This window comes from Globicephala melas, chromosome 7, assembly GCF_963455315.2.
Source record: "Globicephala melas chromosome 7, mGloMel1.2, whole genome shotgun sequence".
In the NCBI taxonomy this organism is placed as follows: Eukaryota; Metazoa; Chordata; class Mammalia; order Artiodactyla; family Delphinidae; genus Globicephala; species Globicephala melas.
The window spans coordinates 14125787-14241594 of NC_083320.1; the positions used below are offsets into that span (position 1 = coordinate 14125787).

Genomic DNA, 115808 nt, shown 5'->3' on the forward strand with positions numbered 1-115808 from the left:
TCCAATAAGGGCTTGTTCAGTTTTGGATGTAGATATGCCTTGGGTCAAAACAAGCTGCTCTATGAAAAATAAGGTATATAAATCAGTTAGAAAGAGAAACTCCTGAGGTGAAGCTACAGTGTAAACTAACACACTCATAAAACTCCAAAATGTACCCAATCAGTTTCAGTTCTAGTCACATCACTGTGGAGTCAGAATGAACCTCTTCTAGCCTTTCATTTTACAGACAAGGCCCAGAGAGATTGAAAGTTGTATCCAAAGTCAGGGAGCTGATTAATGGCAGAGCCAAGACCGACTCTATACCTTGGCACTAAAATGAAGCACTGCCTTTGCCTTAGGATCCTTTTCAAGCCAAACGTGTTCATTGTGATTTATTCAATCGATGTAAGTTTATTGGCTGATCACAAGGTACCAGGCACTGGGATTTGACTGTGAAATAATGCAGAGTTGGTCACTGCCCTCATAGAGCTTACATTCAAGTGGTCGAAATAGATGAACAGATAAATAAGATGATTACAAAATTAGGACATAAACTCTAAACAAAAACACTTAAGGGGATGAAAGAGAATAACAGGGAGGTATCAACTTACCTACCAAATAATAGCTCCCATCTTTGGACAGAAGAGGCATTTGAGCTCAGACATCTAAAGGAAGAAAAGGAGATAACAAAGAGAAGAGTTTGGAGGGGCATGAGAAGAAGATTCCAGGCATACAGAGGTGCTTTCAATGTTGCTGAGCATGAGGCTAGTCTAGACTGTTCTCTGATAAAGGACATATTTATGATGTCCAAGGATGAACCATGCCTGATCCCCATACATACCTGGTTCAACTCTTCATTCAACTCAACACAATGCTTCTCGTATTCATAAGAAGGGGTCTCCTCTTATTATCTAGAATGAGACTCACACACTTATCCATCCTCTCCCCCACCCCAACCATCTGCCACAAACAACAGAAGGAAAGAGGCCGAGGTTGCTCAGATTCCTACTCCTAGCCCTGCTCAAACAAGCTAGATTTCCTCCTGACTAGACTGAGAGCAGATCTTCCTGGCAGGGGCAAAAATAATCAAATATAGGACTTAGGAAGTTATTCACATAGTTCATGAGCAGATGAGAATCCCACCCGCTCTCATCAGTTGCTGTATGCTCAGGCCGCTCAAGATGGCTGTTTTCTTGCTCTTTGTACATCCCTGCTCGACCAGTCCCTGCTTCACCTGCACCTACTCACATGGACATGTTTGCCCCTTGTCCCTTAGACCAGAATAGCTCTACCTGCTAGTTTGTTAAAGGGAAACATCTGGCCTCGTGGTGGTCATTAACCTGAGGGGCTGTGAGGGACGTGCCCCTGCTGCTGATTTCCCTGGTAGTTGATGAGCCAATCCGATGTCAATTCCCCCTATAAATGGTAGCCTCCTTCTCCCCCAGGTAGTGAAGACTTCTGCTGTGTCCTGCCCGCTGTCTGCTGCACACAGTGTGGGGTGTTGCTCCCAGACTTGCCTCAGCTGTATAAGATCCCCATCTGTTAAATCATTTGTGTCTCTGTCGCTGTCTCAAGGCTCTTTCTTCAGTCTCGAGACTGGGCAACTGCAAGGCTTGCAGGCCTGCAGGGTGCAGCCCAACAGGTATATTTATCACATAATGAGCTTGGTTTTCCTTATTTTATGCACTAAACAGATGTGTAACAAAAATGATGCCTAGAAAGTACAGTTGCATTGGACTTGCTCACTTGATAACATGGGAGTTTCTGATTGCATCTGAATCCATTGACCTTCTTCCAATTTGTCCCATTAAAATATCCCAGTCACTTATGTTCATTTTAAAAAAAAATCTATTCTCCCATTTGGGCATAAGTAGGATTACTTCCTCAAAGTTTCATTCAAACCCCACTAGACTCCCTAGTGTCCGACCTCACACACTATGATATAAAAGTTTTGTAGATAACAAGAATGTGAACCCACCCTGTCTGTCTGACTCAGTCAATAGCTTGACCTCCCAGATAATCTTGGATTTGACTGCTGAAGCTTGCCCAGAGCCCAGTTGCTCTCCAGCCAGTTGATTCAGCTGGAATGGAAGTCATGAAGCTGGGGCTACAGATTCGGCTCTCCTGAGGACTAATTAGTTTCACACAGAGAAAAAATTCTTCCAAACTTCCCTCATAATCCCAGCCATCTATTTTGGAAGTGCACTCACTGGGGAAGGAAGGACGTTCTAACTCACTCTCTCGAAATCTACAGATTCCCTCTTCTTCTCAACAAAGTTTCTTGCAAGAGATGTTTAGACTCATTAGCTCAGCCTCCTTTTTTCAGTTACTCCTTCAATGTCTGGATTCCTTCCTCCTCCCAACAATCCATTGAAATAATTCCTGCTAAAACCACCAACAATCTGCTAACTGCTCTGAGTGAGGACCATTCAGAGCCAATCCATTTCTCCAGGGAGGAAAAACAGTGGCAAACACAGTCTCACTCCTGGAAGACAAATGAGCCCTAGTGGATGCTCTGCTGCCAGATCCTTCTCCAGCTGCTGGCACGGTTGGGGGCTGAAGGCTTTCAGCTGGATTGCTCTTTGGGAATCTGCATCAGCTGAAAGCAGCTGTCTGACCCAAAGTCTTTACCTTTCTGGGGACAGCCAGCATGCAATGACTGGTTGGTGGGGGGTTGAGTATAAAGTGTCAGCCCTCTTGCCTTAAATTAAGACAACCCTAAGGGGCCATCCTTCTCCCAAGCTCCCTGTGGGATTGACTGAAAGCCTTTGTTACAAATGCCGTGACGTGACACCATCTCTTGATGAGAAATACATTGGACCCTCCACCATAGAAGGGACAGAGATTGATTCTGACAGACATATAAACATATTTTGTGGGGTCTGGGTTTGCCCTTTCTTCCCACAGGACCTCAGCCAGCAACGCTGTCTGAGCATCTGATCCAATGACGTGGGTCCTACGTAACATCATACTGGACCAAAGAACCCACTTTATTTTATTTTATTTTATTTTTTATAAATTTATTTATTCATTTATTTAATTTTTGGCTGCATTGGGTCTTCACTGCCGCATGCGGGTTTTCTCTAGTTGCGGCGAGCCAGGGCTATTCTTCATTGTGGTGTGCAGGCTTCTCATTGCAGTGGCTTCTCTTGTTGCGGAGCACAGGCTCTAAGCATGTGGGCTTCAGTAGTTGTGGCGCAAGGGCTTCAGTAGTTGTGGCTCGTGGGCTCTAGGACGCAGGCTCAGTAGTCGTGGCACATGGGCTTAGTTGCTCCGCCGCATGTGGGATCTTCCCGGACCAGGGATTGAACCCGTGTCCCCTGCATTTGCAGGCAGATTCTTAACCACTGTGCCACCAGGGTAGCCCAGAACCCACTTTAGAGCAAAGAGATGTTGCAGTGGTCACATGACCATGGGCTTTACTGGTCCCACTCAGAAGCTGCTGGCCTGATAGAGCAATAGGATGGATTTCAAAGGTGCAATTAAGGCACTGTCTTGAAGATGATACCCTGAAAGGGTGCTGTCTTCCCTCCCCACCCCACCTCCCAGGATTCAGCATATACTCTAAATCGGTCACCATTACATGGTGTTGGCCCACAGAAGGTAGAACACAAGTATCCATAACCAATGGGGGTAAGTAGGAGTGGTCCCATCCACCATCATGCCCGGCGACTTGCTCTTGGTCTTCAAAACTCTAGTTCCTATGGATTTAAAGGTCCTAGTTCCCAGGGTAGAAACATTTGCACCAAGGGACAAAGCAAGGGTCCCATTAAAATGCAAGCTACTGGGCTGCACCCAGTCACTTCAGTCTTCTAGTGCCAAGAAACAAGAAAGGAATACAGCAAGTTGTCCACCCTGGCAGGAGTGATGGATTCTGTTACTCAGAGGAGGTGAGGCTCCTGTTACACAGTGGGGAGAGGGAAGATTATGTTTGGTACCCAGGTGAACCACCTGAGCCTCTCTTGGTACTCCCCTGCCCAGTTTTGATACTGAATGGATAAACGTAGCAGCCATAGCCTGAGAAGGGCAGATTGACCAATGTTCAGGCTTCTCAGTGTTGAGGTTCTTGGTCATCCCACCAAGTAAACCACCTGAACAAGCAGAAGTAACAGCTGAGGGAGAGAGAAATCTCGAATGGGCAGATCATTTGCAGCTTTGAGATGAGCTACAGTGATGGGTCCATAGTTCATCCCACTATCCATTTTCTTATAATCCTGGGAGAGTTGGTCCCAGAATGTCTTATATGAAAAAAACTGGATCCAAGCAGTGTCAAGGGTAAACAGCAGTGCACATTTTAGCGCACCTCGCAGACCCTCCATCTCAAGATTCTGGTAACCTTTCTTCCAGTCGCTGCGAGTGTTGACAGCAGAATACTTTCAGATGAGTTGTCCTCCAGAAATTGCCCTCTATTAGGTAAAGCCACCTCACACAAGACCATGCCTTCTTCTCACTGGCAGCTCATGTCCAGTGACTGGACAGTTCTGGGAGGGTATAAAGAACCACCCCCTTCGCCTCAAGGCAAGATGACCCTGGAGGACCACCTCAGTCTCTGAGCTCCCCATGAAACAGGATGAGGTCTTTGTGACCGTATTACAATCCAACTTCTCCCTCTGACCAACACTGCTTTTGTCAATCCCCATGAGAACTGATATTGGCGACACTCCCCAATGAACTTTCTACAGACCAGTCTCCAACTCAGAGTCTGTCTGCTGGGAAACCTAAGACAGAAGCTTGAATATAGGAAGAAGGTATCACATTGGGTTTAAGGAGAGTATGGATTTCGAAGTTCCACAGAACTAGTTCCAATCCCAGCTTTCCATGTACTACCACCTGTGAACTTGTAAGCAAAGGCTTACATTCTCTAAGCTTCTGTTTCTGCATCTGTAAAGTGATAATAATAATATGGCCCTCAAATGGCTATGGTTGATGTGTAAATTAGATATGATGAAGTTCTTAGCCTGGTGTTTCACATAATAAGCACTCAAATGAAAGCAAATATACTTAAGTGAGTCTTCTGCTGGGTTCCTCCTGAAGCAGACCCTGAGCCTAGTATTTGAAAGCAGGTAGTTTACTGGGGAGGTGGTCCACAGGAAGCACTCACAGGGGGAAAATGATGTGAGATGGAGAAAGGAAGGAAGTCGATCCTGGGTATGTTAATGAGAAAGTTAATGATGTGGGCAATTAGGACTCAGTCTCGCCAGGGACCTCTGAAAGATTGGGTAGAACTTGCTCTCCTCAAGATGGGTAAGGAAATTGGGGTATTTGCCCCCAAATCCTATCCATCGTCTGTTGAATGCTTTTCCCCAGAGGATTAATTCCTTGATCATTTTAGTTCTGCCTCACCTGCTCTGGGGCAAACCCAATCCAGCAATGAGAGAAAACTCTTAGGCAGAGACTGAGAGATGCCTTCAGGTAGGAGCAATTTGTTGTCTGGGAATGGCAGCGCTGTGGGGATGCGGCCAGGGCAATGATAACATTTGCTGCCGGCTGTGTTTGCACATATTATACACTAACAGCAATCTCCTTGCACATTTTCACTTTATTCGTACACTTCTATGTTCTCTTGATCCTCTCACTGTTTTGTGTTTTGGAGAGTATAGTGGATTGTATGGTGTCCCCCCAAAAGATGTGTCCACATCATAACCTCTGGGACCCGTGAATGTGAATTTATTTGGAGAAAGGGTCTTTGCAGATGTAAGTAAGATAAGGATCTTGAGATATGGATCATCTGGGTGGGCTCTAAATTCAATGATACATGTCCTTATAAGAGAGGCAGAGAGTTTTGAGACAGAGGAGGAAGAGGCAGTGTGACCATGGGGTCAGAGACTGGAGTGATGCTGCCACAGCCAAGGGACACCTGGAGCCACCAGAAGATGTAAGAGGCAGGGAAGGATTTTCCCCCTAAAGACTAGAGGGGTCACAGCCCTGCCGACACCTTAGTTTTGGACCTCTGGCCTCCAGAACTCTGCAAAGAATCAAGTTCCGATGTTTTAAGCCTCCCAGCTTATAGTAATTTGTCGTAGCAGGAAATGAAAACAGGGCGTGTTCCATAAATTTGTTTCTGGATGTTTTTGGCATTCTTCAGAGAGTGTCAGCAACCACGGTCTTAACTTAGCTTTTCGTTAAAGAAGAAAGAGGCTTGAACGCAGACCAGTTCTCCAGCCCAAACCAGCCTCTCACTTGGAGGACCTATGCTGACTGCATTTCCCAGATTGGCAGATGCGCTCCAGGCCTTGGGAATTAGGAGGTTCTCACCTCTGGTCCCCTCTGGTTCCCTGGCTCCAGGCTACAAGCATAACACTTCTCTGAGGTTCTCTGGCTGTTTCAGAGAAGCCACAGGGCATGAGATCTCTTCTGTGCTCTCTTAGGCAGTCTGAAAAAAATGAAAGCTAAATTAAATTAAAGCTAATTGAGGAAGCTGATTACTCTATTAGAAGCACTTCAAAAAGTGCTCTGCAAGTTGATGCCCAAGTTGGATATTTATTCCACAAACATTTATCAGTTTTTCTGGTGTACCAGGAATTTTTCTGGATGCTAACAGAGATAGGAATCCTTAGGGAAAAGCAATGATGGTTTTATAAATTGCACATTTATTGAAGTCCATATTCCCACTCCAGACAAGGTCTGTGCATGTGGTGTGTCAGTGTGGCAAAGATCCGTTTTTGACTGTGTTCAGAGTTCTGGTCCTCTGACCTGTTAGCTGGGGATTGATGCTCCTCTGTGATCCATTTTGTTCTGAATGTGCTGTCTTGGCATGATGTAGTGGGGGAGAACTGTCCCTAGGGGACACTGGATGCAGAGGCTACAATGCCCCCCAAAGCTCCTTTCACATTCTAGAGAACAACATCTACAGGTTTGAAACAGGAAAATATGATCTGGGACTTCCCCTGTGGAGCAGTGGTTAAAAAACCGCCTGTCAATGCAGGGGACACGGGTCCGAGCCCTGGGCCGGGAAGATCCCACATGCTGTGGACCAGCTAAGCCCATGGGCCACAACTACTAAACCTGCGCTCTGGAGCCCATGAGCCACAACTACTGAGCCCATGCGCCTAGAGCCTATGCTGTGCAACAAGAGAAGCCCCTGCAATGAGAAGCCCGTGCACCGCAACGCAAAGTGGCCCCCGCTCACCGCAACTAGAGAAAGCCTGCGGGCAGCAACGAAGACCCAACACAGCCAAAAATAAATAAAATTTTAAATAATAATAATAAAGAAAAGAAAATATGATCCTTCCCACCCATCCTTCCTGGACCATTTAGTCTACCTCCTCCAAAATGCTTCCCAGACTTTTCTGGCCCAAGTAATCCATCCACCTATGATACTCTGGGCTGGTCAACCCATGCCAACCCAAATGTCTATATTGTTACTTACCACCTTGTTAAGTGTTATCTCCTTGGGAAGCAGGGACAGGATCCTAACATTGTCCTAGCCCAGGAAATCTAATAGATATTCAATAATTTGTTTGAATGAGTATTGAATGAAATTCATTAGACAATTGGAGAAAAATGAATGAATCTTGACACTTCTGCTCAAAGCCTCCTGCTGACTTCCTATCACGCTCAAAGGCCAAAGCCAAAGTCATTACAGTAGCCCAAAGGCCCCCTGTGACCCAGCCATCTGCCACCTGTAGGACCTCATCTCCTATCAGTCTTCCCCTTGCTCATATCTCTGGTCTTCTGTTTCCTTGAACACACCAAGCATACTCTTTCTTCAAGCCCTAACATGGCTTCCCAGATTTAGCAAATAAGATACAGCATGCTTAGCTCAAGTTTAATTTTAGAATTTTTTTTTAGTATATAAGTATGTCCCATGCACTATTGGGGATACATTTATACTAAAAATATTTTTTTATCTGAAGTTCCACTTGAACTGGGCATCCTGTATTTTATCTGGCTACCCTGTGTGGTGATTCCTCTTCACAGACCGCGCTTTCCCAGGGCATCTACATGGCTCAGTCCCTCACTTCCCTCAGATATCACCCCATTAGAGAGGCCCACTCTTGGCACTCTGTCTAAAAGGGCACATCACCATCAACTCCATCCCTCTCGATCCCCATTCCCAGCCTAATCCTTTTTCTTAGTACTTATGACAACCTGACGGAGAGTATTTTTATAGGCTATTGTCCATCTTCCCCACCTTGCACATCCACCCCATATGAGTGGGAACTTGTTTCATTTACTGACATTTTTCTCATTCCAGAGACAGAGTCTGGCGCAGGATAGGCCCTTAGTAACTACTTGTTAAATAAATAAATTTTAATAGCTTATAATTTGCTTTAAATTGTTGATTTCTATAGAGACGATTTGCAGGTAAGAATTTAAGTTTTAAATTTTAATATTGTTCTCCTTCAAGAATAACACTCCCTCTCGCCTCCCCTTCACCCATCATGACAGACCCTCTCAATATGAAAATATCTCAAGCAAGAAGGGGATTTACCTTGATTCTTGGGCTTCTTCACTTGACTCTTTTCCCTTCTTTGTTCCATGCTGAATGCCAACTTAGAAACATGGAAGTTTTTTTTTTTTAAATATAGTTGATATACAATATTATGTTACTTTCAGGTGTACTACGTAGTGATTCAACATTTGTATATGTTATGGAATGATCACCACAGTAAGTCTAGTAGCCATCTGTCCCCATACAAAGTTATTACAACATTTTTGACAGTATTCCTTATGCTGTGTATTACATCCCTGTGGCTTATTTATTTTATAACTGGAGGTTTGTACCCCTTAATCCCTTTCAATATTTTGCCCACCCCATACCCCTCCTCTCTGGCAACCACCCATTTGTTCTCTGTATCTATGAGTCTCTTTTCATTTTGTTTTGTTTTGTTTTTTAGATACTGCATATGAGTGAGATCATACTATATTTGTCTTTCTCTGTCTGACAGTCAAGTCCCACTGATACTTGAATTAGAGGACTTGTTTGACCTTGAGTTTTCTTGAGATGTCCTGTGGACCAATTTATCTGTAATTGGCAATCTGGGGAAGACAAAAACGAACACTAGTAATTAAGGGGATGACCCATGTTATTTCATCCCATGTTCCACTTTTCTATTTGTCCCTTGCCTGGGGATAGGGAGAGAATTGTCTTTTGTTTTATTATAGAGTTCAGGTAGAATGAAAATTGTAGCTGTTATACCAGCTGCTGGCTAAGGCCTACTGTTCTAATTCCTATTTGTCTAGCACTTGAAGGATGAGGCATTGTTTGGAAACATCTAATAGGCAGGTACCCTGGGTTCTGCCAAGTTGACAACAAGGAACGAGAATCTCAGTTCTTCTTTCTAGTACCCAACAGGATAGCTTTTACCTTCTGAATCTTTACCCAAAGCAGATATTCGAGCCAGGATCACACTGGTGGTCAGTTGACTAAATGGGGCTCAGAAGAGCCCAAAACTCCAAAGCTCTCTAACAGTCCAATAGTGAAGAGTCTCTGTGACTTTCTTCTGCCCCTACCACCACTACATTAGGCAGGGTTCCATCATCATGTACCTGACTCCCTGCCAACTGACACTTGATTCCAGGCTCTGCCTCAGGAATCTGGAGGTCCCTGCCAGACACTAATCTTCACGATTTCTTTCACTTGTTCAGAAATTGTAGTGATAATGTAGCCTTGGCCCCATCAAGGGCCTTCTGCCTGGCTTTCAAAACCTTCCATCATCTACTTTTTCCCCACCAGATCAGCCTCCATCCACCCATCTCTCTAATCTCTACCTTCCTTTCTGGTCTACATCCCCCTCCAGGCATTCTTTTAGATGCTCCTTTTGCCATGTCTATACCCTGAAGCTCGCCTCGCCTTCAAGATCCTCTTAAGCCTTTATTGATCTTTCCTTAAAGGCCCCCAAATTCCAAATTTATCATTTCATTATATACTTACTGCATTTTAAATTTTCTGTTGTCTTTTTTTCCCAAGTAAATTGTAAGTGCCTTGAGATCTTGAACATTTGTATGGAAAATGAAAACTATACCTGATGATTTATTTGTAAATGGCCCCAGTGGCATAACACTTAACACTAACTCCTAAGTTCATAGCTATACCTTTGGTTCTCTCTTATAAGCAACTAGAAGAAGAGGGGTCTTTGTTGGTTCAGTAACTTCCTGACACTGGACTTTAGACAAATTTATTTGACCAAAGTTGGGAAATCTGTACTATCTTGACACTGGCTCAGTAAGAGTTGGTTTGTAGCCTCTTTTTGAGGAGTCAAAAATAAACATGTATGTGCTTAACACTGATTATACATTATCTTTAATCCTTACTACAAACTTATGCAAAAGGATTGTTATCCTCATGTTAAGAGTTTAGAGTTATCCTCATGTTATCCTCATGTTAAGAGTTTAAGAGAAGAGCTTAGTCAGGTAAGAAATGTGCCCAAGTTCATGTAGTTAGTTAGGATTTGAATTACAGGCTGGGCTAACTTTCAAAGCATCTCCAATTCATTTTGTAGGTATTAGAGATAATAAGCACCAACACCATTATTATAGACATGGGTGAACAAAAGGGCGTGGGCTCAGAGGAGCTGACTGTCAAATGTTCAAACAAACTGGCAGCATCATACACCTAGGAATTAGTCAACACATTATTTCTTTACATTCCCATGAATATTGGAAAAAACTCAAATCACACAGTTTTCAGAGAACACCACATTCACTCAAAATTTTGGCTTGCTGAACCTAAGAGTGCTCAGGAGATATTCAACATCTAAATATGATTGATTGTCTTCTCTGGGGGGGAGGGGGGAGGGAGTAATGTTTTACTTTTCCTCTAGTTTGTTAGAGCCTTTTTTTTTTTTTTTAAAGATCTTCCTTTAGAAGTCTAAATGCTTAATCAAAATAAGTCCTGGGACCCCGCAGAGCTTCATCTCACACAGTTGCATTTAAAAAATGCATGGCTCAATAGGCAAAAAAATCACTTAATGGAAATTTCATTCTTTACTTGCATCTCTTATAGAATATCAAAAGAGATCAAATTCACATATCCAAATCCTATTTCCTCTTACACCTATTTCCCTTCTACTCTGAAGCTGTTTTGAAGCCTCTCATTTACCAAAAGCAGAGTTGCAACATTCCTAAGTGTGGGAAATTAAAAATAGCCACAACTTTTTAAAAAAATATTTTATTTATTTATTTGGCTGCGCCGGGTCTTAGTTGTGGCATGAGGGATCTTTTATGCCGCGTGTGGGATCTTTAGTTGCAGCATGCAAACTCTTATTTGTGGCATGTGGGATCTAGTTCCCTGACCAGGGATTGAACCCGGGCCCCCTGCATTGGGAGCATGGAGTATTAACCACTGGACCACCAGGGAAGTCCTGGCCACAACGTTTTATGCCTCTCTATATCTGTATCTGTTGCAATGTGATTTTGTAGCTCCTCTTGTTGAGGTAGAAGTGACTGTGTGCCATTTCCGAGTTTAGACTTCAAAAATTACCTTGTCCATTCCCTCTCTCTCTCTCTCTCTCTCTCAGCCCTGACATGACTATGTGAACAAGCACAGGCTAGCCTTCTGGAAGATGACTGGAGGAGAGCCTTGTTGTTCCATCTGAGAACATCCTAGACAAATATACAGCCAGCCAACCACCAAACGTGTGACAGTATAGTCAATATCAGCAAAGCCAGCCAGCAGCCAGCCCACCAACCCGTCACCTATGCACGAGCAAGCTCAGCCAAGACCAGAAGAGCCACCCAACGAACACTCAAATTCATGAGCTAATTAATGTTTACTGCTTTAAGCCACTACCTTTTGGAGTGGTTTGTTACACAGCAATAGCTAACTGATGCATTAGTGAAAGAGGGAAATCAAAGCTGGAAGCAGAAGGGAAATAGAAAATACTCATAAATAAATTTTGTTTCCTTCTGGCAGAAGGAAACAAAATTTGTGAGAGTTTCTAACAATCAGCGATACTGGCTTCAGTGTTATCATTTTCTTCTTCTTTTGGTCCAATCTACCAAAATAACTCTGGTCAAAAACAAAGTATCCGTGGACTTCCTATTACAAATGTAAAAATCTTCTCTAGCCTCCACTTGATCATAACCATTTCATCTGCAATTTTCCTTATAATCCAAAGCAAAAGTCTCTTTCTATCACACACATGGCTTCTGGTCAGAGTCCACTGCTTGAGGGTTTTGCTGAGAGTAGTGCCTACATATCAAAGAAGCATTTATCATAATCTGTGAAAGGTTTATGTGTGAGCAACAGCAATGTATAAGTCATTGGTTCCTGGCAGAGCTGTAATAAAATCTACATATTGGCTGCATCTACTTAGGAAATATTCCCCTTCTAAGGATATTTGTTTGCTTTCAGACATTTTGGACATAAATTGTTTTGAAGTTAGGGCACATACCTCTGAGATATTGCCAAAGAACTGCTTCCATCACATCCAAATTCTATCCCCATGAGATATTCTATAGCTGTTTTTTTTTTTTTTTAAAAAAAGCAGAGCTATAACATACTAATGATGATAAGGCATTTCCTCAAGATTTAACAAACACACATTCCAAGATAAATTGGATTAGACAATAGTATGTAATGTCACCATCTGGTGAGTTCCCCAAAATGTTACAACTATCTCCATGCCAATAATCAACAATTTATTAGTGCCTTAAAGCAAGAAAAGATGATTTTTTAACAAGACATATGGGAATTGTTTTGTAATATTTGATAATCTATTAAAGAACAGTGTATCGGAGTGTCTTTGGGAGTTCTTTGCTTACAACACAGAAATCAGCTGTAACTAAATTAAGCAAAAAGGAACTTGTTGAGAAGAATATGGGATGACTCTCACAATCAAAAGTAAAGCTAGAACAAACAAACAGAAAAACCCCACAGACACCTGAAAGGACAGGGAACAGAGTAGGCTCCCGGTACGAGGTGTCAGGCACTATTTAATGAGTCACCTGTTCAAATTGCCATTGTCATGATGAACAACCTCTGGCTGTTTTCGTCTTTTGGTGCCATTTCCTTTATGATTTCATTTCCAGGAAAAGAGTATCTACTTGGCCTAACTTGTGTCACCTACTCAATTTTGCCCAAGGGAGGGCTAGGCCACGTCAATTGACAGTCCCATCAGGACTGCATCCAATGGGACAGAGTATGCGTAGAAGGAAAGGAGGTCGGTCCCCAAAGCAACATCAGGGTTTCCATAACCTGAAGAATAAAAAATGGGTGCTGAGAGATCAAACAACAGACGTCCACACAGACGTCCATGCTTAAAACACTTTGGGAAGCTGAATAAAACCTAAAGATCCCTCCCCATTGCTCTGTCCTCTTCAGCTCTACGTAGAGGCTTACAAATACTGTTAAAAACACTCCATAGACAAGGCCTGGGGTGAAGGTGGGAGATATAATATTTTAAGGGCAATTTGAAAGGAGAGAGGGTATTAGCTTTCAGCTTAATTGGGCATAAAAAAGATCTTGCTTTAGTCACTAAGGCAAAGTGAAAAAGGGAGTAGAGAATATGGGGAAGCAAAAACACACATAAACAATGAAAAGTGAAGGAGATAACAAAAAAGAAGCAGACTCATAGATATAAAGAACAAACTAGTGGCTACCAGTGGGGAGAGGCAAGTGGAGTTACCATTGGGGTAGGGCATTAAGAGATACAAACTATAAGGTATAAAATAAGCTACAAGGATATATTGTACAACACAGGGAAGATAGCCAATATTTTGCAATAACTATAAATGGAGTATAACCTTTAAAACCTGTGAATCACTATATTGTACACCTGTAACTTATATAATATTGTACAGCAACTATACTTAAATTTAAAAATAATTTAATTTTTAAAAAGTGGAGGGGAAGGAAATAAATCCATTATGAGGGGAAAAAATGCCATGATAGTTACTCCTTCCCTATGAGACCATATAGACTAAGCAGACCCAGAGTGGGTGCTTGCCTGTGGTAACATCGCTGTATTCTGCTGCTTAAATGTGACTTCAAAGATACCTAGAACAACTACGAGTTTTGTATTTTCTAAACTGATTCTCCTAGAACTATCTCTGTCCTCTCTTCTTTGTACCTAAACTAATTTTTTCCTCTTATAATTAATTTAACTTAATCTTGTACTATTATTAGTGATGGTAAAGAATAATATGGTACTACCCTTCCTATAAACATCTTCTCATATGCTTACCATTCTTAAACCAATCCCAACCCTGCTGTGAAACAAGACGAACGATCAAACGACATTCTCCCATCAGTCCTATGTACTCAGCCTTAAACAAGCTTTTCTGAAAGAAGAGGTGCCGGCTTCACTGGGTTCTCAGAAGAGGCAGAGGCCTATTTGTCCTCCATTCAGAGTGGAAATTATTGCTTTTTTAATATTTATTTATTTGGTTGCACCGGCTCCTTAGTTGTGGCATGTGAACTCTTAGTTGCAGCATGCACATGGGCTTTAGTTCCCTGACCAGGGATCAGACCCAGGTCCCCTGCATTGGCAGCGTGGAGTCTTATCCACTGCACCACAAGGGAAGCCCCGGAAATGATTTTTTAAAAAGGAAGAATCATACTGAACTGATGGAATTTGATCCCCATCCTTCCTTTTAGATATATGCATGAGAATATCCTCTCACACGAATGCAATGGCAGAGCTTCTCTAGAGCACATTAAGACATCTCAGCCTGAGATATGTTAGCATCTCAGCATCCTAGTTTGGTGGAGAAAGGACAGAAGCCATAATAAGAAGGAGCCGGGGTGAGGGCAGCAGGCAGCCCCCAACCAAATCAGCCAATCATGAAACATAATAATAATATCAGGTAGTATCCACATGTGCTGGACCTCAGGTCAAGTGATTTACATGCATGGTTTCATTTAATTCTCTTATCCACCCTGGCTTTCAGGTTATTTTTCTCACCTACAGATGAAGAAACTAGGGCTCAGAGGGTGAAGAAATAAATTCAAGATTACACTTTGTAGGAAGTATCAGAGCCAGAATTCAGACCAGATAATCTGGCTCCAGGACCCAGATTAGAAATGGCTGTCCCCACAGGGTGATACCCAAGGTTGGAGGTGGAGATGGAGTGCCCACTGTGGCGCGCAGCTGCCTGAGGGTTCTGGGGGAAGCAGGTGAAAGGCCAGCACCACAAGAGGAGTATTTCTGGACTGGGCAGGCTATGGGAAATCCTGCAGGGAGGAGGGTCAAATGGCTGGGGGCCTGGTGTTAAGTCTCAGCAAAAATCCATATGCCAGGGTCCATGTCTGACTGCCTCAGGCAAGTCCAGGTTGAAGACCAGAGACTTGTTACCTGATGGGTGTTGTTCAAGCCAAGTTCACAAGCCAATGAGAGACGAGCCTGGCAACATATCCAGTTGCAAACCATTAGGGCCATGCTCAGTATCTGGCCCCGAGCCTAGATAAACAGTCACCTAAGAGACCAGAGCCAGAACCAGAACCTATGTACTCCCTCCAGCCCTGCTCACAGCCGGTACCGTGTGTGCCCAGTCACTGTATCCAGCCAGGTCCCGATCCATTCCCTGCTGACCAGAACCCTAAAAACCTGCTCAGCCCCTTCCTGTCCTCTTTTCTCTCCAGTGAGCTGAACCCTGTTCCTTAACCCAGCATCTATTTTTCAGTAACACTGTTTCATTCCAAATACATGCCCCCAGATTCAACATACTACTGACCATTGATGCTGGTTACCACGACTACTCAGAGATCTTATTACTGTACTCTCGGTCCCCAAACGGGGCCAGTTGGCTGCTGATGCCAGGCGTGATTAAACCCAGTCTTTCTGGTAATTAAGATGGCTGGCTACGTTCTTGGGCAGGAGCTCCCAAATGGTCACTCCCAATTGTATCAGTCCCTGCAGCTCTAGCCCAGTCTGAGTCTGCTTACTCCCCTTCCCTACCAGCCTATGGATGGGGTCCCCACATACTTGGGAACCCGGCTGGAACACGTCATCATAGCACAGGTTGCAAAACAGAAGCCTGGTTTGATGCCCTCTCCTGCAGCACAGGTCACCAGGATAAGGGCCATGGTGAGCTAGCTGGCTCCACAGAAGCAGGGCTGGGAGTCACGGGGCCTCACGTGACCTCACTCCCTCTTGCATGCCCTCCCACTTCTCGGCATCTGTACTGGATGTTCTCTTATTGGGGACCTGCCTTCTCTTACCCTTGCCCAGAAGTCCCCTAGATACCCACTGGCTTTTCGCATTTTGAAACTGCATTTCTTCAATGAGTATTGTTTCTGGAAAAACAAATAGTTACGAAAGCCCTTTCTGTGGCTGTCCCCTTAGACAGGGTCTCCACGCAGGTGGGGCCCCGGTACTTCAGGCACGGGGCTATTGAAGCTGATGGCTTCACTCATGTCAGGCAACATTGAACCACTCCAGGCAAACCTCACAAAGAATAACGTCAGCTTGGCTGTTGCTTATCAGAAGCTCAGACGAAGGAAGTAGTTTTTCCAAAGGTCTGTAACTCTTCCCCTTGAGCCAGAACTGTTAACCTCAGAAATGAGAGTGGGTTTCAGGAGTCTGCAACAGGAATAACTGTATTTATATAAAATGTTTTGAATGTTCATTTTCCTGAAAATAGGGTCCACAGCTTTGATCAGATTCTACCCCTCACCTATCCTTCCTACGTCCTATCAATATTGTTCCTGGACTACACCTGCACCTGCATTCCTTCTCCATCACCCTAGTCCAAGCTATCAGAACTGCTGCAATAGGGACTTCCCTGGTGGTCCATTGGTTAAGACTCTGTGCTTCCACTGCAGGGGGCATGGATTTGATCCCTGATCGGGGATCACGCCTGCCACGTGGCATGGTCAAAAAGACAAACAAACTGCTGCAATAACTTCCCAGTGGCCTCCTGACCTATGGTCTTGCCCACGCTCAACCATCAGACTCAAACTAGGGCCAGAATGATGTTTTAAAAGGCAGAGTTGATGGGAGCAGCCTGTTAACTTAGAGGGTTCTATCCTTCCACTCCCAGTCATCCACTAAAATATTTTGCTTTTGCTGCTTTATTTCTTCCCCTTTGCTCTACCCTCTATGGGTGTTCTGCTTCTGCCAGCCCAATTCCCGTGATTATTGTGATCCTGAAAAAGGATGACTATTTGGAGAGATGGTACATAGAGAGTAGGAGAGAAAGGTGAGGTCATGGTAAAGCCATGGCCCTGTAGGCTGAAAGCTGGGAAGGAGTAAGGGTGAAAGAGGAAAAAGGGGGAATGAAGAGGTGAGGGGTTCCAGAGCTGCTCTGGAACTGTGGAGGATAGACATGGTGGTTTTAAGAAGGGCTGCTGTGTGTTATAAATTACACGGTGTATTAGTCATTGTGGTGGGTTGAACAATGTCCCCCCAAAATGCATGTCAACCCAGAAGCTCAGAATATGACCTCATTAGGAAATAGGGTCTTGGAAGATGTGATTAGTTAGGATGGGGTCATGCTGGATTAGTGTGGGCTCTAAGCACTGGCATCCTTATAAGAAGGCCATCTGAAGACACAGAAAGATGCAGATACACACAGGGAAAGAGGCCATGTGAAGATGGAGGCAGAATTTGGAGTGACGAACTACAAGCCAAGGAGCACCAAGGATTACCAACAGCTACCAGAAGCTGGGAAGAGGCAAGAGAGAATTTGTCCCTAGACCCTTCAGAGGAAGCCTGGCCCAGCTGACACCTTGATTGCATACTTCTAGCCTCCAGAGCTGAGAGTATAAATTCCTGCTGCCCCTGGGTTTGTGGTACTTTGTTACAGCAGCCCTAGGAAGCTAATACAGTCGTATTACACTGTGGCAAGAAACAAACCCTGAAGCCTCAGGGCCTTAAAAGGGGGTGATTTCTCACTCACCCAAAGTCTGAGGTAGGTCCCCAGCCCTCTTCCATCTTCCATTCCAGAAAGATGACCTCCAAGATCATTGTTGCTGGTAAAGTGAGGACTGAAAGATCACACAAAATGTTTTTGAAAACCAGACCTGAAAATGACTTCCATCATTACTGCCAAACCCAGTCTCATGGTCCCAACCAAGCTGCAAGGCAGGCTGGAAAATGGAGGAGAGCATATAGATACCCACTGACCTCTAACGCTCTGCCAAAGATCCCCCTTAAAGGCACAAGGAATGACTAGAAGGACCTTTGGTTGCATTTCATTGACAGTGTTTTGCATCTAAATGAGGTGCTGTGGCAAGACTGAGCCCTAGGGTGCGCAGAAGGGACTGGTTAGGTTATATAATCACATCATTCCCAGATTAGAGCCCTTTATTTTCTTTCTTTTTTTCTCTTAGAGAAAGAGAGAAATCATTATGCTCTCCAAGATCTAGCCTATGTCATCTGGACCCTGTCGACCTCTTTGGTCTTAGATGTGACACTTTCTCCCCCAGTCTCTCTTCCCCATCCCATAGATCTTCTTCAGTTTCCTCCAGGGCATTATGCTGCTGCTTTGCGCACACAGTACTCCATCCCCATACTTTCCTCCTCCTACAACTGCTTTCAGACCTCAGTTCACACACACCACTTGCTAAGTAAAGTCTTAACCTTAATACCACTCCTTCCCAGTCTAAATTGTATCCTTCAGTTATTCTCACATAGTTTCTTATACTTTCCCTTCTTATTACTTATCGTAGTTTGTCATTCTATGTGCATGTGATTATTTAATCAATCTCTCTTTTTTGCTTCCATTTCTCAGTAATATTTTATTTATTAAAAATGAATGAATGAATGGGTAAATTCTGAAAAAGACTTTGGATTCCCCCAAAAGTTAATTGCTTTAAAGTATTCTAAAAGATGTATTCATTATGATGCTTTTGGCTGCAAGTAAAAGAAATAACAATTCAAAATTCCCAAGACAATATGGGCTATTTACTCTCTTATATAATGAGGGTTTCTTAGATAGGGGACTTCCTGGGTTGGTTAATTCAGCAGCTCAGTGACATCATCAAAGACCCAGGTTCTTTCCATATTTTGTCTCTTCCACCCTCAGCATGTAGCTTATTTCCTCCCATAGTCACAAGGTGGCTGCTGTAGTTCTGGGAAACAAGTAGAAGAAGTGATCTCCTCTTTCAGTATGAACCTCTTTTATCATCAAGACAACCTTTTTCAGATGCTTCTCTGCCAACTGACTTCTCTACAGATCATTTCTACTTCTAAACCAAGCATTGGCAAAGAGAATAAAATTATTATTACTGGTCAAGATTAATGAGGATTTACTCCTAAAACAGGTATCAGATAGACGGATGGGTGTCTGACCAAAATCCAGATTCTGCTAGCAAGAAAGAGGGATGGCATTAACAGATAAACAACCATATCTGCTACACATTGGTTGGCAACTTTACAGATGTATTGCCAAATTTTGATCTGAATATAGAATGTATTATATGAATACTTATCTTGATATATTAATAGGTGTCAGATAAAAATGCTATGTTGAGCTAATTGTATTGCTGTGGTACGGTACAGGGTATATTTTCACATGAATAAGAGTCAGGAGGCATCAAATGTTACAAAGATATGTGTGCTGGAACACATGAAAACCTTTTCTCACGAGTAAATCAGAGTACATGTCCAGGACAATGGAGACATAGGTCTAAAGAGGCACCAAGTGGATTATTTCATATCTATGGTGCTGGGCTGCACCCCACAGGCCTGCAAGCTCTACTTGCCCAGCCTCAAGCCCGAACAAAGAGCCAGAGTCAGCGACACTTTAATGGATAAGGAGGATCTTACACATCGGAAGCAAGGTCTCGGAGTGACACTCCACCTGCGTGCAGCAAATGGTGGGCAGGACATGGCAGTAGTCTTTGCTGGGGAGTGGGAGAAGGGGGAGAGGGAAGGTACCGGTTATAGAGAGAACTGATGCCAGGGAAACCAACAGAGAGGCACGCCCCTTTGATAAACTATCCTGGTGGAGATAGTTCTGATCTAAAGATTAGAACAATCACTAGCTGAGGTCAAGGGCAAGTATGTTGGCATTCACTGATTAGGCTCTATGAGTAAGAGGGAAGTTCAGTCAAGTGAGTAGAGAGTAGAGTGTAGGTGAAGCAGGGGCTGGTTGAGCAGGGGATGTACATTGAGCAACAGAACGGCTATCTGGGTGGCCTGATCATACATATGGATATAACTTATGCACTAAAACTTCAGCATAGGGGCTCTGGGAGTGTCCCATGCCTCAGTAGCAACAAACATACACATTAACCAGATCTTGGTTTCTACAATAAATGCTGTTCCCTAATAAAAGGAATCAGGGCTCCTTCAAGAAATGACTGATTCTAGGGCTGAGGAGAGAAAATATAAGATGAGTCTACAGCATCCTGTAGTTCCAGAAAGCAAAGAAGTAATCAAAAGACAAAAGATGGAGGCATATCAAAGGGACACAGGAAAAGCTCCCAGGAGCTAAATCTGGAGCAACAAAATGACTAGTGTGGTATTGCATTATGATCCAAAATGTAAAATAAACATACATAAGTTCATCTTGATATAAATAAATAAATGAATTAAATAAATACCTGGGGAAGAAGAGATAAACCTTCCCTTCAGAAGAATCCCATTTAATATAAGGAGACATTCCCACCTCCAGAAGGTGGACTTTGACCTCCTTGAGTGCGAGCTGGACTTAGTGAATTGCACCCTAATAGTACATGGAAAGGGGGAAAATAGTAACTTTTCAGTGGAGAAAAGGCAAATAACACCTTAACCACATAATCAAGGTTAACTTCACTGATGATATTGAAGAACGCAGCCCTGATCTAATGTGATGAGAAGGGCACTTGGCCTATGTGGTCCTCTTCCTCCAAACCCATAATTCTAACCTAATCATGAGGAAAACATCAAACAAACACAAGAAGAAGTATATTCTACAAAACACCTGACCGGGGCTCCTCAAAACTGTCAAAGTCATGAAAAGTAAGGAAAAACTGAGATCTGTCACAGAGCAGAAGAGACTAAGGAAACATGATAACTAAATGCAATGGATACCCTGCACGGGATCCTGGGACAGAAAGAGGAGGTGGCGGGACGCGTGAAATCCAAATAAAGTCCGGAGTTTAGTTAATGATAATGTGCCCGTGTTAATTTCTATGTCTCCACAAATGTAAGATGGACTTTCCATATTATCTCTGCAACTTTTCTGTAAACCTAAAATTATTCCAAAGTTCAAAATTAATTTTTTTAAGTGTAATTAAAGAAACAGGTTGAGAACAATTGCTCTAAAATCTATGCTTGGATTAGGCAACAATATCAAAGAACTGGATTGCCTGGGTTCCTGAAGCAAATGGTGTTGCTACTCTGCCTTCACTCTCTCCGTTACAAAATTTTCTGACGGTCATTACCATCAGAAAACTCATATTAAAGGGTATTGCTGTTGTCTGAATGTTTGTGCCCCTCAAAATTCGTATGTTGATTGCTACTTATTAGAGAAATGCAAATCAAAACTACAGTGAGGGGGCTTCCCTGGTGGCGCAGTGGTTGAGAGTCCGCCTGCCGACGCAGGGGACGCGGGTTCGTGTCCCGGTCCGGGAAGATCCCACATGCTGCAGAGCGGCTGGGCCCGTGAGCCATGGCCGCTGAGCCTGCGTGTCCGGAGCCTGTGCTCCGCAACGGGAGAGGCCACAACAGTGAGAGGCCCATGTACCGCAAAAAAAAAAAAAAACTACAATGAGCTATCACTTCACACCAGTCAGGGTGGTCAACATCAAAATCTCTACAAATAATAAATGCTGGAGAGGGTGTGGAGAAAAGGAAACCCTCCTACACTGTTGGTGGGAATGTAAATTGGTGCAGCCGCTATGGAGAACAGTATGGAGGTTCCTTAAAAAACTAAAACTAGAACTACTGTATGATCCAGTGATCCCATTTCTGGGCACATATGTGGAGAAAGCTATAATTCAAAAAGATACATTTGCCCCAATGTTCATAGCAGCACTATTTACAATAGCCAAGACATGGAAGCTATGTAAATGTCCATGGATGTGGCACATGTATACATATATATATATAATGGAATATTACTCAGCCATTAAAAAAATCATGAAATAATGCCATTTGCAGCAACATGGATGGACCTAGAAATTAACATACTAAGTGAAATAAGCCAGACAGAGAAAAACAAATATCACATGATATTCCACATTATATGTGGAATCTAAAAAAAAAAAATGATACAAATGAACTATTTACAAAACAGAAATAGACTCACAGACATAGAAAACAAACTTATGGTTACCAAAGGGCAAAGGTGGGGGCGGGGGAGGGATAAATTAGGAGTTTGTGATCAACATATACACACTACTGTATATAAAATAGATAACCAACAAGGACCTACTCTATAGCACAGGGAACAATACTCAATATCTTATAATATAATGGAAAAGAATCTAGAAAAGGACACACACACATATATCTGTGTGTGTGTGTTTATGTATAACTGAATCACTTTGCTGTACACCTGAAACTAACACAACGTTGTAAATCAACTATACTTCAATAGAAATTTAAAACAATATTTGTATGTTGAAATCCTAATGACCAAGGTGATGGTATTAGAGGTGATGAAGTCATGAGTGTAGAAACTTCATGAATGGGATTCGTACCCTTATGAAAGAGGACCCACAGAGCTCCCTACCCTCTTCCACCATGTGAAGACACAGCAAGACATCTGCAGTCTGGAAGACGGCCCTTGCCTAACCATGCTGGCACCCTGATCTCGGACTTCCAGCCTCCAGAACCGTGGGAAATAAATGGCTGCCTAACGAGTAGATCTTGAGATGGATTCCCAGGTGCATTTTTAACAAGAACCTCAAAGATAACCTTGCAGGCCATCTTCGGGCTACACTTTAAGAAATGCTGGGCTGTTGATCTATAAGGTTCCTTCCTCACTTTAGAAATCTTTGAAGAGATGTTCAATGCTAAAATGACACAGGCATCAACAGCGTGTGTTAATAGATACAGTTAGACAAAGCTCACACTTACAGATTCCTTCGAGGTTCAGTTACTTGTTCCTAGATCGTTTAGGGTAGAAATGTACAAAGTGTAGACTGGAGGGACTAAAGAGGGTTCTCCAGTGGCCCTTTATTGCTTAAAAAGTGATAATGGATCTCTATGTCTGGGCTTTGGCTTTTTCTTTAATAATAACCAGTCTTTTCTCAAGGTTTCATAAGGATGGGGCATGGTTATCTTCCTTAAATCTAAAATGGGGTGTAAGAAGAGGTGATAAGGGGAAGCTGAGAGAGGGTGGAACACAGGATCCTTCCCACAATGGAGATGTTGGGGGCCTGGAACAGCGAGAACCGCTCTAAGGGGAGGCAAGATGCAGAGCATATCAGCTCCTGTCCTGTAACCACCACAAAGATGATTAAGCAGGGACTTCCCTGGCAGTCCAGTGGTTAGGATGCTGTACTTCCACCACAGAGGGCATGGGTTCAATTCCTGGATCCTGCACGCCGTGCCACGTGGCAAAAAAAAAAAAAAAGATTAAGCAACCTATGATTAAAAAAAATTTTTTTTTTTTTTTCACTCAGAAGCCATTCTTAAGATTTCAAAGCCTGGTTATTCTCACTCTGCAATCTGAGTCGCCTTTGATAATTCAGGGGTCTTCCTGAGCATTTGAAGACAGCTTTCTAACCTGGTATGAAGTTGGGAACCTAAACAGACAAATTCGTTCCTTCTATTTAGAACTGGAAATCTCAGAACACTTGTCTTTACTTTCCACTCCCCCAACACCTGTCCAGAGGGACTGGGAAAACAATAATAAATGCTATTATCTATTGATTCCTATGATGTGCCAAGCACTACAGAAGGCACACCAGAAGGGTTGGTATAGAGCAGAATCTGCAAGGAACCAAGATAGACCAATGAAGATCGATTGTGTGCTTCAGAAGTAACAATAGTAGTGTTATGGCTGAAGGTTTATGTTCCCTCAGAATTAACAACAGTAAAGTTATGGAATGAATATTTGTCCCTGCAAATTTTATCTGTTGTAGCCCTATGCCCCAATGTGACAAAATTTGGAAACAGGGTCTTTATGGAAGAAATTAAGGTTAAGTGCATTCAGGTGGGGCCCTGATCCAACAGGATTAGTTTCCTTATACGAAGAGACATCAGAGTTCTCTCTCTCTCTCTCCCATTCATACGCACAAAGAAGAGGTCATGTGAGTACACAGTGAGGAGGAGGCCATCCAGAACCAGAGGAGGGGAGAGTCTCTCCAGAAACTGACCATGCTGGCACCCTGATCTTGGATTTCCAGCCTCCAGAACTGGGAGAAAATAATTTTCTATTCTTTTATTTTTTTTTTTTTTTGCGGTACGTGGGCCTCTCCCCGTTGTGGCCTCTCCCGTTGCAGAGCACAGTCTCTGGACGCACAGGCCTCGTGGCTCACGGGCCCAGCCGCTCCGCAGCATGTGGGATCTTCACGGACCGGGGCACGAACCTGTGTCCCCTGCATTGGCAGGCGGACTCTCAACCACTGCGCCACCAGGGAAGCCCTAACTTTCTATTCTTTAAGCCATCCAGTCTCTGGTACTTTGTTAACGACAGCCCCACTAGACTAATGCAGGTAATAATATCTGTGAAGCTCTCTGGATTTCACAAAGTGCTTTCACCTAAATATCATACTCCTTTCTCACGACAGCCTTAAAAAGGTATTATTCTTCTTCTATTTGACTGAGCCTTGGAGAAATCAAATGACTTGCTCACAAACACAATTAAGAGGTGACAGAATGGGACAGTAACCTAGGCATTTTGGCTCCCAGTGTCCTGTCTTCTAGTTCTTCCACATGCAGTTGTCTAGGGTACCGGAAGAGGTAGAGGACTGAGGACACAGAAGAAGCAGTGAAGTGTGCAAACTGCCCAGGTGCCAAACCTAGTTGATCTGTGAGTGGCTGTCACTTTAGGGAACAGTAAAATTAATTGTATTTTTCTTCATTCAATAAACATTTATTATGGCCCCTCTGTGCAAGGCACCACATGAAAACTTAAAGATATAAAAAAAAAAAGCCTACTGCCTTGAGCTTAGAGCCTAAACCAAATGCTTACATCCAAGGAAGGATGTGGTCATGTGAAATAAACAACCCATACTTAGAGTTACAGGAGTGCTGAGTGAGGAGATATCAACACTGGCGAGGCTGAGAGGGGAAAATTGTGAAGCATGAAAATTATTATTTCAGTGGCAGAGAAGGGTGGTGAATTAAGTCCAAAAATTGGTGCAATGATCCCTCCTTTCCTGCAGCCCCTTCTGCAATGCGATTTTTCTACTCCTCTTGTTATAAACTGTGTTCCTCCAAAATTCATATGTTGAAGCCCCAACCCCCAATGTGACTGTATTTGAAGACAGGGCTTTCAAGGAGGTAATTAAGGTTAAATGAGGACAAATGTGTGGGGCTCTCCTCCAGTAGGACTAGTGTCCTTATAAAAAGAAACGACACCAGAGATCTCTCTCTCTATGTGCGCGTGGAAAGACTGCATGAGGACATAGTGAGAAGGCAGCCACTTAGAAGACCGGAAGAGACGTCTCACCAGAAACCAACCCTAAGGGTACCTTGATCTCAGATTTCTAGCCTTCAGAACTGTGAGAGAATAAATGTCTGTTGTTTAAGCTACCGAGTCTGTGGTGTCTTATTATGGCAGCCCTAGGTGACTACTGCATCTCTCATCAAGAAGTAGAGACTACATCTCCTTCCTCATTTGAGATGGTTCTGTGACCTACTTTGAATCCAACAGAAATGACGTTATACTAAATCCAAGGCTAGTCCTTAAGAGGTCTTGCAAGTTCTGGTTTTACCGTCTCGGAGTCTTGAGCTATCCTGTAAAGAAGTCTGTGTAGGGACTTCCCTGGTGGTCCAGTGGTTAAGACTTTGTGCTCCCAATGAAGGTGGCATGGGTTTGATCCCTAGTTGGGGTTGCTGCACAGTGTGGCTGAAATATAAATAAATAAATAAAACAGTGGCTATGTAAATTATACTTCAACAAAAATTTTCAAACAAACAAAAAGGCAGTCTGTGTATTGCTGGAAAACCAATGCAGAGAGAAGCCTCTCAGTTTGAAATATGATAAGAGGGGGAAAAGGCCCATAAAGATGAAAAAACTGGAGCAAAGAGAAGACAGAGTTCCAGCCATGCCTGCACAGGGTCCACACATGTGACTGGAGCCATCTGGAATCCTGCAGCTGTGCAGGTCAGACAACACTGGGTGAATCAGAGATGAACCATCCCAGCTGAACCCTGCCCAGCCAACCCATAAAATCATGAACAAATAAAATGGTCACTTTAAGCCATTAAAATTGGGATAGTTTATAATGCAAGACTAGATATCAATACAGGTGGAGTGAAAGAAGGGATATTTGGGGCAGAATGGTTTGAACAATGGCACAATAGTAGAAAACTACAATAGAAATTTTGATGAGGAATTCTGGTTGGTAAAGCCTTTATGAACATATTAGAGAAAATGAGAGGACAAGGCTAACAAGGTAGGTTAGAGTTAGACTGTGGAGAGCTTTCACTGTAATAATTTTTTATTGAGCACCTACTATTTACATTCAGCTAAACCCTTTTCACAGATTAACTAATGGTCACATAACTCTATGTGTAGGTTATACGATTAGTATCCCCCATTTTACTGATAAGGAAACTGAGGCTCAGAGGTTTAGTTAATTGAAAAAAAATTATGTAGTGATGAGGCTGGTATTTGAACACAGGCAATCTAACTCCAGAACCTGTGACCCCAACCTCTACAAAAGACTGTCTAAGCCAATGAATTCAGACCTTAGTGATAAACATGAAATTATTTTAAGCGTTGGAGTGGCATAACTGAAGCAGTGCCTTAGAAAGATTAAGCTGGCAGTGGTGGATAGAATCTGGAAGCTGAAAGAATAGTTAGGGTATACTGCAGTGGTCCAGGGATGAAGTGATAAGGGTCTGAACTAATCTGAAAAAAAAAAATAGGAAAGGGATGAATAAGAGGGACTTAGGGATGGAACCACTAATAGCACCAGGCAATGGCTGGATATAGGATAAAGGGAAGAGGAGTCATCAGAACTCATTCCCATCCTTCTGGTTTCAGTGACTGAGGCAGCACTCATCCCTCTAAAATCCTTATGGAGTTCAAGAGGAAGAACTGCTTCAGGAGGGAGATAATAAATTGCTTTAGATTTGTTAGGTAGGAGGTGATGGTGGAATATTTATTTATTTATTTAGTCATTCATTTATTTATTTGGGCTGCGCTGGGTCTTAGTTTTATCGCGCGGGATCTTCGTTGCGCACACAGGTTCTTTTAGTTGCTGCATGCTGACGTCTTAGTTGCGGCATGCAGACTCTTAGTTGCGGCATGCATGCGGGATCTAGTTCCCTGACCAGGGATTGAACCTGGGCCCCCTGCATTGGGAGCATGGAGTCTTACCCGCTGGACCACAAGGGAGGTCCCTGACAGTGGGATATTACGTAGAAGTTATCTGCCAAGCATTTGGAGATATGTGAGTAGGAACTTGAACAGAGGTCAAGGCCATCTGTAAATACAGGCTTGGAACTCATCCAGAACTAAGCAAAGTTACAGGTATCTAGGATGTATCTGTTAAAGATTCTTGATTACAAGCAACAGAAACCAAATCTGGCTAGAAAAGAGTCCAGTGTGGACTTCTATTCAGAAGAGGCAGGGACCATGGTGGTTCTGGGGATCCAGATGGGAAGGATTCATAAACAATCTTATCAAGCTAGGATGAGTCAGCTCCAACTACTCTCCCCATTCCCTTCAAGTATTCAAAGTCCTGGGAGGGGATCCAGTGAGCTTGGTCATATGCCCACCCCTTGGCTAGAAGAAGTAAAGACACCTTGTCATCCATTCCCAACAGGGTGACATAAAGCAGAAGAAGTGATTCTCCAAAGGAAAACAGATCCGGCAATCAAAAGACAGGGAAGAGATGCTGGGTGGCCACAAACCAATCAATGGTCACTCCACTGGGAGAGAGTGTGTGAAGGAGAGGAGACAGCTGAGGGCAGACAATAATATAGCACCCACATACGGGAGGAGAAGGATTTGATGAGGGAAAGACAAAGGCTGGCTAAGGAATTGGAGAAGAGAGAAAACAGGCAAAGGAATTTCAAAAATGGGCAAAACACCAGAGTTATATGCTGCCAAGAGATCAAGGGTGATAAAGAATGATGAAAAACCACTGGGGTTGGCATGGGAAGTTATTAGTAACCTTTGAGAGAGGCGGGGCCGGGTGGAGGAAGAGAGAGAGGGAGGAGACAGTGATGCAGGTAAGAAGCGAGGGCAGAGAGAGTATAAAAGAAAGGGAGGCGGGCTTCCCTGGTGGCGCAGTGGTTGAGAGTCCGCCTGCCGATGCGGGGGACCCGGGTTCGTGCCCCGGTCCGGGAAGATCCCACATGCCGCGGAGCGGCTGGGCCCGTGAGCCACGGCCGCTGAGCCTGCGCGTCCAGAGCCTGTGCTCCTCAACGGGAGAAGCCACAACAGTGAGAGGCCCGGGTACCGCCAAAAAAAAAAAAAAAAATGGGAGGCGGCATCCTTGTTTGGTGGTAAAAGGAAGAAGAGAAGAAGAGCTAGGTCGTTGTTTGAAGGGGTCAGCATCACAGTGAGCCTCAGCACCTAGGGCTTCCCATCTTCTCTGGTCAAATATAAGTAGAAAATAACCCTCAGCCCAGCACTTACTGACGTCTTTTCTCTGAAGCCCTTGGTGAAAAGTAGCGACAAGAGTGGGAAAGTGTGAACTGATGCTCTGGTTGAGTCTGTTTCAGAAGTTACAGAAAGAGGAAACTGGAATTATTTGAAAGCCAACTTGAAAGGGAAATAAAAAGACAAAAAATACCTATTATAAGCTTAAAAAAATAGTTCATACCAATGCAACAGTCCCAGAAACTAATTGTCTAAGTGAACTGTTATAACCAGTCTCCTTTCCCCTGGTTGAAACAACCTTACGAAACAGCATTTGCATCTATAAAGTTGTGTAACAAGTCGTCTTGTGGTGAAATGCATTTTAAATAGGGGTTAGATAGGAGAGGAGCAACTATTATTATCTTATTATAGAAACATCAGTAGCTCTTCCAGACAAAACACCATCACCCATTGGGAGCTAAGGATAGCTTTTACTTAAATACAAGGTCATACTGTTTGGGTGTATGAGGGAGCAGTGGGGGTGGGGTGGGGGGATTTTCATCTTCTTCCAAAGCACTCAAAGCTGGACCTCTTCCAAGAGAGGAAATGAGACTAAATAGATCATTTGTTTTATTCTGTTTGGGCATTTCTTGCGTTTCTCCCAACTGCGGCTTATGGACACAAAGCCAAACTCAGAGACTGGCTGGAGCTGGCTAAACTCCAGGTCACTTAAAAAAAAAAAAAATTAAGGAATAAACCATTTGAAGCTCTATCAGAGGATTAAGGCAAGCCACACAATTGAGGGACAAAATGAAATTCTGCTGTGAATGTGAAGCTGTACAAAAAGAAGCAGGTAGGAGCATTAAACGATTTGGATTTCTCAAACAAGACAGGAGGGAAACGCCAATTGAAAGCACACACCTATGACAAATCCATTTCAACAAGGGTCACACACCCTCTGGTGTCTGAACTGCCGCTTAGGGGCACCAAGTGAGGTAGGAACACAGCTTCTTTGGGGCAGCCCCTAATGATGGGGGTCAAAGTGCCTGGTCACTTGAATGTCGTGGAAAGCTTGGGAGATTGCTTCTGTACCCTCTTGCTGGCATCGGGAAGGCCGGTCAGCAGTCGCCGTGCACATTCTGTAACAAGCATAGTTGGTATTCCCAGCATAGCCCACTGGCAGAATGGGTCTTTGTCTTGAATCACTTCCCTCTGGGAGACACTCAGTGGCAGTCCCATCCAATGTCCAAGGAGAGAGAAAGGCCCATTAGTGGTTAGGCATAGTTTAGCATATTAGTTAACACTGCATCCTGTCTCATTTCAGAACTGACAAGTCATGTACAGTATTGCTCAAAATGTTCCTTCAACAGTACTGGGTAGGGCAGGGAAGTGAACAGTCAGAGGTAAGTCCCAAAGATTTCTGACTGTCTTTTACAGATGAAGAATCTGGACCCTCATTATGCTCTAACTGGGAAAATAAAACATTCTTCCCCTTTAAAAAAAAGTTGTTTCCAATAAAACAAGAGACCAAAACCCTTTAACATAATCTTTGTTCATTTCTGGGCTTCCCTGGTGGCGCAGTGGTTAAGAATCCACCTGCCCATGCAGGGAACATGGGTTCGAGCCCTGGTCCGGGAAGATCCCACATGTCGCAGAGCAACTGAGTCCACGTGCTACAACTACTGAAGCCCATGTGCCCTAGAGCCCGTGCTCCACAACAAGAGAAGCCGCTGCAACGAGAAGGCCGTGCAAGGCAACGAAGAGTAGCCCCCGCTCTCCATAGCTAGAGAAAGCCTGAGCGCAGCAACAAAGACCCAATGCAGCCAAAAATAAATAAATAAAATAAATAAATTTATAAAAATAATATTTGTTCATTTCTTTCAAAATTTTAGAGTAACTTTACTAAAAATTTGAAATAGCAAATAATTACCCAAGGTGTTTGAGACATGAATCAATGTATACATGTTGATATACTGAGTGTGATATTACACAGTAGTCTTGCAAAATGCTACCCTTGGGGCAAACGGGACAAAGCATACAAGGGACCTCTCTGTGTTATTTCCTACACCTGCATGTGAACCTACAATTATCTCAATAAAAATGTTCAATTTTAAAAAGTGATAAAGATAGAAGTGGATGCAGGGAATCGGGCAGGCTTTCATAACCTGGCTTCACCCACTTCTTGGTTCTATAATAGTTTGTTTCTCCACTAGTCCCCTGAATGACTCCCTTCCAGCTGAAAGACGCTGATCCTAGCTTCTCAAACACACCAAGCTCAATCCCACCTCTGGGCTTTCTCCTATAGCTTCTCCCATCCCCACCTCATTCTTCCCAGCTCCAGCTTGCCTTCCCAGATGAGACCAAATGATAACACTGTCCCTGGAGCAGTCCTTACCATGTTAACAGTCACTTGGCACTTGTCCACAAATATTTCTTGAGCAAAGACTATAGGTGGAGTGTTGGCTCCAGGCACCAGGAACCAGGTGAGTTAGAAACCACATTCAACTGGTTTCTCTTCCTTCCTTTCTGGGAGCATACATTCTAATGAGGAAGTGTGGAAAAAACTAGTCAAGAAACAAGTTAAAAAAAAAAATCAAATCATGCTGAGGACCATGAAGAACGTCATGGGTTGGAGAAAGGCGGGTGACTTTAGCTCAAGTGACCAGGAAAGGGTTTCTAGAGAAGGTGACATTTGAGTTGTTGACCTGAAGTAAAAGGAAGCAGTCATCAGGAAGATGGTGGGGAGAAACAAAGCATTTCAGGCAGAGGCAACAACAGGAAAAAGGATTTTTATCCTGCCTGTAACTGAATATGAATACTGGGCATGAGTGTAAAGCAATGAAGTGGGTTTTCTTTTTGTGGACTGTGCTTCCTTTTAATTTTAGGGCCAAAACTCCCATAGCATGTTTCCCTATATGAGAGGCTGTGAATACCCTTCCAAGATTCCAAGTTGCTCTAATGAGTAGATGCAAGCTTAATTCAAGGCTGTGTCTTAGGAGATTTACCATATTTCTTTCTAACAGTCGGGGCCGTGGGCCTGCTGGTGAGGGTTCTGCACTGTCTAAGGGCAACATAAATTATGCCATTAAAGTTGGGTACCTACAAAACTAAGCTGATGCAAAGGCGGGCCGCATGCGGGAGATCTGGGTCATACAGCTGGGAGCAGGACGGTAATTTGCCGCCGGCCTCTGGGGTCTGTGCTTCTCTGCGGCGCACGAGGTCCCATCGGCTGTAGTAACCGGCTGGGAAGGGCCGGATTCCCAGGTCTCTGCGGGGTACCTCACGCTGTCACCGCAACCAGGAATCCAGTTTTCTGGATCCCCTGGTCTGCCTTTTGCCTAAGGCGACCAGCTGCGGCTCCTCTGTTCGCGAGGCCGGGAGAAGTCGGCTCTGGGGCACCCGGCGAAGAGGTTCGAGGGGTGATCTGTCCCTCCCCGGTCGCGACCTGGCACCGTTATCCCCATCACCCGGACCGGTAGGCACGGTCCCGGGGCGTCCCCCTGTTTCTCCCGGGGAGGGGGGCAGCCCAGACGACCAGCCCTGCGTCCCAGGGACGCGCCGCGAGCCCTTGGGTCCCTCCCCCTCCCAAACCTCCCCCCCGCCCCCCCCCCGCCTCCGAGCCCGGCGACCCACGTGCAGCTCAGGCCGGGCTGGTGCCGCAACTCGGGGTCGGCGCGTCTCCCGGCTCTTCTGGGCGCAGCCCCGGGACGGGGACCCGCGGGGGGCGGCCTCGGCGGGACGTCGGCGGGAGCGGGGGCGCCCCGGAGTGCGGGCGCGGGGACGCGGCGGCCGCTGGCACACAAAGGAGGCGGCGGGAAGGCGGGGCGGGGCGGGGCGGGGGCGGGGGCGGCAGGAAGGGGCGGGGGCCGCGCGCGCCGCGATAAAGCCCCCGCCGCCGGGGCCGGGCCGCTGACTCAGTGGGGCTGCCGGGCTGCTCGGGTTGCGAGGCGTGTGCAGGCGTCGCCGCCTCTTTCCTCCGCTGCCCCTCCTCGCCGCCGCCGCCGCCGCCGCCGCCGCTCTTCCTCCTCCGACTCCCCCGCCCCACCGACACCCGGCTCCGGCTCGGGCCGCGCCGCGCTCCGCGGCCGCCACCTGGGGATCCCGAGCGAGGGGCGGTGAGTACGGGCTGCGCTCCCCGCGGCCGATCCCGGGCGCCCGGGGCGGGAGGGGCGCAGCAGGCTCTGCCCGCCGCGCCGGGGACGGTCCCGGGGCTCGGCGCGCCGCCGGCTCCGCGCGGCGATCTTGCGCCGGGCCGGGAGGCTGCGGGGCCAGCGGGGCCGGGCGCGCCGGTGTCGAGGAGGAGGAACTTTCTCAGCCTCCCCCGGCCAGGCTGCCTCGGTCAAAGCTGCGTGCGCGCCCCGCACCCGTGCCCGGCCCGCGGGGAGCCCGAATAGGACCCGGGCGGGGCACGGAGGGGCCGCGCCGGCGGGCCAGGTGTCCGCGCGGCCGGGAGTCCTGGGGCCAGCGTGTCTGCTGCTGCCGCCGGTCCAGCCTAGCGGGCGCCCGTGACCCTGAACCTGGGATACCCAGGTACTCGCGGGCGTCCCCTACCCCGTACTTTGCGTGTGCGCCGCCTGTTCGCGAAAGACAAACGGACTCCTACTTGTTACCGCTGCCTGAGCGGGCTGGGGGTAACCGGTGATTTGGGGGAGAGCCTTTAAATTGGCTTCTGGCAACCGATGTAAGCCCATGGAGCTGATCTTTGCCATTTTCATCGTCTGTAGAAATGGGAATTGCAATGCTGATCAGTGCCTACAGGTAAGGTGAAAGTACTCAGAAATTCTGGGCGGAATTAGGTGTTTAATTTGCCTACAAACTGAGTGCGGAGGGAAGACTTCTATTACATAAGACAGCACTCCACCTTCAGGTATTATGGAAGATGCTATTGAAGGTTTTAGTGTTTTAATGAGCGAAAAATAGTCTTCGTGTGTGTCTCTCTTGAGAAATCTCGAATGCTGCTGTGTCTTGCTTTGACTACTTCGCAGGGAACGCTTTTATATTTATATTATTTATATTTAGCATCAACATAAAAAGCTGTTTGAAGGTTTTGACTTCCTCTTTTGCTCCTCTGAACTGTTCAGGAACAATTTACGTGATAATTTTATGCTTCGGAGATTTTATATCGGAAAGTTGAACACAGATAACTGGGGAAAAAATGTAAGCATTGCTAATTTGTATATCTAAAGCACACTTCAAAAATTGAAGATACTTTCAATGCTGACTGCATATCTAAATCAGTAATTATGTACTGTTTGCAGTATTTCAGCAAAAAATTTTCTTCAGCTGTGCAAATGAAGGTGTTAGCCTAAATCATCGAAGGCTTCTCTCAACCCCAAGTTTTGATACTTTCTTAAAATCATGTTCAAAAATATTGTACAGTGCAGGGCAATTACTGAAGGTCATCAAGATGTCGCCTATCTCTTATTCTTTAAAAACAATGAATCTATGCAGAAAATTTCTGCCTCCCATGAATTCACATAGTAGTGTAATTTGAAAAGGACAGAAATGATTCAATCTCCAGAGGACAGTAATTTTCAGTTCCACATGAGTGATTAAATACTAGTCAGAGATTGTTTGAGGTGGCAGAGTGGGAAATGAGTGCTGACCTAGCCAGGTCCCAGCTACACTTCTCTGTGGCTGTTCTCTGCCAGCTAGTCACTCTCCCACAGCATGGGAGACTTTGGCCCATGGGCTTTCTCTCCTCCCCTAGTCCCACAGTCCATGTAGGGGATGCTTCCGATTCCTGCTTCCTTAACCATCTCGACTCCAGTGACCCCCAACCACTCCAGCTGCTGGGTCCTCTACATCCAAATCTTGCCCTCACCCAGAGACGCTCAGCTTCTGAAATCAGCATCTCAGTGTCTCTGCACCACAGGCTCCTTCCTTCCAGGTTGCAAACTGGTACTCCCATGGCAACTCTTCTTGAACACAAGAGATCTGTTCCTTTCCCTCCTTCCAGTTTGGCAGGTGCCTTTCATGGCCCACTCTAATGAGAAAGTAGGGGTCACCAGTTTGAAGTCTCCCCACGTCCTACCCCATTTCCTTCCTACAGATTTTTCCAGATTTACCCACATCCAAGAAATCTTCTTAAGCATCTGTTGTGTCCAGGCACTTTGCTAGGCCCTGGTGTATGGTAAATGTAGCCGGTCGCTGTTCTCTTGGAACAGTCTTTCCTGTGGCAGCAAACAGACACAAAGAAACCTAACTATGCTCTAATAAAATAAGAATAAGGCAGAATAATAGAAGAGAAATCAAGTTGGGGCAGGGACTTAGAGAAGGTTAGAGAGAAGACTTTCCTGTGGCAGTGCCTCATGTCTCCCAGTGAACTCTTTTCTTTTTTAACAGTGTTTTTAAAATGCCATAACCTCCCTTGTCAATGCACCCCCAGCTCACCTACAGCCACCACCTGTCTCCCAGGCTTCTTAAATGAGTTAACACTTCCCCAGGCTTCCCTTTTTTCTTAACTCTCTGCAAGCTGGCCAGAGACTCCCCAAAGTAGGAGAAGACCCCACAACTCCTGCATGAGTGGTCCTGAGCATGTGTCCTAGACCTCTCTGCAGCATCGGATATGGATCTCTCCTCTTTTTCTGATGGATGCTTTTCTCCTTCCCTAGTTGCCACCTCCTCCTGGTTTGCCTTCTGCCACCCTGGCACCTCCACCACCTCCTGGGGTGACCCAGGGCTCTGTTCTTACCCCTCTTCAGCTTCATGCAGAATGTTTGGGATACCACATTCCCACAGCTTCCACTTTCACCAGTACGAAGTGAGTCCCAGATTGGTACCTGCAGCTAGTTACCTAAAGTCTATGCCCTTTAGGCAGAAAAACCCACAGTAAGTCGAAAACTGATTTTAGTTCTCATCACCCACTCCGTACCTGTTTCAGCCTTGACCAAAATTTATCCTTTTTTTTTTTTTTTTTTTTTTGCTGGTGACTCGGCTGTTTACCAAGGTGCTAAAGCAGGAACCTCCCTCCCAGGGACGCTGGGCTCCTCCAGCAACCGCCTGCCGCCCGCATCCAGTCACCGAGTCCTTCTCGTGCTGTGAAATCCCATAAACCTCTGCTCTAGTCACCATGGCCCTGCCCTGCTTTAGAGCCCAGAAGTGGCAAAATGGTGGCCAGTGTGCCAATTCCAGCTGGCAGATGTGTTGCTGGCTTGAACACAAGTATACAAAAATCGTGTGAATATTTGGAAATGTTACGATATCACTTGGATTTATAGCTCCTCTTAAAAACCAGGAGGCCTGGAACAGGAGGCCTACGTTCCCACGTGGCAGCGCTTGGCTGGCACGGAGCTTCCAGTGCCTGGCCATGCTGGAGGCTGCTTGCTTTCCGCTTCCTCTTGCACCCGTGGTCCCCATTTACAGCAGCTTCCTAGCTCCCGTGGGCTTCCAACCATAGGCTGGGGGACCGTCAACAGCCCAGGAATGCTGAGTGGCTGACTGCACCGTTTCCTGCCTGGTCTGTTGCACTAGCTTTGCACCCCTTTCAAACCATCATCCACATTGCTTCTGGGGCTACTTACCTCAGGGCCCTCAAATCCGAATCTGCTTGTGTCCCTCCTGATAAAAACTCAGTGCCTCCCTCATGCCTTGGGGACAGACCCCGACTCTGAAGGAGTAGCTGTGTTGCGTCACAAGCTAGGTATCTCAGATAGAAAGGTGAGCTTTCTATTGACTTTTTAAGGTGATGTACCTGCATTTCTCAAAATGCTTTTGAACCTCTATAAGGAGGGTCGCTAATATGTAATTCCAGTGTTTTCTCACCCTTACTGAGATGCAGTCTCTGCTGTTTATAAACCGTTTCCACAGGCCTCACCACCTTCCCACTGCCTCATAACCACTCTGGAAGGAGACGGGGCAGGGTTGATTCCACATCCCAAGGCACGGGCTGCCCCAGAAGACCTCAGCCCTTGGAACATGGCGGAGCCCATTTCACATGGTGCCCAGAGTCATACAGTATGTCCCCAAGGTCACTCAGCTGCCTTTGGGCAGTCCTGTCCCAGAAGTCCTCAGCCCTCAGCCAGGGAACTTTCCACAGTGCCCTGCCCTGCTCTCCTCCCTAGCAACTCCCCAGACTGCCGGCCATTTGTAATGACAGAGTCCAAGCTTTCTTCAACCCTTTCCCACCTCCCTGCCTTGTACCCTCCCGCAAACTTTGTTCTCTTGCAAAACTGAACTCCCTGCAGACTCCTCACACCATGGCGGTGCCCTTACTCCCCGCCTTGGCTCCTATGGGACCTCTGCCTGGAATTCTCTTTCTCCATCTTCTGCATTCATTGTCTGGCCAACTTCCCCTTTTTCAAGACTCATGTCTAGTATCACCTGTTCAAAAAAGTCTTTCCTGAAGACCAGTGTCTCCCAGTCCCCTGTGGCACACGTGTGGTGTGTGCACACACATGTACATCCTACCAAGTGGATGCCTCTCTGACGGCGGTTACTGTGTCATAGCAACATACTCTACCCACCAGATTCTTAGTGCCGTGAAGTCGTGCCTGTGTTCTGGTTTCATTCGTACCAGCAGTGGTGCGTGACCCAAAGGCATTTAATGGCTGTTGAACTAAACCATATTCATATTTTTCATAAGTTTGCTGCACACTTTATGAAAGAGAGCTTGTCTTTGGGGCTTAAAGAGGAGCTCTCCTCCCAGACCTCTACCCCTGGTGCCGGATACTTCTGCATTTAATATATATCTTCACATTAAAAAAAAAATCTTTGATCAACCATGTCTTCTAAAAGACAGAACATTACCTAGAAAAAAGCAGAAGTCTAATACAGAAGTGCTTCTGTGTCTGTGTTCACTTCAGTTACCCTCATCCGAACCCTCTTTGGCTTCATTCTGTCTTCCTTGAAGTCCACTGGCTGTACTTCGTATTTCACAGTTTATACAAGGTAGGAGAATACCTTCTTGTTTATTTCCATTAACCTTCTCGGTGAGGGTGATACATGCCCTCTTGCTGACCCTTGTTTTTCGTTTTGTTTTGTTTTTCAATTTTTACCAGGGCAGTTTTTTGGCTGTCTTAAGCCGGGTTTGGTGGAAAGAGCCCTGGGTTGGGAGAGGGTCTGGGCTATGCCACAAACGATTTACATAGTTGACTGTCTAGAACTTAATTTCCTTGCCTATACAATGGGTGTGTTGAAATAGTGATCTCAAAGCTGCCTTATTTAAAGAAACAATTTAACTTCTTGGCTAATTTTCCTTTCTGACCCAGCTTTCTCATAAATATCAGGCCTAGGGGAAATTTTTTCTTAAATGCATTGTTTTATGTTTATCTACATGAAATTCTTCTCTTTCATTTTCCTTCTCTTTTAAACCTAAGAAACATATATTCAGTTTGCTTCTTCAGGACTTAGAAATAGCATTGAGGCCCAACATGAAGATTTATTTAGTTTGTATTCCCACTTGGAGGCATTTATAAAAATGTTAAATAGATTGGGTCCCATATACTTGGATCTTCTTTGCAAACCACTGTTTCCAACCATAAATGTGCCCGTCTTCTCTTTCCAAAACCATCTTTCCTCATGAGTAGATTGCACGCCTGATCTAAAAATCAATATTGGGTTTTAAAAAAATACCCTTAGGTATGAAATGGAGTGAAATGCAATAAACTACATCTTTAGGTTATTTCTTTTCTATAAGTTCACAGTTTGTCTAAGAACACTGAAAGACTAGGCCAATTTTATTTCTCTTTTGAGAAATGCTACCTTTCACCCAATGGGACAAGTCAATTTACACAGTAAATGATTCTCCCCTTATTCTGCTGTTAGATTTCTAGGTCTGGATGGAAGCCCAGCCCAGAGAAGTTGGCGTTCCTTCTGCGACTCTTTTTGTGCATGGGGATGGCCACGGAGCCTAAGCAATCCTCTATTTGTAATTCCATTCATGCATCTGGACAAACATTTCATCTCCACTTCACCCTTGAATTCCTTCAAAGGTTGGGGTGGACACCCTAATCCAAGATCAGATGAGGAATACCCCATGCTCCTGCTTCAGTCTGACCTCAGACTTTGCCCTTTGTCTCAGAAGATAATTGGAGAATTGGAATCCACTGTGCCTTTCTATTTTTATCAGTTAATTCTTGGGAGAAAGATAATGTGGAGGGGTCTTAATATAAAACAGAAAAACTCTGATGAAAAGGCAGAAAGGATTTCTTCTAGTGACTGCAAATCTTGGTGAATGTACTTTGTTTCGTTTTTGTGATGCCTTCCCGCACCTTGCAGCAGTGAGAAGTCCGGTAACCTGGGGAATTTCTAAGAACATACTAAAAACAGCATCAGTACTTTCTCCCCCTTCCCTTCCCCGCTCCATTTAGTGCCAACTAATACAGCTATAGAAAAATTAACTACTTGTTTTGGGCCTAAGTTTTTATGGACCAAATCTTGAAAGTGGGTGTGGGTATGCGGGAGAGTTTAACCCCAAATACGAAGCCCACTGGAAAATGTATGTGGTGACTGCAAATGAAAATAGATTTTTCTTTCTTTCTTTTGAGAAAATGCTATATAGATAATGGCAGTGTTCGCATCCTCTACTAAAGAGGTTTTTTCTTTTTTTAACTGGGGAATCCACTTAGGAAGAAATTATTTTTATTGAGGATTTGGTCATTGATTGGATTATATGAGCTTTAACTACCGTCTTATCTTTTGGTTATAAGGGCAGAAACCCCAATCAAAATAACTGACTCAGAAACACGGAGAGCATGGGGGGAACTACTGGCTTATGCTGCCGCGCCCGAGCCATGGCGGAGGTGCTTTGGCCTTGGAGGTGACTGGAACTAGAGACTCAGGGCCTTGGGCCTCTTTTCTCTCCCTCCATGTCTCTTGTCTCCGGACCATGACATGACTGCAGGCACCTTCAGGCTTATCTCCCTACAGCCTTAGGATCAAAGAGGAAAGATGAGCTTTCTGTCAGTTCCAGTGGGAAAAATCGTATGGAGGCGCTCTGATTGGCTCAGGTTGGGTCATGTGTCTTTCCCTGGACCAATGGCTGTGGTCAGGGGAATGGGATGCTATGACTGGCCAGATTCTGAGTCACAGGTTCAAGCAGTCAGGGGAGGAGGGAGTACTGAGAGGGTGTGCTGGACAGGCAAGTTAGCTCAACTGTCATTAGTATTTGTTTGCAGTTGACAGAGGCACTGTGCTATCTCCTCCAGCCTCATGTTTGCTTGTTGGACAGATACTAATATTCCCACTCGGACAGTTGTGAAGAAGAATGTGGAGCTGCCCAGGTGTCCATGGTTATTCATACAACCTGTACGTGTCAATGCCAGAGCCTGCACCCAGGTCTGTAAATTTGTGCGCTGTGAGCTGGTACCATGAGCTGTCAGAGATTTATAACCTCTCGAAAGGAAATTCCTGTCAAACAACGGGCCTCCTTTCAAGAGACCAGCTTCTCACTTTGCTGTATGATCTGCTTCAGTAAGACAACCAAAACAGAGATGGAAACAGACTAATATTTGTGTGTTATGATTGAAGTAATGTTTTTATGCCTTTTGGCCCCTGGGCCCAGTTGTTCCTTAGATACTTGTTTTTTTCCTGGGACTCAGATGCTAAAATTAGTACTGACCTTTGGATTGAAAAGGTAGAGTACATATACCCAGAGTCCAGGGGAATAACTTAGGCTGAGCTGGATAAAACTCAACCGAAGAACAAGTGTGACATGATTTTTAAAAGATGTCTAATTGAACTCCACAAATGTGTGGAGACTTAGCATAAAACATGGAGGTTTAACTTTTCTTTTTATTGTTTTTTTAATTTGTTATTTTTTGCGGTATGCGAGCCTCTCTCTGTTGTGGCCTCTCCCGTTGCGGAGCACAGGCTCCGGACGCGCAGGCTCAGCGGCCATGGCTCATGGGCCCAGACGCTCCGCAGCATGTGGGATCCTCCCAGACCGGGGCACGAACTCATGTCCCCTGCATCGGCAGGTGGACTCTCAACCACTGCACCACTAGGGAAGCCCCTATAGTTTTTTTTACATTTAACTTTATTTCAAAGTTTGTCACATCAAATGGTACGTGCTCTCTTCCTCCCCCTCTTCCTTAGTCTAGTGTAGTAATTAAGAGTATGGAGGATGTAGAGACCGACGGGCTTTGGCCTGAATCTAGATTATATCGGTTACTAGTTGGAGGCCAGAAGGCCATAGCCAATTGCCTAGACTTCTCCAAGCCTCAGTTTCATCATCTGTGAGTTGGGCATGAAGGTAACCACATCTTAAGTGTTGTGAGGGTGCCGTGGAGAGTATGCTTTAGGTGCTGAGCACAGGGTCTAGAATGGAGCTGACTTCCAGGGCACGAGGTGGCAGTGGGGTTCCAGGCAAACATTTAACTCCTCTGGGACTGGTGTTTTCATTGCGCCTTTGACCTGAAGAATGAGTGGTTTGCTCTCTGTGTTTGCATACCTAGTTGCCAGACCCCTTTTCTGTAAAACTCTCAGTGGGTAGCACTCCCAGGGATCAGCTGGTCATCTGTCCTTTCCACAGGCTTCCAGCTCCTCCAGTACTGGCCATGGAGCAAAGGATGGCTGATGCCAGAAGTAAACTCCCTTTTACTCCACCTTATGAGGAAATGTAAGCAGCAGTGTTACCAGAAGTTCCTTCTAGAGGCACGTTGCAGGCTAGCCCTGTCAGGCTGGGCGCTATGTTTGTTTGTTTTGTTTTTTTGTTAGTTATGAAGAATGAATAAATTGTCTGTGCAGTAGGAAAAATAATCTATTTAGGTTTTTGCAGATGTAGGATCCAGAGTCTTCTCTTTTTGTTCTCATTTTTCCGATTGAGAAAAAGTCATTCTACTGTATCCAGTGATGTCCATATACCTAGAAATAACCATTTTAACCACACACTGAATGTATTTAAAACACATTTAATTATTCCTTCAATATACAAAAGAGTTCTATGAATGTTGGATTAACCACTGCCAACATCGTTAGATAGGAAATGTATTTTCTGCTGCCATTAGTATGATTTTTTTAGGATTTTACTGGCAGATATCCATATGGGACTTCATACAGCACTCAGTGTATGCCCACACGTGAATTATTGCTCAGACAATGGGATGGGAGATGCCAGGGAGATTCTATGTGATGGCTTAATTATAAAGAGAGTTTTCTTTCTAAAGGTGTGGATTTTCCTTTTGAAATTAATTTACTTGATAGACTCATATCATCTCTTGCCAAACCTGTGTTCATTTCTAGCAACTTGGAGGATCGGCCAGAGATGCCCAAGTATCCGTAGTGCACCTGTTCTTGCGCAGCAAGGTGGTAAATCATGACTGTCAAAGTGCTAATCATACTAATGTGAATTAATTCAGCAATTACTGAAAACAGAGTTGTTCCATGCCTGTGTATCACTTATTGGTGTCAAATTTCTTTGAGAACAATATATTTTTTATGTATACAATGGCAAAAATGTGCTTTTCTCTTACTCTCTACCGTGTGTTCTAGTTATGTGTGTGTCTTATCCACCCCACTAGGAAACCGCAAGGACTTTGTGGTCTCTCTTACTCCTCTGGGCTCCCTTCACAGTATCTGACACAGAGGAGCCCAAAAGACGCTTGAAAGGGGAGAATGAAGCGCAAGATCACTGGATCATCAGGGTGTCAAGGGCTGTGAGGCACGTTTTATACATGATCTTGTTGAATCTAAACAGCCCTTGTAAGGTAGAAATTAGTCCTAGTTTACAGGTGAGAAAACTGAGATTCAGGTGTGTGGAGTACCGTTCTGAGATTCCCACCCATGGGGATGTTCTCTCCAGGGCTGGATGTCTTGCAGAGGAGAGTTTTGATTCTGAAACATTTTTTTCAGGGAATGACTGAGGCCAAACAGTGGTGATGGAGCAGGAGTGCAGGGAACCACAGACCATTGCTGGATGGAGAATGACTTGGGGAGTCAGATGGACCTGGGTTTAAATGACTATTCTATGCTTAGTAGTTTTGTGTCTGCAAAATACTACCCGCCCCCAATGTGCTCCATTTCCAAAGCTAGAGAATGGAGGTGTTGAGGATGCAGCTTCCTTGCAGAGAGAGATAGTATTGTTCCTGTCTTACACACAGGGAAATAGGAAGTATCATGAATTAGGTCACTTGACAAGCCTGAGGTCACTCTGTAGATGAGGAACTCAGAGGCTCCATGAGGGTCAGGAACATGGGCAAGTGATGGACTGTGTCCAGGTCTCAATTTCCTCCCATGTGAATTGAGGGCTTTGATGCCTGGCTTGCCAGGAGCCCGAGAGTGTCAGCCATGCTGATGCGAAAGCCCTTTACACATAGGAGTTTCTTAAATGTCAGTCACTGGGTCAGGGCTATGACTTAGGTCACTTGGCAAGGTCAGGGCTGTGGCTGAGTGAGGATTCACCTCTCTGTTCCTATCACTTGTCACCTCTCCAGACGCAAGTCTAGGTACAGTTTGGTAACAGACCGCCATGACCTGTCACTCACCCCTGGTTAGCCCCCAGAGTACCCCCACTGACCTGGGGACTGTTACCACTCATTCCTTAGGGCCACTGGCTGGTTCATGTCTCCCTTTCTCTTTGTTGTTCACACCCATGTTCTCAAAGAGGATTATTCCCCGAGAGAAAAAGGGTTTCCCAACGCTTACTCTTGATGAATCTGCCCCACACAGGACTTCAAAGGAGCACGAGGTGGCAGATCTGGTGTATTTGGGTGGCATGCAGTGTGAGAGCTACTTTTTGAGCGCTTACTCGGTGATAGGTGCTCTGCGAGACAAGAAGTAGCCACAAAATAGGTTGACCTTTGAGGATCTTCCCTATGTAGGTAGAAAAGGCATATCCATGAGACTTTAGCAATTGAAGATAGTCTAGAACAGCGGTACACCGTAGTGGGGTGGCAGCAGGGGCATTCGGGGGAAGCACTGTCTGTAGAGGATTTAAATGTAATAGTGAAGTTACCTCAGGCTTGGTTTGCTTTTTATTATCACTGTGTGCCATGGTGATAAACTATTTCTCCCCTGGACCAGACCATCACCCTGCCCCTCACTACTGTTCTGGGTCACTTATCCACTGCTGTGTAATGAGTGCCATGGATGAGATGCTCAGGATGTCCCACTGGACTGGTCGGTGTGTGCTGAGTTGTTGGTGTGAAGGGACTCTAGGAGCGCCGTGTGTGGCCTTGGTGACCGGAGCGGCCACTGGTGCCAGCCCAAAGCCACGGCCGTGCACTGCCTCCCTAAATCCACTTGGCAGCCCTGAAAGGCTGGAGGCCCGAGGTCGTTCTATGGATGAGGGACCCGGAGCCTCCGTGAGGGTCAGGAATGCAGGCAAGTGATGGACGGTGTCCAGTTCTCGATTTCCTCCCGCGTGAAATGAGCGCTGTGATGCCCACTTTCTAGGAGCCTGGGAAGCTCAGCCGTGCTGATGCTAAAGCCCTTTACACACGGGCGCTTCTTAAATGTCGGTCGCTACTAATCACGTGTGTTCGTGTTCACGCGCAGGGGTGTGTGTGTGTGTGTGTGTGTGTGTGTGTGTGTGTGTGTGTGTGTAGAGGTAAGTCTGTGCACAATGTGAAGCGTTGGCTCGTAGCTAATAAGCACAAATGTCCAGACATTACCCTCGGGGGTAATGCAGTCCTTTCTTTTTCTTTCATGTTACTCTCCATGAAAACCATTTTGATCTAAATTGTGTAGAATTGCTATTTACTGATTTGTATCAATAATAATGAATTGACCGGTTAGTCTCTCATGTGGTCTCTATGACTAAAGATGTGGAGATAACTTCTCCATGGGGGAGAAATCAGATCTCATAAAAAATATGACAGTTTTAGTGCACAGCTTTGGAAAGTGTGAAACATTACTTGCATGGAATTTCTACTTTCATTAAATACTCAAGACTACAAGACACGGAGTGTCCAGAGCTGCAGTAAGGCCCGCTCTCTTCCGAGTCAGGCACGCACACTGAATTGGTGCCTGAGAGATGCCTTAATGAGTCACTGAAAAGCACTAAAATGGTGGAGTTTTGTCTGTGAAAATGAGAGTGTCCTAGTTTAAAAACCGTGTACATGAATATGAAGTGAAAAATTTATCTGAAATTGTCCCTCAGAGAAAGAGAGATTTGCTCTATATTAGGGTCCTTACAAAATCTTCCATTTTACAAAGATCCTGATATGTTTTTGGTCAGCGTTCACCAAAAGCACTGGATGGACGAGACTCATGAGAACACGTGGGGAAGGCGTATTAGCCTGAAATCCCCTGTGTCAATTCTTACTGTGAATGCTTTTAGCGACTGCATGATGAAAAAGGGTTTTTTAAAAAAAGGCAGAGAAGATGGCAGAAGAATAAGTGGAGATCACCTTCCTCCCCACAAATACATCAGAAATACATCTACACGTGGAACTGCTCCTATAGAACACCTACTGAACGCTGGCAGAAGATCTCAGACCTCCCAAAAGGCAAGAAACTCCCTACGTACCTGGGTAGGGCAAAAGAAAAAAGAATAAACAGAGAAAAGAATACGGACGGGTCCTGCGCCAGTGGGAGGGAGCTGTGAAGGAGGAAAGGTTTCCACACACTAGGAAGCCCTTTCGCGGGCGGAGACTGCGGGTGGCGGAGAGGGAAAGCTTGGGAGCCGCGGAGGAGAGCGCAGCCACAGGGGTGCGGAGGGCAAGGCGGAGAGATTCCCGCACGGAGGATCGGTGCCGACCGGCACTCACCAGCCCGAGAGGCTTGTCTGCTCACCCGCCAGGGCGGGCAGGGCTGGGAGCTGAGGCTCGGGCTCGGGGCGGAGCACAGGGAGAGGACTGGGGTTGGCGGCGTCAACACAGCCTGAAGGGGTTAGTGCGCCACGGCTAGCCGGGAAGGAGTCTGGGAAAAGTCTGGAGGTGCCGAAGAGGCAAGAAACATTTTCTTGCCTCTTTGTTTCTTGGTGCGCGAGGAGAGGGGATTCAGACTGCCGCTTAAAGGAGCTCCAGAGACGGACGCGACCCACGACCATCAGCGCAGACCCCAGACACGGGCATGAGACGCTAAGGCTGCTGCTGCTGCCACCAAGAAGCCTGTGTGCGAGCACAGGTCACTATCCACACCCCTCTACTGGGGAGCCTGTGCAGCCCGCCACTGCCAGGGTCCCAGGATCCAGGGACAACTTCCCCGGGAGAACGCACGGTGCGCCTCAGGCTGGTGCAATGTCACGCCAGCCTCTGCCACCGCAGGCCCGCCCCGCACTCTGTGCCCCTCCCTCCCCCCGGCCTGAGTGAACCAGAGCCCCCGAAGCAGCTGCTCCTTTAACCCCGTCCTGTCTGAGCGAAGAACAGACGCCCTCAGGCAACCTACACGCAGATGCGGGGCCAAATCCAAAGCTGAGCCCCTGGGAGCTGTGAGAACAAAGAAGAGAAAGGGTAATCTCTCCCAGCAGCCTCAGAAGCAGCGGATTAAATCTCCACAATCAACTTGATGTACCTGCATCTGTGGAATACCTGAATAGACAACGAATCATCCCAAATTGAGGAGGTGGACTTTGGGAGCAACTATATATATTTTTTTCCCTTTTTCTCTTTTTGTGAGTGTGTATGTGTATGCTTCTGTGTGTGATTTTGTCTGTATAGCTTTGCTTTTACCATTTGTCCTAGGGTTCTGTCTGTCCGTTATTTTTGTTTGTTTGTTTTGTTTTGTTTTGGTATAGTTTTTAGCGCTTGTTATTGGCGGGTTTGTCTTTTGGTTTGGTTGCTCTCTTCCTTTCCTTTTTTTAAATTACTTTTTAAATTTTTAACAATTTTTTTTTACTTTAATAACTTTATTTTATTTTATTTTTTCTTTCTTTCTTTCTTTCTTTCTTTTCTCCCTTTTATTCTGAGCCGTGTGGATGACAGGGTCTTGGTGTTCTTACTGGACATCAGGCCTCTGCCTCTGAGGTGGAAGAGCCTAGTTCAGTACATTGGTCGACCACAGACCTCCCAGCTCCATGTAATATGAAATGGTGTAAATCTCCCAGAGATCTCCATCTCAATGCCAAGACCCAGCTCCACTCAACTACCAGCAAGCTACAGTGCTGGACACCCTATGCCAAACAACTGGGAAGACAGGAACACAACCCCACCCATTAGCAGAGAGGCTGCCTAAAATCATAATAAGGCCACAGACACCCGAAAACACACCACCAGACGTGGACCTGCCCACCAGAAAGACAAGATCCAGCCTCATCCACCAGAACACAGGCACTAGTCCCCTCCACCAGGAAGCCTACACAACCCACTAAACCAACCTTAGCCACTGGGGGCAGACACCTAAAACAACGGGAACTACGAATCTGCAGCCTGCAAAAAGGAGACCCCAAACACAGTAAGATAAGCCAAATGAGAAGACACAGAAGCACAGCAGATGAAGGAGCAAGGTAAAAACCCACCAGACCTAACAAATGAAGAGGAAATAGGCAGTCTACCTGAAAAAGATTTCAAAATAATGATAGTAAAGATGATCCAAAATCTTGGAAATAGAATGGAGAAAATACAAGAAACGTTAAACTAGGACCTAGGAGAACTAAAGAGCAAAGAAACAATGATGAACAACACAATAAATGAAATTAAAAATTCTCTAGAAGGACTCAATAGCAGAATAACGGAGGGAGAAGAACAGATAAGTGACCTGGAAGATAAAATAATGGAAATAACTACCGTAGAGCAGAATAAAGAAAAAAGAATGAAAAGAATTGAGGACAGTCTCAGAAACCTCTGGGACAATATTAAACGCACCAACCTTAGAATTATAGGGGTCCCAGAAGCAGAAGAGAAAAAAAAAGGGACTGAGAAAATATTAGAAGATATTATAGTTGAAAACTTCCCTAATATGGGAAAGGAAATAGTTAATCAAGTCCAGGAAGTGCAGAGAGCCCCATACAGGATAAATCCAAGGAGAAACACGCTAAGGCACATATTAATCAAACTATCAAAAATTAAATACAAAGAAAAAATATTAAAAACAGCAAGGGAGAAATAACATACAACAGAATCCCCATTAGGTTAACAGCTGATCTTTCAGCAGAAACTCTGCAAGCCAGAAGGGAGTGGCAAGACATATTTGAAGTGATGAAAGGGAAAAACCTACAACCAAGATTACTCTACCCAGCAAGGATCTCATTCAAATTCGATAGACAAATTAAAACCTTTACAGACAAGCAAAAGCTAAGAGAATTCAGCACCACCAAACCAGTTTTACAACAAATGCTAAAGGAACTTCTCTAGGCAGAAAACACAAGAGAAGAAAAAGACCTATGATAACAAACCGAAAACAATTAAGAAAATGGTACTTTGAACATACACATCGATAATTACCTTAAATGTAAATGGATTAAATGCTGCAACCAAAAGACATAGACTGGCTGAATGGATACAAAAACAAAACCCATATGTATGCTATCTACAAGAGACCCACTGCAGACCTAGGGACACATACAGACTGAAAATGAATGGATGGAAAAAGATATTCCATGCAAATGGAAATCAAAAGAACGCTGGAGGGCTTCCCTGGTGGCGCAGTGGTTGAGAGTCCACCTGCCAATGCAGGGGACATGGGTTCGTGCCCTGGTCCAGGAAGATCCCACATGCTGTGGAGCAGCTAGGCCCATGAGCCATGGCTGCTGAGCCTGCGCATCTGGAGCCTGTGCTCCACAACGGGAGAGGCCACAAGAGTGAGAGGCCCGCGTACCTCAAAGAAAAAAAAAAAAGAAAGCTGGAGTAGCAATACTCATATCAGACAAAGTAGACTTAAAAACAAAGACTATTACAGGAACCAAAGAAGGGCAGTATATAATGATAAAGGGATCAAATTCAAGAAGAAGATATAACAATTGTAAATATTTATGCACCCAACATAGGAGCACCTCAATACATATGGCAAATGCTAACAGCCATAAGAGGGGAAATCGACAGTAAAACAATCATACTAGGGGACTTTAACACCCCACTTTCACCAATGGACAGATCATCCAAAATGAAAATAAATAAGGAAACACAAGCTTTAAATGATACATTATACAAGATGGACTTAATTGATATTTATAGGACATTCCATCCAAAAACAACAGAATACACTTTCTTCTCAAGTGCTCATGGAACATTCTCCAGGATAGATCATATCTTGGGTCACAAATCAAGCCTTAGTAAATTTAAGAAAATTGAAATTGTATCAAGTATCTTTTCTGACCACAACAGTATGACACTGGATATAAATTACAGGGAAAAAAACTGTAAAAAATACAAACACATGGAGGCTAAACAGTACACTACTTAATAACCAAGAGATCACTGAAGAAATCAAAGAGGAAATCTAAAAATACCTAGAAACAAATGACAGTGAAAACACGATGACCCAAAACCTATGGAATGCAGCAAAAGCAGTTCTAAGAGGGAAGTTTATAGCAACACAACCCTACATTAAGAAACAAGAAACAGGCTTCCCTGGTGGCGCAGTGGTTGAGAGTCCACCTGCCGTTGCAGGGGACACGGGTTTGTGCTCTGCAATGGGAGAGGCCACAACAGTGAGAGGCCTGCGTACCCCCCCCCCAAAAAAGAAACAAGAAACATCTCAAACAACCTAACCTTACACCCAAAGCAATTAGAGAAAGAAGAACAAAAAAACCCCAAAGTTAGCAAAATGAAAGAAATAATAAAGATCAGATCAGAAATAAATGAAAAAGGAATGAAGGAAACAATAGCAAAGATCAATAAAACTAAAAGCTGGTTTTTTGAGAAGATAAACAAAATTGATAAACCATTAGCCAGACTCATCAAGAAAAAAAGAGAGAAGACTCAAATCAGTAGAATTAGAAATGAAAAAGAAGTAACAACTGACACTGCAGAAATACGAAGGATCATGAGAGATTACTAGAAGCAACTATATGCCAATAAAATGGACAACCTTGAAGAAATGGACAAATTCTTAGAAAAGCACAACCTTCTGAGACTGAACCAGGAAGAAATAGAAAATATAAACAGACCAATCACAAGCACTGAAATGGAAACTGTGATTAAAAACCTTCCAACAAACAAAAGCCCAGGACCAGATGGCTTCACAGGAGAATTCTATCAAACATTTAGAACAGAGCTAACACCTATCCTTCTCAAACTCTTCCAAAATATAGCAGAGGACTGTAGCCTGTGCTATAGATGGGAGTGACTGTATGACTGAAATGCAGACTGCATGACTGAAACACTCCCAAACTCATTCTATGAGGCCACCATAACCCTGATACCAAAAAGAGACAAAGATGTCACAAAGAAAGAAAACTACAGGCCAATATCACTGATGAACATAGATGCAAAAATCCTCAAAAAAATACTAGCAAACAGAATCCAACAGCACATTAAAAGGATCATGCGCCATGATCAAGTGGGGTTTATCCCAGGAATGCAAGGATTCTTCAATATACGCAAATCAATCAATGTAATACACCATATTAACAAATTGAAGAGTAAAAACCATATGATCATCTCAATAGATGCAGAAAAAGCTTTTGACAAAATTCAACACCCATTTATGATAAAAACCCTCCAGAAAGTAGGCATAGAGGGAACTTACCTCAACATAATAAAGGCCATATATGACAAATCCACAGCCAACATCGTCCTCAATGGTGAAAAACTGAAACCATTTCCACTTAGATCAGGAGCAACACAAGGTTGCCTGCTCTCGCCACTGTTATTCAACATAGTTTTGGAAGTTTTAGCCACAGCAATCAAAGAAGAAAAAGAAATAAAAGGAATCCAAATTGGAAAAGAAGTAAAGCTGTCACTGTTTGCAGATGACATGATACTATACATAGAGAATCCTAAAGATGCTACCAGAAAACTGCTAGAGCTAATCAATGAATCTCGTAAAGTAGCAGGATACAAAGTTAATGCACAGAAATCTCTTGCATTCCTATACACTAATGATGAAAAATCTGAAATTGAAATTAGGGAAACACACCCATTTACCATTGCAACAAAAAGAATAAAATACCTAGGAATAAACCTACCTAAGGAGGTAAAAGACCTGTATGCAGAAAACTATAAGACACTGATGAAAGACATTAAAAATGATACAAACAGATGGAGAGATATACTGTGTTCCTGAATTGGAGGTATCAACATTGTGAAAATGACTATATTACCTAAAGCAATCTACAGATTCAGTGCAATCCCTTTCAAACTACCACTGGCATTTTTCACAGAACTAGAACAAAAAATTTCACAATTTGTATGGAAACACAAAAGACCCCGAATATCCAAAGCAATCTTGAGAAAGAAAAACAGAGCTGGAGGAATCAGGCTCCCTGACTTCAGACCATACTACAAAGCTACAGTAATCAAGAGAGTATGGTACTGGCACAAAAAATGAAGTATAGATCAATGGAGCAGGATAGAAAGCCCAGAGATAAACCCACACACATATGGTCACCTTATTTTTGATGAAGGAGGCAAGAATATACAATGGAGAAAAGACAGCCTCTTCAATAAGTGGTGCTGGGAAAACTGGACAGCTACATGTAAAAGAATGAAATTAGAACACTCCCTAACACCATACACAAAAATAAACTCAAAATGGATTAAAGACCTAAATATAAGGCCAGAAACTATAAAACTCTTAGAGGAAAACATAGGCAGCACACTCTATGACGTAAATCACAGCAAGATCCTTTTTGACCCACCTCCTAGAGAAATGGAAATAAAAACAAAAATAAACAAATGGGACCTAATGAAACTTCAAAGCTTTTGCACAGCAAAGGAAACCATAAACAAGACAAAAATACAACCCTCAGAATGGAGAAAATATTTGCAAACCAAGCAACTGACAAAGGATTAATCTCCAAAATCTACAAGCAGCTCGTGCAGCTCAATATCAAAAAAATAAACAACCCAGTCCAAAAATGGGCAGAAGACCTAAATAGACATTTCTCCAAAGAAGATATACAGATTGCCAACAAACACATGAAAGGATGCTCAACATCACTAATCATTAGAGAAATGCCAATCAAAACTACAATGAGGTATCATCTCACACCAGTCAGAATGGCCATCATCAAAAAATCTACAAACAATAAATGCTGGAGAGGGTGTGGAGAAAAGGGAACCCTCTTGCACTGTTGGTGGGAATGTCAATTGATACAGCCACTATGGAGCACAGTATGGAGGTTCCTTAAAAAAGTAAAAATAGGGCTTCCCTGGTGGCACAGTGGTTGAGAATCTGCCTGCTAATGCAGGGGACATGGGTTCGAGCCCTGGTCTGGGAGGATCCCACATGCTGCGGAGCAACTAGGCCTGTGAGCCACAACTACTGAGCCTGCGCGTCTGGAGCCTGTGCTCCGCAACAAGAGAGGCCGCAATAGTGAGAGGCCCGTGCACCACGATGAAGAGTGGCCCCCACTTGCCATAACTAGAGAAAGCCCTCGCACAGAAACAAAGACCCAACACAGCAAAAGTAAATTAATTAATTAATAAACTGCTACCCCCAACATCTTCTTTAAAAAAAAAAAAAAAACTAAAAATAGAGCTAACATATGACCCAGCCTCCCACTCCTGGGCATGTACCCTGAGAAAACCATAATTCAAAAATAGTCATGTACCAGAATGTTCATTGCAGCACTATTCACAATAGCCAGGATGTGGAAGCAACCTAAGTGTCCATCAATAGATGAATGGTTAAAGAAGATGTGGCACATATATACAATGGGATATTACTCAGCCGTGAAAAGAAACGAAATTGAGTTACTTGTAGTGAGGTGGATGGACCTAGAGTCTGTCATACAGAGTGAAGTTAAGTCAGAAAGAGAAAAACAAACACTGTATGCTAACACATATATATGAATCTAAAAATAAAAGGTTCTGAAGAACCTAGGGGCAGGACAGGAATAAAGATGCAGATGTAGAGAATGGACTTGAGGACACAGGGAGGGGGAAGGGTAAGCTGGGACAAAGTGAGAGAGTGGCATGGACATATATACACTACCAAACGTAAGGTAGATAGCTAGTGGGAAGCAGTCGCATAGCACTGGGAGATTAGCTCTGTACTTTGTGACCACCTCGAGGGGTGGAATAGGGAGTGTGGGAGGTAGGGAGACGCAAGAGGAAAGAGATATGGGGATGTGTGTATATGTATAGCTGATTCACTTTGTTATAAAGCAGAAACTAACACACCATTTTAAAGCAATTATACTCCAATAAAGATGTTAAAAAAAAAAGGCAGAGAAATCGAATACAGACTTAGTCATTACTGCAGAGGTCATGACTTCACAGTCGCCAAATGTTGAATGTTGTATTAGTTAAGGTCATGCTAGTTGCTGTAACAAATAAACCCAAACGTGTACCGTGGTTCAGACATGATGGAAGGTTATTCTCCATTTGCATAAAGCCCCACATGGGTGTGTCACTTTCCTGGTGCGGACCTGGTGATTCAGTGACCCAGCCTCCTTCCATCGTGTGGCTCCACTTCATTTCACATGTGGGTTCCCAGGGCATGATGCTTGTCAGCAAGAAGCTGGTGGAAGCAGAAAGGTCATGGCAGAATGCGCATGGCAGGTCTTGATGGGCCAGGCCTGAGGGCAGCATACATCACTTCCACTCCCATTTCGCTGACAGCATTTCAGTCATACAGTCATATAGCACAGGCTACAGTCCTATCTTTAGAAGAAGAGGAAATGGGTTTGCTGAGTAGGTAGCTATTCTGTCAGATGAAATTTTATCAAAACCACAAAGGGTCATTTTAAAATGGAACACAGTAATATGCTGTGGGGATCACAGATATATTTTTTACCTATGAGGGCCACTGCGCTGATGCTCTGTGAAGGGCTTCTTATGGCTTAGGATAGATTTTTCCATGGCAGTGTCACACATAGATTTGGAAAGCGCGGTATCACAGGCAACTTGGAAGAAAAGTGGATAATGTGCTCGGGGAAATCGTTAGACAACACAAAAAGCGATGACAGGCATGTAGAAGATGTCTGGGGAAAATGCTGAACTAAATTGCTTCACAGAAGGTGGCAATGGAAAGAAAGGTTCTATTTCTAGAGTCACATAATATACGTGCTCTCACGTGTTAGTCATAAAGTTTACTTAGTCCTGTGGACCAAAACTTGGGTGGGCTGGGGAGGAGGTGTCAGAATCTTCTTGTTGGGGAAGAGGGCTGTCGTTTTTGGGAGATACCATATATTCAAGCACATATTAGAACGTAAAAAATAAAGTCTTTCATGATGGAAGAAGGGGCACCTCTTGCAGCTTGGGAGAGGGTCGTCAGGTGTGCTCAGAGCACCATTCTGCAACCGGGAGCAGAAGGCGAGGCGAAGCTGGGGGACGGGATCAACGCCAATCCTGAGCTCTGACGGGGCGTGGTGGGGGGGGGAGATAGGTGAAAGAAGACCCGGAAGGATAGGACAAAGGGGGAGGCAGTTGACAGCGTGACGGGCGCATCTCTGCCCTCTCTCTGGAAGAAGCCTCTGGCAACATCCGTCGCGCCGAGGTGGGCATATCCACGTGGTCCTCGCCTCTTTCTTGCTGTGTGACGTGAGGCAGATGCCTCAACCTCTCTGCATTTCTGTTACCTCAACCGTATCCCGAACGGCTCACGTGAGATTTAGTAAGACGCTGTGCTCACAGGGCTGTACACACAGGAAGAGTGGCCCCCGCTTGCCATAACTAGAGGAAGCCCTCACACAGAAACAAAGACCCAACACAGCAAAAGTAAATTAATTAATTAATAAACTGTTTATTAATTAATAAACACAGGAAGAGTTTTAGAAACAGCCTCCCGTCTCCTGTGCAGAGGCTCGCCGGCTCCACTGTTGGTGAGCATTGTCTCCATAACTGGCCCTGAGAAAAGGGGGAGGCATTCTCCCCCTGCAAACTGTGGCTTCATGACAAAGAGAAGCTCAGCCTACTATCCCGAAGGATTCCTCAGTGCAGTGCCTTACAGCAGAGGTTAGGCAACGGTGAGAACTTTCATTGTCATTGGTTTTTTTTTTTTTTTTTTTGTATATCTGGTATTGATTCTTTTTTTCTTTTAATTTTATTGGCGTATAGTTGATTTGCAGTGCTGTACACCTGAAACTAAAAACTAACGCAACGTTGTAAGTCATTGATTTTTAATTCCTGAAATCCTTTTTCTACCTGAGCTTTGTATAAAGGCCGTTCCTATGAGGAAGAGTTCTGTGGGACCTGAGAGTTGTCATATCGCTTCTCAGGACAGTGTTTCATGTGTGTACCTTCTGAGGTGCAGAATGGGGGAGAGGGGTAATCACTGATTTGACAGATGAGGAAGCTGAGACACAGAGCAGGGATTTATGCTACACAGGCAGGCCTAGGGCTAGACAATCCTATTCCACCATCGTTTCAAAGTGGACACAGGTTAGAGCAACTCCCCTCCCCCTACCAGATCCCTTCGGAAGGCACCAGCGGAGACCTCAGTGAGAAAAATCAAGTCAGGCTAAAGGAAGAACCTTGGTATTTGAGTAACTAAAGCCAAGTTTGGAATTGTGCTTCCCATAACTTCAGGTGGTTTCTAAGCTTTGCAGAACTTTGCTGGTTAGATGGTTGCTTGCTGGGAAAAGAAAAACCAAAAACAACAACAACAAAAACATGGAAGTAGAGAGTGGTCATCTTAAATATTCCTTTGGGATTTTATTTGTTTACAAACTCATCTCGCTGTCCTTTTGGGAGATATTCTCTGGGCCACAGAAGTTTGAATGGGTCAAGTCTAGGAGTGTTTGTATTCCTTTTAAATCCATTGCTTTAAAAGTCACTTGGAGCATTGAAAACCTCAGTTCCTAGTATGAAAACTTAGGCATGGTTGAGGCTCACCAAGCAATGTTGACCTAAGTGTGCAGAGCACTTGGTGACAACGCTTGACTGTACATTGTACAGCAGGGGATGCATGTTGAAATTCCTCCCGGGTGCTTTAACTCATGCATTACATGTGCAGTATTTTCAATTAGCTGCAGAAAAAAGTACCTTCGGTGTGGGTCTATTTTTACATTTGGGAATTGCCCTGAAAACACAACTGTTTCATACATGTGAGATTTATTTAAAAGACTCACGGGGTATTTGCAGTTTAACCAATAATTGAAAATATTATTGCAGTGTGGCAGATAAAAGTTGGAAGTCATTTTGCATTCCTCCAAGCTCAATAGGCTTATGTTAGTCCAAGGGGCGGGCAGTGGACAGCGGGTGAGAGCAGTGTTGAGATTCGATCCTTCCCATTTCATTCCCGGGCTGTGCTAACACCATGGAAAGAAAGAGACCGCCTGGCCTAAGGATGCTGTGAGAGGGTGTTCTCAGCAAGGACCCAAAGCACTAAGGTGTTCTCTTGTCTCTCTCTCCTGTTTTCACGTACCAGACACAGATGGAAGGTCCGATCATATGTGAGGAGCCCCATCCTTCCCCTGATTCTTCGCCGACTACCTGTTTCTTCCCTACCATGCTTTTGCCCCCTGTTTCACATCAGCTGTCACCCAACTCACCAAGGCAGAAAGCTAGCTCGAGACTCTCAGGATGGGCCAACCAGCCCCTCCGTGGTGGTTCATAAACATTACCAAGGATTTGGGATACGTGTTCCCGCTGAAAGGATGTTGTAAATGGTAGTTAGGTAGCGCTGTATTAAAATGCATTCTTGCTTCTGTGATTCAGTCAAAGCATGGGTTACTTAGGCATTCTGTGGGCAGAATTAAAATCCTAACCACCAATTTTTAATTTTTCTCTGGGTCAACAGAGGGGCTATCCCCCTCTTTCCCAGGAACGTTTGTCAATGCCTGCAGACATTTGGTTGTCACACTGGGTGAGTGGTGCTACTGGCATCTAATGGGGAGGCCAGAGATACAGCTAAACATCTCACAATACACAGGGCAGCCGCTACAACACAGAGCTATCCAGTCCCAAATGTCAATAGTGCCAAGCTGTGAAAGCTTGCTCTAGAAAAAAAGAAATATCTTCCCCAAAGACTTTTCGATCCAACCTGCCTGTAAGATGGTGGCTTCTGCAATCGACATTAGTACGTGAGGTGAATTCAGGTGCTCGCCAAAGGGCTGGCTTCTTCATCGATGCCCTGGTTACATAGAGAATCCCTTGGTATCCCTTGTGCCGCGCTGGACACTGGGGAAGCTTGGTGAACAGAACAGAAAATGTCCCGCCCCATCCCCAGTCAGAAGGAGCAGGATTATGGAGGCTGGAGGTGGGAAAGAGCCTGGCAGCTTCTACAAACTGCCAGGGGGAGAGTGTATCTGTCAAAGGAAGCCAAATCCGAGCAGGCTGGCCAGGTCGTAGGCTGTGGGAGGGTAAGAGTTCAGGGAAGCCACTGCAGGTTTGATGCAGGTCTTGGTGCCAAAAGTCAAGGTCAGCCTTCCGTATCAGCAAGGTCACTGGGCAGTGCAGACGGTGGGTGCAGTGTGGGAGACTGATGTCTTCTTCCAGGAATGTCGGTGGCTTGCTTAGCACAAAGAAGGCAGAGAGAGTAGACCGTTCAGGAACCGTCTCAGGGGTGGAGAGATAGAGCTTGTTGATGGTTCAGTGGGGTCGGGGAGAGGCTGGAGGATGACTCCCAGACTTTCTGCTAAGATTCTTGAGTGGGTGGGGAGCCGCACTTACGGGGATGTGGATCCTGGAGGAACAGCAAGTTTAGGGAGGAATACTCTTTCCTCCCATTACAGAATCTCTGTGAAAACCAATAAGGGCACTTCTCCATCTTTCTACCCAATGTTTCTTTTGAAAAGAAGCATTGGGCTTTAGAGTCAGCTCTGTTAGCTAAAATCTAAGATATTTCTCCTGGATTACCTCTTCTCTCCAGTTCCCATCATAATTGGCTTTCCAATGTAGCTCAGAGTTGTTTCTAAATGGCTTCCTTGGGCAATCATCAGGCATTTTCTCTGTGAGATATCCTCTCCATCTAAGCAAATTAAACAGTAATGAGACTCTGCACACCATCCAGGCTTCTGAGATACAGCTTGTCTGGCTTTGCCACACTAAAACGTTTTAAAAATTGTGATAGTCTAATCCTGCCCTATTCCATTTTCAGCTGGTAGGAAACACTTTTCCTTATTCATGAGTCTGGCAGTCTCGGAAGAAGCACCAGGAAATCATCAGAGCCTGATGCCCGTTTCCTGGGTTCCTCAGTAACCATTGGTCCTTTCCTGACGCCAACACCAGGGCCATTCAAGGAGGCTCCATGGGGCCCAGCTGCTGCCTCGGGAGGACAAGGCCACTCAGGTCACCTTCCCTGAGGACTTGTGACCAGAGGTGAAACTCTGATAAAGTCACATGGTAGACCCTTGAAGCCCACCTGCAGCAGAAACATGAAGGAAATGGGCCACAGTTGAAAAAAGACCACGAGTAAATAGAAAAGGCAGCTTAAAAATTCCCTTTGACTTTCAGAAATTGGAATTTGGGGAAATTTTGCCTCTGAGGAAACTGTTAGGATGGGCTGGCAAGTCCACCTTCAGAGGCTGAGGAGAGAGACCCCAGGACTCCTCGACCCTCTGTGATAACGGCAGTCAGGGCAGAGCCAGCTTGGTTGAGCCCTTGGTGTTCGAGAGCTGTCCAAAGAACCTGAGATGGGGCTTCCCTGGTGGCGCAGTGGTAGAGAGTCCGCCTGCCGATGCAGGGGACACGGGTTCGTGCCCCGGTCCGGGAAGATCCCACGTGCCGCAGAGCGGCTGGGCCCGTGAGCCATGGTCGCTGAGCCTGTGCTTCCGGAGCCTGTGCTCCGCAACGGGAGAGGCCACAACAGTGAGAGGCCCGCGTACCGCAAAAAAAAAAAAAAAAAAAAAAAAAAACCTGAGATGTATCACCCATTTTTATTCCTCACATCAGCCCCTGAGGCAGGGACTACTGTTGTACAGTGGGCACAGTGAAGTGTAGTGCTTGTCGAAAGTCACGCAGTGAGTTGGTGGGGGACCTCGTCTGAACTTGAGTAGTTTGTCTCAGGAGGCTTACAGAGGCCAAGATGCCTAAGAGTTGGTGCTCTCTCAAAGAGTTATTAAAAGGCACAGTTATGCAAAAAAATATTTTTGGTATCTTTTTTAGAATATTGACATTTTTAATGTGCCTGCAGTAATTGGGAAAAGAAAGTAAATAATAAAAAGATCTGTCTTAAGGTGTATTTGTTTGCTGACTAAAAGTTTTAAATAAGGGGTTTTATTTTTTACTTTTTATTTGAAGGTAGTTGTAGATTTTTTTTTCACATCTTTATTGGAGTATAAATGATTTACAGTGTTGTGTTAGTTTCTGCTGTACAACAAAGTGAATCAGCTATAAGTATACATATATCCCCATATCCCCTCCCTCCCATCCTCCCTATCCCATCCTTCTAGGTCATCACAAAGCATCGAGTTGATCTCCTTGTGCTATGCATAGGACCCAGCAATCCAACTCCTGGGCATATACCCTGAGAAAACTATAATTCAAAAAGATACATGTACCACAATGTTCACTGCAGCCCTATTCACAATAGCCAGGACGTGGAAGCAACCTAAGTGTCCACAACAGATGAATGGATAAAGAAGATGTGGCACATATGTACAATGGAATATTACTCAGCCATGAAAAGAAATGAAATTGAGTTATTTATAGTGAGGTGGGTGGACCTAGAGTCTGTCATACAGAGTGAAGTAAGTCAGAAAGAGGAAAACAAATACCGTATGCTAACACACATATATGGAATCTAAAAAAAAAAAAAAAAGGTTCTGATGAACAGAGTGGCAGGGCAGGAATAAAGACGCAGATGTAGAGAACAGACTTGAGGGCACAGGGGGAAAAGGGGAAGCTGGGATGAAGTGGAAGAGTACCATTGACATATACACTACCAAATGTAAAATGGATGGCTAGTGGGAAGGTAGTTGTAGATTGATACGCAGTAATAAAAAACGGTAGAGGGAGATCCCATATAATCCTTCACCTCGTTCCCCCAAAGGTGTCATCTTGCGCAACCAGTACGCAGCAATAAATACCACAACTAGGACATTGATATTGTATAATACACCTCGTTCAGATGTCAACAGTTTGACATGTACTCGCGTGCGTGTGTGTGTGTGTGTGTGTGTGTGTACTTATTTCTATGCAATTTTATCATACTGTAGATTTGTGTCACCACCACAGTCAAGACACAGAACAGTTTCATCACCAGGACCCCCTCATGCAAGCTTTCTATAGTCACATCCATCCACCTCCCTCTCAGGCCCCCTAATTCCTGGTTGCCACTAATATGTTCTCCATCTCTATAATTTTGTCATTTTAAAAATATTTTATAAATGGAATCATACAGTATGTAACCTTTTGGGTTTTTGGGGGGAGGGTTTGTTGTTGTTGTGTTTTGTTTTGTTTGGCGGTGCAACAAGGCTTGCGGGGATCTTAGTTCCCTGACCAGGGATGGAACCTGGGCCCCGGCAGTGAAATCGCCAAGTCCTAACCGCTGGAACACCAGGGAATTCCCCAGTATGTTACCTTTGGGAACTGAGCTTTTTCACTCAGCATAATTCCCTTGAGACCCATCCCAGTTGATACATATGTCAGTAGCTCATCCCTTCTTCTTGCCGAGTGTGTTCCGTGTATGGATGTGCTACGGTTTATTTAACCAGTCACTTGTTGAAGGACGTCTGGGTTGTTTCCAGTTTGGGGCTATTACAAATAAAGCTGCTACCAACATTGGTGCAGGTTTTCGTGTGAAGATGAGTTTCCGTGTCTCTGAAATAAATGTCTAAGATTGCTGGATCGTATGGTTAAATGCATGGAAGAGACTGCCAAACTGTATCCTGGAGTGGCTGTACCATTTTACATTCCCACCAGCAATGTGTGAGTGATCCAGTTTCTCTGCGTCTTCTCCAGCATTTGGTATTATCACTAGTTTTTATCTGAGCCATTCCAGTAGGTGTGTATTGACAGCCAGTTGTGGTTTTAATTTGCATCTCCCCAATGGCTAATGATGTTGGACGTCTTTTCATGGGCATATTTGCCTTCCGTATGTTCTCTTCAATGAAATGTCAGTCTGTGTCTTTGGCCCATTTTCTGATTGACTTGTTTGGTGTTTTTTACTTTATGTTGTGAGAATTGTTTGTATATTCTAGATAGTGTATTAGCCTCGTGTCAGATATGTGGTTTGCAAATATTTTTTCCTAATCTGTAGCTTGTCTTCTCATCCTCTTTGCAGAGTCCTTTGTAGAGCAAATATTTTTAATTTTGATGAGGCTGATTTATCAGTTTTACCTTTTTGGGGGTCAGACTTTTAGTATCAAGTCTAAGACAAAGTAGGGTTTTGATTCCTGCCTCGTCTAATGTGCAGTGTCTGATCATGAGGAAAAGGCAATGGGGCAGGATGGACGCTGGAGTGTGAAGGGTTGTTCTTCCAGCCTCTGTCTAGTTTGGACTCTGGTGTGTGTCCTGATGAGTTGTTGCTCAAGGTTATGGCCCCAGGGTAGACCTGGTCCTACAAAGTCTGTAAGATGATGATGGTGTAAAGCAAAACTTTCAAAATCTCAGTTTCCAGAGCCATACGTGGTACCTTCTAACGCAAGGCCTTTTTGCACATGAGATCATCTGTCTGGAGCACTCTCCCTTGCCCCCAGCCCCCTCCTGCTTTGTCATATAAAGTTCTTCCTCCAAAGCTGGCCTACCAGGCCCTTCCTCAGAGCACCTCATCAACCCCTGCCTGCCCCCATCCCCCCAGGTGTGTCTCGGCTCCCTTTGTTGTAAATTCCACTTGCTGTCCTACCACTTGCAAGCAAATGTGTCAAAATGAATGTAAATATCCATTCAGTATTTGTGATGATTTCATTAAAGTCTGTTTCCCTCTAGACCAAGGTCTCTCAACCTCAACCCTATTGACCTTTTGGAGGTGACAGGTCCTTGTTGTGCACGGCTGTCCTGAGCCTCGTAGGGTGTTGAGCGACATCCTTGGCCTCCATCCACTATATGCCAGGAGCACCCTCCCCCTATGCCCAGTTGTGACAACCGAAAACGTCTCCAGATGTTGCCGGATGTTCCCTGAGGGACAAACTGCCCAGGTAGAGAACCATGGCCCTAGACTCTGAGCTCTGGGAGAGTAGGCACCAGCCCCTTTGTCCATGTTCTCTCCCCAGCCCTGTGCCTGACACACTAGTGCTTCATTAATACTTGTGAAATAAATGAATGGACGAACAGTACCTGTTATCCAACAGTTCTTTACATGGCAACCTTGGAAAGACCACCTGATTCTTTCAAAAGAATCAAGCAGGTTTCATTGTGAATCTGAGCCCCAAACTCCTCTCTTCAGAGTTGAGTACAGTTTCCTTTCCCTCTTCCCATGCTGCCTGAAATAAAGATGCAGGAGTCTTCGAGTTCCTGCCTGATGAAAGCCCACATCCTCTGTTAACACTGCCAGCGCACCTCCATCATTCACAGGGCTGGGAGGCCTCCCACGATCTCTGAACATCCCTGCCGGCAGAAAGGGAACCTCCTGCAGGTGGCATTTGGCAGGTAATTTGGCTCTGCTGGAGACGCAGTTCAGCATTCGTCTGCTGAGTCTCCTTCCCTCTCTGGCCTCTGCTCCCTTTTCATGAGGAAAGGGAGGAAAAGAGAGATTTGGGCTCGGTTTTGCTTAACTAAGCATGTAACTGAATATAATTAGTTCAGAAAGTTCCCAGGGAGTAAGTACAGTAGTCGTTAAGAATAACTTAGGGATGTGTGAGCATTTTAGGTTTTTCTCTGTACCTGGCAGTTTTGTTCCCTGAATGATAGAGCTGGCTTTGCTTTAGGGGGGAAAAAAAAGGGCTGCTGGGCATGGGGGAGCAGGCAGTGGGTGGGGAGGAGAGCCCGACGGGGGTAATGGCTGGGTATGCCAGCCTCGGCTCCCTACTGCTGCTTTATGGGAGGGGTCTCACTGGCGCTCAGAGGTGCCGCAGTAGAGGGAGGCGGGGGCTGGTCCTCCCCACGCCGTGGAGGAACAGCTGGGCCTGCTGTAAACTCCTTCCCTGCCGATCCTTGCAGGAGGCTCTGCATGACGCAGGCATCCTCCACTCCAGCCGCAGAACGTCTGCGGGCTGTAGAAGAGCCTGATTTGATAAGGTGGGCTGACGGGCCACAGCTTTAACTACTGGTACCACAAACCTTCCCTCCTGGGATTCACAAAAGGGATGGGCTGGATCCCTTCCTCTCTCGTGGGTCAAAAGTTCCAGGGAGGGGGCTTCCCTGGTGGCGCAGTGGTTGAGAGTCCGCCTGCCGATGCAGGGGGCACGGGTTCGTGCCCCGGTCCGGGAAGATCCCACATGCCGCGGAGCGGCTGGGCCCGTGAGCCATGGCCGCTGAGCCTGCGCGTCCGGAGCCTGTGCTCCGCAACGGGAGAGGCCACAGCAGTGAGAGGCCCGCGTACCGCAAAAAAAACACTGTGACGGTGTCAGCACAGTTGTTGCTTTGACAAGAAACGGTCTGTGACTTCAGACTGAATGCTCGATTCTAGGTTAAGGAAAGTCAGTTGTGACGCAGTGGGGCAGAGTGGGAATGTGTGCTTTTTTGTGCTCTAGAAGAGCCTTCCTTATCCTCAGCACAACTAACGTTTGGGGCTGGATAATTCCTTGAGGTGGTGACTGTCTCCTGCGCTGTAGGGTGTCTGGCAGCATCCCTGGCCTCAACCCGTGAGAAGCCGGTAGCACTCCATCCCAGGTGTGACAACCCAAAACACCTCCGGATGTTGCCAAATGTCTCTTGGGGGGCAGTGCCGCTCCCCCTTCCAGCTGGAACCACTGCAGTAGAGTAACAAGCTTTCTGTTCAATTCCTGTGCCCTGTAGAGCTGTGGTCACTTGTTTACTCCAAGTATTTGGTGATTTAAGCACAGGACAGAGAGGTAGAAAGAAGGCAGTGTTTCTTTACTTTTTCCTTGGTTGACCCTTTAAACTCCCGCACAAGAGTCAGCATGATATATTGACTAAAAGTGTTGGTTTTCAGACATCTCTTCACCTTGTATGATCTGGGCAGGTCATTTAATTGGGCCTCAGTTTTCATTATCTGTAAAATAAAAGTACTAATGCCTACTTCTTAACTTGAGGATTCAGCTAGACGTTGAATATATAAAGCTCCAGGTACAGTGTCTGGCATATGGTAGGCATTCAATAAATGATGGCTAGTATTCTTGTGCACTTAAGAATGTATTTTACAAGTTTTAAACAAATCGGAGTTGTTTTTGAGTTAGCAATAGCAGTTGCTGCTGCTATCTAAAATAGTAATGGGAACAGTTAATTTCCATAGAATTACAGCTTATTTCAATAACATTATGGAGTTCCAGCTATATAGCAGGTACTATGCTATATGCAGGGAATAAAAAAATTAACTGTAATCCCTGCCATTAAATATCTAATATGTAGATTTAGCCACATAAATGGGTCAAATCATGTTCATCAAAATAAAGCCATCGCTTACTGAAAAAGCTCAACACGAAATGGTCCATGGGTTGTAGCATTCGTTTTAGTGTAGATAAAAGGATCCCACCATATTTCTCAACTCTCTCATTTTCCAATAAGTACCAATTTTTATTCAAGTTTTTATGATCCTTGTGATTCAACCACGGTGATTTAATTGTGTTCTGTAACCTTCTCTGCGCCCTCTTGGTACACATCTCAGCTGAGCTATCTGGAATATATTACCATATCTTTAAGTTTTCTTCAAGGATAATTTCCTAGCTTCTGAACGATACTGTGTTGGATGGATGTCATGAACTGTCCTTTACTGTTGGGTGTCGTAAGTTGTGCCCTCCCAGATGTAGTCCCTGAGTCAAGGATAAAGTGTAATTGATTCATTGAGGAAGTGCTCCCAGTGAAACAGTAAGGGAATGGAAGAAGTGGGAATTAGAAAGGGAAGCAGCCTATCAAGGGGCAATATCAGGGGAAGTCCTACCTCAGCCCAATCCCACGGGGAGCTCTAGAGAGTCGATTGCACCTTCAGGTGGTCTGTACCACCTTGAGGCAAAGAAGCTGGGCTTTTGTACTCCTGACCGGTAGTCAGTGGCTGGTGACCTCCCGGATGGCAGAATGCTGTATGTAAACTCCCAGCCACTTAGAACCCACTAAGATCGTGGGCTCCAACTCACAGTAGCAAGCCTCTGAAAATAGCAGGTGCAAATGATTAGCAACAAAGCACACAGACGCTAGAGAAGTGCACAAAGCTGATGAGAGGTCACCCACAGTGTCCCTTCATTGGAAATTTAGGTTGCAGGGATCATTGTTACTGCGATTTATCTATTGCAAAGAATATTGCAGTGATTTTGCTGCTAGAAATAACTCCACAGTGAACATTTTTAGACTCAAATCTTTCTTTTTATTATTACCTTAGAATTGAGAGATAGAAGGAGCATTACTTTTCCAATAGGTATATACATTTTAAAGAACATGCATATGAAAAATTGCCTTCCAGAAATATTTTTATCAATTTACACTTCCAGCACTTACTGTTCATTTTCTTTTTTAGCAACAATCTAGAGAGCATTGATTTCTCACCTATGAACTGAAGACCTGTAGACAACATCAGAGTTATTCTCAGGGATCAGAAAAGTCATGTTCCTGGTCTAGCTTTGAGTAGAGACTGAATAAATGATATCTCAAAATATGATTGTTTTGAAATGTATCAAGATGCTGTTATGTATAGATAAAAAGCATTTGCATTTTATTAGTGTTTATGAATTCACGGTAGCATTTCATCATGTATTTTCACCAGTACTAAAAATATAACTAGTCATGAAGCATCTGTAGTACATTTTTTTAGGTCTCAAAAAGGTGCTACCTTGTTTTAAAGATTGAGAACTACGAGCCAATATCACTAAGATGTCTTAGGACATGTCTTGACTATTGATTAGAAAATCACCCATCTAAACTGTTTTGTCTTAAAGATTTGTCAGTAAGAAAGTCTATACGACTTGGCACCATACATATAAAGCAGATTTAATGACCAAGTCAACAGACTAGAAAGCACATCTCAGAACCATTAAAGGTTTTTTGGAACATACCTACCTACCTCCACCCCCGCCATAATAGAACCCCTTCTTTCTCTTATAGGGGTAAGGGAACACACCAGCATTGTCTTATTCTGTGTTTTAAATAGTCCAAAGAAATTAGAAAGACACAGACAGGGCTGTATCAAGGTGGAAGTATTGTTTGACCTGTTTTCTTAGCTCGATCCTTGAGGCTTTCTAAACAGCTGTTGAAGTAAAAATCAGAGACTGTTTTGGGTCTTGAGCATCGAGGAAGACAAGGGTGACACTTACTGAGCCCCTACGCTGAGCCAGATACTGTGCTAGTTCCTGTCTGCCTTTCTGTTGTGAATATGGAATTCCCATGACCACCCTTGAAATTTGATTTCTAATACAGTAAAGGAGAAAGCTGAGGTTGATAAAGGGCGTGACTTGCCTTGGTTAGTAGGTGGGAAAATTGGGATTTGAACCTCACATGAATTTCCCCTGACACTTAGAGGAAAATAGAATAAATGACCCATAATCTTGTATTTTAAAAGATGGACAACTCTCAATTTAAAAAAGACCATAAAAAAAAAAGATGGACAACTAACAAAGCCCCAGTTGCCTTCTTCCTCCTAACCTTCCCCTTTCACCTCAAAAGAGGTTTCAGGGCTTCCCTGGTGGCGCAATGGTTGAGAGTCCGCCTGCCGATGCAGGGGACACGGGTTCGTGCCCCAGTCTGGGAAGATCCCACATGCGGCGCAGCGGCTGGGCCCGTGAGCCATGGCCGCTGAGCCTGCGCGTCCGGAGCCTGTGCTCTGCAATGGGAGAGGCCACAACAGTGAGAGGCCCACGTACAGCAAAAAAAGAAAAAAAAGATTTCAGAATGAATGGTATGTGGATGAAAGACACTTGGATGTTAGTTAGAGTGTACTTATATCTCTTTGTTGAAGGAACCTTTTAGACATTGTTGCTATATATTTCAGTAGCTGAACATTTCTTTCCTGGGTATTTTTAGGTTCCTTTCTGGCAAAATTAATTAGTGTCATAGATCAAGCATATACTTTGAAGTCTGATAAAAATGTAAGAAAAAAGTCCAAAGAGGTCTCTAAGTCTCTCTCCAGTAACCTGAAAGAAGACATTTTAGAACCACCAAGCTACTGTCACTTTGATCAGTTCGCATTTCCTGTTTGTTCTCTTAAGTCTTAGGAATGCTAAGTCATTCAGATAATACTCTGTACACTTCCCAAGGGTATCAAGAGGCCCTTTAGTTTTGCTTGTTCATCTTATTTTCTGGCTTAAGAGAATGTGGTAGATATTTGGAAATGAGGACAGGTTCTGGTGGATGTAGTTCAGTAATGTCTGCAGAGGCTAGAGGGACTAGAGTCCTTCTCTCTCCATTATAGGACCAGACCTGAGGCTTAATCACAGTTATTTGTTCATTAGCAACTGCAGTCACTTTGCAGATACAGCCTTCACTTCCATAGGTCAACTCCTGAAGGTCTCCAGAATGCCTATTGCCAAACACCCTTAACAGTTAGGCCTTTGCCTGTTGGCAGAGTGTCGGTGAGAAACATTTGGCCTGACTGCTGGGCAGCACAGTCCTGCTTAAGGCCACCTAGAAGTCTCAGTTTGGCAGCCTTTCCTTCACATTTACTTCTTTGGGAAGCTTTGTCAAGAGAGCTGTTGGGAGAGGCCATGATTCTAATATAATCTGATGTGCTATTTTTCTCCTCCTCCTGTAGCCTCCTCCTGTAGCCGCCCCCCCCCCCCCGAAGAACTGGTTAATCCAGAGGTAGATTAATAAAGGATCTTAGTTTCCAAGAACCAGGATCCTAGGAACACAGAGACCAGAAGGATATCAACAGTTTCCCAGGGCCTGAGAACATGTCAGCTTTCATTGACGGGAGGGAACTGGTTGTCACACCTTGCCCCCCACCAAGATAAACTGGGGTCCTCTCCTTGTCATGCTGTGGGCCAGTTGTTCATTCCAGGAGCTTGCATTGTTAGGACCTCACTCAGGATGGGGTTGATCCAGGAGACTCAGTACCTTCACGTGAAGGTGATTCATTGTGATTATCCTAGCCCAACTTTTGATGCCCAGCTCACTCCTCCATATTATCATTATCTAGTGTGCCTCCCCTGTGCCATACAGCCCTGGGAGGCAAACCAATTCACAGGGTAGCAGTCTATCTTCCATAACTTGAATTTCAGTGTTCGACTATAGTCCAGAGAGGGATGTAAGTGGATTTTGGATTTTTCTACATGTCTGTTGCCCAGTATCCCCACAGTTAACTTAGGGTTTATTTGGTCATGATACTCAGATTGTGGTCTCTAAATATTGTCTCCCACTGAAAGGAACCAGAGTTCCCTAGAGAAGTGTCTGATTCCAACTGGGTATGCAAAATGAGCCTGGAACATCTTGCCAAACCAGAAACAAGGAAGCTATTGAGACTACAGGGTCACATGAAGGGTTCAGGAGCCAACCTGAAGAGGCTCGTTCTGAGCATCAATAAAAGTAGTAACATTTTAGTAGATCAAAACCCTTAGAATATGTTGAAAAACATGAGTTTGTAATTATACTAAGCAAACAAACAAAGAAACCCCCTCTGGTCAACACTAAGAATTCTGGGTAACCGAGTCATTATTTGGAGAATGATACAGGGAATGGATCTTGCCTTTGCTATACAAACTGAACCTCAAGACAACCAAATCGTTGGTTATGGGAAATTTCTTTTTATAGAAATATTCCAGCCAGTAAATGGAGAAAGAAAGGATTACAAAAGCACCATTTGGCAAGCCATAATAAAACAATACACTTAGGCAATGATCATGAGTAACTGCTAACATCACAAAAAAGAGACAGACAGCCGCTGTTTCCTGATTCCAGACCCCTGGGCAGTACCTCTGTGAAATACTCTTGCAAAAAAGAAATTTGAATCTGATCAGCCTCTAGAGCAGAAGTTGGCAAACTTCCTGTGAAGGGCCAGGTAGTAAATGTTTCCTGGCTTTGCAGTCCAACTGGGCAGCTGTCTGTTCAACTCGCTCTAAGAGCCTGAATGCAGCCAGAGACAAAACAAAAAGTGTGGCCAGATCTGGCCCAGGAGTTTGCAGACTGCTGTTCTAGGTCTAACTACCAGTTTACAGGAAGTAAGGAAGACAGATGAGCTTGTTAAACAGCATCACATGAGTGCAATTAGCAAAATCTAGACTGGGAAGCTCTGTAGGACAAATAAGCTGGTTTCTTCAGTTAAAAATAAAGCAACTAGGGGAAGATTTTTTAAAAGACAAGAGACATATCAACCAGTTACAATGTTTGGAGCTTATTTAGATCCTGATTCAAATAAACTGTAAAATAGAAGGCAATCAGGAAAATTTGGACACTGACTAGATATTTAACATAATAAAGAGTTATTAATTTTTGAATGGGATAATGATATTATGTGTGTGTGTATTCCTTAGGTTTCGAGTATATACTGAAAATATTTTGAATTATATGCTATCTAGAATTTGCTTCAAAATAATCTTTGATTCTGAAAGAAATAAGCCACAAGTTGATAATTATTTTTTCTGGATGTTGGGTATTGAGGGTTTTTCTTGCATATATTTGAAATCTTTTATGACATAAAAAAATTTTAATATGTACATTTTACAAAATATATCACTTTAAACTTTTTTTTTTTTTTTTGCGTTACGCGGGCCTCTCACTGTTGTGGCCTCTCCTGTTGCGGAGCACAGGCTCCGGACGTGCAGGCTCAGTGGCCATGGCTCACGGGCCCAGCCGCTCCGCGGTATGTGGGATCTTCCCGGACTGGGGCACGAACCCGTGTCCCCTGCATCGGCAGGCGGACTCTCAACCACTGAGCCACCAGGGAAGCCCTAAACATTTTTTAGAGAAGAAGAAGGGATGGAGTATTTTCTGTTAGGCACCCCTGGGTCCTCCTAAGACTGGTGGGAATTATCTGGCTAAGAGTTGGCGCCAGAAGAGTCTTTCCGGTGTTTTTTCCCCCAAAACTGTTTTCATACATCTTATTTGTCATTCTAAATAGATTCGACAGATATCATATTATTTATCATTTGAGCTGATAGATATCACATTATTTATCATTTGCTCATGTGTTCTATGTAACAGACATTTTGTTTTGTAAAAAAAGAATTTATAAGGTTGAAAATAAGCGTCATCTTTTGTGACCAACTATACTAGGCTCCCATTGTTTAATCGATGAGCGTTTGTTCAGTGCAGGAGTCTGGCCACAAGTGCTTTTCACAGCCTGGGGAGGTAATGTGAGTGATGGCAACTGGTGGGGAGCAGAGGGGGCATGGAGGAAAGCAGGTGCCCACCTCCTGGGGCAGTTGCTATGCAGGATGTCTGCTGTGGGAATGAGGAGCCTGTGTTACCAGAACACCCATTCATTTTCCTTTTTCCTGAGAAGAACTCTAAATCTAGATTGTATGTGACATTGTCTAACTTTTAGGTGCTTAAAATATTTCTACAATGCCTTGTCTTCCAAACCAAACACTTGCACAGCTGGATTAGACCTCTGATTTAGCGTCTGCCCAATGGCAGGGCCCTAAATGAGAGCCTGTGGGCACCAGGATTCTAAAGTGCCCTGGCCCTGCTTTCTGTGAGCTTCCAGTCTAGTTGGGAGGAAAAAAAACATACTTGAAAAACAAAATGAGAGGTGTAGATAGGAAATGCTATGGGAATTCAGAGAAGGGGGTGGCTAACCCCATCTGGAGAAATTAGGGAAAGCTTCCCACAGGCCACAGAAGGAGTTGGGGGAAGCCCTGGTGTTCTAGGTGGAGAGCCAGGGAGAGAAGCAATGTCATGGACATGGGCAAGAGCAAGGCCCAGCAACAGGAAACCAGCCCTTTGGGAGGAGAGTCAGTGGCCCTCCACAGCCCACCCATGAAGGATGTTTCAAGACAAGATTGTGTTCTGTACAATCAGGTGAAAATAGGCAGCAAACAGTGGAAAGCATGGCACTGAAACTCAGCTGAGGATCTGAGCAGCAGATCAGAGTATCATCTGTCTAGAAGTGATGGTTGAAGTCATGGGGCCTGTAGAGAGTGTGTTTCTTTAATGCTTGCCATTGGCAGGTGGTACATTTATATAGGTGGTAGGAATGCTCTCTGAGTCTGGCATTTCAAAACTACCAACCCATTGTTTATAACACTAAATCTTACTTAAAGCTCAAAGCAGCACCCAAATACTTCAAAAACATTCCCCACACTGGAAAGGAAAGGTTTGGAGTAAGAGAAACTAGAAGTCCATGGGGAAAGAGAAGCCCACATATGGAAGGATATGCCTGTGGTAATGGCTTTATTTAAAGGTATATGATCTCCCTCCAAGGATGGCCTAAAGTAGAGACTTTTTCCACTGTTAAGAAAAGATTATTCAAGAAATTGAAATATTATGTAGATTATGATTGTCCATATTAATGCTATGTAATACATTTGAGCAACATCTTTATTCCTTCCCTTATTTGAAAGTTTAAAGTGTAATTTCTCTTAAAAAATAAAACAGGATGTTATCCTGTTCTTCCCATAATGAGAATCTCTTCGTTCTAGAGAATAAGCATTTCAAAGCCTGATAACTCCAACAGTTATATCATGTAAAAGACTATCTATTTGGACATGAATATGTGTTAATATTAGGAATGTTATCAGCCTATAATAATGTATGGATTAATACCCACTTTCCTGGCTACTGAACTTTGGAGAGAAGTGAAAGCTTAGTCTTGGACATGTACGCAAGCCAGGTGAGTTTAGACCACTGAGCATTTAGCCTAGGAAACTGAGACCAAGAAGAAGTTATGCCCAGAACATAAATCAAAAATAGCTCTGATGATTCATTTGGAGATTGGTTCAAGATGGTGGAGTGTAAGGACGTGCACTCACTCCCTCTTGCGAGAGCACCAGAATCACAACTAACTGCTGAACAATCATTGACAGGAAGACACTGGAACTCAGCAAAAAAGATTCCCCACATCCGAAGACAAAGGAGAAGCTGCAATGAGACGGTAGGAGGGGCGCAAGCACAATAAAATCAAATCCCATAACTGCTGGGTGGGTGACTCACAAACTGCAGAACAATTATACCACAGAAGTTCACGCACTGGAGTGAAGGTTGTGAGCCCCACCTGGGGGTCCGGCCACGGGAGGAGGAATTCCCAGAGAATCAGACTTGAAGGCTAGCGGGATTTGATTGCAGGACTTTGATAGGACTGGGGGAAACAGAGACGACACTCCTGGAGGGCACACAAAAAGTAGTGTGCACATCAGGACCCAGGGGAAGGAGCAGTGACCCCATAGAAGACTGAATGAGACCTACCTACCAGTGTTGGAGGGTCTCCTGCAGAGGTGGGGGGCAGCTGTGGCTCACCGCAGGGACAAGGACATGGGCAGCAGAAGTTCTGGGAAGTACTCCTTGGCATGAGCCCTCCCAGAGTCCACCATTAGCCCCACCAAAGAGCCTGTAGCCTCCAGTGTCGGGTTGCCTCAGGCCAAACAACCAACAGGGAGGGAACTCAGCTCCACCTATCAGCAGAGAAGCAGATTAAAATTTTACTGAGCTATGCCCACCAGAGCAATACCCAGCTCTGCCCAACGCCATTCCCTCCCATCAGGAAGCTTGCACAAGATAGCCTCATCCACCAGAGGGCAGACAGCAGAAACAAGAAGGAATACAGTCCTGCAGGCTGTGGAATGAAAACAACATTTACAGAAAGATAGACAAAATAAAAAGGCAGAGGACTATGTACCAGATAAAGGAACAAGATAAAACCCCAGAAAAACAACTAAATGAAGTGGAGATAGGCAACCTTCCAGAAAAAGAATTTAGAATAATGATAGTGAAGATGATCCAGGACCTCAGAAAAAGAATGGAGGCAAAGATCGAGAAGATGCAAGAAATGTTTAACAAAGACCTAGAAGAATTAAAGAACAAATACCTAGAATAATAAAAGAACAAAGAAACAGAGGTGACCCATACAATAACTGAAATGAAAAATACATGAGAAGGAATCAATAGCAGAGTAACTGAGGCAGAAGAACAGATAAGTGACCTGGAAGACAGAATGGTGGAATTCACTGCCATGGAACAGAATAAAGAAAAAAGAATGAAAAGAAAAGAAGACAACCTAAGAGATGTCTGGGACAACATTAAACACACCACCATTTGCATTATAGGGGTCCCAGAAGAAGAGAGAGAAAGGACCCGAGAAAATATTTGAAGAGATTATAGTCGAAAACTTCCTTAACATCGGAAAGGAAGTAGCCACCAAAGTCCAGGAAGTGCAGAGTCTCAGGCAGGATAAACCCAAGGAGAAATATGCTGAGACATGTAGTAATCAAATTGACAAAAATTAAAGACAAAGAAAAAATATTGAAAGCAGTAAAGGAAAAATGACATATAACATACAAGGGAACTCCTGTAAGGTTAACATCTGATTTCTCAGCAGAAACTCTACAAGCCAGAAGGGAGTGGCATGATATACTTAGAGTGATGAAAGGGAAGAAACTACAACTGAGATTACCCAGCAAGGATGTCATTCAGATTTGACATAGAAATCAAAAGCTTTATAGACAAGCAGAATCTAACAGAATTCAGTACCACCAAACCAGCTCTACAACAAATGCTAAAGGAACTTCTCTAAGTGGGAAACACAAGAGAAGAAAAGGACCTACAGAAACAAGCCCCAAACAATTAAGAAAATGGTAGTAGGAACATACATATCAATAATTACCTTAAATGTGAATGGATTAAATGCTCCAACCAAAAGACTCAGGCTCACCGAATGGATACAAAAACAAGACCCATATATATGCTGTCTACAGGAGACCCACTTCAGACCAAGGGACAAATACAGACTGAAAGTGAGGGGATGGAAAAAGATATTCCATGCAAACAGAAATCAAAAGAAAGCTGGAGTAGCAATACTCATATCAATAAAATAGACTTTAAAATAAAGAAGGTTACAACAGAAGGAAGGACACTACATAATGATCAAGGGAACAATCCAAGAAGAAGAAATAACAATTATAAATGTATATGTATATATGCACCCAACATAGGAGCACCTCAATACATAAGGCAAATGCTAACAGCTATAAAAGAGGAAATCAACAGTAAGACAGTAATACTGGGGGACTGTAACACCTCACTTACACCAATGGACAGATCATTCAGACAGAAAATTAATAAGGAAACACAAGCTTTAAATGACACAATAGACCAGATAGATTCAATTGATATTTATAGGATATTCCATCTGAAAACAACAGATTACACTTTCTTCTCAAGTGCACATGGAACATTCTCCAGGATAGACCACATCTTGGGTCACAAATCAAGCCTTGGTAAATTTAAGAAAATTGAAATCATATCAAGCATCTTTTCAGACCACAACACTATGAGATTAGAAATAAGTTACAGGGAAAAAAAACGTATAAAACACAAATACGTGGAGACTAAACAATACATTACTAAATAACCAAAAGATCACTGAAGAAATCAAACAGGAAATCAAAAACTACCTGGAGACGAATGACAACGAAAATATGACAATCCAAAACCTATAGGATGCAGCAAAAGCAGTTCTAAGAGGCAACTTTATAGCAATACAATCCTACCTCAAGAAACAAGAAAAATCTCAAATAAACAATCTAACCTTACACCTAAAGGAACCAGAGAAAGAAGAACAAACAAAACCCAAAGTTAGTAGAAGGAAATAAATCATAAATATCAGAGCAGAAATAAATGAAATAGAAACAAAGAAAACAATAAAAATCAATATAACTAAAAGCTCGTTCTTTGAGAAGGTAAACAAAATTGATAAACCTTTAAAACCAGACTCATCACAAAAAAGAGGGAGAGGACTAAAATCAATAAAATGAGAAATGAAAAGGGAGAAGTTACAACGGACACAGCAGAAATACAAAGCATCCTAAGAGACTACAGCAAGCAACTCTATGCCAATAAAATGGGCAACCTGAAAGAAATGGACAAATTCTTAGAATGGTATAACCTTCCAAGACTGAACCAGGAAGAAACAGAAAACATGAACAGACCAATCACAAGTAATGAAATTGAAACTGTGATTAAAAATCTTCCCACAAACAAAAGTCCAGGACCAGATGGCTTCACAGGTGAATACTGTCAAACATTTAGAGAAAAGCTAACACCCATCCTTCTCAAACTCTTCCAAAAAATTGCAGAGGAAGGAACACTCCCAAACTCATTCTACGAGGCCACCATCACCCTGATACCAAAACCAGAAAAAGACACTGCCAAAAAAGAAAATTATAGACCATTATCACTGATGAATATAGTTGCAAAATTCCTCAACAAAATACTAGCAAACAGAATCCAACAACACATTAAAAGGATCATGCACCATGATCAAGTGGGGTTTATCCCAGGGATGCGAGGATTCTTCAATATATGCAAATCAATCAATGTGATACACCATATTAACAAACTGAAGAATAAAAACCATATGATCATCTCAATAGATGCAGAAAAAGCTTTGGACAACATTCAACACCCATTTATGATAAAAACTCTCCAGAAAGTGGGCATAGAGGGAACCTACCTTAACATAATAAAGGTTATATATGACAAACAAAGGAAACTATAAACAAGATGAAAAGACAACCCTCAGAAAATATTTGCAAACAAATCAAGGACAAAGGATTAATCTCCAAAATATATAAACAGCTCATGCAGCTCAGTGTTAAAAAAACAAACAAACAACCCAATCAAAAAATGGGCAGAAGACCTAAATAGATATTTCTCCAAAGAAGACATACAGATGGCCAAGAGGCACATGAAAAGCTGTTCAACATCACTAATTATTAGAGAAATGCAAATCAAAACTACGAGGTATCACCTCACACCGATTAGAATGGGCATCATCAGAAAATCTACAAACAATAAATCCTGGAGAGGTTGTGGAGAAAAGGGAACCCTCTTGCACTGTTGGTGGGAATGTCAATTGATACAGCCACTATGGAGAACAGTATGGAGGTTCCTTAAAAAACTAAAAATAGAATTACCAGACTTCCCTGGTGATGCAGTGGTTAAGAATCCGCCTGCCAATGCAGGGGACACGTAACCACAACTACTGAGCCTGCGCTCTAGAGCCCACGAGCCACAACTACTGAGCCCATGTGCCACAACTACTGAAGCCCATGTGCCTAGAGCCCTTGCTCTGCAACAAGAGAAGCCACTGCAATGAGAAGCCCGTGCGCCGCAACGAGGAGTAGCCCCCAATCACCACAACTAGAGAAAGCCCGTGTGCAGCGACAAAGACCCAATGGAGCCAAAAATAAATAAATAAACAAATAATTTTAAAAAGTAAATAAATAAGATAAAAATAGAATTACCATATGACCCAGCAATCCCACTACTGGGCATATACCCAGAGAAAGCCATAATTCAAAAAGACACATGCACTCCGATGTTCATTGCAGCACTATTTACAATAGCCAGGTCATGGAAACAACCTAAATGCCCATTGACAGATGAATGAATAAAGAAGATATGGTACATATATACAATGGAATATTACTCAGTCATAAAAAGAACAAAATTAGGTCATTTGCAGAGATGTGGATGGACCTAGAGACTGTTATACAGAGTGACGTAATTCAGAAAGAGAAAAAGAAATATCGTATATTAACACATATATGTGGAATCTAGAAAAATGGTACAGACTAACCATTTTGCAGGGCAGAAGTTGAGACACAGATGTAGAGAACAAACATATGGACACCAAGGGGGGAAAGCCACGGGGGGGGGGATGAACTGGGAGATTGGGATTGACATGTATACACTAATATGTATAAAATAGACAACTAATAAGAACCTGCTGTATAACTAACTAAATAAATAAAATTCAAAAAAATTTAAAGAAAGAAAAACTGCTCTGATTCCGAGTTCTGCACAGCCCCTGACACTGTCCCAATGCACTGTTATGAAACTACACACAGACATCTCACAAAAACTCCTAAATCCAAGGAGCTAAGACAAACACCCCTGGCAGCCTTCCCCCACTTTATAATGAAACTGTTCTTTTAGCAAAAAATTCACAACCAAGAAAAATTCTGCTAAATAAGGTGGGTATTTATTTGGGAGACCGTCTTTGCTGATTTCCAAGACCTTGGAACTTAGCTTTCTCTCGTTACTGTTGTTTTCTACCCATTTTACAATCTTCTACATAAGTCTATAGTATGTGGGTGAATCAACTTTAAGCTATCAGAGGCAAAACCAATATGATGTCCATTATGAGTATGCAGATTCAAATATTTATTCAAACATTTGCTGGTCCAGGAGGATTTCTTTGGGAAGCTTGGGGAGAATAGCTAATGGCATACTGAAGGCAGATGCCAGAAGCCATCGTAATGCAAGAGTCAACAGTTCAGAGTGATGAAGTTGGTGCCAGTCACCGAATTTGGCCATTTGTAACAAAGAAGGTACAAATTGTTTTATACTTATGATGCCTTGCTGGTATGTTAAATGTTAAAGAGGAAGTTTAGTTCCAGAAAGAAAGAAGCAGGGGAGCGGACACAATGTCTAATTTTTAGACCAAATGAGTAGAACTTCCATTCAGGATTTGGAAGCGCTCCATTATCCAACAGGCTGAAAGTAACTCAGGGGATTGTCGTGGTATTAGAGACAGTCCAAGGTGCCAAAGTCAAAACAGGCCACTCTGGCCATAGGAAAGCCCCAAGTGGGAGTGTATGTAGGTCACTTACATGTTTTGAATTTAGACAGGCTGCGTTTATACAACCATTTTACAATTAAGCGCTGGATAAGTTCTGAATGTTCTAAATTTTTTATAATGTGCTTTTTTCCCAACATATAAGAAAATTGCACCATCACCTTGAACGATGGCCTTAATGGTTCACCTTGGGGCCCTGAGTGTTCGGTAGGGCGCTGGCGGGGAACTCTGCCTCTGCTGACAGGCCTCTTTCCACCCCAGTGAATTTCACTCTGCTTGAGAAGTGTTTGGAGCTAAGAGCGACTGAGGCTCAGGGCTAAATTAGTCACGCTCAGTAAACATTATTTTGATGCAGTGAAAAAGAATGAACAAAAATAGAAAGTGTATCAGCCATCAGGTTTGATCCCACACATATTTACTGAACATCTACTTGGGTGGGAAGAAGGACAAGTACATAGAGAGGAAGACAAGGGAACACACGTGCCCGTTTTGCCCGATGCTGTCCTGGTGCCCTTTCTTTCCCTGGAGCACATGGATGTTATTTCCCCTCGCTCCAGGTCTCCTCTCTAAAAGGCTCCCCTCTTTCTTGTTCTCTGCAGACACCCCCAACTTCCCCCATGTAAATGCACATAACAGGAGGACAAATTGTTTCCTGGGGAGAGTTGTGCTGATCAGAAGCTTGGGTCTATAAGGGAGGAACCAAATTAGCCACATCTCAAATTCTGCTTTTGTTTTACCAGCTGCCGCTTCTAAGTTCTTATTTAATGAAAGTATTTGCTTTTCCATAAACACATGTAAATTTCCTACCTCTTCCTTCTCACAGCCAAAGAAAGCTCAGTAAGTGGTAATCAAGGAAGAAAGCATATTTCAAAAAAATCACTGTAATTGAGAATATCAGTGTAAACAACGCCATGTTCACAGTTGATGAATTTGCCAATTGTTCTGCCGTCTTGTAGATTTAAGGGTGTCACTTAAATTTATTTTTATTAACAATTCATTAATTAGGAAAGTTATATATATGGTAAGAGAAAGTATGTAGTTATAAGATAATCACAGCAACCCAAGGGATTCACTCCCTTATTTCAAACTCTCCAGTGCCTTCTTTCTTTTTTTTTTTTTTCTTAATTTATTTGATCGCACTGGGTCTTAGTTGCAGCTCACCAGCTCCTCAGTTGCGGCACGTGGACTCCTTAGTTTTCATTCGCGGGCTCCTTAGTTGCGGCTCACCAGCTCCTTAGTTGCGGCACGCAGCCTCCTGAGTTGTGGCATGTGAACTCTTAGTTGGGGTATGCATCTGGGATCTAGTTCCCTGACCAGGGATCGAACCCTGGCCCCCTGCATTGGGAGCGTGGAGTATTAACCACTGCGCCGGCGGGGAGCTCTCTCCAGTGGTTTCTCGTGACCCCTAGAATGAAATGCAAGAGCCATACCTGGTGTGACAGGCCCTTCAGGATCTGGCCCCTTTTTCTTCTTCACCTCCTCCCCAACCTCTCCCGTTCATGTCCCTTACATCGCTCCAACAATCCACCTTTGTTCCCACCTCAGGGGCTTCGCCCTGCCGTCCTTCTGCCTGGCACATCCTTCCCCCCTTTCTCGTCACTCAGCTCTCAGCACGCGTGTCCCTCTGCAGAGGTGGCCTCCCTTCCTGTCCTGTCCCATGCTCCCCCACTCCGTTCACTCACATCACCGTGTCTTATTGCTGTGGCCTGATCCCTCTCTGAAATGACTTTATTGCCTCCGGGTTTATTTTCTGTCTCCCCTCTAGAATATAAACTCCAGGAGGGCAGGGGTCTTGGCCATCTTACTTACATTTCTATGCTCAGCACTTAGACAAGTGCCTGGCACACAGTAGGCTCTCAGTAAATATTGGTGTGATTGGATGAAGGGCGGTAACAAGGATAGAATGATTAGAATTGTGTCTGGCACAGAGTTGGGACCAGCAAGTGGAAGTTTCCTTCCTCTCGCTCCGCATCCCCCTAACAAAATATATATAAAGGAAAACAATCTAATCTACACTGTTGTGTCTTGAATATATTAAAGATATTCAGTTACACTGAGTATAGTAAATCATATCTAGCTGAGTATTCATTAAATGTAGAATGTAAATATTTTCTTGATTTCATTTTTCAGGTTGTCCTTGCCAGAAGGAACCATGAATTGGCATTTTCCCTTTTTCCTCATGGCCACCGTGACATTGCCCTCTGTGTGCTCCCAGTTCAACCCCCTGTCTCTGGAGGAACTAGGCTCGGACACAGGAATCCAGGTGTTCAATCAGATTGTCAAGTCCCGGCCTCATGACAACATCGTCATTTCCCCCCACGGGATTGCGTCCGTCCTGGGGATGCTTCAGCTGGGAGCCGACGGCAGGACCAAGAAGCAGCTCACCACAGTGATGAGATACGGCGTGAATGGTGCGTGCGCCTGGGCCTGGCTGGTGGGACTTGAAGGAGTCCCAGTCTGGAGGGCCCCTGGCTTGGTCTTTGCTTACCACACAGAGGAGCAGAGCAGCTGGGAGGGGTCTTGCTGGTGCCCCCTGGGCTTGAGGGCCAGTCTCCTCTAAGGCACAGTGGCAATGCTAGGAGTTAGGAGAGCTGGGTTCTGGTCTCCGTTCGGTAGCTGTGGGGCTTTGGGCAGTCACTTGACCCCTTGAATGCCCCTGTTTTCTCATCTCTAACAAGAAAACTTCCCGTCTGCCCCCCCCTATGTTGCACAGTGCTCAGAATGCATCATGGCTGTGAACGTACTTTTAAATCCGTAATCTGGGGAGGTGGGTGGGTGTGACCATGGAGGGCAGCCCAGGGCAGCCTTCTGCGTCTCAGTTGAGGTGGCAGACACACGAATCTCCATGGGGGGTAAAATTGCATAGAGCCACACACACACGCACGCACACGCGCACACATACGTATGTAAAACAAGTGAATGAGCTCTGGGGACTGTACCAGTGGCAGTTTTCTCGTTGTGGATCTGTACTACCATCATGCAGGAGACTGGGTGAAAAGTGGAAATACACGGGACCACCTTGTATATTGTTTTGCAACTTCCCATGATTCTATCATTATTTCAAAATAAAAAGCTATAAAGGAAGTTTGTTTAAAAGTAAGGCCCAGGGCTTCCCTGGTGGCTCAGTGGTTAAGAATCCTCCTGCCAATGCAGGGGACACGGGTTCGAGCCCTGGTCTGGGAAGATCTCACATGCTGCAGAGCAACTAAGCCCATGAGCCACAACTACTGAGCCCGTGTGCCACAAGTACTGAGCCTGCACTCTAGAGCCCATGAGCCACAACTACTGAAGCCCACGTGCCTGGAGCCCGCACTCCACAACAAGAGAAGCCCCCGCTCGCCACAACTAGAGAAAGCCTGCGCACAGCAAGGAAGCCCCGACACAGCCAAAAATAATAAATAAATAAATTAATTAAATTAAAAAAAAAAAAGTAAGGTCCAATAGGAATGGTTTTGTTTTCTTGAAAGAAAGCCCCATTTTAATTACCTGTTTAAGCTTAAGAGCTTGCATCTCCTAGTTCTGTCACTCAGCTTTAGCTCAGGTTTCTCACCCGAGTCCCCTTCCACTGCCCCCTCCACAGTGCTGGGCATGGGCCAGCGCCAGCCTTGGAGGCCTTCCTTGGCACCAGCCTGTGCCGTGACCTTGACAAGTCACATCTGACATCCAGGTTTCAGTTGCTCTATTGGGGAAGCAAGGACGTTCTCCCACCCACGTTCCTCCAGTCCCACTGGCCATAAAGTTCTAGGAATCTTGACCACATTGACGCCTTTGCTGGGAGAGGAGGAGAGATGGGGGTGTGCGTACTTCAGGGCTCCCCTCTGCGCCCCAGTTCGATCCTTCTCAGAGTAACCCCCGGGGGCTGCAAACACGAGATGCCCACCCGCCCCGCTCTGTTTACACGGCATTAAACTTTTGCATGAGTTTGCAGTTTGCTTACCTGTTGGAAGCACTGGGGGACTAAATATTTGGAACACACCGTTATGCCCTTGCTTGGAAGCCCACAGAACTCTTGGTGATTTATAACTTCATAGTGAATCACCCACGGGGCTCCTGGCCTCTCCCAGCGCCATCCGGGCCCTGTCGGCCAGCACCATTCCCAAAGAGCAACTGGATTGTCGTCGTTTGTCTTCCCGCTGAACCACATTCATTTTCACTAGTGTTTCTAAAGTTTTGACAATATTGGTCTGTTGGCCACTCCCCCCAACCCCCATCTCTTCTTCCTCCCAAATCACTAGCAGTCGAGTTGTGGAATGACTTCAGTTCACATGACAGACTCATCGGGGGAGCCCGGGTGGGTTTTCAGGCCCTGGTTTGGGCTCAGCCTCTGAGAACTCAAGACAGCGGCACTCTGGTTGAGGGCAGAGGCAGGACAGTCTGGGGCACAGGGGGAGGATCTGCCCTGATCTTTTCTGGGCAGGAGACTGGGGAGCGTGGAGGAGCTGAAAGGGACAAGTGCCGGGATGGGGCTGTGAAGTCTGCTGGTCCCTTCGTTGTACAACGTGCCTGCCCACTCCTGCTGGGCCTGCCCCCACAGAACCCGTGAGGGGCGCAGTCTCCAGAGGCCTCACAAAGGGCCAAACCGTGGGGCTCTTACCTGCCATCATTTAAGAAGGACAGGTCAGCTCTCCAGGGGACCGTCAAGGTGACTCTGCCGGTTGTTTTAGGACAGTGTCATTTTGAAAGGACCCCAAGCGAGTAAGACAGGTCTGTAATTCGAGCTCTCAGTAGGAACACATTTCATCCTTTGCAACTTATTTCCCTCTTTTCCATGCTCTGAAACTAAATGGAGTGTGTATGAATGGCCTGTGGAAAATAAAGCTTACGTTGCCATAAAACGGATTCCCTTACTTTGTGAGCTTCGCATCAAGTAAAAATCACCTTGTTCTTGGTTGGTGGCACATGGCCATTTTTTATAGTCTTTCTGATGCTCAACTTTATACCTTTTTTTCCCCAAAATAGAGAAAAATCATGTTGTTAAATCTTTGGCAAGAAAGGAAATAGCGCTTAAGGTTGTTAAGAAAGAGAGACGGCATAGGAAATAGCGCTTAAGATTGTTAAGAAAGAGAGACGGCATTAGGAAGAGTCCTTTGGTTTATTCCCCCACGGCTACATAACTGAAGAGCTTTCCAGTCTCCCTATTGACCTGGTGCCAGGAAAGTCTTCCAGGAGAGCCAGGTCTACTTGGGGAAGCTGTGGAGAAGGCCTGGAAGATGCCTGCTTTGAGGCCAGAAGCGCAATTGATCTTTAGGGGCTATTAATAGTTATACTTCATTCTACGCCCTCCCTTTTCTTAACAGAAGGCCACTGAGAAAGCAGATGACTTAGTCTCTTGCTACTCGTACTAGTTTTGTTTCTACTGTTCTTATTTGCCATAATATAGAAGATACTAAAAAAAATAATAACCTTCCTACATTCTTGTGGAAATATTGCTGCATTTTCTCCTTTCTCCTTCAGGAGTGGGTAAAGTATTAAAGAAGATCAACAAAGCCATCGTCTCCAAGAAGAATAAAGATATTGTGACGGTGGCCAATGCCGTGTTTGTGAAGAATGGCTTTAAGATGGAAGTGCCTTTCGTCACGAGGAACAAAGACGTGTTTCAGTGTGAAGTACGGAACGCGAACTTCGAAGACCCCGCCGCCGCCTGCGACTCCATCAACGTGTGGGTTAGGAACGAGACCAGGGGTGAGTGGCCACGGTTCCCGGGAATGAGCGGGCGTGGTTTTCCACTTTGTGAATGAAAGCGTGAGTTGGGCTCTGAGACCCTCATTGGGACCAGCGTGTCCGGTGGCCCTTCTGTTGTGAAAGGCCTGGACCCACTGACTGCTCCGCCCTTTCTCTCTCAGAGCCCCACGGCTCAGTCCGCCTTCCTACCCTTTTCCTGCCGCCATCACCTGTGCCCCCTGGGGACTTGTCTCCCCGTGGCTCTCGGGCAGCAGGGCGGAATACCGCTCTGCAGACTCTCTTCTTTCTTCGCAGCATCTCATCTCCAGAGTCCCTGCCCACAGGCCCTTGTCTGTTTCGAAGGTTTTAGTGCTCACTCCTTCCTACTTCTGTATCCACATTCCCTTTGCCCAGAATGTGCTTCTCAGCCTTTAAGATTCGGGATTGAGCTCTCCCCACGCCTTCCTTGCCTCTTTCTTTTTACATTGAAGTATAATTGATGTACAATATTATATAAGGTACAGGTGTACAGTGCAGTGATTCACAATTTTTAAAGGTTATACTCCATTTATAGTTATTATAGAATGCTGGCTCTATTCCCTGTGTTGTACAATACATTCTTTTTTTTTTTTTTTTGATGTTTTAAAGTCAGTTGGAATGATTTATTTCTCTTTTGATCAGTTTATATCATAATATTGACCAGTCTTTGAATTTTTTTTTTTTTTTTAAACATCTTTATTGGAGCATAATTGCTTTACAATGGTATGTTAGTTTCAGCTTCACAACAAAGTGAATCAGTTATATATATACATATGTTCCCATATCTCCTCCCGCTTGCGTCACCCTCCCTCCCACCCTCCCTATCCCACCCCTCCAGGCGGTCACACAGCACCGAGCTGATCTCCCTGTGCTATGCGGCTGCTTCCCACTAGCTATCTACCTTACGTTTGGTAGTGTATACATGTCCATGCCTCTTTATTGCTTTGTCACCGTTTACCCTTCCCCCTCCCCATAGCCTCAAGTCCATTCTCTAGTAAGTCTGTGTCTTTATTCCTGTTTCACCCCTAGGTTTTTCATGACATTTTTTTTTTCTTAAATTCCATATATATGTGTTAGCATACGGTATTTGTCTCTCTCTTTCTGACTTACTTCACTCTGTATGACAGACTCTAGGTCTATCCACCTCATTACAAATAGCTCAATTTCGTCTCTTTTTATGGCTGAGTAATACTCCATTGTATATATGTGCCACATCTTCTTTATCCATTCATCCGATGATGGACACTTAGGTTGTTTCCATCTCTGGGCTATTGTAAATAGAGCTGCAATGAACATTTTGGTACATGACTCTTTTTGAATTATGGTTTTCTATGGATATATGCCCAGTAGTGGGATTGCTGGATCATATGGTAGTTCTATTTGTAGCTTTTTAAGGAACCTCCATACTGTTCTCCACAGTGGCTGTATCAATTTACATTCCCACCAGCACTGCAAGAGTGTTCCTTTTCTCCACACCCTCTCCAGCATTTATTGTTTCTAGATTTTTTGATGATGGCCATTCTGACTGGTGTGAGATGATATCTCATTGTAGTTTTGATTTGCATTTCTCTAATGATTAGTGATGTTGAGCATTCTTTCATGTGTTTGTTGGCACTCTGTATATCTTCTTTGGAGAAATGTCTATTTAGGTCTTCTGCCCATTTTTGGATTGGGTTGTTTGTTCTTTTGTTATTAAGCTGCATGAGCTGCTTATAAATTTTGGAGATTAATCCTTTGTCAGTTGCTTCATTTGCAAATATTTTCTCCCATTCTGAGGGTTGTCTTTTGGTCTTCTTTATGGTTTCCTTTGCTGCGCAAAAGCTTTTAAGTTTCATTAGGTCCCATTTGTTTACTTTTGTTTTTATTTCCATTTCTCTAGGAGGTGGGTCAAAAAGGATCTTGCTGTGATTTATGTCATAGAGTGTTCTGCCTATGTTTTCCTCTAAGAGTTTGATAGTTTCTGGCCTTACATTTAGGTCTTTAATCCATTTTGAGCTTATTTTTGTGTATGGTGTTAGGGAGTGATCTAATCTCATACTTTTACATGTAGCTGTCCAGTTTCCCAGCACCACTTATTGAATAGGCTGTCCTTTCTCCACTGTACATTTCTACCTCCTTTGTCAAAGATAAGGTGACCATATGTGCGTGGGTTTATCTCTGGGCTTTCTATCCTGTTCCATTGATCTATATTTCTGTTTTTGTGCCAGTACCATACTGTCTTGATTACTGTAGCTTTGTAGTATAGTCTGAAGTCAGGAAGCCTGATTCCTCCAGCTCCATTTTTCGTTCTCAAAATTGCTTTGGCTATTCGGGGTCTTTTGTGTTTCCATACAAATTGTGAGATTTTTTGTTCTAGTTCTGTGAAAAATGCCAGTGGTAGTTTCATAGGGATTGCATTGAATATGTAGATTGCTTTGGGTAGTAGAGTCATTTTCACAATGTTGATTCTTCCAATCCAAGAACATGGTATATCTCTCCATCTATTTGTATCATTTTTAATTTCTTTCATCAGTGTCTTATAATTTTCTGCATACAGGTCTTTTGTCTCCTTAGGTAGGTTTATTCCTAGGTATTTTATTCTTTTTGTTGCAATGGTAAATGGGAGTGTTTTCTTGATTTCACTTTCAGATTTTTCATCCTTAGTGTATAGGAATGCCAGAGATTTCTGTGCATTAATTTTGTATCCTGCTACTTTACCAAATTCATTGATTAGCTCTAGTAGTTTTCTGGTAGCATCTTTAGGGTTCTGTATGTATAGTATCATGTCATCTGCAAAGAGTGACAGCTTTACTTCTTCTTTTCCGATTTGGATTCCTTTTATTTCCTTTTCTTCTCTGATTGCTGTGGCTAAAACTTCCAAAACTATGTTGAATAAGAGTGATGAGAGTGGGCAACCTTGTCTTGTTCCTGATCTTAGTGGAAATGCTTTCAGTTTTTCACCATTGAGGACGGTGTTGGCTGTGGGTTTGTCATATATGGCCTTTATTATGTTGAGGAAAGTTCCCTCTATGCCTACTTTCTGCAGGGTTTTTATCATAAATGGGTGTTGAATTTTGTCAAAAGCTTTCTCTGCATCTATTGAGATGATCATATGGTTTTTCTCCTTCAATTTGTTAATATGGTGTATCACGTTGATTGATTTGCGTATATTGAAGAATCCTTGCATTCCTGGAATAAACCCCACTTGATCATGGTGTATGATCCGTTTAATGTGCTGTTGGATTCTGTTTGCTAGTATTTTGTTGAGGATCTTTGCATCTATGTTCATCAGTGATATTGGCCTGTAGTTTTCTTTCTTTGTGACATCCTTGTCTGGTTTTGGTATCAGGGTGATGGTGGCCTCGTAGAATGAGTTGGGGAGTGTTCCTCCCTCTGCTATATTTTGGAAGAGTCTGAGAAGGATAGGTGATAGCTCTTCTCTAAATGTTTGATAGAATTCGCCTGTGAAGCCATCTGGTCCTGGACTTTTGCTTGTTGGAAGATTTTTAATCACAGTTTCAATTTCAGTGCTTGTGATTGGTCTGTTCATATTTTCTATTTCTTCCTGATTCAGTCTTGGCAGGTTGTGCCTTTCTAAGAATTTGTCCATTTCTTCCAGGTTGTCCATTTTATTGGCATAGAGTTGCTTGTAGTAATCTCTCATGATCTTTTGTATTTCTGCAGTGTCAGTCGTTACTTCTCCTTTTTCATTTCTAATTCTATTGATTTGAGTCTTCTCCCTTTTTTTCTTGATGAGTCTGGCTAATGGTTTATCAATTTTGTTTATCCTTTCAAAGAACCAGCTTTTAGTTTTATTGATCTTTGCTATCGTTTCCTTCATTTCTTTTTCATTTATTTCTGATCTGATTTTTATGATTTCTTTCCTCCTGCTAACTTTGGGGTTTTTTTGTTCTTCTTTCTCTAATTGCTTTAGGTGCAAGGTTAGGTTGTTTATTCGAGATGTTTCCTGTGTCTTAAGGTAAGATTGTATTGCTATAAACTTCCCTCTTAGAACTGCTTTTGCTGCATCCCATAGATTTTGAGTCGTCGTGTCTCCATTGTCATTTGTTTCTAGGTATTTTTTGATTTCCCCTTTGATTTCTTCAGTGATCACTTCGTTATTAAGTAGTGTATTGTTTAGCCTCCATGTGTTTGTATTTTTTACAGATCTTCTCCTGTGATTGATATCGAGTCTCATAGCGTTGTGGTCGGAAAAGATACTTGATACAATTTCAATTTTCTTAAATTTACCAAGGCTTGATTTGTGACCCAAGATATGATCTATCCTGGAGAATATTCCATGAGCACTTGAGAAAAATGTGTATTCTGTTGTTTTTGGATGGAATGTCCTATAAATATCAATTAACTCCATCTCATTTAATGTATCATTTAAAGCTTGTGTTTCCTTATTTATTTTCATTTTGGATGATCTGTCCATTGGTGAAAGTGGGGTGTTAAAGTCCCCTACTATGAATGTGTTACTGTCGATTTCCCCTTTTATGGTTGTCAGTATTTGCCTTATGTATTGAGGTGCACCTATGTTGGGTGCATAAATATTTACAATTGTTATATCTTCCTCTTGGATCGATCCCTTGATCATTATGTAGTGTCCTTCTTTGTCTCTTCTAATAGTCTTTGTTTTAAAGTCTATTTTGTCTGATATGAGAATTGCTACTCCAGCTTTCTTTTGGTTTCCATTTGCATGAAATACCTTTTTCCATCCCCTTACTTTCAGTCTGTATGTGTCTCTAGGTCTGAAGTGGGTCTCTTGTAGACAGCAAATATATGGGTCTTGTTTTTGTATCCATTCAGCCAATCTGTGTCTTTTGGTGGGAGCATTTAGTCCATTTACATTTAAGGTAATTATCGATATGTGTGTTCCCATTCCCATTTTCTTAATTGTTTTGGGTTTGTTATTGTAGGTCTTTTCCTTCTTTTGTGTTTCTTGCCTAGAGAAGTTCCTTTAGCAGTTGTTGTAGAGCTGGTTTGGTGGTGCTGAACTCTCTCAGCTTTTGCTTGTCTCTAAAGGTTTTAATTTCTCCATCAAATCTGAATGAGATCCTTGCTGGGTAGAGTAATCTTGGTTGCAGGTTTTTCTCCTTCAACACTTTCAATATGTCCTGCCACTCCCTTCTGGCTTGCAGAGTTTCTGCTGAAAGATCAGCTGTTAACCTTATGGGGATTCCCTTGTGTGTTATTTGTTGTTTTCCCTTGCTGCTTTTAATATGTTTTCTTTGTATTTAATTTTTGACAGTTTGATTAATATGTGTCTTGGCATATTTCTCCTTGGATTTATCCTGTATGGGACTCTCTGTGCTTCCTGGACTTGATTAACTATTTCCTTTCCCATATTAGGGAAGTTTTCAACTATAATCTCTTCAAATATTTTCTCAGTCCCTTTCTTTTTCTCTTCTTCTTCTGGAACCCCTATAATTCGAATGTTGGTACGTTTAATGTTGTCCCAGAGGTCTCTGAGACTGTCCTCAGTTCTTTTCATTCTTTTTTCTTTATTCTGCTCTGCAGTAGTTATTTCCACTATTTTATCTTCCAGGTCACTTATCCGTTCTTCTGCCTCAGTTATTCTGCTATTGATCCCATCTAGAGTACTTTTAATTTCATTTATTGTGTTGTTCATCGTTGCTTGTTTCATCTTTAGTTCTTCTAGGTCCTTGTTAACTGATTCTTGCATTTTGTCCATTCTATTGTCCATTCTATCTCCAAGATTTCGGATCAACCTTACTATCATTATTCTGAATTCTTTTTCAGGTAGACTGCCTATTTCCTCTTCATTTGTTAGGTCTGATGGGTTTTTATCTTGCTCCTTCATCTGCGGTGTGTTTTTCTGTCTTTTCATTTTGCTTATCTTACTGTGTTTGGGGTCTCCTTTTTTGCAGGCTGAAGGTTCGTAGTTCCTGTTGTTTTTTGTGTCTGTCCCCAGTGGCTAAGGTTGGTTCAGTGGGTTGTGTAGGCTTCCTGGTGGAGGGTACTAGTGCCTGTGTTCTGGTGGATGAGGCTAGATCTTGTCTTTCTGGTGGGCAGGTCCACGTCTGGTGGTGTGTTTTGGGGTGTCTGTAGACTTATTATGATTTTGGGCCGCCTCTCTGCTAATGGGTGGGGTTGTGTTCCTGTCTTGCTAGTTGTTTGGCATAGGATGTCCAGCACTGTAGCTTGCTGGTCGTTGAGTGAAGCTGGGTGCTGGCGTTGAGATGGAGATCTCTCGGAAATTTTTGCTGTTTGATATTATGTGCAGCTGGAAGGTCTCTTGTGGATCAGTGTCCTGAAGTTGGCTCTCCCACCTCAGAGGCACAGCACTGACTCCTGGCTGCAGCACCAAGAGCCTTTCATCCACAGGGCTCCTTAATTTGGGATGATTGGTTGTCTATTCAGGTATTCCACAGATGCAGGGTACATCAAGTTGATTGTGGAGCTTTAATCCGCTGCTTCTGATGCTGCTGGGAGAGATTTCCCTTTCTCTTCTTTGTTCTCACAGCTCCCAGGGGCTCAGCTTTGGATTTAGCCCCGCCTGTGCGTGTAGGTCGCCGGAGGGCGTCTGTTCTTTGCTCAAACAGGACGGGGTTAAAGGAGCCGCTGATTCGGAGGCTCTGGCTCACTCAGGCCCGGGGGTAGGGAGGGGCACGGAGTGTGGGGCGGGCCCGCGGCGGCAGAGGCCGGCGAGACTTTGCAGCCTGAGGCGCGCCTGTGCGTTCTCCCGGGGGAGTTGTCCCTGGATCCCGGGACCCTGGCAGTGGCGGGCTGCACAGGCTCCCCGGAAGGGCGTGTGGCTAGTGACCTGTGTTCGCACACAGGCCTCCCGGTGGCGGCAGCAGCGGCCCTAGCGTCTCATGTCTGTCTCTGGGCTCCGCACTTTTAGCCGCGGCTCGCGCCCGTCCCTGGAGCTCTCTCAAGCAGCGTTCTTAATCCCCTCTCCTCGTGCACCAGGAAACAAAGAGGGACGTAAAAGTCTCTTGCCTCTTCGGCAGTTCCAGACTTCTACCCGGACTCTCTCCCGGCCAGCCGCGGTGCACTAACGCCCTGCAGGCTGTGTTCACGCCGCCAACCTCAGTCCTCTCCCGGCGCTCCGACAAAAGCCGGAGCCTCAGCTCCCAGCCCCGCCCGCCCGGGCGGGCGAGCAGACAAGCCTCTCGGCTGGCGAGTTCCGGTCGGCCCGATCCTCTGCGCTGGAATCTGTCCGCTTTGCCCTCCGCACCCCTGTTGCTGTGCTCTTCTCCGCGGCTCCCAAGCTCCCCCACTCCGCCTCCCGAAGCCTCCACCCGCGAAGGGGCTTCCTAGTGTGTGGACACTTTTCCTCCTTCACAGCTCTCTCCCGCTGGTGCAGGACCCGTCCCTATCCTTTTGTCTCTGTTTAGTTTTTTCTTTTGCCCTACCCAGGTACGTGGGGGGTTTCTTGCCTTTTGGGAGGTCTGAGGTCTTCTGCCAGCGTTCAGTAGATGCTCTGTAGGAGTTGTTCCACGCGTAGATGTATTTCTGGTGTATCTGTGGGGAGGAACGTGATCTCCGCGTCTTACTCTTCCGCCATCTTCCCGGAAGTCTTACAATACATTCTTGTAGCTTGTTTTATACCTAATCGTTTGTTCCTCTTAACCCCCTGCCCTTGTGATGCCCCTCCCCCTTCCCTCTCCCCTCCCCTTCCTCACCTCTTGCTTCTGTTGTCCCAGGAAGTAGGTGGCTCCCCCGGTTATGATGGGCATATGCTTATCCACGACTGCACCCTTCGTTAGAGCACATCCACACGATGTGATTACTTGTGTACGTGCATCTCTCCCTCCACGAAACTGAAGAAATGTCTAACATCGGTGTTTTTAGCCTGTTCATTTGTAAACTTCAGGTTCAGGCGGAAACATTCAGAGGGAGAGGTAGGTCCAGAACATCAGAGGAAAGTTAAGGCTAGAAATAGAGATTTGGGAACCGTTTTTCACCGAAGGGGAGAGTTAAAGTCACAAGAGTGGAAGCAAAAGAGACTCAATACGGAGAGTAAGCCCAAAGACAAAACTTGGGGGAACTCTGCCCTTTCGGGTCATGTCTCTCAAAGCGTGGTTCCTGGGGCGTGTGTTTAGAATGCAAATCTCTGAGGAATTCCTTGGTGGTCCAGTGGTTATGTCTAGGCACTTTCACTGCTGAGGGCCCACGTTCAATCCCTGGTCAGGGAACTAAGATCCCAAGCAGGAAAAAAAAAAAAGGAATGCAGATCTCTGGACCCCAATCTACTGAGGCAGGGACCTAGCATTCTGCACTAAAGTAAGTCCTCCCCCGGTCTCCCTCCAGACTTGTAGATGTGAATATTTGCAAACCATGTGAGGGGCTAGAGAAGAGCCAGATGGGGAATGCTCTGGAGGGTGGAGGAGAGCCAGCGTGTGGTTTTGGTAAACCTGTGACATCCCTTTTCAACAGGATCCTGCACGGTGCAACCTGGGCTCCCTTCCTGAAACCACGAAATGATCAGGCGGACTGAGCCGTGGGGCTCTGAGAGAGAAAGGGTGGAGCAGTCAGTGGGTCCAGGCCTTTCACAACAGAAATGCAGGAGACCAGCAAATGGGAGGGGGTTGGTGGGCTCTTCTGAGCCTGTAGGGCTAAGAACAGAGGTAGGAAGCTGATGGCCCTCAGATGCTGGTAGCTGTATGATGTGACGTGTCAGCGCCCACCCAGCCTTCTTCTTTGCTGTGTCCTGGGAGTAGTAAGTCCCTCAGGATGCCACCCGACCATTTCAAACCACTTGAACACACACTGACTCAATGCATTTCTCACAGCAACCGGGTAAGGGAAAGCGATGAGGCTAGAAAAGTGATTTTCAACCCTGCAGACCTAACTCCCTCTGTTAAACAAAGATTTTCACTCTGTTTACTCTCTTGAAATGAAACTCGTAGCTCATATAACCTATGCACATGTACACAAATTTAAAAAAAAATTAATATAATGCCAAACTGTAATACCAGGAAAAACAAAAGTTATTTATAGATGTAGTTCAGTAGGTAAACCCTTGGGTACAGCCACCCCTGAATACGTAACAGTCAGATTCTTAGAATAAGAATTGACATTCACATTGACTGTGAATTGACAGCCACAAAAGCAGACCAAGACAAGCACACTGCACTGGCGACACAAAAACCACAGGCTGTGTTACCATCGTTGAGGCAGTTTTTTATAAAATGCTGCAAAACTCTTGGTAAATTTCCGAGCAAAACAAGTACAGACTCTGTTTGGTTTGCGTGGTAGTCACATTCCTGACAAATTCAGCATACATTAAAAGTATGCAAAAGAAAAGATACTTTGTGTTTACACCGGAAAAAGAATAAGGTTCTGGGCTCAGATGACAAGGAGCAGGTTTCTCAAGAACGTGACTGTGCAGCGGCGTGTTTGAAAGCAGGATAGTTCATCGTTTGGGCTGTTTTGAACACTGCAGGATGTGTAGCATCTCTGGCCACTGTCTTTGCAACCAGAAACACTCCCACAAATTTCCAAACTGCCCGCTCAGAGGCGCTTGTGTATATGTGAGGTGTCAGAAGGATCCTGGTGATCAAACTGTCCACGTGTGGAAGACTGCTGCGTGATGACATATCCTGCCCCGCAGAGAGTGGGGGAGCCTTTCCAGTGTGCTAGGGATGTGGTGATGGCCTGGCTGGGGCTGCCCTGCCACCTCTCTGTGGCCTCAGCCCCAACCATGCGGGCTTCCTCCCAACTCGCATACTCGCCATCCTCTCTCCACAGAACCCGCCCCCCGCCCCCACCCCGGTGCATCCTGCTACCTGGAATGCTTTCCTTCCCTGTTGCCCTTTGCCTATTCATTTCACACTATCTCATGAATGGAATAATAGTTACAAGCATGAGTGCCCAGTTTGAACCTCAGTTCTGCCACCTGCTGGCTGTGTACCATTAGGCAGGTTACTTAACCTCCCTGTGCCTCAGCATTCTCCTCTGTAAAATGGAGCTATAGTAGTGGTACCTACTAGAATTGTTGTAATAACATTAAGGTTGTTATGGGACTCTAAATAATAAGCATAAGTCATTTAGCAAGGTGGTTGGCACTTTGCAAAGGTTCAACGAATGTGAGCTATTTTTATAGCCATTGGCTCAAGTAATACTTCCTCAAGGAATCCATCCATCCCTGACCTCATCCACCAGATCAGATCCCCCTCTTATTTGCCTTCACATCCTTAAGTACTTTCACTTGAAGATATTTATTACAATTGCATTTCTAAGTCACTTATATCAGCCTCCACTTGCCTCTAATCTATAGCTTTCGGAAGGGCGGGTTTTATTTTTATTTTGTTTTGTTTTCTCAGGTAGACATCAAAGACTGGACACCTGGATGGATGGAGGGTAGATGGATGGATGGTGGATGGGTGACAGATGCATGTTTATGGTAGTTATTGATGGCAGGTCCCCCATGTGCCTCCTTGCCTCTGAACCATTGCATTGCTTACACTTCTCTTTTATCCTTTCTTTTCATTTCTTTGTGCCCCTTATTATATCTTAGTTCTACCAGTGGCAATAAGAGGCTTTATTTACCTTAGGAAAAAAGGGCAGAAGAGATTCCTTCAGACTCTCGGTGTGCAACAACAGAATAGTGAACACAGAATCGTAGGTGTGATTTTTAAAAAATGAATGACAGCGTTCTTGCTCTTGTGCAGCTCACAGTTTCGTTGAGGGAGACAGATGCTACATTTGGCTAGAATAAAATACCGCAGTGTAACTAACGGTGGTGCTGAGCGTTGGGCTTTATGGAAACTCCAGGAGATAGGGAGGAGTGACAGAGAAGAGATATAAGAAGAGGGGACCACTGAGCTATGTCTCAAAGGCAAGTAGGAATTGGACTGGGTAATGGTCCCAGCAAAGGCAAAACACAGCCTTCGCTATTGGGAAACCAACTCTCAAGAGCTTGCTATCACTGGAGCACAGAGTTCTCACTTCCTTCCCACAGGACAGAGTCTGTTCACAGATGCCGCTTTGCTTTGAGCGATGGCTATTTATATCACATGTATTTTCCTTCCAGATCCTGATGTAAGGTGGCTTTGGTGCCCCCTTGTGTAAGTAATGAGCAATGACGACACTGACTTGCCGGGCGCCCTGTGGGTCAGGGAATCCTCCAAGTGTGCTTCTTTCCCATGACTGACGTAAACATCTGTTTATTGTACCTCCAAATCTTCTTGAGTTTCATTTCAAAGAACTTAAAGCTCTCTCTGCTCAATCAGATATTCTTGCTTCTTCAGAAGCTGTTGGTTTTATTCTCACCATTTAATGTATTGTAACTTGCATTTACATTATGAACATTTTTTAAAAGTTGGACTAAAAGCTACAATGAACTAATTTTTAATAGCTTTAGTGTTAGTGATCTCTCTTAAACCCATACACACACACACACACACATACACACACACACACACACAGTTGAATCTTCAAAAACCAAGCAAAAGGAACCTAAATGAAAATTCAAAGCTTCAAGCACAGGTGGCACTTTAGAAGGACCTTTGTGACTTCACAAGAACAGCCTGAAATTGCAACTGTTGTGTGTGCCTCATTCCTGCACAAACAAGCCGGACCATCCTGATATCTTGTGAAGAGCATCTTCCTTAACAAATAATTATTCTAGGAGAGACCCCGTTTCTTTTTATCTCTATAATATGAGCCTAAATGGACCCCTGACCCATAAATATAGATACCAATTTTAGTCTCAACTCTTCTTTAAGTAGCTATATAATAATCAGGGATTCCAAACTAATGCTCAACATTCCTAAAATCTTAAGAGAAATTAAGCATTTGCCTTTGATAACATTACACAGGCTGAAGTGTTCCTTTATTTTTAACTGGGATTAAATCAACCTCGTGGTTACAACAAAGCAACACGACAACTGTTTATCTTGTGTCGACCAAAAGCCCTCACTGGCAGTCATACGTGTCAGTTATTATCAAAAACAGAGAAATTAATTATGAATTAAGTATAGCTTATGCAGATGAGCAAAATGTTCTTAAAATATGGGGTTTATGGGGAATTAGTTATAAAAGAATTTTTTTTTTTTTTTTTTTTTGCCGTACGCGGGCCTCTCACTGCTGTGGCCTCTCCCGTTGCGGAGCACAGGCTCCGGACGCGCAGGCTCAGCGGCCATGGCTCACGGGCGCAGCCACTCCGCGGCATGTGGGATCTTCCCGGACCGGGGCACGAACCCGTGTTCCCTGCAACGGCAGGCAGACTCTCAACCACTGCGCCACCAGGGAAGCCCCTATAAAAGAATTTCTGGATGAAAAGTTTGGTAGCCCTAAATAGAGGGTCTCTGAAGTCTTTTCTGGTTCTCTGATTTTTAGCTTGTTTTCAGCTTTTAATATTTAGTGAGGAAAAAAATTAGAAGGGACAACAGGATATTGTAGAAGTTCTTTTATAAATCTTTGAAATTTTAGATTTTAAAAATCTTTGAATTTTAAAATTTTACAAATCTTTGAATCTTAAAATTTCTCAGATTTTTCATTCCTCCCGATCCTGCAGCTGCCTTTTGCCCCCAAACGGACTGCCCGTTCTGAGTGTCCTCTGTGTCTGTTCTCTGACTGCACAGGTATGATCGACAATCTGCTGTCCCCGGATCTTCTCGACGGTGTCCTCACCAGACTGGTCCTGGTCAATGCAGTGTATTTTAAGGGTTTATGGAAATCACGGTTTCAGCCTGAGAACACAAAGAAGCGCACGTTTGTGGCAGCTGATGGGAAATCCTACCAAGTGCCGATGCTGGCCCAGCTCTCCGTGTTCCGGTGTGGTAAGTTCACACTCAGTGGGGCTCTGTCCTAGAATGTGCCAGCCGCAGAAAGGCCCTCGGGTGCTGTCACTTAGCTCAAGAGCAAACCTGCCTTTTTATTTTTTATAAAGGGCAGGGAGGAGACGGCAGGATTTTTTAAAAGCTCATGGTAAGTCTCTGCATTACTTACAAAGGTTATGTATTAATGTATAACACATGTAACGCTTTTGAAATTTAAAGATGACAGGACAATTCACAAAATGAGAAGTATAAATGGACATGAAACATACTGCATGCGTTATCAAGTCATCATTAGCAATCTTACATTACCAAATCAAAACTAAAAGTAAAACTTAGATTTCTTTTTCACTGATCAGATTAGCAAAAATTACGAAGATTGACAAAGCCCAGTCGTGGCTCTGGCGTGGGGGCCACGTGGGCACCCTTGGGTGCTGTTGGTGGTGGGGAACCGTGGTCTGGAGGACTTTCTAGCAGCCCCGCCTCAGCAGTCTCACGCCAAGGAATTTATAATATGAAGATAATCATACACTAGCAAATAAATAGAAGGCATATATGTACATGTAGTGGAACACACATGATAATTAGATTTATATAAGCAGAAAGTTATATAATATGTGGTTGATTTCAGAAAACAAGTTACAGAACAGCAGATGCTGTTTCATCTCATTTATGTAAAATACTTTCTATATATTCATGCAGACATGTCTTGGAGGATGTTCAATAAAATGTTAAGTGGTAGTATTTCAAATGATTATTTTTCTTTGAGTTTGAAATTTTTTTTAAGGAACATGTGTCAGTTTTACAGTTGGGGGAGAAAGAAAATGACCCATCTCTGTAGTCATTACCACACATAGGTAACTAAGGCTGGTGACTGTTTTTTAAACCTACTTTCGTTGAAGTATCAGTGGTCCAGTTTAAGTTAAAGTTCTTTTTCCTCTATAAGTTAGCCTTTATGTCTCCAATCTATATGTGGACCTGTGGGTCCCAAGTATGCCCTTTGCATATACAGTATATGTTAGATCAAGCATTGCTCAACATTTCTCCAGCTGCCTAATTCTTTAAATTAAGAAATGACTCATGCTAGAGACACAATAAAGTCACTTTCCTTCCCCCACGTCTTTCATCAAACTTCCAGGTAGAATTTTGTCATTCACTCAATAAATTTTTTCAAGATAATATGTATTTAAAAGCCCTGCAGAGGGACTTCCCTGACAGTCCAGTGGTTAAGACTCTGCACTCCCGATGCAGGGGGCCCTGGTTTGATCCCTGGTCAGGGAACTAGATCCCGCATGTTGCAACTAAGACCCAGCACAGCCGAATAAATAAATAAATATTAAAAAAAAAAAAAAAAGTCCTGTAGAAAGGTAGCATGCTAAACAACTGAGACCAATGAAAGGCTCTTTTTGTCCAGAACTCATTCTCAGGTTACGTTGCCCAGGAAGACATCATGGAATGCTATCATGGCCACCAGCTCCTATCCGAAGCACAGTTATTTTATTTTAGGTCAATCTTTGTACACATTCTAATAAAACAAAACGCGAGAAGGCCTCATTTACTGTATGTTTCTGTTGCTGAAAAATAATGAATAAGTCAGTAAAGAATAAATCAGCAAGGCTTCTATAGGCATTCCCATGAAAGATTAAAATGTTTGTATTTGTAGGAATGGAAGATGTTTTTCTTGAGTATATAGGATGTTCCCAGAGAGGGAGTTACATATCCAGGTGGCTTTTCTATTAAGAACTGATTTGTCTAAGAATTTGTGGTGTGCCTTATGGAAAGTAAGACACAAATACATTCTTATGGTCCAAGATTCAAACTCCACAGCTCCACAGTGTGGGAGATCTCTTCCCCCACCTTCCCTGATTCATGCCCTCCCTTCTCCACCCTCTTCTGAGCCCCCAGGAGACTGCATCAGTGGGCTCCCTTTTCCCCTGGCTTCCTGTTGGTTGGCTAGTGGTGTGAACCAGCAGGTGATGGGTAAGGGAGGAGAGCGGGCTTGGACACTGGCTTCCCAGCCCTCTCCTTGCATCGCCAGGGCCGCAGCATCCCTCCACCCAAGGTCTCCTGCCATCAGGACCTGCCCAAGGGCTCATTCTCTCTGGACCACCAGCCCCTACCCTTGGCCCTCCAAGGCTAAGGCTGGTAATGGTGCCCCACTGTTTGTAGCCCAGGGTACCATCCTTATTGGCTCCTCTGTACCCTATCCTTGCCTTATAAGTGGTCCCTTCATTAAACTCTGCTGAATTGACCCAGTTTGGTGTCCTGTCTGTTAGCTGTCAGACCTTGATTGATCTCTACTGAATTCAGAACAGAACATGAAAGTCCCCTTGCTCTCATTCCCTGCCAAGTAAACGCTGTAAGTGGTCTGGGACCATCCTTCCTGCCCCCACTTTCTATGGTGTCATGGGTTTTTACTGAGTAACTTGGGATTGGAACCCAGCTCCTTCGTGGGCCAGGAGACAGAGTCCAGTGGTGTCATCTGCTCCCAGGTTTCCCTCTTTGGCCGGCAGAGCAGTTTTTCATGGAAAGACGAGGCAGGTTTGTCTTGTGGAGAAAGCTCAGCTGTCTGTGGTGGCCCCCAGTCATTTGTTTTCATGACCATAGACCACACAGCCGGTCACCCATTTTCGTCCTGTCTCATCGCAGTCTGGCCCACTCGACCAGCCAGGGATGGGAGGCAGGTGGTCCTGATAGCTGAGCCAGGCCAGGCTGCCTGAACTCACTCACTCAGCCTCTGGTGCCACCTGCCCAGCGCCGCGTGAGGCCCCAGCCAAGCCTCGCCACCTTTGGTCACTTTGCTGAAACATTGTCCTTCCATTTACTGTTTTTCAGCCTTCCTGACTTTTCCTCCAAGATATCATCAAGGTCTCTGAGAGGATTTCCTTAATAACATTAGGGAGAGGGTAGAAAATAGGAGGGGAAAACTCTTCTGACTTAAGCCCCATAAAGTGTAAGCACTTTGAGGGCAGAGACATTTTCCATTAAAAAAAAAAAAGCCTTAAAGATTAGTAGAAATGTATTTCATATTCATTGCAAAGTCCTCAAATACAACAGTATATAAGGCAGAAAGTAAATGTTACTCTATATTCCCATTTCCCAGCATAAAAAGCCCTATTAAGTGCTAGGCGTTTTGAGGCTTTTTCTATGCATATCATTTGAGGCTTTTTCTATGCATATGTAAAATTTGTCTGTCCAACTTTTTTGCATACACAGGATTACACCATAATTTCTATTCTGTAATGTTTATTCATTAGTCTATCTTGGAAAACCTTTTATTGTCAATCCTCGTGGAACTACTCGATCCTTTATCAGCTGCATAACACTCCATAATGTTATAAACGTATCATAATACCTTAGGGATTGCCATTTACTTTTTTTCCTATAACAACACTACAGTGAGCATTCTTGTACATAAATCTTTAGATATTTGCGTCAGAACTTCTAAAGGTAATGTCCTTGGGTAGGAATTGCTGAATCAAAGTTGTTACAAATTTTCTGTTTTTATGGTTATGGATTTAGATTTAAGAGACTTTTCTGCTTTGAAAAAGACCACAAAGAATTCCAAACATACATACGTATGTGTATATACATGTGTGTCTGTGAATATACAGTATGTTTCTAGCTTCCGCTCTTCTCTGAGTTTCCAACTCATACTTACACATCCATATTATGTCTCTAATTAGTTGTCTATTAAGTTCTGGTTCCACAGATAAATACACTCTTGCCCTTGCCATCTAGTTCTCCCCGCAGTGTTCCTTCACCCAGCAAATGGCACCAACACTCACCCAGCTGCTTAAATCACTCCTCCTTCCCCATCAACTCTCCCCAAACTCCCTTTCCACTGAAGCCTGAATACAGACTACTATATACAGTGGGTCTACTTGTTGTGGTTCTTTTTTTCAAATGTATATTTCAATTTCTACTTAAGTATAGCCTGAACAGTTCCTTAAGACTCAGAAATCCACAAAACTGCTTGTAGTAGAAGGTAATTAAAGAGACTTTCATGCTGTCATGCCCCGGAGCAGTCATTTATTAACAACTTCCCACATTTCGCAGTTTCTTTTTTTTTTTTAATTAATTTATTTATTTTGGCTGCATTGGGTCTTCATTGTGCGCGGGCTTCTCATTGTGGTGGCGTCTCTTGTTGCGGAGCGCGGGCTCTGGAGCGCAGGTTCAGTGGTTGTGGCGCACGGGCTTAGCTCCTCCGTGGCATGTGGGATCTTCCCAGACCAGGGCTCGAACCTGTGTCCCCGGCATCGGCAGGTGGATTCTTAATTAATTTATTTATTTTTGCTGTGTTGGGTCTTGGTTTCTGTGCGAGGGCTTTCTCTAGTTGCAGCAAGCAGGGGCCACTCTTCATCGCGGTGCGCGGGCCTCTCACTATCGCGGCCTCTCTTGTTGCGGAGCACAGGCTCCAGACGCGCAGGCTCAGTAGTTGTGGCTCATGGGCCTGGTTGCTCTGCGGCATGTGGGATCCTCCCAGACCAAGGCTCGAACCCGTGTCCCCTTCATTAGCAGGCAGATTCTCAACCGCTGCGCCACCAGGGAAGCCTGGCAGGTGGATTCTTAACCATTGCGCCACCAAGGAAGTCCCTTTTTCGCAGTTTTTAAAAATGAGCTCTACCAGGGTAGGAACCTAATGTTTTCTTTGAAGATTAAAGGGCTTATTAGGAAGTGGGTTTTTTTCTCACTTTCCAATCAATTTTTCAGTTCCTGCTGAGACCATTTTATCATGCAGGGTAATAGTAAAGGTGGAGACTCCCATCTTGGACTCTCAGGCAGCCCCAAGACGGGACCCGGGCAAGAAGGAGAGTCCACGTGTGTCCGGAGCTGGGGCCAGTCACCCTTGGTACCTGAGCAGCCCTGCAGGCGAGGGCGGCACATGGGGAGACACCGAGCGCCCCCATGAATTGCCCCCATATTTCTTCCTCAAGGAGAAGCTGTCATGTCATCCTGTAGTGTCCTGTATTCTAAGAGCTTCACCATTCTTACCATATTTTACAGCTAAAAGTGTTTGTTGCATAACGAAGACACAGTACGCTGTCTCTCTCTCTCTCTCTCCATCGGTGCCTCCGTCTCAACCCCTGTCTATGGACAACTGGCTTACTGAAGTTCCTTGTCTCAGTTGCAGTGATTAGCAAAGTCATCCCCAAAGAAAAGACAAGTGACAATCACGAGAGAAACTCACTTTCTCTTTTCTCTCGTTCTTAAATATGTTGTCCTTCTGGGTCATTCAGGGGAGGCGGGAGAGGGAGCCAGTGTTCACTGGGCACCCACCGTGGGCCAGGCCCTGCTGAGTACCTTATATGCATATGTCTTCTAATCTCATCATCACAACAATCCTGTGAGCTACACACTGCAATATCCCTGGTCTCTCCATGCTCCAAACCAGGAGGCACACAGAGGTTAAGTAACCTCAGCAAGATCACCGAGGTCTTCTTCAAAAGTTGGAAGTGTTTCAGAAAACATTTCAGACATCCACCGTCATCTAGAAATGCTGGTTTTCCATTCACCTGGTTAATTCTTACAACTCTCCCATCGCATGTCTAATGTAAAGGTTCTGTGGGCTCCTAAGGCATGCTCTGTGGAAGGCTTTTTCTCCCGGGAGTTCATGGCCCCTCTGGGCCCCATGCTCATGCCCTGGGCTTCTCTCCAGCGCCTCTCATGTCTGTACTTGCGTCCACTCGGATGGGCAGTGCTCAGCTGTGCTGCTCAGTTGCTAAATGTTTTGAACATTTTACGTGGGGATAAAAGGGTTCTAAGATCACATTAGTTTTGGAAACCTGAGAATAACTAGAGTTAAACAGTTTTCTTCGGGATATCTCAGAGCCTTTCTAGCATTGGTGTATATTTTGAATCTGCAGGAAGAATCGAGTGTCTGGGGCTTCCTCAACTTCCTGGGATGTGGAATCTGTTTTGTCTACCGGACGTCTTGCAGGGATGTGTGTTCTCTAGACGACATTCAGAGAAATGCTGGTTTAAATCCTTCTTGTGTTTTCATCAGTAAGCACAAGTACCATAATGTATCAAAAAGCCCTAATGGTAGTTACTGGAATGAATGAAGAGTGAGTAGGAAGTCAGGCAGTGAAGGAGGATCATCTTTGCCATTAGACGTACTGAGTCCTGGTCCACCTTTTAGCCATGTGTCCCTTGGTAAGTTACTTAATTTCTCTAATTGTAGCCTCCCCAGCTGTAAAATAGGACTGCGTATGCCTACCTCGTGGGGCGCTGTAGAGGCTAATTGCGTTGGGGTGGTTGGTGTGGGCCCGGCACAGAGTGGACCCTAAACAGTGGAAGCTGTTTACCCCCACCCTTCCTCCCTCCTCTTCACATGCATTCAGAGACACCACCAAAAGAATCATTCTTAGGCAGCTCAGATTCATTCCTTCATCCACATGATAAGGGTCAACTTGCAAAACACTGTATGCTAAGTGCCTTGTGATCTAGTTAAATTCTACTCAACAGAATTAGTATGACTTTAGTGATAGCCAAAGGTATTCTGTTAAGACATGTCTAGACTAAAGAATTCTTTACCAGGGAAGGAAGAAATAATTGCCCTTATCTTTGACTTTGTAAGCAAGCTATTTTTATTTATTTTCTTTGAATGTTTGAATTTTATTTTTTTTATACAGCAGGTTCTTATTAGTCATCCATTTTATACACATCAGTGTATACATGTCAATCCCAATCGCCCAATTCATCACACCCCCACCCCCACCCCCCACTGCTTTCCCCCCTTGGTGTGCATACCTTTGTTCTCTACATCTGTGTCTCTATTTCTGCCCTGCAAACCAGTTCATCTGTACCATTTTTCTAGGTTCCACATATATGCATTAATATACGATATTTGTTTTTCTCTTTCTGACTTACTTCACTCTGTATGACAGTCTCTAGATTCATCCACGTCTCTACAAATGACCCAGTTTCGTTCCTCTTTATGGCTGAGTAATATTCCATTGTATATATGTACCACATCTTCTTTATCCATTCGTCTGTTGATGGGCATTTAGGTCGCTTCCATGACCTGGCTATTGTAAATAGTGCTGCAATGAATACTGGGGTGCATGTGTCTTTTTGAATTATGGTTTTCCCTGGGTATATGCTCAGTAGTGGGATTGCTGGGTCATATGGTAATTCTATTTTTATTTTTTTAAGGAACCTCCATGCTGTTCTCCAAAGTGGCTGTATCAATTTACATTCCCACCAACAGTGCAAAAAGGTCCCTTTTTAGCCACACCCTCTCCAGCATTTGTTGTTTGTAGATTTTCTGATGATGCCCATTCTAACTGGTGTGATGTGATACCTCATTGTAGTTTTGATTTGCATTTCTCTATTAATTAGTGATGTTGAGCAGATTTTCATGTGCTTCTTGGCCATCTGTATGTCTTCTTTGGAGAAATGTCTATTTAGGTCTTCTGCCCATTTTTGGATCCAGTTGTTTGTTTTTTTAATATTGAGGTGCATGAGCTGTTTATATATTTTGGAGATTAATCCTTTGTCCATTGATTCGTTTGCAGATATTTTCTCCCATTCTGAGGGTTGTCTTTTTCGTCTTGTTTGTAGTTTCCTTTGCTGTGCAAAAGCTTTTAAGTTTCATTAGGTCCCATTTGTTTATTTTTGTTTTCGTTTCCATTACTCTAGGAGGTGGATCAAAAAAGATCTTGCTGTGATTTATGTCAAAGAGTGTTCTTCCTGTGTTTTCCTCTAAGAGTTTTATAGTGTCCGGTCTTACATTAGGTCTTTAATCCATTTTGAGTTTGTTTTTGTGTATGGTGTTAGGGAGTGTTCTAATTTCATTCTTTTACATGTAGCTGTCCATTTTTCCCACCACAACTTATTGAAGAGACTGTCTTTTCTCTATTGTATATCCTTGCCTCCTTTGTCATAGACTAGTTGACCATAGGTGTGTGGGTTTATCTCTGGGCTTTCTATCCTGTTCCATTGATCTATATTTCTGTTTTTGTGCCAGTACCATATTGTCTTGATTACTGTAGCTTTTTAGTATAGTCTGAAGTCAGGGAGTCTGATTCCTCCAGCTCCGTTTTTTTCCCTCAAGATTGTGTTGGCTACTTGGGGTCTTTTGTGTCTCCATATAAATTTTAAGATTTTTTGTTCTAGTTCTGTAAAAAATGCCTTGGTAATTTGATAGAGATTGCATTGAATCTGTAGATTGCTTTGGGTAGCATTTTCACAGTATTGATTCTTCCAATCCAAGAACATGGTGTATCTCTCCATCTGTTTGTATCATCTTTAATTTCTTTCATCAGTGTCTTATAGTTTTCTGCATACAGGTCTTTTGTCTCCCTAGGTAGGTTTATTCCTAGGTATTTTATTCTTTTTGTTGCAATGCTAAATGGGAGTGTTTCCTTAATTTCTCTTTCTGATCTTTCATTGTTACTCTATAGGAATGCAAGAGATTTCTGTGCATTAATTTTGTATCCTGCAACTTTACCAGATTCATTGATTAGCTCTAGTAGTTTTCTGGTGGCATCTTTAGGATTCTCTATGTATAGTATCATACCATCTGCAAACAGTGACACTTTTACTTCTTCTTTTCCAATTTGTATTCCTTTTATTTCATTTTCTTCTCTGATTGCCTTGGCTAGGACTTCCAAAACTATGTCAAATAATAGTGGTGAGAGTGGACATCCTTGTCTTGTTCCTGATCTTAGAGGAAATGCTTTCAGTTTTTCACCATTGAGAACAATGCTTGCTGTGAGTTTGTCATATATGGCCTTTATTATGTTGAGGTAGTTTCATTCTATGCCCACTTTCTGGAGAGTTTTTATCATAAGTGGGTGTTGAATTTTTTCAAAAGCTTTTTCTGCATCTATTGAGATGATCATATGGTTTTTATTCTTCAATTTGTTAATGTGGTTTATCACATTGATTGATTTGTTTATATTGAAGAATCCTTGCATCCCTGGGATAAATCCCACTTGATCATGGTGTATGATCCTTTTAATGTGTTGTTGGATTCTGTTTGCTAGTATTTTGTTGAGGATTTTTTAAGCAAGCTATTTTTAGAATAGGGAAGTTCTCAACCCTAATTGCTCTCTTCCCTCTGAAGCTACCCTGGTGGTCAGCAACCATTCATGCCCCTTCTGGAAGTCACCAAGGATGCACTGAACCTGCCTCTGATTTCTTTAGGGTCTACAAGCACCCCCAGTGACTTATGGTACAACTTTATCGAGCTGCCCTACCACGGGGAAAGCATCAGCATGCTGATCGCGCTGCCGACAGAGAGCTCCACCCCACTCTCGGCCATCATCCCGCACATCAGCACCAAGACCATAGACAGCTGGATGAGCACCATGGTGCCCAAGAGGGTGCAGGTCATCCTGCCCAAGTAAGTAGCCCCTTTCCCTAAAAGAGAAAACAACAGGACTACTCGATCCCTGGGAGTGATTGTGTCAGTTACTGGACAACTGAAGGCTGAAATAGACATATCATGAAACCTGCCTCATTTTGCAGAAATTGCATGGTGGGACTACAAGGCTGTGCTTTTGTAAAAGTTGGTTTTCAATCCCTGTGCCTCTTATATGGCAGGATAGTGATGATGGGGAAGGAAAGAAGGCAGCCTGGTCTCTAAGCCTCCACAAGACTACAGCTCTTGTGCCACTACAAGGGCTTTTAATACAGGTCAATGTTCAAAAGACTGAAAAGCAGATGCATATCATCATCTGATAGTATGCTGAAAATACAGTGAAGTTTAGTAGTGCTCCGTGTGTTTTGATAAGGAGTTTCATCTTAGGTACTTAAGTTTTAGCTGCAAGTTGCTAAAGGCCAAGGTCCAAAAGGTAGGTAATAAGGAAATATTTTGAAGCCACCCAGGCAGAGTTCTTACATTAGTATCTAGGGCAGTTTTTCTAGTATACCCTAAAAGTATAATATAAATGAAACCTGAACTGTTAGGACTTGAAACCAAGGGGAAAGGAATCCCAAATTCTGTCTGATTCCTAAATTTCTAATAGGTCAGAGAATACTTTGCCCAGATGTGTGAAGCAGGCAGTGAATGTCCCCTTTTTATAAACTTCTCAACATTACTGTTTTGTCAGTACCCAGGGCTTTAAACCACCCAGGCCTCAGTGGTGGTGGCAATACTTTCCAGTTCTAATAGCTTTTAATTCTCTAGCCACTGAGTTAAGTAATCAGAAGAGTACATTCATAATAAGTATTAGTAATTCTTATTAGTATTAGTAATTCTCCCAAGAATATTTCTTTTTTTTTTAAATTAATTAATTAATTTATTTATTTTTGGCTGTGTTGGGTCTTCATTTCTGTGCAAGGGCTTTCTCTAGTTGTGGCAAGCGGGGGCCACTCTTCATCGCGGTGCGCGGGCCTCTCACTATCGCGGCCTCTCTTGTTGCGGAGCACAGGCTCCAGACGTGCAGGCTCAGTAGTTGTGGCTCACGGGCTTAGTTGCTCCGCGGCACGTGGGATCTTCCCAGACCAGGGCTCGAACCCATGTCCCCTGCATTAGCAGGCAGATTCTCAACCACTGCGCCACCAGGGAAGCCCGAGTATTTCTTTTTGTTGTAAAATAAGCCTTCACATAGGCAGTGCTTGCCATAAATGAAGAAGCTGGTGATGTAAATAAATTATAGTTATAATGGTAAATTACCATATAAATTACCATAATAGCCCATCTGTGATGAGAATCTGCTCACTTAGCCTTGCCGCTTTTCCACAGGATGTGATAAAATCTGGTAAAACGTCCTCTGATGCTAGATTCAATAACTGACATTTACATATCTATAGCTATAACGCCAGATAGTCCACAAATGTCCAAGAAATCCATATCACACCCAAATGAATACCACTCCTAATGTTTGCCCCTGTTTTAATGGTAAAATGCTTCCAGAATCCCAACACGAACTAGCAGCAATGTATTTCCTCTCTTTTGACCATCCCCAATCCCAGTAAGTATGGTGGCTCTTACAGCAGCCAAGATCATGGCTCTGTTGTTGGGTATGGGGAAGAACAGTAGATATTCCAGAATACCAGACACTCATCAACACCCTGTTACCGAATCCAAGCTTGTATTTCTCGCCACATGACAGACCAGTAAATCAAGAAATATCAAGGAATAGCAACTTTATTCAGAAAGCCAGCAGACTGAGAAGATGGTGGACTAGTGTCCCAAAGAACCATCTTGCCTGAGTTAGAATTCAGGCTTCTTTTATACTAAAAGGGGAGGGAGTAAAGTCAAACATTTCCTGGTTCCCATCAGCCTCCAGAGGGGATGTGTTCATTTCTTCCTTCCTGCAGTCATTCACAGGTGGGCCTGGTCAAGATAGTTACTGTGAGCTAAACAGAAGTATTTTAGCTTAATGCTTATTACCTGGGAGGCAGGGTTCCCAGAGATGGGCCATTTATGTGTAATTTAAGCTTATAGGCAACATCCCTTTAATGATTAACTTGCAATAGCATACAAAGTTTCTTCCCTATTGCAACCCTGCATCTCCTCATCAGCATAAGAGAAAGTGCTTCTGTAGATCTTCCTAGGACTGGAATGGGGAGCCTGTTGCCCATGAGGGTAAGGACACCCCTACTTGCTGATACTGTGCCATTTTGCCAGGTATGTGTTTGAGAGATGAGTTGTTCTCTACTTACCTGGTACTTAAATCTTGGGATTAAAATTAAAGTTATAGGTGTTCAGAGTGTACTTTAAAAAGGATCTGTTTGTACACCTTTTTTTCCACTGACACTGACTATATCATTTTATATCACGTATAGTATATTGATTTTCCCCCTATTTTCTGCTTTCGTGCTAGGTTCACAGCTGTAGCACAAACAGATTTGAAGGAGCCACTGAAGGTCCTTGGCATCACCGATATGTTTGATCCATCAAAGGCAAATTTTGCAAAAATAACAAGTATGTTCAATTTAAAACTTGCTCTTAAACTTGTGGAATATGTTACTAATTGAGTCTCTGATTTGTTTAGAAAGAAAAGGTCAAAATTAGGAATGTGCTGCCATAAAACTCTCCAAGGCTTAATCTGATATATCACCCAATGATGCTGTTGAACCTTCATCACTTAAATCAGCATGTCATCCATCCCTACATTTCACATGTACATTTCATGTGAAGCCCACACGATCCCACACATTTAAAGAAGCATTTCAGTGGCTCACGGGCCCAGCCACTCCGCGGCATGTGGGATCTTCCCAGACCGGGGCATGAACCCGTGTCCCCTGCATCGGCAGGCAGACCCTCAACCGCTGTGCCACCAGGGAAGCCCTCTGCTCCTCCTCTTCACTAATATGCCCGTAAGATGAGTGACTTTTGTTATGAAAAGACAGCACTTACCACGCCACTAATTAGCCATGTGATTGGGGGCAGATTTCTTAACAGTCTGGTCCTCGCTTTCCCCATCTGTAAGTGCCTTTTTTTTCTGGATCTGACATTCTGTAATTGAAAAATAATACTGTTGGCTTGCTTCTTCTGGAAAACTAGGCTACCTTTTTAAAGCCCTGCTCTTTTCATTTTTTAATAAAATTCTTAGTGATCAGAGTTGAATTGATAGAGTCACTAACACATTTGGGATCCGGGACTCCCTCCTCTGAAGTGATGTCACAGTTCACTTAGCAGAGACTGAAATTAACCATGGGTGACCCTCACCCTACATGCAGCCTTCAGTCACTAGGACTGTAAGAGGTCACTTCTTCTGACACCTTTTAAGAATTGGAGCTTGCCATGGCGTTGAGGTTACTTCCGCCACTAACCCGATGGCCTGCATATCAAATAAGTGCTGTTTTTGTTTTATTTTCTGGAAACAGGGTCCGAAAACCTTCATGTTTCTCACATCTTGCAAAAAGCGAAAATTGAAGTCAGTGAAGATGGAACCAAAGCTTCAGCAGCAACAAGTAAGTAAGCCCTGGGTCCGCAAGTAAGTAAGCCCTGGGCAGGACAGGTCCTGGTGAAGGGAGCAAGTGTACCCTGGTCCACTCATCAACTTAACGAATGTGTCCTGAGCCCTATTTCTAGCCAAGCACTGTGGATTGACCCTCGGGAGACAGTGGTGACTTTAGGAGGGTCTGCATCCACGAAGCTCAGAGTCTGTTACATTAAGGAAAGCACTTCAGTAGAAATTCCTCTAGGACAGGAGTTGGCAAACTTCTTCTATAAAGAGCTGGATAGTATATAGTTTCTGCTTTGTGAGCTATACAGGGTCGCTCACAACTTCTCAACTCTACCCCTGCAGTGTGAAAGCAGCATAGACTATACAGGCAAATGGGCGTGGCTGTGTTCCGATAAATCTTTCTTCACAAAAGCAGGGCCCCTCAGACTTGGCCTAAGAATGGCAGTTTACTGATCCCGCTCTCAGAAGGATGAAACATATTGTGGGTTCTTATCGACAGAAAAGACCCATCTTCACATTAAAACATAAAATAATAGCAACTACTAATAGGAAAATAGCCAGTTGGGTCTGGACGAAGGACGAAGTGAAGAATTAACAAGCAGCTATTGTTGCTATACAAGATTGCTCCGCAGCCTTCCTCGATAATTAGAACATCCACGTTTGCTTTCTCCTCAATAGCTTATATAATTAAGCTAGAGAAAATAGAACAATGTTAGGTTGGTTTTTGTACCCCCTAATTATCCACATGAGATTGGATGAATAGATCTGGCCAAACTCTGTGAATTCATAAAGTGAAGGTCTTAGCTATACCTGTAACTAGGTCAAATATTTCTGGTCATTAAAAGGCATCATTTATACTCAAAATAGACATTTTATTGCCTTTCTAGAATAAACATTTATTTTTTATTCCTTTAAAATAGGGTTTAAAACAAAGACCTAGAAAGTGATATCTAAATTTTGCCAAAGTTGTTGAGCAATTTTGCCAATTGGTATAACTATCGGAACTGACTACTTAAGATGCAGGACTCTATGCAAAATGAAAATATGGAGCCCTTTGTTCAAAACTTATTAAGAATTTCAACACAGCAATAGCAGAGCACTAAACCAAGTGCAGGGCCATTGTGAGCATGGGGCTCTTGTGACTGCCCAGGTCACATGCGCTTGAAGCCAGCCCTGCTGTATTAGTCTGCTAGGTCTGCCATAGCAAGGTACCACAGACTAGAAGGCCTAAGCAACAGAAATTTATTTCTCACAGTTCTGGAGAATAGAAGTCCAAGATCAAGGTGTTGGCAGGGTTCCTTTCTCCTGAGGCCTCTCTCCTTGGCTTGCAGACGGCCACCTTCTCACTGTGTCCTCACATGGCCTTCTCTCTGTGTGCTCACATCCCTGGCGTCTCCCTCTCTTCTTATAAGGACACCAGTCCTATTGGATTAGGTCCCTACCTTCATGGCCTCATTTAAGCTTAAACAGTTCCTTAAAGGCCCTGTCTCCAAATACAGTCACATTTGGGGTTAGGGATTCAGTATACAGGTTTTGAGGGGGTACTATTCAGTCCATAACTACCCTCCTGCAAGGCCTTATCACTGGCTTATACATCAAAGCTACCATTGGTAAACAGCAGAGTAAACATGTGTAAGACCGTAAGCCGAAATAAGTTTGCTTTCTAAGTCCCATGTCTACACCAGATGAGTTGAACAGCAGTATAAGGTAGTAGGTCCCAGATGAGCAGTCTACACTGCCAGTGAGAGGACAGTCTAGATGATGTGCTCAAAGAAGGCACAGACAAAATGGATGAGAAGTCAGTGGGTCCTTGATACAGGATTTGGATAAGCTAAAAGGTCCAGGGACCAGGCATCAGCTAGGAAGATGGTATGAATGAAAAACAGCTAATAATAATGGTGAATATGCATTGGGTGTTTATTAAGTGACAAACACTGTTCTAAGAGCTGTAACATGTTTCATTTAATCCTAATAAAAACCCTACAAGGAGTAAGTACGTTTATTAAAGGAGATGGGGCTTGTGTGGACTCAATGTGGAAGGATGGAAAGGGCCTGGCCAATGGCAGGTGTGCAGTCAGTGGTGACCACTGGACCTGTTATTACATGGCTAGCCTGTGGGACAGGAATCATGTCCTGCCTTGAATTACGTGCTGCCTTGCTGGCCTCATGCTGGGCGTACAATGTATTTTCCTTTTCCTCCCACAGCTGCGATTCTGATTGCAAGGTCATCGCCTCCCTGGTTCATAGTAGACAGACCTTTTCTATTTTTCATCCGACATAATCCTACAGGTAAGTGATTCTCCTCCTCGTTTTTCGCTAGCTGTTAGTTAACTCCAGCAGCGCTGCTTTTAATCCTTGTCCCATGTGTCAACAAGTGCCAACGCTTTCAGTAATGTACCCACGCCCCTCGCAGAGAGAGGAAAATCAGGCTGTTTTTACCGAGTGTGATGGCATTTTTCAAACACAGGATTTTAGGTTTTGTTTTGTTTTGTTAACATCTCGAGAGCTCTGCAGCCCTCGAGACGTCTACTGATTTTTTTTTAAATGCAGTAGGTAAATTTTGCAGGAAGCTACCTGTCTTCAACCTTTATAAGGGCACCCTGCGGTTATGACCTGAGATTTGTTCATTCAGTCTATCTTAGCTCCATGAGTCATGGGTTCAAAGTTGGCTCTGTCCTTTAGCTTCATCTTTAAAATTAGAATAACAATAATTCCTACCTCTTAATACAGTTAGGAAGAATACTTAAGACTGTCTTTGTGGAGACGTTGTCGTCATGTTGGTACAGAGTAGAAACTAACACAGTCTAACTTTTACTCTGCTTTTAATCAATAACGTAAGCTAATTCCTTATCCTTTTATCTCATTGCATCTTCATTGTTATAATTCGTGTGCTCCCGAGCCAAACAGTCCAATATGGGAGCCTCTAGCCACATGTGGATACTTAGCTCTTTAACTTTAATTAATTAAAATGAAATGTAATTAAAAATTCAGTGTCTTAATCACACTAGCCACATTCCAAGGGCTCAGTAGGCACATGTGACCACTGGCTACCATATTGGACGATGAAGATACACACATTCCCATCACTGCAGAAAGTTCTATTGGACAGCACTGCTTACGAGCAGTGGGTTAAACACAGCCCAGAAACCTCCCCTTAAATATACCTTCCATCTTATTTGAAGGATCGTTTTTTATAGAGTTCTGTGTTGTTTCCTTTTAATTCTCTAGGTGCTGTTTTATTCATGGGACAGATAAACAAACCCTGAAGAGTTATACAAAAGGAACCATGCAAAGCAAAGACTACTTTGCTATGAAGAAAAGACTCCTTTCCTACATCTTTCATAGTTCTGTTAAATATTTTTGTACATTACTTTCTTTTTAAAAACTAGTTCTTAGGAACAGAGACTCAATGATGCAGTGTTTCTGTTCTGGGAGGCGTTAAGGGAAAAAAGGGCAAGACGGCTGGAACACTGTACTGAGAAATGAACAGAAGGCTTCAAAATGTCTAAAAGATTCTTTAAACTACTGAGTGGTTACCTAGGTCAACAACCCTCTTGAGTATTTACTGTCCAGTTCAGGATCTTTGTTTTGTTTTGTTTATATGTGTGGCTTTTCAGAAAAAAAATTAATCAGTGTGATGGGAGGGAAAAAAGGACATTTTATGGTAGCTCTTACTTTTATATGAAAAAATATTATTGGCCTTTTAAATTTTTTTTTGTCTCATCCAAAGTCTTGATAGTAAGAATTACTTTGGGGATAGAAATAGCGAAATCTCTAGGCTCTTTGTGTGTTTTTGTTGTTGTTGTTGTTTTATATAATGCATGTATTCACTAAAATAAAATTTAAAAAACTAATGTCTTGCTAGACAAGGTTTGCTGTTGTGCAGTGTGCCTGTCACTACTGTTCTGTACTCTTTGGATTTGCATTTTTGTATTTTGTACAAAGTAAAAATAAAGTGTTATGAGTAGTAGAAGAAAAAAAAAAGCCATTTCTCTGCTATTTGAAAATACAACAGAAGAAATAGCCTTTTAAAAGTACCTCAGCCTCTTCTAGTAAACCTTTGCACTTAGGCAAACAGCAAGAAACCCCTGGCCTTCCCTTCCCTTCCCTCTAAACCTAGCAATCAGACACTGTTCCCTGCCCCCGCACTCGCCAGTTTACAGATCACTCCGGAGAGCCACTGTCACAGTAAATCCACCTCTGATGTCAGCTGCGGTTCCTCAGGTGAGGGCCGAGGCGTCTCAGCAGAGGTAGGGATTTTGTAGCAAGAGTAGAAAGAAGTTACCTAGTGAACAGTGACTGTTTCTTTTTTTTTTTTTTTTTTTTGCGGTACGCGGGCCTCTCACTGTTGTGGCCTCTCCAGTTGCGGAGCACAGGCTCCGGAGGCGCAGGCCCAGCGGCCACGGCTCACGGGCCCAGCCGCTCTGCGGCACGTGGGATCCTCCCGGACAGGGGCACGAACCCGTGTCCCCTGTATCGGCAGACGGACCCTCAACCACCACGCCACCAGGGAAGCCCTGACTGTTTCATTTTTGATGATAGGCCGGAGCTTTTGTTTTTTGAAATGACAAGTTTTGGGTCTTTTGTGTTTTTGGAGAACTCATCACAATTCTAATGTTACCATTTTTTATTTGCCTGGTTTTTTTTGTTTGTTTTTTTACTAATTTCCTAAAGATTGGGGTAGTCTTATCTAAATCAGAATGCTTTTAAAAATATTTATCAAAACTTTGAACTTTTTTTTTTTAACCTTCGAGCTCTGTTCGTCTCTCTTTATACACTTAAACCTCACGTTCAACTCTCCACCAGTTTGCCATTTGTAAGTTGTATTCATCAAGTGGACTGAGTTTTGCTGTTTGCAACTATTTAAGTGTGGATACCTTGGTTAACCAAGAGAGAATGGAGAAAGGGGGCAATTATTTTCCTGATTTAAGAGTAAATGCCAAAAAATTATTTTGAAGGGTTACCTGAGGCCACTTGCATTCTAGCAAACATGCTAGTATAGTTATTAATGCCTCCAAAGTAGTTTTACTGGTTTTTCCAGTTTTCTGATCCCATTCAGTTATATTATTTTGAATAGTTTAAAAAAGGCATAGTGTTAGCAGTAATTTGAGAATTATACATTCATTCATTCGTTTATATACCTATTGGGGTACCAAGTACCAGGCGGTACAAAGACAAATATGTCCTTTCCTTAAGTGACTTGATTTTGGAAGGGAAAGAGAGAATCCTAGCCCAGCAAAGTATCTAACTATTGCAAGTGTATTTACAAGATGTGGAAGTAGGATCAAGCGGTCATTAGTCCAGGAGAGAGGATATAAAAGTGGCTGCAGGGTCAAGACTAGATCCCTGAGCTCTTGACTCCAGCACTGCTCATTCCAGAAAGGACCGGAAGAGTTTGCCTTTCAATATAGTGGCCCTGTTACATGATACAGGTAGTCTGCTCCCCAGTAAAATAATTAGTCAAATTTTACTGGCCACATTAAATTTTGAAGTATCTGGTCCCATTTCTGAATGCCTCTTCAATAGACTATAGCATTTCAAATTTATGATATACAAAACCTGGAAACATCTCATGGAAAATTCATAATATGAAGGTTCTCAGACTATATATATACACACCCTATTTTTCATTTGATCCTCCCAACCTACTCACCTTTAGCCTCTCCTCATGTTGACCTAAAACACGTAGAATGCCAGGCGTTTCTCCAGCAAAGATGGGTTTATTTGGGATCAGCAGAGAATTACAATGCGGGGTCTGCAACTTTGGGGAGCCTCGTACAATCCACCCCCATGGCAAGAGAAGGAAATGCTTTTATAGAGGAGAAAAGAAAGTTGAGCGGCTGTGATAAACAAAGGGTTCATGGCTTCCCACTGGCTGAGTCCTTGCGGGGAAAGAAGAGGAGTCTGTCTTTTCCCTGTTGGACTCAACTGTCTTCACAGGGCGTGAGAGCTCTCCCTTCTGGTCTCCAGACTCTATAGCAGTTTCTGTTTATTAACTTTTTACACTTACCAGTCAACACCCAGATTCTGACCCTGGCTGACTCTTAGACCCTGTTTATAATCTCTGGACTTGGGGAAAAATTTCCTTTCAAATTATTATTTTTCTAAAATTCAACTTTTATCTTTTGATATACTTAGTGGGTCTGTCGGCCTTGTCTTCAAAATGATAAAGTTTATGAAAACTCCTTTACTTGAGGGAAACGAATACATTTAAAATATGGAGACTGCCACAAAAATGACATACCTGGGGTAAAAGACCATGTTTGCTGTGCTGCTGCGATCTATAGTAAGAAATATATATTTGGTCTTCATCCTCATTTTTGGCACAGAACTCCCAAAACCTTTGGAAGTTCTTAAGTGAGGAACACAAAAAAAGGGGTCTTTTGTTATGTTAATGAGGTAACTTTTCCTGCTCCTAAGGATGGGGGTTGGTCGCCAGGAGACCCAACCACGTGATTGGAGGCGGTTGGAACTTTTAGTCCCACCCCCTGACCTCCTGGGACAGGGGGAGGGGCTAGGGGTTCACACCAATGGCCAAAGGTCTAATCAGTCGTATTTATGAAATGAAGCCTCTGAGAAAATCCAAAATGACGATTTGCAGAGCTTCTGCGTTGGTGAACTGAACACATGGAGATACAGGGAAAGCGGCATGCTCACTGAGATCCTTGCCCTTGCCCTTCCCCCAGACCTTGCCCTATTTGTCTCTTCCACTTGGCTGTTCCTGAGTTATATCCTTTTGTAAGAAACCAGTAATCTAGTAAATAAGATGTTCCTCTGCATTGTATGAGCTGCTCTAGCCAATTCATCGAACCCAAGGAGGGGGTCATGGAAACCTCTGATTTATAGCCAGTGGGTCAGAAGCCCAGGTAACCACCTGGACTTGCAATTGGCATCCGAGGTGGGAAGCAGTCCTACCGGCCTGAGCCCTTAACCTATGGAATCTGATGATACTCTCTCCGGGTAGATAGTGTCGGAATTGAGTTGAATTGTAGGACACCCAGCTGGTGTAGGGAAAACCCACACACACTGGAATTGGGTGTCAGAATCTTTATTTGCTATGTAGATATTTGAGCAAACAATCTACACGTGGATTAGATGTCATACTGAGTTCGGACAGGAGACAGGCTGCAATTTCCCTAAAGTAACAAAATGGCAGACTTCTGGAAAAGCTGAAGACAACGGCCAGTAAACTCACTCCTCTGACACTTAATGAGATGGGGACTTTCAATTCTTTTTTTTAAATTTATTTTTATTTACTTACTTATTTGGGCTGCACCAGGTCTTAGTTGTGGCACACAGGCTTCTTAAGTTGCAGCATGCTAACTTTTAGTTGCGGCATGCATTCGGGATCTAGTTTCCCGACCAGGGATCGAACCCGGGCCCCCTGCATCGGGAGTGCAGAGTCTTACCCACTGGACCA

At 44.0% G+C, this 115808-nt stretch overlaps 1 protein-coding gene and 1 long non-coding RNA gene across 3 annotated transcripts; one reads left to right on the plus strand and one right to left on the minus strand.

Annotated features, from left to right (window-relative positions):
* Window positions 1–28903: 28903 nt before the first annotated feature.
* LOC115841025 (uncharacterized) lies at window positions 28904–32276 on the minus strand. Its single transcript, XR_011377568.1, has 3 exons — window positions 32137–32276; window positions 31607–31893; window positions 28904–31044 (listed from the first exon to the last, which is right to left on the minus strand). It is a non-coding gene; the product is annotated as an uncharacterized lncRNA (long non-coding RNA).
* Window positions 32277–32406: 130 nt separating this feature from the next.
* Window positions 32407–112364, plus strand: SERPINE2 (serpin family E member 2). Of its 2 annotated transcripts, none has more exons than XM_030834501.3 (9): window positions 32407–32618; window positions 79216–79496; window positions 82540–82767; window positions 95325–95522; window positions 104673–104871; window positions 107300–107400; window positions 108306–108392; window positions 110594–110677; window positions 111617–112364. In XM_030834501.3, exons 2-9 carry the CDS (start codon window positions 79238–79240, stop codon window positions 111652–111654), a joined length of 1194 nt encoding a protein of 397 aa, XP_030690361.1. In that variant the 5' UTR covers window positions 32407–32618; window positions 79216–79237; the 3' UTR covers window positions 111655–112364. The 2 variants fall into 2 exon arrangements, with proteins under 2 accessions (XP_030690361.1, XP_060157765.1); XM_060301782.2 differs by lacking the exon at window positions 32407–32618 and adding an exon at window positions 33119–33261.
* The last annotated feature ends 3444 nt before the right edge of the window (window positions 112365–115808 follow it).

Excerpts from the sequence above, each read along its gene's own strand:
- SERPINE2 (XM_060301782.2), top strand. The coding sequence starts at position 33,230 with ATGGGAATTGCAATGCTGATCAGTGCCTACAG. Across the intron at positions 79,497-82,539 it reads GATGAGATACGGCGTGAATG|GAGTGGGTAAAGTATTAAAG; the intron begins GTGCGTGCGCCT and ends TTTCTCCTTCAG. Across the intron at positions 95,523-104,672 it reads GCTCTCCGTGTTCCGGTGTG|GGTCTACAAGCACCCCCAGT; the intron begins GTAAGTTCACAC and ends TGATTTCTTTAG.